Source organism: Camelus ferus, chromosome 6, assembly GCF_009834535.1.
Source record: "Camelus ferus isolate YT-003-E chromosome 6, BCGSAC_Cfer_1.0, whole genome shotgun sequence".
Classification (NCBI taxonomy): Eukaryota; Metazoa; Chordata; class Mammalia; order Artiodactyla; family Camelidae; genus Camelus; species Camelus ferus.
In genome coordinates this window covers 90298798-90421845 of record NC_045701.1, presented here as the reverse complement: position 1 = coordinate 90421845, position 123048 = coordinate 90298798, and the positions used below count along the sequence as shown (strand labels likewise).

The 123048-nt window shown below is 37.6% G+C and overlaps 48 non-coding genes and 10 pseudogenes across 48 annotated transcripts; all 58 read right to left on the bottom strand.

The window, feature by feature from the left end:
* Positions 1-23263: 23263 nt before the first annotated feature.
* Positions 23264-23337, bottom strand: LOC116664576. The gene has a single exon (XR_004321098.1). It is a non-coding gene; the product is annotated as a small nucleolar RNA SNORD113/SNORD114 family (small nucleolar RNA).
* An 898-nt stretch (positions 23338-24235) lies between these two features.
* LOC116664597 lies at positions 24236-24381 on the bottom strand. Its single transcript, XR_004321118.1, has one exon. It is a non-coding gene; the product is annotated as a small nucleolar RNA SNORA79 (small nucleolar RNA).
* A 2549-nt stretch (positions 24382-26930) lies between these two features.
* Positions 26931-27002, bottom strand: LOC116664548. Its single transcript, XR_004321074.1, has one exon. It is a non-coding gene; the product is annotated as a small nucleolar RNA SNORD113/SNORD114 family (small nucleolar RNA).
* An 892-nt stretch (positions 27003-27894) lies between these two features.
* LOC116664561 lies at positions 27895-27969 on the bottom strand. Its single transcript, XR_004321081.1, has one exon. It is a non-coding gene; the product is annotated as a small nucleolar RNA SNORD113/SNORD114 family (small nucleolar RNA).
* An 877-nt stretch (positions 27970-28846) lies between these two features.
* LOC116664578 lies at positions 28847-28917 on the bottom strand. Its single transcript, XR_004321099.1, has one exon. It is a non-coding gene; the product is annotated as a small nucleolar RNA SNORD113/SNORD114 family (small nucleolar RNA).
* A 771-nt stretch (positions 28918-29688) lies between these two features.
* On the bottom strand, positions 29689-29760 carry LOC116664539. The gene has a single exon (XR_004321069.1). It is a non-coding gene; the product is annotated as a small nucleolar RNA SNORD113/SNORD114 family (small nucleolar RNA).
* An 875-nt stretch (positions 29761-30635) lies between these two features.
* LOC116664554 lies at positions 30636-30711 on the bottom strand (annotated as a pseudogene).
* Positions 30712-31559: 848 nt separating this feature from the next.
* On the bottom strand, positions 31560-31632 carry LOC116664571. Its single transcript, XR_004321092.1, has one exon. It is a non-coding gene; the product is annotated as a small nucleolar RNA SNORD113/SNORD114 family (small nucleolar RNA).
* Positions 31633-32499: 867 nt separating this feature from the next.
* Positions 32500-32572, bottom strand: LOC116664537. Its single transcript, XR_004321067.1, has one exon. It is a non-coding gene; the product is annotated as a small nucleolar RNA SNORD113/SNORD114 family (small nucleolar RNA).
* An 870-nt stretch (positions 32573-33442) lies between these two features.
* LOC116664575 lies at positions 33443-33515 on the bottom strand. The gene has a single exon (XR_004321097.1). It is a non-coding gene; the product is annotated as a small nucleolar RNA SNORD113/SNORD114 family (small nucleolar RNA).
* Positions 33516-33978: 463 nt separating this feature from the next.
* On the bottom strand, positions 33979-34059 carry LOC116664559 (annotated as a pseudogene).
* Positions 34060-34608: 549 nt separating this feature from the next.
* Positions 34609-34680, bottom strand: LOC116664520. The gene has a single exon (XR_004321049.1). It is a non-coding gene; the product is annotated as a small nucleolar RNA SNORD113/SNORD114 family (small nucleolar RNA).
* A 1623-nt stretch (positions 34681-36303) lies between these two features.
* On the bottom strand, positions 36304-36384 carry LOC116664544 (annotated as a pseudogene).
* A 1008-nt stretch (positions 36385-37392) lies between these two features.
* LOC116664531 lies at positions 37393-37464 on the bottom strand. Its single transcript, XR_004321061.1, has one exon. It is a non-coding gene; the product is annotated as a small nucleolar RNA SNORD113/SNORD114 family (small nucleolar RNA).
* Positions 37465-38385: 921 nt separating this feature from the next.
* LOC116664527 lies at positions 38386-38460 on the bottom strand. The gene has a single exon (XR_004321057.1). It is a non-coding gene; the product is annotated as a small nucleolar RNA SNORD113/SNORD114 family (small nucleolar RNA).
* Positions 38461-39362: 902 nt separating this feature from the next.
* LOC116664572 lies at positions 39363-39436 on the bottom strand. The gene has a single exon (XR_004321094.1). It is a non-coding gene; the product is annotated as a small nucleolar RNA SNORD113/SNORD114 family (small nucleolar RNA).
* Positions 39437-40249: 813 nt separating this feature from the next.
* LOC116664530 lies at positions 40250-40324 on the bottom strand. Its single transcript, XR_004321060.1, has one exon. It is a non-coding gene; the product is annotated as a small nucleolar RNA SNORD113/SNORD114 family (small nucleolar RNA).
* Positions 40325-41176: 852 nt separating this feature from the next.
* LOC116664536 lies at positions 41177-41246 on the bottom strand. Its single transcript, XR_004321066.1, has one exon. It is a non-coding gene; the product is annotated as a small nucleolar RNA SNORD113/SNORD114 family (small nucleolar RNA).
* A 1885-nt stretch (positions 41247-43131) lies between these two features.
* On the bottom strand, positions 43132-43203 carry LOC116664518. The gene has a single exon (XR_004321047.1). It is a non-coding gene; the product is annotated as a small nucleolar RNA SNORD113/SNORD114 family (small nucleolar RNA).
* A 1527-nt stretch (positions 43204-44730) lies between these two features.
* LOC116664526 lies at positions 44731-44805 on the bottom strand. The gene has a single exon (XR_004321056.1). It is a non-coding gene; the product is annotated as a small nucleolar RNA SNORD113/SNORD114 family (small nucleolar RNA).
* An 812-nt stretch (positions 44806-45617) lies between these two features.
* Positions 45618-45689, bottom strand: LOC116664525. Its single transcript, XR_004321055.1, has one exon. It is a non-coding gene; the product is annotated as a small nucleolar RNA SNORD113/SNORD114 family (small nucleolar RNA).
* A 1539-nt stretch (positions 45690-47228) lies between these two features.
* Positions 47229-47309, bottom strand: LOC116664540 (annotated as a pseudogene).
* An 825-nt stretch (positions 47310-48134) lies between these two features.
* LOC116664538 lies at positions 48135-48206 on the bottom strand. The gene has a single exon (XR_004321068.1). It is a non-coding gene; the product is annotated as a small nucleolar RNA SNORD113/SNORD114 family (small nucleolar RNA).
* Positions 48207-51970: 3764 nt separating this feature from the next.
* LOC116664565 lies at positions 51971-52041 on the bottom strand. Its single transcript, XR_004321086.1, has one exon. It is a non-coding gene; the product is annotated as a small nucleolar RNA SNORD113/SNORD114 family (small nucleolar RNA).
* Positions 52042-53566: 1525 nt separating this feature from the next.
* Positions 53567-53641, bottom strand: LOC116664534. The gene has a single exon (XR_004321064.1). It is a non-coding gene; the product is annotated as a small nucleolar RNA SNORD113/SNORD114 family (small nucleolar RNA).
* Positions 53642-54491: 850 nt separating this feature from the next.
* On the bottom strand, positions 54492-54563 carry LOC116664560. Its single transcript, XR_004321080.1, has one exon. It is a non-coding gene; the product is annotated as a small nucleolar RNA SNORD113/SNORD114 family (small nucleolar RNA).
* Positions 54564-56073: 1510 nt separating this feature from the next.
* Positions 56074-56154, bottom strand: LOC116664550 (annotated as a pseudogene).
* Positions 56155-56698: 544 nt separating this feature from the next.
* Positions 56699-56770, bottom strand: LOC116664519. Its single transcript, XR_004321048.1, has one exon. It is a non-coding gene; the product is annotated as a small nucleolar RNA SNORD113/SNORD114 family (small nucleolar RNA).
* A 1592-nt stretch (positions 56771-58362) lies between these two features.
* LOC116664543 lies at positions 58363-58443 on the bottom strand (annotated as a pseudogene).
* Positions 58444-59322: 879 nt separating this feature from the next.
* Positions 59323-59393, bottom strand: LOC116664573. Its single transcript, XR_004321095.1, has one exon. It is a non-coding gene; the product is annotated as a small nucleolar RNA SNORD113/SNORD114 family (small nucleolar RNA).
* A 2537-nt stretch (positions 59394-61930) lies between these two features.
* Positions 61931-62001, bottom strand: LOC116664566. Its single transcript, XR_004321087.1, has one exon. It is a non-coding gene; the product is annotated as a small nucleolar RNA SNORD113/SNORD114 family (small nucleolar RNA).
* A 906-nt stretch (positions 62002-62907) lies between these two features.
* LOC116664551 lies at positions 62908-62982 on the bottom strand. The gene has a single exon (XR_004321076.1). It is a non-coding gene; the product is annotated as a small nucleolar RNA SNORD113/SNORD114 family (small nucleolar RNA).
* Positions 62983-63522: 540 nt separating this feature from the next.
* On the bottom strand, positions 63523-63597 carry LOC116664532. Its single transcript, XR_004321062.1, has one exon. It is a non-coding gene; the product is annotated as a small nucleolar RNA SNORD113/SNORD114 family (small nucleolar RNA).
* Positions 63598-64418: 821 nt separating this feature from the next.
* LOC116664528 lies at positions 64419-64490 on the bottom strand. The gene has a single exon (XR_004321058.1). It is a non-coding gene; the product is annotated as a small nucleolar RNA SNORD113/SNORD114 family (small nucleolar RNA).
* Positions 64491-65395: 905 nt separating this feature from the next.
* On the bottom strand, positions 65396-65468 carry LOC116664563. The gene has a single exon (XR_004321084.1). It is a non-coding gene; the product is annotated as a small nucleolar RNA SNORD113/SNORD114 family (small nucleolar RNA).
* Positions 65469-68390: 2922 nt separating this feature from the next.
* Positions 68391-68462, bottom strand: LOC116664529. Its single transcript, XR_004321059.1, has one exon. It is a non-coding gene; the product is annotated as a small nucleolar RNA SNORD113/SNORD114 family (small nucleolar RNA).
* A 2516-nt stretch (positions 68463-70978) lies between these two features.
* LOC116664542 lies at positions 70979-71059 on the bottom strand (annotated as a pseudogene).
* A 550-nt stretch (positions 71060-71609) lies between these two features.
* LOC116664568 lies at positions 71610-71676 on the bottom strand (annotated as a pseudogene).
* Positions 71677-73146: 1470 nt separating this feature from the next.
* Positions 73147-73217, bottom strand: LOC116664541. The gene has a single exon (XR_004321070.1). It is a non-coding gene; the product is annotated as a small nucleolar RNA SNORD113/SNORD114 family (small nucleolar RNA).
* A 902-nt stretch (positions 73218-74119) lies between these two features.
* LOC116664549 lies at positions 74120-74191 on the bottom strand. Its single transcript, XR_004321075.1, has one exon. It is a non-coding gene; the product is annotated as a small nucleolar RNA SNORD113/SNORD114 family (small nucleolar RNA).
* Positions 74192-75053: 862 nt separating this feature from the next.
* Positions 75054-75127, bottom strand: LOC116664567. Its single transcript, XR_004321089.1, has one exon. It is a non-coding gene; the product is annotated as a small nucleolar RNA SNORD113/SNORD114 family (small nucleolar RNA).
* A 5376-nt stretch (positions 75128-80503) lies between these two features.
* LOC116664570 lies at positions 80504-80574 on the bottom strand. Its single transcript, XR_004321091.1, has one exon. It is a non-coding gene; the product is annotated as a small nucleolar RNA SNORD113/SNORD114 family (small nucleolar RNA).
* An 898-nt stretch (positions 80575-81472) lies between these two features.
* Positions 81473-81546, bottom strand: LOC116664547. The gene has a single exon (XR_004321073.1). It is a non-coding gene; the product is annotated as a small nucleolar RNA SNORD113/SNORD114 family (small nucleolar RNA).
* An 878-nt stretch (positions 81547-82424) lies between these two features.
* On the bottom strand, positions 82425-82500 carry LOC116664557 (annotated as a pseudogene).
* Positions 82501-83424: 924 nt separating this feature from the next.
* Positions 83425-83499, bottom strand: LOC116664545. The gene has a single exon (XR_004321071.1). It is a non-coding gene; the product is annotated as a small nucleolar RNA SNORD113/SNORD114 family (small nucleolar RNA).
* A 452-nt stretch (positions 83500-83951) lies between these two features.
* On the bottom strand, positions 83952-84026 carry LOC116664523. Its single transcript, XR_004321053.1, has one exon. It is a non-coding gene; the product is annotated as a small nucleolar RNA SNORD113/SNORD114 family (small nucleolar RNA).
* A 1450-nt stretch (positions 84027-85476) lies between these two features.
* On the bottom strand, positions 85477-85551 carry LOC116664522. Its single transcript, XR_004321052.1, has one exon. It is a non-coding gene; the product is annotated as a small nucleolar RNA SNORD113/SNORD114 family (small nucleolar RNA).
* An 895-nt stretch (positions 85552-86446) lies between these two features.
* Positions 86447-86521, bottom strand: LOC116664524. The gene has a single exon (XR_004321054.1). It is a non-coding gene; the product is annotated as a small nucleolar RNA SNORD113/SNORD114 family (small nucleolar RNA).
* A 652-nt stretch (positions 86522-87173) lies between these two features.
* On the bottom strand, positions 87174-87239 carry LOC116664552 (annotated as a pseudogene).
* A 916-nt stretch (positions 87240-88155) lies between these two features.
* Positions 88156-88230, bottom strand: LOC116664533. Its single transcript, XR_004321063.1, has one exon. It is a non-coding gene; the product is annotated as a small nucleolar RNA SNORD113/SNORD114 family (small nucleolar RNA).
* Positions 88231-89439: 1209 nt separating this feature from the next.
* Positions 89440-89511, bottom strand: LOC116664521. Its single transcript, XR_004321051.1, has one exon. It is a non-coding gene; the product is annotated as a small nucleolar RNA SNORD113/SNORD114 family (small nucleolar RNA).
* A 1660-nt stretch (positions 89512-91171) lies between these two features.
* On the bottom strand, positions 91172-91244 carry LOC116664555. The gene has a single exon (XR_004321078.1). It is a non-coding gene; the product is annotated as a small nucleolar RNA SNORD113/SNORD114 family (small nucleolar RNA).
* A 4774-nt stretch (positions 91245-96018) lies between these two features.
* On the bottom strand, positions 96019-96093 carry LOC116664553. The gene has a single exon (XR_004321077.1). It is a non-coding gene; the product is annotated as a small nucleolar RNA SNORD113/SNORD114 family (small nucleolar RNA).
* A 1999-nt stretch (positions 96094-98092) lies between these two features.
* LOC116664564 lies at positions 98093-98167 on the bottom strand. The gene has a single exon (XR_004321085.1). It is a non-coding gene; the product is annotated as a small nucleolar RNA SNORD113/SNORD114 family (small nucleolar RNA).
* A 3752-nt stretch (positions 98168-101919) lies between these two features.
* On the bottom strand, positions 101920-101991 carry LOC116664562. The gene has a single exon (XR_004321083.1). It is a non-coding gene; the product is annotated as a small nucleolar RNA SNORD113/SNORD114 family (small nucleolar RNA).
* A 4390-nt stretch (positions 101992-106381) lies between these two features.
* Positions 106382-106453, bottom strand: LOC116664574. The gene has a single exon (XR_004321096.1). It is a non-coding gene; the product is annotated as a small nucleolar RNA SNORD113/SNORD114 family (small nucleolar RNA).
* An 8990-nt stretch (positions 106454-115443) lies between these two features.
* LOC116664580 lies at positions 115444-115515 on the bottom strand. The gene has a single exon (XR_004321101.1). It is a non-coding gene; the product is annotated as a small nucleolar RNA SNORD113/SNORD114 family (small nucleolar RNA).
* Positions 115516-119081: 3566 nt separating this feature from the next.
* Positions 119082-119153, bottom strand: LOC116664579. Its single transcript, XR_004321100.1, has one exon. It is a non-coding gene; the product is annotated as a small nucleolar RNA SNORD113/SNORD114 family (small nucleolar RNA).
* Positions 119154-123048: the final 3895 nt, after the last annotated feature.

Genomic DNA, 123048 nt, shown 5'->3' with positions numbered 1-123048 from the left:
GCGCGGCTGAGCCCTTTCCAGGTACCGTGAGGTCGTCGCGGACGCCAGGACCAGTGCTCCGACTCGGCCCTCAGGCTGGCAGCCTGCAGCAAGCTCCCCGAGGCTGGGCTGGAGCTGGAGGGACGTGGGCCGGGAACGTGCAGCGCCCGTGCGTGCACCCGGCGGGGCCAATCAGATCTTCGTGGGGGAGCAACGCTGAGTCCAGAGCCAGGGCATCTTCCCCGAGAAGACTAAACTTGATATGGAAAAAAGATAGACTGCACACGCCCCGGCAATGAAAAAGGCGAGTCAGTGCGTCTTCAGGTACCCGGAGCGGCACCGGCCCAGGCGCGCCCGACCTGCCTCCGCGCGGTCCCGAGGCCACCCAAGGATAGCCTAGAGGATGGCGAGCGCGAGAACGTGTGACGTCGCTCCTTCGTGAACGCTGGCGGCGCTGACCGCCATTCTTCACGTATTCCGGGGGGAGGGGCCGAGGGGAAGCAGGACACCTTCCTAGAGGTGGTCTCTGTCCTAGGGCTGCCCTTGGAGGCGGCACCGGACACTGAGGAGAAGACCGTGCTGCAAGCACTAACAGATTAAGTACACATGTCACAGTCTACCACTCTGCCAAGTCCCACGGAGCGGGGAGGATGCTGAGGCCGGCGTCGCTTCCGTGACTTCAGGCTCTCTCCGGGATGGTTTGGATGGCTGGGCTGGATACCAAGAAGCGGTTTACCGTCCCACATACATACTCAAAATGTATGTGGGACGGTAAACCATTTCTTCAAGCACCGCACGGTGATGGCAGGGGTGGCCGGAGGAGGCTCGCGTCCGCCGAGCTGGCGCGGGGGCCTCTTCGAGGGTGTATTTGACGCTGAGAAGCAGCAGGTCATGGCGGACACTGACAAGAGCGGTGCAGTCGGCCTTGTCATGGAATGCCACAGAGCAGCACTGGTCCCAGAAAGAGAGTCAAGGCCTCCTCCCCAGAGGTGGCGAGACTTCCCGAGGCAGGACTTGGCATAGGAGTGAGAGTGTGTCATTTCTCGTCATGCAGAAAAGAACATGCCACACAGAAAACCATCTCTTCAAGGGTCACGGAGAGGCCTGGCGCTGGGTCCAAGGGCACCTCCCCGAAGACGGCGTCGTTTCCAGGAGCCTCGAGGATGGATTTGATACTGAGGGTTAGTGGACCGTGTTACATACGTCACAGATAAAGCGTACGCTATACGGTCTACTATCTCTCCAAGTACCACACAGGGATGCCGAGGACAGAGGCTGAGGACGCGTCCAGAGAGCCTTCCCGAGCTGGGGGAAATCAGAGGGCAGGTCGGGCACAATACATGCATCATGCGACAAAGCACACACAGGCTAGGAGTCTTGTCTCCACTGTCAGGAGCTGCCGTGGCCGCTGGAACTAGTGGCTTATCCTCAAAGCCAGCAACTCCTCCAGGAAGCCCTCCAAGGCTGCGAGTCCCACTGAGCAGAAGTGGACGAGGTTCTGGATCTCATCGCTCCAGAAATACTGATTAAGTGCCTACTGGGTGCCGGGCACCACGCTGGCTCTGAGGGAACGGGCAGGTGGGCACAGCAGGAGAGGGGCACGGCATGTGGTTGACAGAGCAGGTGAGGGGGGAGTAGTGAGCAAAATGAGGAATACAGGACGGCCTGTGTGCGGCCCAAACAGAACACCCGTCTAGCGGACCAACAGGCCAAGCAAACAGTCTCAGGGCATGTGAAGCCCAGGTCGTGAGCCTCTTTTGAGCATAAAAAAAAATATTATGCCACAAGGAAGGACTGACGGCCATCTCTGCCTCGACTCCAGGGGCATTTCCAGGAGGTCCTCTGAGGCCGGATGGGATCTGAGCAGTAACCACCAATTGCCATCTTCGTAAACAAAGCAGCTGTCATTTTGGTCAATGGACTCCCTAAGGTCAGAAGCTCCACCTCACCCCCCATCTTGGCATGGCCTCCAGGAAACCTCTGAGACCGCGTGTAACATCGGTCAGAGTGGACATTCGGACAGGCACAGGCACTGCGACACAGGAGGGACCTCTTTCGCACCACAGAGCGTGACAGAGGCTGGCCTGGCGGGTCTCCCTGAAGGTAGCGTCGGTGCCATGAAGCCCTCCAGAGCTGGCCGGGCTACTAGGAGGCGGTGGACCGCGTCACACAAGTCCTTTTGTGTGCATATGCCACACGGCAAACCATCTCTTCAAGTACCACGGCTTGAGGCTGGAGCTGGCGTCTCCCCCAGGTTGCACTGCCTCCAGAAAAGCCCCCAATGGGTGCATTTAATAGGCCTGGTTGCAAGATTCGAGCATCAAACACGGGCCACAGGAATGACCACAGAGCAGGGCCGGAGCTAAACCCAGTGTTCTCTTCCCTCACGTCGGCAACACCTCCGGGGTGCCCTCCGAGGATGGATTGGATACTGAGAGTTAGTGGACCATGTTACATAGGTCAAAAATCATAAAGCCTACGTTCCATAGTCTACCATCTCTTCAGGAACCATGGAGTGGTGCTGACCCCAGGACCAGGGCTTGTCCCTGAAGTTGGTGTTGCTTCCAGGCTTCCAGGAAGCCTTCTGAGGCCTGATTTGGCAACGGGAAGCAGGCACGTGGTGAGCATCAACTGAGCCCCTCAAGTGTTGGGGGGCAGCTCTGATAGGGAAGACGCACCTCCACCCTGAAGCAGCATCTCCCCTAGGAAGGCCATGCCCCCTCGGAAAGGTCGAGAAGAGGCAAACCATGCTACACTGACCATGCTCTGGCCATTCCATAGTCAACTATCCCTCAGTATTGCTGAAGGCCAGTGGTTTGCTCTGCATGGCAGACTGGGAAGCTCATACGTGAAAGGGGGACCCTCAACTTCTGGGTGACGACCAGCCCAGGCTCACCCAAGCTCTGCCAGCCCTCACCACATACCACACTCGCCTTGGATACTCCAGCCACAGAGCTGAGTGGGCGGTGGCCTCTTCCAGATCATGCTCAACACCCACCTCCTCCCAGAGGTCTCCCTTGGGTCTCTCCATCCTCTCTTGTAGCTCAATGGTCAATACCAGGCCCCAGCCCACGAATGGCAGCCATAGCCACAAGGTTGGTCAGTCTCCAAGGAAAGGGCAAAGATGGGACCCCGGGCACCACGATGAGGGCACGGCTGTCCTCCAGCCTTCAAGCCCACGGCAGGGCAGTCAGCCCCCTGCTCACTATCTGGCTGTTGAGGACCAGACTCCTCAGAAAAGCATTCAAGGCTTCTTCAGCCTTCGTCCCCAAACTCTTCCCTGCTCCCTGAGCCCTGGCACTGCCTCTGCCAACTCAAGCCTTTGCATCTCCCCTGACCCTCCACAGCACCCTCCCTGTGTCCTTCCTCCATCTCCATCACATCTTCCATCTTGTCACGCATAGAAATATGCCCGTATTTATCAAAAACTCATGAGAAGCTGGAGCTGGAGTTGTGAATAAACATGGTCTCTGTCCTGCTGTAGCTTCCAGCTTAGCAGGGGAGACTCACATTATTGTAGAACATTGATTTCAAAATGGAAAGGGGCCAAAGTGCTGGGAAGGAGCAGGGAAGAAGATCTGACCAATCCGGGGGGAGCTTCTCAGAAGAAGTGTACAGTGAAAGATGAAGGATGAGACTAAGCTGGGAAGAGAGGGGCCAAGAGAAGACAAGGCAGGGTTGAAGCAGAGGAATGGATGGAACATGGACTGGAGTTAGCATGAAACACATGGAGCAAAGACCAGATGGAGCATGGACCAGACAGATGGCTCATGGACGAGATGGAGAAAGGACCAGATAGAAGGCTCATGGACGAGATGGCACTTGGACCAGATAGATGGCTCATGGGCCAGACAGGTGGAGCATAGTCTGGATGGCACATGGTCTGGATACAGCATGGTAACCAAAAAAGCATCTACATGAATGGAACACGCAGAGCCAGAAATGTGCCAGAAATGATGCTGAGGAGCTGGGTGGGGACGAGATCATTCAGAAACTTACAGCAAAGGTTAAAGATGACAGATTTTATCCTCAAGCTGAGGGAATAAAGGACTTGAGCTCCCTGTTTTTATAAGGTATCTCTTGCGGATGTGAAAAGAAACTGTTGGGGGTAAAAGTGAGGACAGGGAGAAAGAGTACAGGAGTCCGCAAAGGGAGAGCAACACCCCGGACAGTGTAGGAACCATGGAAATGGGAAAAAGTGAACATGCTTGGGATTAGTTACGAAGCTGATCATGGGAGACTTGGGAAGGTCTCAGATGTGGGTTAGAAGTGGGAAGCAAGAAGAAAATGTCAAGGCTCCTTGTGATGGAAGCCAGGAGAGAGCGGCACCACCCTCTCAGCTGGGGACCAGCAGACGAGGAACGAGCCTTGTTGTGGGGGCAGGAGCTCTGTTTTGAGTGCACCGAGTTGGAAGTGCTGGTGAGAAATGCTAGCAAGTGGATGGAGGGCACTGGTGATCCTGACGAAGGCACTTTCAGTGGAGCAGTCGGGTCAGAAGTCAAACAGAAATGAGATACCAAGAAAGGTGGTCGCTAGACGGAGGAGGTGGAAGCCTGACATTTTTCTGATTCAAAGGACCACGTCTGGGTAAGAGCCAACGGGGAGGCTCCGGGACAGGGGAGCTGACAAGGGCGATGTGACTCCTTAGAAGCTGGAGGGATGGGTCCCAAGCCCAGGTGGCGGGTTCAACTGGGTCAGCGGCAGGTCACTTCCACCACTGGCCACAGGGAGACAGAAGCAAAGGGGCAGGGACACTGGTGGGAAGCTGCAGGGGTCCGTTTTGATGGCTTTTGTTTTCTCTGTGTCCGTGATGGGAGAAGTCACCCCCGTCTCCCCATGGTGTGGGAACTCCTCTGAGGTGGGAAGAGGGTCACTGGCCTTAACCTGGCATCCCCAGTGCCCAGCACCGGGTAGTCCACAGAGCAGTCAGCAGAGAAAGAATGGACAACTCTCAGTGACAGAGATGGACCCCGAAAGTACCCTTGTCCTCCTGGATAAAGTGACACGTGTCCCCACACTAGCCCTCTGGATCTCTAGAGAAGCGGGCGAGCCCAACTTTCCCAGCCAGCCTCCCTAGATGCGGACACCCAGCCTGATGTGAACATCTCCTAACTCCAGATCGCTGGTGGCCCTTCTTACTTCCCCAGGCCCCAGGCATTGCTCCACTCCCTCACCTGTCCACCTGCCCAGCCATTCTTCCAACTGCACATTGTTACCCACCCATCCATTTGCCACTCCTTCTCACAAACTCCTTCATGCACACATTTACCCCTCCGCCACTCACCCTCGTGCTGAGTCACCCACTCAACCTCTCAGACACTCAGCCGTGAACACACACGTGCTAGCAGGAGTTCCGGGCCGAGGGGGAGGCTGCCGGGGGGCGACACTCAGTGTCCCTGCCTCCCAGGAGCTCTCAGTCTAGATGGGAGAAAGACGGACACCACCCACACACGGATATGTGATCATGCATGTGTACTGCGTGGTGAGTTTCAGGCTTCCACGATCTATAGTCCAGAAACGGTACGGGGTTTGCTGCTGTAGAAGGGACCTGCCCACGGGAAGCAGAGGGGCAAGTTGTTCCTCCCAAAGACGAGCACACGGGGGCAGGGAAGGTGAGTAGAGGAGACGCAGTAAAACCCACTCATGTCTTAGTATTTGGGAGGGTATACGCAGGAGGTGTGAGCAGAAACAGATACATCCTCAACTTAATAATTACACAGAGAGGGGAGGGCATAGCTCAGTGGCAGAGTGAGCGCACAGCATGCAGGAGGTCCTGAGTTCAATCCCCAGTCCTTCCATTAAAATAAATAAATAAATAAATAAGCCAAATTACTTCACCTCCCCCTAAAAAACAAAAAAATTACACAGAGGGCAAAGTGAGGAGAACACTATTTCACTTTTTTTTTTACCATAGTGAAATACAAATATAAGCTTTTTTACTTTTACTTAGACATAAGCACTAACAGACTTAGAAATTAGTTGTATATGTTCTGAATCATCAGAGAAATTTTTAAAAAAATATATAGTCTATATAATATAATAAAAGATAGCAGTAAAGAAAAAATGATGAAAAAATAAAACAAGCATTAAGTGCAATTTTTTAAAGTTCAAACAAGATAATCCGGTGGGAGTGGGGAGAGATAAATGGGTTGTACATCCTTAAAACGGGGCAGTTTTCAATGCAAGTCAAAATCCTCAAATCCAGCCATGTGGTATCTACTGGAGGCACACTTTAAATAAATTAACTCAAAAAAACTCGAATCCCAGGGATGGACACCGATAACTAGGACTCAGTCTTCATGTGTCTGACTCTCAGGCAGCCCACACAATCGCGCACTGACATCTCAGAGACCACGGAATTTACACAGCAGCCATCTGCCAGCAATCAGCTCCCTATCAATGGTATCCCCAGTCTTGCATACACAGCAATTTGTTCCATTTGTTTGCTCAATTGCTTAAAGATCTCAGTGCAGAGTCCTTCAAAGGGTATTCGGAGAGGCACCCCTGTCACTGCTGGGATGGTGCCCACAGCTCAAGGTCTCCACCCAGCTCCACACAGGGCAGCGTTGATTTGATCTATTTTTCTTATTGGGCTTCTGGGTAATATTTGGTCTGAATAAAAGGGCTTGGCTGCATTTGAAAGCAGTATTTAATTACATTTTGCTCTTATTGTTTTATAAAAATAAGCAGAAAGCAGAAAAATAAAATTGCTGATACCTGTGGTTAAGAGCATAGATCTCGTATACACTTAAGAAATTAAGACAAAGATGGAAGTCATTAGGTGAACCCAATGTGGCCAATCCTTGGCCTCAATAATTTAATTCAAGGCAGTCAGCTATGTGTTTGGAAAGAACAAAATTAAAGAACCACCATGGAATGCTAGAAATTGCCTGGAAAGGTACAGAATGTTGAGCTCTCGAGGAGCAGAATTCTTTGGAACATGCAAGTCTCAGGTTCAACTTTCAAACAAGACTCTGCCTTAAATAGAGACTTCCAGAAACAATTATATGAGAAGCAGGGCTACGTAACTCAGGAACATAAGTGAAAATGAAGCAGAGGTGCTCCTGCAGTTTCAAGCACCCAAGAGCAAAGTCATTAAACAGGTCGATGAAAACCACCTCTGAAGCCACAGTGATGACAGGACATTGACGAACGTTGACATTAGGAACAAAACAGCATCAAAAATGGGGCAACAGGTGGAAAAACAGTTTCCGTGTCCCTCTCAGTCCTAAAGACATCAAATAGGCAAAAAGTAAATGACAAACATGCCTCAAATCTAGAGGCCAGCAACACCGTACTTAGGAGAAAATGAGAAATAAAAAATGCTTACTTCACCAATATTTGTTTACACCACCCAGAAAGCCCTAACCAATATAACAAAACAAAAATTAGATTAATGCTATGAATTATTAGAATGAGATTTAAATTACGGTTATTTATAGATTGCTTAATTCTTTACCAAGAATATCCAAAAGAATCAACTAAAAAGCTAGTGAAATGAAATAACTTTACATTGAAATATGTATCCTAAAAGCAGGATGTACACCTTACTTTTAAAAGTCCATGAAACATTTACAAAAGTGTTTATATACGGCACAAAGAAGACACCCATAAATTCCCCATACAAACCTACTTTGGTTTGTATGGACACATTTTCTAGCCACAATGAACTATGACCACAATTGAATAAAAAAGTACAAGCAGCAACACATGGCCCAAATAAATGAGAAATTAATTAAGAATAAGCTCTACTTTTGCACATTTAATTCAGTCATTTCTTCTAAGAGCAAGAAGAAATGGAAAGCATAATTACAAATATTTAAAAATGTTGAAAAGACAACATATTAAAGCTTCCGACATGCAGTCAAAATTGCAACCAGAGGCAAATTCATACCATGAAATATTTTCATTATTAAAGAAGAATAGCATAAAAGGCACAGGGACAGATCCAGGAAACAAGCTCAAGGAAAAAAGAAGGAAGGAATCAATAAAGATAAAGGCAAATATTGCTGAGTTTGAACACACACACACAGTTGCATTGATAAATTATTCTAAGAACTCATTCTTTGAAAAACCTCTAAGATAGACACTCCTCTAACTCATATAATGAAAAAGAGATAAAGTACACATTCACAAAATTAAGAATGAAAAAGATGACATAAGCATAGAAATAGATAAACTTTTATTATAAAAATACTATTTATAACTCTATGCTAAGAAATATTTAAATCTCAGAAAAATAAATTATCTTCTAGGATTAACATTAGCTTAAAGAATCACTGAGCACTCACTATGTGACAAACACAGTGCAAGGTACTCTATCTCTTTAGTCCTCACAGTGGCCCTGTTAGTTACAGGCTCTCATTTAACCATTTAACAAGTGAGGAAACCAAGAATTAGGGAGAAGATACAGTTTTCCTGATGTCACATGAGAAATGACAGAGCAAGAATTTGAACCCAAGTTGTATGATTCCAGAGCCTGCACATTTAAACACTGAGCTATATTAGAAAAAGAAGCAAACATTCTAAAGATGTAGAAAATCTAAGGAATCCAATAAATACAGAAGAAATAGGAAAAATTGCCAAAGAATTATCCCATGAAAGTTATATGATTGAGTTCATTCAGGCTTTCACGGAATAGGTCACTTAAATGATGTATATATGGTACAGAATATAGAAAAAAGATGGAATGTTCCCTAATTCATTTTACAAAGCCAGTGTATCTTTGATACCAAATAAACAAAAAAATGAATTTGAGAAGTCCTAAATGAAATACTAGAGAAGCAAATCAGGTAGTATATTAAAAGAACAATATACCATAACCAGATAGAAGTTGATCCAAAAATGTTTCAAAATTATGAAACATTATTATAATTCATTGCATCAATAGGTCAACAGAGAAAAACAATACATATATCTCCATATATATCAAAAAAGCATTTCATAAAATTCTAATTCCATTCCTGATTTTAATCATATATGAAGTAGAAACAAATATTTCATTAGCATTATAAAAAACACACAGCCTAAAAAATTTAACTGTTATCATACTTAACATGAGCCAGAAATGAGACAAAGATTTATGTTATCAACACTTTAATGTTTTGGAAGATCTAGCCAACACTATAAGACAAGAAAGAGAAATAGAAGAGAGAAAATATTTTTAAAATTTGCTATAATTAGATGGATTATAATAGATATGAATCACTTTTTACCCAGAAATTCCAAAACATTCAGCTAAAACTTGTAGAACATATGAGAAGATTCAATGAGACAACCAATAACAATAAAAATATAATCTCTTCTCTACAGACCAGTAGTAACCAGTTAGAAAATACAAGAGGAAACATTCACAATAGAAGCAATACTTAATTCCTTGAAATAAATTTAATGACAAATTGTGAATTTGTCAAATTTGACAAATTGTGAATATATGTAAACTGTAAAATATGCAAAGCCAAGTATCAAAAAAAAAATCCATTCTCTTTCATTAACAATTTAAAAAATTCCATAGAAAATCTATAAAGAATGTTTTTAATTTCACCACATCACTAAAATTCACCTGGAAGAATAAACAGTAAGACTAATCAAGAAAATCTTGAAAAATAAGAATAAAAGAAGACTATTGCTAATAATAATACATATTATAACAATACAGTGTATTACAACAAAGCAATACTAACGTAAGAATGGACAGATTAATGGCACAACAGAAAGCCACAACGAGAATCAAAAACTACAAAAGTATTTAGCATGTGGTAAACACGGAAATGGGGCATATAATTGTTTCTCACAATAATTAAAGGATTAAAGATTGAATATAAAGATGAAATCATGAAAGAACTAGCAAAACACGAAAGTGATTGTATGAGCTCGGAGTGGGAAAGGTCTTTCAAAAAATTAGTGATAGATTTTTAGAACATAAATTTTTTAATAAAAAATTTAAAAGCTCCATGAACAAAATGGAATGATGAATGAAAAACGGTAAAAAACACTGATAATATATGGGAAAAGAGTTACTATTCTTATTTTGAAAGGCCTTATAAAATAAAAATTTTAAATACACCAATATAGAAAAATAGGTAAATGATTTTCAGTTCAATATGGGAGGTTGAATATAGATGTTCACCTGCCCTCTCTCTTGAAACTGTGCTACATGAAAGTGAAGAGATTTTCATTTTGAGCACAAGTGCACAGGGACACAGATGAGAGGAGGAGAGTGGTAGCTGACTCAGAGCTGGGGTTCCTAAGCTGGCAGTGAGGAAAGCTGGAATACAGCCCACCGTCTTCCACGGAACCACAGAAGTCTCAGGAGTTGACAGCACCAGGTGCCGCCAGGAAACCGGGGCCTGCATGAGGTAAATCAGCTAAACGTCTGTCAAAGACAGGTCCCAAAGCCTTCACCCTAGAGCCGCAGAGCCTGCCCTAACCCTGAGAGGGGACTGGAAACGTGCTACATGGAGAAAGCAGAGCAGAGGCGACTGGGACAGAGATACAGGCTCAGCTGAGGGCAAGAGTTCTAAATTTAAAAGATGAAGAAGGCACGTGTTACAAGCTGGCTGTTGAGGCCAGCCCACCTCCCTCCACGAACCTCCCAGAGCACTGGAAGCTAGTAATACCCTAGGCTAGAAACTGAGAAACCATCTTTGGAGCATCTGAGCAGTCTAAAAGGAAAAGATTTTAAAATGCTAAAACCTGGGGTTCCCCAGTGGAAAGACCAGTTAGCGCATTCGACAGTAATGCCTGTAGCTCCCAAGGTCCAACCACATACTGAGATCTTCCAAGCAGCTCATTGGTGTATTTGCTCATGTGCATTATACACATATATCTCAGTATCGTCTGTATATGCATCATCTCTATCCATGTATCTTTATGAACACAAAATTGAGGAAAGCACCTAACATAGAAGTTAGAGACACCAACACTTGGAAGGAAAAAAAAGCTTGGAGACTCTGTAAGAGAAAGAAAATTTCAGAAAACCTATTATTAATATTATCAAGAATATCAAAGAAGCAACTACATCCATGAAACAAAATGTTATAAAATAATACTTAGGGTATAACAAAAAATCTTGAAAATCAGAGATTGCAGAAGTGAAAATGCTTAAAAGAGGAAGACAGTGAAACCTCTCAGGAAGAGAACAAGGAAACTAAGAGATGAAAATCAGAGGGAAAATATGTGAGTATTAGAGAAGCATTCAAAGAGAACAACATACAAACAAGGCAAGTTCTAGAAAGAGAAAACATATGGGAGGACACGAACCAAGGAATTGTTCAGGAAACATTTCCACAGCTGAAGGACCCAAGATTTCAGATCAAAAGGGCCTTGCAAAATGGATGAACATAGATCCAAATCCAGACACATACACATAAAATTTAAAGTACAGAAGACAACAAGAAAACACTACAATTTCTAGAAAGGGAGAGGAGGAGGTAGATCACATACAAGGGATGAGGAATCACAAAGTTTTCAGACTTCTCATCAACTATGCTAGAATTTAGAAGACAATTATTTATGCTTCCAAATCTCGGGGTGCAGGGCAGAAAAGATTACCAGCTAGAATTCTATACCCAGCCAAACTATCAATGCCAGTGAGGACTAGACATTTTTCCTTCTCATATGTGAAAGGTTTCCAAAAATCTGCCTTCCATGAATCCTTTCTCAGGAAACTTCTAGAGGATGCACTTTAGCAAAACAAGGAAACAAACAAAAAAGAGGGTAATGCAGGATTTACAAAATCAGGGATCCAACCAAAGATGAGATGGTTAAGGAAATCCCCAGGAAAAGAATGAGAAGGAGATCCTAAGATAAGGGCAGGAAGCCCAATGATCAACCAATCCAGGCAAGAAGGCTCCAGGAAGAGTTTTCCTCAGAAAGATAAAACACATTAAATAAAAACAAGAAACACTAATATGTCTGAACGTATTGGGAGGCTTTGGATAAATCTTTGATAAATTCATTAAAAACTAACACACCTATCAAAGAGAGAAGAAAAAAAGAAACAAACAACAAGACAGTTACTAACTCCAGAGAAAAAAGAAGGTTGTAAGGAGAAGTAAATAATCATATGCTGTTGTTCAGCAGTCAAGGGTGTTAACACTGTTACAATAATGTAAACACTGAGTATTGATCAAACCAAAACTGTGAACTACATATACTGAAAGGATGAGATACAGGACTACTCTTGTGTGTGCTGAGGCCAAGGGCACTTGTGAAAGAAAGTTAAATCTTCCTCTTCTGTGGTTGAAAAGGCAAGATAATGCCTAAGCTAAAAATGTTTTGAGAACTAGGGAAATAAGAATGTTACTTAGAAGAATGGATATAAGTGTCAAAAGAATCAGTTAAAAGAATTAAAAGCTATTGTTTCTGTGGAGCAGAATATAGGGTTGGAGCAGGGAAGGCTGGAAGACTTGAGGCTCCTACCGAATCTTGTAAAACTATTTGACTTTTAAAATGAGGCATAGGCATGACTTTGACAAAAATAAAATTAAATGAAAAATGGGAAGAACCCGAACTGGCAACTCAGATACAAAGAACCAGTAAAGGCACAGTGGGGAAGCTCTTATCACGGGTACTAAGAACTGGAAGTGAAAAGAATGAAATAGCATGTGTTGACAAATTGGAAAATGTTTAAAACCCTGATAATTCCCAGAGAAACAGTCACCTCTTAAACTAATTCTGAGAACGTAAGTTGGTGCAAAGTCTAAGGGAGGGGAATGTGGCCATGCAACGCTCACATCTTTTGACACGACCATTCCACTCTTAGAAGGCACTGCAGGAAACAAATCAGAGACAAATGTGAAGATGGAGTGACAAAGTTGCTCACCCCAACTTACACCATCCAACTTTTAAAAATTATCTAAACATCTGGCAAGAGTGGATCATTTTAATCAGCGATGATATAGTCACTCCCTAGGACACGATGTAACCATTAAAAAAAAAATCACAGGGCAGGAAATTACTTGATGACAGGACAACGCTCAAGGTGTGGAGTTAGGTGAAAACTTAGGATGAGTGTGATGAACCCAACTGAACATAACATACACACATGCACCCACACACACACACACACACACTCACACACTCACACTCACGCAATTCATAGGCAAAAACAAAAGACCAGAGGCTGGTTACCAAAATGTTGGCAGGGGTCATCTCTGAGTGGTGAGACCAGGGTTGATTCCTATTCATCCTTTTGTTCTTTTTTTTTTTTTTTTAGCATTTTCACAAACTTCTACTATAAACATGTATTTCTTTTTTTAAGAATTCTTACATTCAATAAATTGTAATTAGTTTAGTATCTTTTATGGGAAAACCTCACACGCTCCCCCTCATTCATTCCCCATTACAGAAGGGAGTAAACCAAAAGCAATTATCTGCATAATCTGTAAAAGAGACTCCCTGGGGACAGGGGTGTGAAGGTTACTTGTCCCAACTGGAGCCACCAAAAAGGGCTCTGGTGTCTGGTCGGCTGTCTGGGCCCAAGCCCCCGCTGACCTCACCTCCCTGCCCTGGGCAACTTCTGAGGGCCTTCACCAGCCAGTCCTGCCCTCCACTCAGAGAAGCAGCTGCCAGAAACGGCCCAGCCTCTGCCTGACAATGCTCCAGCTGGATTCGGGCCCCCGAGGCCTTCACACAGCCCTTCTCTGATCACCTGTTGTCTTTGCATTATCTCCACCAAGCCTGGCCCTGAGTCCCAGGCACAGATGCTTTTAGAGTGTAATCAGAAAAAGCCGGACTCACCCAGCGAAGCAAGTCTCCATCCATCAGAGGTGTCCCCAGGAAGCCTTCTGCTCAAGCAACCACACTTCCATGGGCTCTGGGCAGGGACGACCTTCCAAGACAAGAGGGCTGAGTCACAAAACCAAATCCAACCGTGTGAGCGCATGGCTGCCGCGGTGGAAGGGTGGTTTGGGAGTGGTGAGGCCAGCACTGGGGACGTGGAGCTGGCGCAGGGCCAGCCCCCACCCTCAGGACGCGCAGGATCCAAAGTGAAATGAACAGCTACGGAACTGAACACGGGAGTTCCGCCAGGGGCAGGCCCGGGTGGAGGTGACAGGAGGTGCGAGCTGGGCAAGGGCAAGAAACTCAGGCTGCGACAGGCTGGAGGGGAGGAAGGAGAGGGTGGCCTTGGTTTTGGCCTGCTGGGATACTCATCAAAATAAGGAGCACAGCGGGCCTGTGGCTTGGCCTCTCGGATCAGTGCCCTCAGATTTCTGCCCACATTACTGCTATTGTCAGTGTTACCGGTGTCTATTGGACCCACGGGACACACAGAACTGGGCAGATTACAGTCTTTCTTCTAGGACACCAGTCATCACCAGTCCATGATTGCTCTTTATTTTATTCCCTTTATTCGACTTTTTCAGGATTTAATGCTCATTCATAAACCCACCAGAGCTCCAACCCAGAGCTAGGACACTAAGGGTCGTTTGCAGCCCCCACCACACTCATCAGAGCCTCGGTTTCCTTCCCTGCAAAGGGGGCTGCTAATGCACCCCCCACTGCACTTGGGGCTTCGGTGAAGTGGAAGACGCAGCAGCACCCCCTGACTCTGCCAGCCCGGGGGAGGGCGGCTCCCGGGGGGCCGTGCAGAGATGGCCGGGAGTCCACAAAGGGCCTCTCCCTTCCTCGCTTCCCCAACACCTGCCCAGTACTTTCTAGCTCACCAAACTCCTTTCCCCCGCGCCCACTGAACCCCAGAGAGTGCCGCCATGGGGTGAGCCTCACCCTCCAGCCCACCCTAGCTCTCACAGCCCCCACACCGGGCACCAGCGCAGTCCCTGAAAAGGGGTGTCAAGGAGAAAGAGCCTGCGAGGAGAAGCTGGGAGCTCCACAAAGTGAGGGACTCGGATCCAAGGGTCCTGGTGGCCCCCACGCTCCCTTTCCTCTGAGACTCTGAAAGGAATGCGTCTCCTTTGGTGACCTTCCCACCCTTCAAGTGCAGCTTCCCCAAGCCCGATGAGTGCCCACCAGCTGGATAAACAGCCGAGCGAAGGAATGTGGGCCCACGGCTCACTGGGGTACAAAATATTTGGATATGTGACCTGTAGAGCAGTGGGAGTTTTGAGGGGGAGATGGAGGAGGGACAGTGAAGAGAGGGGTTGGGGGGTGGTGTGTGGGGGCGGTGCATGGGGGCGGGCAGATGCCCAGACTTGCAGAAAAGCAGCAGGGGGACCTCAGGGGCAGAGGGAGCTGGACGAATGGCCTTTGAGAAGTCTGAACTCAGACCCGGGGTCCTCAGAGAACCCCACAGGACGGTGCGTAAGTAAATGAGGCCAGGAGCCCAGTGGGCCCCGAGGGGGCAGTAGAGGCGAGGGGACAGCTGAGGAGAAGGAGACTGTGTCGGGGACACGTGTGCCCAGGCCCACCTTCATCCCCTCCGGGCAGCCGCTAGCGGCTGCTGCTGCTCCCGGGGACGGCTGCTGGGGCTGCGGTCCAGCTGCCGCCAGAACAGCGGGACTTTCACTTTAGCACGTTGAAAAGACACTGCTGGTAGAAGAACCTCAATCTGAGGGGAAGGAAGACAAAGCCAGCCCCTAAATGACGAGCAAGGATCAAGGGCCTGGAAGGACAGAAAAGAGGAGGGTCAGAACCGCAGGGAAACCAGGAGACATGTCTCCTCTCTCCCCGACGGGCAGAATGGGAGGCAGAGATAGGTTTCCTCATCCTGTTCCGTGTCTGTGGATGGGGAGACTGAGGCCAAGCTGGGCGGTCACCGGCTCCAGCTGAGCCTCAGATGGAGGGAGGAAGAAACCATCACCCTCTGGGAGGTCCCTGGGGGAGACCGAGGATCCCCCACGAGCCTGGGCGGCCAGTGGAGGGAAGACGTGGGGACCGGAAGGCAAGCAGGCAGACTCCTGTGCTGGAGAGCTGGCGGCACCTCTGAGGCTCGGGAAGGGCAGGGACAGGAGAAGAAAACATGACCCAGATGGGGCCCTGCCCCACGGTGACCGGAGCTACACACACAGGCCACACGCTCACTGTTAGTGCATAGCTCGTGGCACTTCCAGATTTTTGCAGAGTAAATGAATTAAATTTACTTTCGTTTTTTTTACTTACGAGGCGGGTGAAACTTGGAGCATCCCGGTGACTTCTCCAAAGGTACAGACTGCTGTCCTTCCTGGCAGAGAAAAGAAAAAAGAGGTCAAAAGACAATCAGAGACAACAGAATCACCTGTCCTCGGGGTGAGTGTCCGCTCACTGAGGACAGCAGGGCCAGAGGGACAGCGGTCACCGGCTTGCACACTGAGCACTGGTCTCCAGGGCTTTCTGCCCCTATGCCTGCCCTCCTGCCTCAACCAGCCACCGCTTCTGGGGGCCTGGAGCCCAGCCTCAGCCTTCGCTCTGTGTCAGCAGCCCACTGAGAAGCGCTGGGAAAGCACAGGACACAGAGTCAGGGCTGCCCGCCCCAGGCCTCAGCACCCTTGTCTCCACAATGATGAACTGGTGTCACTCACCTCCAGATGAAACAGGGAGACATATTGTGCACAATATAACATTATTCTTTTTCCTCAACGTCTGGACCCACCGGGCTCTGGTCCCCGGGGAAGGGGGAGCCTTTGATGGCTGTGGTCCCCTGAGCAGGGCTGCATGGTCCCTGGGCCTGCCCTAAGCATCTCTGTCCTCCAGGCCCCAGTCCCTCTCGCACTCACACACTTGTCTCATTGATCTCAGTATCAGCTCAAAACTCCCTTCTGGCTTTGGGAGGCTTTGAGGCCTCCGCTGAAAGCTGGACAGAAGAACTGAAGAGGGCGACCTAGCTTGCTCAAGTTTCATAAGAGAAGCAGAACCAAACCGCGGAATTCGGTCTCGCAAAGCCTCAGCCTACTCAGTGACAGCTGAAGGTTTGTTTTCCATCTTCCCTTCCCTTCATCGGGAGGAGGCCCCAGCGACCCCCACAAACCAGACTTGGCTCTGGCCAGGGGCCACAGGGTTTCAAATTTTGAAACAGACCTTTTGCAAACCGTTCCGTTTCAAGCCCTGGTCTGATTGCCCACATCCTGTCAAACTTCTGGGGGAGTGAGATTTATTTAAGAAAGGAACATGCCATTGAGGAAAAACATGCTCCATCCTGGGCAATTTCAAGGATTAAGGTTACACATCTCTTAATGAGTCGCAGGCGGAAGGCAACGCGGAGTTGGCTGGAGTGGGTGGACCAGCCTCAGTAACGAGGAGGTGCCAGTCCTCAGCGCCAAGGACCCCAGTTCCCTGCCAGGGATGTAATCTGTCCCCCGGTATGGCCTGACAATCACTCTTTTGTGCATTCATCCAATTTTTCATTCAACCAGCATTCTGAGGAATCAGCCACTGCACACAGGGTTTATACCGGACAGTGAGGGGGTCTGAGGCACCCTAGATGGAGCACCCCCAGCCAGGAAGCTCCAGGTCTGGTTGGGAAGGCAGAAGCCTGAACAGGTCATGGCCAAGCAACAGGGCAGGTTTGTGAACAGAGGTCGAGCTCAAGGCCATGTCACAGTTCTGAGTGTGAGGTGACTCGTGCCACCTGGGGGGGCAGGACAAACTCCCCAGTGACTGAGCACCATGAGAAGATGGTCAGAGGGTGAGCTGGTGCAAATGCCCAGAGACACAGGCGCACGCAGACTCGGGGTGGGGGGTCTGCTGGGCGGCGCACGAGGCCACGGAGCAGGTGATGGGAGGTGTGGCTGGAGGCCAAGTCACGAAGGTCCTTGAACGAGAAGCCAAGGAGCTTGACTTCACCCTGGGACTTTGAGGACTCACGAGCAAGCTCCAGGGGGCCAGGGACACTTCCTCATGCATTCTAGAGGTGAGCAAATTGGAAGAGGGGCAAGAAGACACGTTTGGAGGCTCATGGCAGCCCAGGAAGCATGGACCAACCTGGTAGTGATGGAGACGAGAAGGTAGGCTCCTGGGCTCCCTGGAGGGGTGCTGAAGGGCAGGCCTGGCAGCAGAGGCGGAGGGAGGGAGGGAGGCGTCGGGGATGGTGACCGAAGGCACGCACGCACAGGTGCTGGGCTCCTGCGGACCACAAGAGTGACGTTAGCGACAGACGGTCTCTCGGGAAGCCACCTTGACAAACCCAGGAGAAAGTGTGGTGGAGGGAGAGACAAGGTCGTGCATCCGCCCTCCCACCCACGACTGCCATCTGGCAGCACAGCGAGGAGAAATACTTTAAAGCAGACGGGGGACGTCAAACCCTGACCCTCCACAGAGCCTTCCTTAACAAGCATGATGCTCGAGTGAATGCAGTGGGCGGCTGGCTGGTCCCACCTGCCCAAGAAATGGCCAGGCGGCAGCTGCACTAGCTCCCACGTCCATTTGTCTCTGTTTTCTCCAAGGATGTCCAAAGAACCCACTGACCTGACTGACCCCAGGGAGCCAAAGCCATCGACCAGCCCCCACCAAGGCTATGGCCTTGTTCTTCGTTCAGTATCCCCCGCCCCTCAGCCGCCAAAACATGGGAGAGAAGCAGGGGGGGTTTCTTATGAGGGTCAAGAGCAGCCCCATTGGCAGGTTAGCAAGTTCCCGGGCACCTGTGTAGTTAAGCAATTTTGCCACGCGTCTTTGTTTGAAATCTAGCTCCCACCCCAGACTTGAAGCTCCACCGGGGCAGAGATGGGACGCATCTTATTTCTTGCTATTTATCACCCAGCCTCTGGCATCATAGAAGGGGCTTGATTTTTTTTTTTTTTAATAAATGAAAGAATGAATGATTAATTTACCCAGTCTCTCCCGATGCCTAGACCTTCTGGAGGGCTATCATGACACAAAAATAAAAGACCCCACACTCAAGAAGTTCATACCCCTTTGGGAGAAATTGGTAGCTAGTAATTAATGATGTGGTATGGATTCTGTCAGTGGTCTGAATGAAGGATGGACACATAAGAAAGGTCAAATTTGGACAAAGGGATGTGGAAGACAAAGGAGAGGGCAGGGGATTACGGGAGGGTGACAGGCAGGCCACATCTGTACTAGGCTTGGCACAAAGCTTAGTAACCTGCGGCAAGCACCAGATGAAAGTCAACCGTTGGATGCTACAAGGTTAGGACACCTCATTTGCCCAGGGTTCTGGGGAAATGTGAGACCTTGGTTCCTCTGTCTACACACACTTGCCAATCAAATCTTGGATTCCAGCCAAAAGCCATCCATGCTGAGCCTGCTGCCTGTCCTCAGCATTTAGAGGCCCACTTGCTCCCAGCGCGGCCCAAACCCCTCTCAGGAGAGACTGGAGTTCGCCCAGATGCGAGAGAGTCAAGCCAGGAGGCTAACAAAAATCAGAGCCTCAGCCATCCACAGTTCAGAAGGGGGGAGTTCTACCTGATTCAGTACAAAGCAGAAAGACTGATGGTTTGAGCTGACACCAAGTCCTTGTGAAAGCGATGACTATCTTCCAAGCTAGATGACCAAGTACTGTCACCAATTTCAACAGAAAGATGCAAGACCCGGTGTGGGAGACGGAATCCAAGGTCAGGAGCCGGCCAGGACAGGAGAGGGAGGGGGGCGGTCATGTCAGGCGAACAGCAGACGCTGGTCAAATAATTGCTGAAGGGAGGGAGAGATGGCAGAGAGGAAGGACAGAGGGAGGGAGGCAAGGAGGGACGATGGGTCTTGGCAAATGCCCCGAATGGTGCAGAAGTGTTGCCAACTCACGTTTCTGGCTGTCTGTCCCCGGAAGAAGGGCATGTTATGCTGCCTTAGAGGTGCGTGGGCTGGGCTGGCCTGTCCCATCCAAACTGGCATTCTTCCGGAACTCAGTTGAACTCTCCATTCTTCTGGAATGGGGGGATTTGGGTATCCATTTGGGAGCCTTTAAATAAATGAAGTTGAAACCATTCGTTTCAGCTCCACCAGGTCATGTTTGAGGCATCTACTCCCTTCCAGGCACCACACTACGTACGCGGCAGGCATTAGGTCATGGAAGGGCCTTATAATTATAAGGTCTCATCAGACAAGGTGCATCCTCGCACCGATTCAGCCAGGCAGGTACCAGTTACCCTCCTCTAAGAGGTGACGCTGAGGCTGGAGGCCCAGAGGTGTGTCCAGTCTAACCCAAAGTCCCACAGTTAGAATCGGGAGGAACTTGGTTTGCTTGGAAAGGCAATGCGTGGGCCCACTCACTGGAGGCATAAAAACAAGCCTGGGTTATTTTCGATCTCTTGTCTTGGCAGAGGCAAGGGTAGCTTTCGGGAAGACCCAGGGCTTCCATTCCACCATTCCAAGCCAACATTGCCCAAGGGTGGGCCAGTGTCCAGGGCAGTCAGAACTGCCAGTATTCTGTCTCACTGTCTGGCACTGGACACAGGAAGCTGGACTTAGGGGAGAACCCAGACTTGTATGGGAGGATGCCGCAGGCCATCTGACACAACTCCCCGCAGAACAGCCCCCGGACCATTCTGAGAAGGGCTATCCTGGCTCCACAAAAGCACATGTATTTTTAGCTATTGGTTCATTCATTCAGCAATAAATTACTGGGTGCCTCCTAGGCTCAGGCTGGGATACAGAGAAGAATTTGACCCAGTTCCTGGCTCTCAGGGCAGATCAGTTTAATGATGACATGTAAACAAGTGTCCAGGACAGAGTAGGGTGGGTGCTCTGTGAGGAGTTTATAACGGGCTGTGGCGCTGGGGTGTGGCTAACTCACTGTGGTGGTGTGGTCGGGGAAGGAAGCCAGTGTGACCTCACCCACTCATTACCTCCCACGTGGAGCGCTGACCTCACACATTTATTGACTCATTCACTTGTTCACTCATTCATTCACAAAGCGCTTAATTTACTCTTGGATGGCATGCCCATTCACCGACTCATCTACTCACTCAATAATTATTCTTTTATTCGACAACTCTAATGTATTCATTCCTCCAGCCATTTGCCTATTCACCCCCTCATTAATTTCTCTCATGCATTGACTTATTTATTTACTCATTAGTTAAATTATTCAACTTTGTCCTCTTTTCATTGACTTATTTATGCACTCACTCATTTTCTGACTGGTTGATCAATTAATTCATTTGGTCCCTCATTGACCCTCACCGATGGATTCACACGCTGACACCCTGGCTCATTCCTTCCCTCATTACTAATTAACTCCCATGAAGCCATTCACTCATTAACTCATTCAGGAGTCTACTCATGAACTCCCTCATCCAGCTGCGCACTCATCTTGCACTCATCGGCGCGTTGACCGCCGAGTCTTTCAATCATTCACTCGGCAACTTACTCGCCACTCATCATCCACCCCTTGACATTTCCACTTACACATGGACTCATCCACTCATTCGTCCGCCATACATTCCTGCACTTACGTATTTAGTTACTCGACACATTATCAGTTTGTTCGCTCATTTGCACACTCCTTCACACTTTCTCATTTTTTTGCATTTCTTTATTTACTGAAAGACTGATTCCTTCACTAACTCACTGCTTCATTCTTTCAGTCTTTATTTCATTCATCCATTATTCAATGACTCATTTGACAAACGTGTGTCGCATGCGCTCCATGCGCTGCCCACAGTGGGCAGAGCAGTGCAGAGGAGGAGTATTACTCCTAACCTCCTGGACCTCATGGCCTAGGGAGGGGTCGTTGGCTCAGGCATCAGCTCTTTTATAAAGCATCTGGTGTTTAAGACTGAGCCGAGGGGCCTGCCTCTTGTGCTTCTGAAAGCACTTCTACTTGCCCTAGTCTATTGAATTATTACATTTATAAGTAGGTCTCTTCCTAATCCCAAAGAGCTTCTTGATGGCTGGGACAAGATGAGATTTAGATAGGAACGCCATGCCCAACACAGAGCCTGGCATGGCTTGGGATCAATACTTGTTGAGCTGAAATTAATACCTTGATACCAGTTATCAATTAAGCACTCTCTCGGAAACAAAATGCCAGAAAAGTTTTAAATATGGGCTATCGGGGCTTCCTGCCATCCCCTCCAAATAGATCAGGTCATTAGTATCTGTGCCTGCAACAGGGGAAAGAAAGAACCCAGGTAAGCAGCAAGCAAAAATACCCAAATTATCTCAGCACAACATGCAGAGTACTGATCCATACTCCATACTATTAAAACAAATATTTTTTTTATTTCATAAATGTCAGTGGTACAGAATTGTAATAATCATAATCATTGTTTCAAAACACATTTTCATCACTGGTCCATGATTTGATCTCTTCTGATTTAATTTCCCACAGATTGGTTTATTAAACTATAATACTTATAATAATAATTAACACCCATGAACCCACCAAAATAAGAGAACAAAAATGATGAATATTCTCACATCTATGTCTGTCTTCATTATACACAGAGGTTAACAGATTAAATCTTTTTTGGTTAAATGGATCTCAGGCAAAATTGGGTTGATCACAATTCTCATTTCATAAAATTTTATCACTGGAATTCTCTTGGTCATTTTAATCCTCTTTATATATTGATTTTTCCTTAGTTATTAATTTAGTCAGGTACTCATTTTCAAAAAGAAAGTTGACAGCAAAGAATCAACTTCCAAACAAGAGGAAAAACTTTAATTATTAAGCCTCTCTATATACTTCTTAAACAGAATGGTAAAAATAGGTAACCTGACTAAATTCTTGTTTCATTTTTTTAATGGAAATCTATCTTTTCTCAGTTTTGCAAAATGAATTTACCACAATCCCTATCAAATTCTTACCATTGGTCCTTGCATAATCTTCTTTAATTTATTATTGCATTTAGCCATCTGTTCTTTTTAAATAATATAGTCATCATCCATAAACAAAAGGACCAAACCAAGAATAAAAACTTACCCTGATCTGTACTCTCCTCGACCATATAGTTAACAGTCAAGATCTTCATCATTAATGATTGAACCAACCAAGGTACAGCCATTCCAGGGTACAAAACAGATGTAAAAAAGAATGAAATACATTCATCACTGGTTCATATTTTGCACTCATTCATTTAGTTAAACATTTAGTTAATCCTATTTTTTTTTCTTCATGAATCAAGCATCTAGTAACTCACTTCAGCTAAGAGCAGACATTGACTATTAAATACTTCTCTCTAGCTACTGCTTATACAAAGTGGGAACAATTTTATGTACATGTTTTCTTAAAGGACCGAGGTATTTCAGAATTGAAGTAATTCCTCATTCTAGAACACATCCTCAAAACCGGTCCGTGTCTGGTCCTCTCTTTCTTTTCTTTTGAATGTTTGTTTGTTTGTTTGTTTGTTTATTCACTAATAACGTAAAATCAATATCCATGAACCCTGTCAATCCTCAAACTTTCCTGAGATCATTCCCCAAAAAGTCATGCACTAATTCTCCTTTTGCCATGGACCTCAGTGGTTCAAAAAATGATTGATCATAATTTTTATTCAGATGCATTCCATTTACATCATTGGTCCAGGTGTGGCCCTTCTGCATTTAATTTGAACACTTTTTAGATGTTGCAATTAACAACCATGAACCCACCATCCTACTCAACAACTGGAATACTGACTCCCTAAATGAGTAACAGCTTAGAACTTATTTAAGAGAGAGAAGTGTAAATAATCAATGGGAAAAACATAAAATGGGACATTTAAGTTTAGAAATGAATAGAGAAAGTTAGGTGTCTTTTTCTTCTTGTACCTCGTGTGTGCTAAACTGCATTACTCATCAACTTGGTTCATAACACATGCTTATCATAGGTCAATGCACAGCATTTAAATTTTTAATTACATTTATTATTTTTATAACGATATAATGGAAGCCCATGAGTGAACCACCCGAACCAAGAACATTATTACTCACGTGGCATGATACGTTCCTTCCCCACAGAGATAAGGCCAAGATCTTCACGACTGGAGAACAATTTCAGTAACTACCATGCATCCATCCTGTGGGATGCAGAGATGCTGGCAAATGAAAAGGCCAGGATTTGGGTTTTAATTTAGTGAACATGAGGTAACCATGACAAAAGTTAATTATAAACAATGATTCATGCCAGATTCTTTTTTTATGTCGCATTCTTATCTCTGGCTCCATTACTAAAATGGAACCAGAGATAAGAATGAATTTTATTCATTTAAATAATATAATAAGCACCCTTAAATGAACTATCCAACATAGGAAGAACTGTGAGTCTTGCAGACAAGAGGCTATGAGTCCCTGACCCACAGAACTAAGAGGTTAGAACTTCTTTTTTTCAAAGGGTGTGTGTTGTGCTGAATCAGATTCACCTTGAACCTCAATTTATGACACAATCTCATCATTGGTCCTTATGTGGCCTGCTTTGATTATACCCCATACTTTTTTATTTTTCAATTGTTCGACCTGCAAAAATCAGAAGTCACTATCAGACAGGCAAGCTGTCCGCATGGTGCTCTGAGTGAAAACAGATCTGCTTGCTGTGTGATGGACTAAAATCCCACTACCTAGGGTTACAAGTAGTGAGACGAACAGCCATCAAATACAGTCCATACCTCCTAATCACACATGAGCACCCTAAACAGACCACCCAGCCAGGGCAGAACTTGCCCGTTACTCACATTGAGCCACACAGGTCTCGATCGTCACAGAACGATTACGCTCACGTCCGTTCTGTGAAGTAAAAAGCAGAGAGCAAAAACATAAATAAATAAAAATTTTTAAATGGAGGGGGAAATGAATATGCATTCTTTTATAAGTTCAAAAATTGTAAATAAAATATGAGAGAGTTATCTTTTGGGAGAAAAGGGGGAACTGTACAAAATTCTCTTCATGGATTCATGTTTTCCCCCTTGATTTGCTTGCTATTTAGTTAACTAATTAACTCATGTAATTATTTACTTCCGTTTCTCTTAATAAAACAAACAAATTAGAACTCACCGGTGGTCTAGAGTAAGAACACTGACTATGACTATTCTGTGTCTAAATGACCCCAAAGAGGTAACATCTCTGGTTTGTTTACTTATTAATGAACCTCACTGTTCTGGTATGATATTAAAAAACATGTGATTTTACCCTGACTGGTCATCCCTAATCCTCGGTGGGGAGTGCATTCTAATCCTCGGTCTTTTAAAATATTGTGTACAGATGTAGCCATTTATCCATTTTTTGTAATACAGTGGACACCCATGAGTGAACTACCCACCTAGGGAAGAGAACTGTGTGCACCACTGACGTAAGCCTGCAGGCTTCTTGCCCGGAGACTCCCCAGCCACCACCTTCAGCAATGAGGAGTCAGTCTGGGGAGTAGAAGGCAAGTGGTAAAAAGAATGAAACATCCTAGATTTCAGCTCTGCTTTAATACTCCAACAGGTGCAGGGGGAGCAGGTTTTGATTAATCTTAAACTTGGGACCATGCCACTTGCTACGACTCGCAAAAACACCCCTCTTTATCTAATTAATTCAATGATCAGTTTTACGTAGAACAATGGACACCTCTGAATCCTCCACCTGAATCAAGAACCAGAGCTGTCTTTGAGGCACATCCGTCTCAATGCTCCCCCCAGACATACACCCGCCTACATCTTTAAGCCTAACTTGTGCAGAATTAGAGTCATCTAAATGCTTGTTCCAAGGCAATTTCATACCAACAAACAATGCTTAACTCTACTTTATTTATTAATTAATTCATAAATTAATTGGGAACATTATTCATTTCTTTAAAAAAAAATGGAAAAATGTTTAAAGCCTCAGAAACCCAGAAGAGAAATGCTACTGTGTGTATCTATGTTCTCCCAAACTTGCAGGAGCCACAACTTTTGTCTTAAGAGGGACATCATCTGAGAGGAACTGGTTAAATCATAATTATTTCAAGACACACTCATTACTGGCCCATGTTTTGTCCCTTTGAGCTACTGATTGCTATTAACTTATTCATTTATTCACTGTAATGATAAAATTGCACACACTCAATGCAACAGCACGGAATAATAGTAACACATGCGCAGTCGGCTGCTCATTACCAATGCGATAACAGACTAAGGAACTCGGTAATGGAATTTAGTGAACACAACAGCTCTCGGTGCATGACGAATTTTTATCACTGGCCTTCTTTAATTTAAATAGTGCTTAATCTTTTATTTAATTTTATAAACATTTTTCCTATTTGGTCATAAAACAAAAACAACCTGTACACCAAAGACAGCCCAGAATGTGAATGCTGACAGTTCAGACATCTGCCTACATGTGCTGCATTCTGAGAGATAAGGAAAACATGAATCCCAGCTCCACAGAAATGATCCGTTCTGACACCTGTTCCATTGCATAAGCTATAGCTTCTCCAGGCACGGCCATCTCTTACTCACTTATTCCTATTTCTTAAACTTTCATGCATTAATTTGCTTAGAATAATATAATCATTATCCTCGTTCCACAAAAGCACAAAAACAGGATAACTGAATGTTCGTAACAACTGTCTAGAGGATCTTTCCCAACTCCACACACATACTATTCATATCCTTGACTCCACCAGTCATCATCAAAAGTCCAAGCACGTGAATCTTTTTCTTCATCTATACTTTGCCCACTGATTTATTTATCATTTTACTACTTACTAATACGGAAATATACATGAATCAGAAAAAACCTAGAACCAGAGCCTCGATACCCCTAATGGCTATCTATAAAATCTTTTCCCAGACACTAGATGTTTCTCGATTTGACCTCAGTGTTTCACACACGTAGGCCTCAACATAACATTTTCCAACAGTCCCATGTTTGTTATTGGACTGTGGTTACCCTTCTTCGATTACATTTCTCACTTCTTAATAATGCACTGTCCAGCCTTAGACCACCCAAACCAAGACAAGAACTCCAGCTATCGCTCACACTGTCTCCACGCTCCTAAGACACCACTGAACTTGACGCCATGGCAGAGTGCAAACATGAGCACAGGACTGACCATTCTGAGGAGTGCAAAAAAAAAAAAAAAAAACAGAAAATAAAATTTGAGATCTCCTACGCATTGGTCATTTGCAGCACACCTTTTGTTCACTCAGGTAACATTTATTACTTTATGGTATTGTTTCCTGCTGCACCTCAGAGTTGTAGACACATACTCATCGTACACGACTCACACGCCACCAGCAGTCGTCACTGATCCAATAATGCCTCTCTTTTTCTTCACTCATTTCGATTTTTTATTGATCAAATCACTAATTCACTAATAATAATTTTTAATCATTATGATTCACAAAAACCCAAGAAGAGTTTTTATGTACCTATTCTGCACATAGGATAATTCTCAGAATAAATTTCTTCCATTAATTATCCTCAGTTTTACATCTATTCAATAATATAATGGATCACATCTCCTATTGATTGCTAGTCTACAGTTGGCCATCTTTGATTATTTTTTACACTTTTAAATAATATTTTAAATACTCTTAAACAAACCACCCATCAAGATAAGAACTTGGACTATTACTCACATTGGTCTTCACACCCCTAACACATAGACGCAACCAGAGAGCTCCTGAGCAGGGAGGAATGCTGAATCAGCCCAAGTGCACCATTCTGAAGAGCACAAAGGAGAACAAGAAACCAAAAGCTAAAAAATCAGCCATCGATCCTTGATTTCTGCATTTCAGTTACTCGTGGAGGTATTAATTTTTCCTAAATATACTTTTTCCCTTAACAAAATGAATCACCTCAAATCTGGAACTTATCCAGTAGGAAAAAAACTGATTCTTACTAATGTCTATATGATTCTAAACCAAAGCGGTAACATTCTTGAATCATTTATTTCTTAATGAACATCAATGCTTTCAGTTTTTATTAGTAATACTTTTTGCCTCACTGCATATGTTCATGCTGCAAATTGCTTCACCCTCCTCTTCCTTATCTATTTAGTTGTATTTAATGGTTCTCTCATTGATTCACTAATAATAGTAAATCTTTTAATCTATGAATCTAAAATAAGAACATGATATTTGTACATTGCTGACATTTGTCTGTAGGATCGTTTCAAACAGAGAGAGCAGACTAGGTCTTGGGTTGAACTTCAGAGTCCCACACACACAGTACTCGTCATCAGTGATTCATATGCCACCAGTCAGGATTACTGGTCCATTATTAGACCCTCATTTGTTTTACATTTATATTGACTAAATCATTAATTCATAGATATTGACAAAAGTCACATTATTTAGGAAAACACAAGAACAAGATCCTTAAATATTCCTGAAGTCTGTCTATAGAATCTTTTCCCGTATACACTGTATTTTCTTCTCTAAGAGCCTTCAATGTTGATTAATCAATAGGATGTTTCCTATTATATCCATTATTGGGCCATGGATAATTTTTGATTATGTTTAGTACTTTTTAATAACGCCACGAACACTATTAAACAAAGGACTGAAATCAAGATATTATCTTTGTCTACCATTACACACCTTATTCTCTTTCCTGACACAAAGGCAACATAACCTTGATCATGACAGGAGCTAAGATCAGCTCAGTGCATCCATTCTGAAGAGCACCACCAGGCATAATGATAAAAAAAAGTTTAGACATTCTCTTCTCTCCATTTATTCACAATTTCCATCCTCCACGTACATAGTCATTTAAGTGTTTATTACTTTATGGTAATTTTTCTTTTTCTTCCGATACAATAGACATCAAACTTGCAACTGACTCAGGACAATAACTGATTATGACCTACCACTGTCAATATCATCCTTAGTTCAAGACATAATATGTTTGGTCCCTCTATTATGTATTCCAGTATACATTAACACTCATTTTCCTGACTACATATTTTATTAATGAACAATGCTTCATCCTCTTCATCTTTATTCATTTACACACTTGCTAATTTAGTCTGCCATTGATTGTCTTATATTATTAAAATTCATGAGCAAAAAGACCAAGAAAAAGATCACTGTGAAATTCCAAAATCTATCTATAGTCACTTAAAATATGGCAGATGGACTGGAGTCCTCTTGTGTTAGACTCAGTCCTAGACACACAGAATTCAGCATATATGACTGAGTGCCATCAGTCGTCATCATTAGACTATAATTGGCTGTCTTTCTCTTCATTCTCATCTATATTTGTTTATTAATTCATTAATAAGGAAAATACATGTAAGTTACAAAAAACAAAACTGAGATTCTGAAGATCCTGTAACATCTGCCTGTAGAATCATTCATTTCAATCATCTCTTTCATTTAACTGAACTCAGTGTTCCAGGTATGAATTAATCAATGTAATGCTTCATATCAGCCCAATATTAAACATCAGTATGGTCGGTCTTCTTTGATAATATTCAATACTTTTTAATAATACAGTGAATAGTTGTTTTTAAAAAACCTCTCAAACCAAGTCAAGTACTTTGACTATTACTCACATTGTTCTCCATACTCTTAATACAAAGATGCAACCATACAGCTTTTGACCTTCAAAGAATCCTTACACAAGCTCGTGTGTGTCCATTCTGAGGAGTAAAGAGGAGAGCCAATGATAAAAAAAAAAAAGGGACACGTTCTATCCATTGATCCATAGATTATATCATCCATTTATAAAGTCATTCTGGTATTTATCAATATAGGTTAATATATTTTTCTTAATAAATCAAATTGTCAAACTTGAAACTAACTCAGCAATAGCTGACTATTCCTTACAGGCGCTATAACAGCCCTTCATCAAAGACAAAACACGCTGGGCAAAATGTGCATGATAAACTTACCGTCCATTCCAAGTCATATAACATTATTTTTCCGTGTACATTCCTGACATCAGTTTAAGGGGTTGATTCAGACAGAGACAACGAACTAGATTTCTTTCATGGTGGACGTCAGAGTTCCAGACGCATCTTCATCACATGTGACTCATACACCCTCACTGCTCATCATTCATCCAATACTGCCCTTCTTTTTCTCATTCATTTCTATAGGTTTGCTGATTAAATAATTACTCCACCAATAATAATTTTTAAATGTTATGATTCACAAAAACTCAGGAATACTTCTTATGTCCCGAATTTATACATAGAATCATTCTCACAACACTGTATCTCTCATTATCTTCAGTTTTTTTTATATACATTAATCAATATAATGGTAACAATATCCCATATTTATCACTGAGGTAGAGTTGCACTCTTTAGACATATTTTCCACTTTTACATGAATAACTTAAAAAAAACAGGCTGAAACCAAGAAAGTAATTTCACTATTACTCACATTAATCTCTGTCTTCCTATTATATACAGGCAACCACAGGCCTCACGACCACTGAAGACGCTAAAATCAACGCCAGTGCATCTGTTCGGAGAACGGCACAGAGCAGATGGTAAAAAAATTGATACCTAATCACTATTGATCCTTGCTTTCCATATTTTATTAACTCAGTATTTAGGTTATGTATTGCTTTCCCTAAATATGTATATTTTAAATCTTAACAAAAGGAAAAACTCAATCTTGAGATTGAACCAGAAAAATAAAAACATTTCCTTATTAGTGTCTTTATGGTCCTCAGCCACAGAGGCAGACTCTTCACCCGTTCATTTCTTACTAGGCATTAATGTTTTCACCTTTATTCGTAACACCTTTGACAGTGCTTCTCCTTATTCTTTTTACATCTTCATTTATATTGTCTAATGATTCTATCATGATTCTATTAATAATGACAAATCTAAGGCTATGAAATCAGTACAAGAATATGATATTTCTATACGTCTGACATTTCTTTATAGAAATAGTTTCAACAAAGGAGTAGGCTAATTTTGTTTCGCATTGGACCTCCGAGTTTCGGACACATATTTTTTCATCATCTATGACTCCTATGTCATTAGTCATCATTACTGGTCCAAGATTTGGCCTATTCTCCTTTGTATGTTTGTACTGATTAAATTATGAATTCATTGATAAGGATAAAAATAATACATGGTTCATAAAAACTCTAGAACAAGATTCTAGAATTTCCCTAACATCGGTTTACAGACTCATTTCCCACACAGACTATACCTTTCTCATTAAGAGACCTCAGTTCTGCACATTATCAACTAATCAACATAATGTTTCCTATCCTATTCATCATTAGGCCATGGTAAACTTTAAAATTAATGTAATATTTTTTAATAATACAACCCTTAAACATATGACCAGGACAACCTTGACCGTTCTCACCTTGGTCTCCTTCCACACCAGGAGGCAGCAGGACACTCTTGATGACAATAGAAGCTGCAAACCAGCTCCAGCGTCTGTCCTGAAGCATACCACGCAGACAACGGGATAAAGATGTTGAGGCTGCCTCTCCACTGACTGAAAGTTTCCACAATTCATTTGCATAGTCATTTATTAATTTCGGGTAATATTTATTTTTTCTTAATAAATCAGATGTTAAATTTGTACCTGAATCAGTAAACAACTATCATCACTATCACTGTCATTCAAAGACGTACACACTCAATCACTTTTATTTTCCACTCCAATTTATATCACCCTATTTCTCTGTTATATACTTTAACAATGAACAGTGTTTCCTCTCTTCATGTTTACTCGCCCACACATTTGGTTACCAATCCTGCTGCTGTGTTTTTTATATTACTACTACTAGATACTCCTGTACACAAAGACTGAGGACGTGATCCTCATTTGTGCCTGGCATCTCCCTATAGGACCACTCCCAACAAGGGCACGTACTAGATTTCTTTTCTGCTGGACCTCAGAACCCCAGACCTGTGGGGCTCATCACCCAAGACTCACACCATGAGCCGTCATCATTTACCCAGATTTGGCCTTTCTGACCTTCGTTCATCTCTACATGTCTTATTAATTCATCAGTTCACTAATAATAAAATAAATGCTTCATGGTCACAAAAACTTGAAACAAACAAGGTCTTTGGCACTTTCATTTGTCTATAAAACTACTTCCCATGGAACATACTTACCTGTTATTCACTGACCCCAGAGTCTCCTGTAGAGATTAATCCACATAATGCCTCATATTAACCTTACTTGTACTGTGTGGCCATGGTTGACAGTCATGAATTACATTTCATATGTTTTTGGAATACAGTGAAAAACTTATAAAAATAAAACCAGAAAACCAAGGAAAGAACTTAGACTATTACTCACATTGCTCTCCAAGCTCTTAGCACAGAGGCAGCCACAGGGGAAAGCTTAGATCAGCCCAATGGGAAAATTCTAAGGAGTATGAGCGAAAGTAGAAGAAAAAGGAAAAGTTATTTTCATTAGTCCTTGAATTCCACTTTCATTTAGTCGGTCAGTTAGGTAGGGAGTGAACTGGGATAATTTATATTTTTTTCTCCTGAGTGAACGAGTAATACTGATCTTGACATTAACAGAGAACATAAATTTTCTAGTTATCAAAAGTTACATCATCAATAGTCAAAGAATAACCTCCTTGGACCATATATTTCCTAACAGCTATTTGTTTTCAATATATATTAATAATCTTTCTTACCTAACGATATATTTCTATAATTGGACAAAGTTTCACCACCTTCATCTTTATTATTTGCTATTGCATTGATCCAATTATAAAAATAAACAGAACATCAAGATCCTTGTATACTCCTGATGTGTGTCTAAAAGATCACCTGAAAGAGGGACAACGGGCCAGAATCCATTTGCACTGGACCTCAGAGTTCCAGACACGTATTCATCGTATACGACTCATAACGCACCGAGCAGTCATCATCGATCCAATGCTGTGCCTAGTCTCTTTATTCACTTCTACAGTGTTTACTGACAAATTTATTAATTGACTAATAATAACTTTAAAATCCAATTATTCACAAAAAGCCAGGAAAGCTCTGAAATCCCTATTCTGTGTACAGAATTACTTTCACATCAATGTATTTCCTCATATTCTTTGTTTTAATGTTTCATATCCACTCAGTATTCATCACTAGTCTAGAGGTGGCCATTCCTCTTATATACAGGACTTTTTAACAACACAGTAAATACCCCACCAAGAGAATCACTGAAATCCATGTGAGACTTTAACCATCACTCACATTGGTCCCTGTGCTCCTAACACGGAGTGCTCCTGACTCACAGAGTTTGCAGCCACGGTATACTGCTTAAATCAGCTTGAGTGTGTCCATTCTGAGAAGTACAAAGCACATTTTTCTTAAAAAGTTAAATTCTCATCTCCATTGATTCTTCGTTTCCACATTTCATTTACTCACTCATTTAGCTATTTATAAATTATTCATACTGTAGACATTTTTACCTTACCAAAATGAACAACAACTCACTTGAGACAGACCCACAACAATACAACTACTCTTAATCATCTATATTTATATGATTCTTAGTCAAAGAGCCAATTTTGATCCATTTACTCCTTTATTGAGTTGCAGTATTTTCCATTATTAATACTATTTCTGGCCTGGCCACAAGTTTATAGAGAGAAAATGCTTCACCCCTTTTTCTTTACCTATTATTTATGTTTATTTAATGTTCTATAATTAATCCATAATAATCTAAACCTATAAGCCAAATACCTATATTTGGTATATCTTAACATTTCTCTATAGGATCAAATAAAAGAAATAACACTAGGCAGTATGTTGGATCACAGTATCAGACGTACGTTATTCATCATCCACGACTTACCTGCAACCAGTCATTATTACTGATCCATGATTAGCATTCTTTCTTTTCATTCTCATAAACATTTGCTTGTTGATTAATTCATTAATAAATGCATGTAAATAAAATATTTAAAGATCCTTAATATGTATCTCTAAAATCTTTTCCACAAAAACTAACTTTTTCCAAAACTGACCTCGAAGGTACATTTATAGATTAATAAATTGAATATTTCACATGAATTTAATAGTTAATTTTGGCATTTTTTTCTTCTTTGATTATATTTAATGTTTAAAAAATACAGTAAATACCTCTAAACAAACCACCCAAACTAAAACGTTGACTTTTACTCACATGGTCTCCATATTTGCACACACAGATGCAGCCAGAGGTCATGACCATGGAAGATGTTTAAATCATATCAAGCGCATCCAATCTGAAGAGCATAAAGCACAGCAGACAACAGTAGAGTGAGACACTCTTTGCTTGAAGAGAGAGAAGACACTCTTTTGGACTGGACCTCAGCGTTCCAGACACAGACACCTATTACTTGTCATCGATGACTCATACGCCGGTAGGAATCATCATCGATCCAGGAAAGAGCATGGTCTCCTCACTTGTCCCATAGGCTGAACTGATCGATTAATTAATAGATTCACTCACTAGAATGGATAACTCAATGATTCACCAATCCCAAGAAGGCACTGGCATCCCCAGTACATCTCTGGGACCGTTCCCACATCATTAGATGTATCAGATCTCTGGTCCCTGACTCCCTTGAGCTGTACTCCAGAGAATGCTTCCTATTTATCTCTTTATTGTCAATAGCATGAAAGAGGCCTTCTTGCATTACACTCCAAGCACTTTGGAAATGGAGTCGATGTCCCTGGGTGCCCCACCCAGACCAAGATCAGTAGGCTGATTGTGCTCACGCGAGTCTGCCGGCTCCTCAACCGCAGGTGCAGCCCTAGGCTGATCCAGGAGGACTCCTTCATTCAGGTCCAGTGTGGCCATTCTGAGGGCTAGAAAGCCAAGCAGATGACAAAAAAGGTCAAACCAAGACCAAAATTAGCCCCTCCTTCATCCCTGACATCTGTCTGCAAGATGCCTTCTCGCATGGAGAATGGCCTGGATTCCTGTTCTGTTGGACCTCAGACTTCCAGTCATGTATTCATCGTACACAACTCATACGCCACCAGTAGTCATCATTGATCCAGTATTGTCTCACATTTTTCTGCATTGCTTTCTGCACGATGCCTTGACTGCTTCACTAATTCACTGATCATCATGGACCCCCCCCCCCCCAGGATCCACAAAACCCGGGAAGAGTCATGAGATCCCTCCTCTGTCAAGAGATCACTCCTTCATCCATGAATCTCATTTTTCATATCATGATGCTGATTTTCATCTATGTATCAATCAATTCATATTTCTTAAAATCCTGTGTTTATCACTGAGCTACACTGTGCCTTCTGTGATTCTAGATGGAAATTTCAATTAATCCACAGCATACATAAGCATGCACAAAAATTCATCCCTGCCAAAAGCAGAAACTTGACTCGTACTCACAGGGGTCCCTGGGCCTCCAAAATAGACAGACGCAATCATAAGGCCCACCATGGAGGAAGGAGGCTTCATCACCTCGAACGCGCCCGTTTGGAGGGGCACACAGCAGTCAGTGAGGGAAAAAAAGAAAAAGGAAGGAGAATTCATTGTCATTCATTCTTCTCCCGCCCTTTCACCTACTCAACACTTACAAATTTATAACATTTTCATAATGGAGGGATTGTTTTTTCTCTAAATGAGCAAACGAAAGAACAACAAGCATAGCAACAGCAAAAAAAAAAAAAAAAAAAAAAAAAATCCTCTAACTTCAGAAGGAGCCTGAACAGCTGAAACCATCATTATTCACGTCTGGTCATGCTCGGCCAAAGAGCTGATGCCCTTGACCCAAATCATTGATCCTGGGCATCAGCGGGGGCCATCTGTGTTCATCTTTCCCACCTCGCCATGGATGCTGACGGGTAGACAATGATTTACCTTTCCTTCGTTACCTATTACTGACCTGGCCTCACTACTGCTTCTCTCATGGATCCACTGAGATTAGTAAAATCAAGACCTATTGACCCGAAATACGAACAGGATCGCTATACACTCCTGACATCTCTCCGTGGGATCACACAAGACACGGAAGCAAGGGAGTGTCTATGTGGCTGGACTCAGGGTTCCAGACACACTGTTCACTGGCCGTGGCACATCGGCCCACCACCACGGGTTCACTGGGGCCCATTTTGACTTCTTTCCTTGGTACAGTTGGATCCATTTAGTCATTACTTCCTTGACAATCATCAGACAAACACATGTCTATCCAAAACCCGAAAGCAAGACTCTGCAATATCCCACACTCCTCTCCAATCATTACCAGAATTGCTGGCATCTCTATTCTGAATGAGTAGCCATGTTCTCTGGCACCTCCTTCTCAACATAAGGTTTCCCAGCACACTCATCAGTGGGACAGAAGCACCCTTGGATTGTACTCCTCATTGGGAAAAACACTATGGAAACCCTCGAACAAACCACCCCAACCAAGACAGGCCCTTGCACCCCTCCTCACCTTGGTCTCCGACCTCTGACCCCAGGACCCTTAGAACCTTGATCACAGTGGAGGACGACATCACCTTCAGCTGTGATTCTGCAAAGTACCAAACAGACAAGGGGACAGAAAGATTGAGACTTTCTCTCTCCATGGATGCATAGTGTTTGGTGATGGAGTCTTTCATTCGTTCCATGGCAGGAAAGAACGAAAAGGCATGAAGAGAAAGGAGACGTGTCTTTCGGACTGGACCTCAGCGTTCCAGACACAGACACGTATTATTCGTCATCGATGACTCATACGCCGGTAGGGATCATCATCGATCCAGGAAAGACCACGGTCTCCTCACTCGTCCCATACGCTGAACTGATCAATGCACAGATTCACTCATTAGAATGGATAACTGAATGGTTCACCACCCCAAGAAGGCACTGGGATCCCCAAGAAGGCACTGGGATCCCCAGTATGTCTCTGGGACCGTTTCCACATAAATATATATGTCAAATCTCTGGTCCCTGACTCCCTTGGGCTGTACTCCAGAGATTGCTTCCTATTTGTCTTGTTATTGTCTATAGGATAAAAGTGGCCTTCTTGCATTATACTCTAAGCACTTTGGAAATGGAGTCCATGTGCCTAGGCGCCCCACCCAAACCAAGATCAGAGGACTGACTGTGCTCACACGGGTCTGCTGGCTCCTCAACTGCAGACGCATAGATGACACCATGGATCTCCTGGTTACAATGGAATGTGTAAATCAGATGAATGCAACCATTCTAAGCATACAAGACAGAACAGATGACACAAAAGGTTGAGATACTAAGTTTACTGGTCCTTGCACTCCAACTTTAATTTGGTCAGTCATTTATATAAGCAATGAACTAAAATAACATATATTTTATTTTTAAGTAAATATTATCAACCTTGCAGCTGACAGACAACATGAACATTATTACTTAGCAATATCTATGTCACTCTTACTCAAAGAACACCTTTATAGCATATATTTTCCAATAAGTATTTTTTTTTCACAATATACTGAGAATATCTCTTATCTAACCAGGTATTTTTACAATTGGATAATATTTCACCTCCTTCATATTTATTTGTTTACTGATTAATTCTTTGATCCAATTATTAAAAAAAATAGGCTGTATGAACATAAAGACAAAAAACAAGATTACAGATTACATATTTATTTTTAGATTCTCTCACTTATCCAAATATAATAATAGAATGAGAAAGTGTCAACATGACTAAAGACAAGGTCCTCACATATCCTGACATCTGTCCACAGAACACCATCAAGCAACAGCAGTGGACGACCATTCTTTTCTGTTGGACCTCAGAGTTCCACACACATATTTATTGCGTACGACTCATATGCCACCAGTGGTCATCACTGATCCAATATGGTCCTTCTTTTTCTGCATTCCTTTCTATTTGTTGACCAAATCATTAATTCATTAATAATAACTTCTAACAAAAACCCTAGAAGAGCCTTTACATTCCTTATCTATATATAGAATATTCTCCCATCACTATATCTCTTTCCTTAATTATCTTAAATGTCATGTATGTTGTAATCAATGAAATTGATGTGATATATATGAATATAATGCTCCATATTAAATTCAGCAGTTACCACTGGGCTGTAATTGGCCACCTTTGACTCTATACGGCACTTTTTAAAAACATACTGACTATCCTAGAAACCCTGCTGAAACCAAGGAAAGAAATTTGACTCTTCCTCACATGGGCGTCCATGCTCCTCGCGTGGACGTGCAGTCGTGGAGCTCGTCATCGCAGAATAGTGTTGTGTCAGCTCGAACGCATCCATTCTGACAAGTACGGGCACAAACGACAATTAAACAAAAATTAAGGCCTTGTCTCCACTGATCTTTGCTTTCCACATTTTCTTCACTCATTTATTTGGGTATTTATAAATTTTTCATGATGTAAATACATTTTTCTCTTAATCAAAGGAACAACCTCAAACTTGAGACTGAGCCAGAAAAAATAAATTAACTCATATTTTCCTGTGTCTATATGATCCTTAGCCAAGGAAGTGACACCCTTGTTCCATTGCTTTCTTATGGGCATCAGTGTTTTCAGTTTTATCAATATTCTTGCCTCACCATTTGAGTCTATGTTTGGATGTTTCACTCCTTTCTCTTTACCTATTATTTGTGTTTCCTTAATAGTTCTACCATTGATTCATTAATAATAACACATGCAAATAGGAATTCATAATAAGAACGTGACCCTTGTGTATTCCTAACATCTGTCTACAAGAGCAAACCAAAGAGAAGGCGTAGACTATTTCTTGTGATGGACCTCAGATATCCAGACATGTGTCATTCATCGTCCATGACTTATCCACCACCAGTTGTCATCATTGGTCCATTAGAGGCCCACTTTTCTTCATTCATTCTATCCATTAAGTCATTGGTTCATTTAAAATAATATTATTTACAAAAACTGAAGGATAAGGTGCTTGAATATCCTTAACTTCTACTATAGAGTCATTGCAAATATAGGATATACGTCTTTCATTAATCACTCTTGTTTTATAATTATATGAAGATTTTATGGATTACCTTTAAACTGTTAAGGGTGTCATGAATCAATGTTACACATTAAATTAATAAATATATATCATATTTATCACTGGGCCATAGTTAAATTTTTTACTACATTTACTACTTTTTAAAAATACCACAAATAAGCTTGAAAATACCACAAAATTTTTGAACATTACTCACCTTGGTCTCCTTCCTAACACAAAGGGAACATGACAATCTTGACTACAACAGAAGATGAAATCAGCTTGAGTGTCCATTCTGAGGAGTACCAGGCAGAGAAGATGATAAAAAGGTTGAGACATTCTCTCCACCGATCCATTTAGTCCACCATCCATGCACATGGTCTTTTAGGCATTTATTAACTTATTAGAATATTTATTTTTTTCTTAAAAATAAACTTCAAACTTTCATCTGAATCAAGCAGAACTGACTACGACATGTCAATGTCTACATCAATCTTAGTCAAAGACACAACACATTCGATCCTTTTATATTCATTATAATGTACATTCATATACTTTAACCTTACTACATATTTATCAAAGAAATATACTTCAGTCTATTCACCTTTATTCATTTATACATGGTGTATTCTACCATTACTATTTTTATAAATTGTTAATACTCGTGAGCACAAAAACCTAAAACAAAATCTTCCTGTATTATTGACGTCTGCATATAGGATCCCTGCGCATGAGAGAAATGGACTAGGTCACTTTTGCACTGGCCCTCAGAGTTCCAAGCCAATAATACTCATCACGTGTGACTCACAGGGCACCAGTTATCACGGATGTCCATGATGGGCTCTTATTCTTTTCATTCTCCTAAATATTTATTTATTGATTAGTTAAGAAATACACAAAAGTAAAAAAATAAGAATACAGTCCTTCAACAGTCCTGACATCTATTTTTACAATATTACACAGAGACTGTCTTTCATTAATTGACCTATGTATTAAATTTACAGATTAGTCAACATCATGCTTCATATCAATCCAATATTAAACACTGACATATTTTGCCTTGTTTGATTATATTTAATGTCTTTGAATAATGAAGCAAATAGCCTAAACAAACCACTCAAACTAAGACAAGAACTTTGGCTATTACTCACATCGGGCTCCATGCTCCTACCACGTAGATGCAACCAGAGAGCTGGTGATCTTGGAAGAATGTTACAATCAGTTCAAGTGCGTCTATTCTGGGGGGTACAGAGCAGAGCAGATGATAAAAAAGCAAGATATTCCTCCACTGATCCTTGCTCTGCATCTTTCATTGAGGCTATCATTATTTATAGTATGTTACATTTTCTCTTAAGAAACAAACGTCTTTGACCTTCCCACAGATTTAGAACATAAATAATGTCTATCATTTATCTTGTCTATATCATCTTAGCCAAAGAAGTTAGTCATGTTCCATTCATGTCTCTTTGGACTTCAGTGTTGTCAAATTACATTAATTAGCATTTCTTGCCTCAAACATAATTTTAAATTGGACAACGCTTCTACAACTCAGCTTTCTTTTCTTCTATACCTCCTCATTGATATTTTGTTGATCCAATTATAGTAAAGAATGAAAACACATGAAGAGAAAGAAGACATGTCTTTCAGTTGGACCTCAGAGTTCCAGACACATGTTATTCGTCATCGATGACTCATACGCTGGCATAGATCATCACTGATCCAGAAAAGACCACTTTCTCTTCATTCATCCCATATTATTTATTGATTAATTCATTAATTCACTAATTATAATTTTGAAACTCTATGATTCACTAAACACCAAGAAAGCATTGTTATCCTTAATATGTATCTAGAATCATTCTCACATCAATGTATCTCAATCATTAATTATCCTGCTCTTCGTAAATCCTTCAATCTTTGTAAACCTTTCAATTAATCCTATATTCGTCACTGAGACACACTGGACTTCTTTAAGAACTTTTCACATATTTTCTTAATACAGTGACTACGCTTGAACGAACCACCCAAATCAAGACAAGAGTTTTGATTATTGCTCACATGGGTCTCCCGGCTCCTAAAGCAGGGATGTAATCCTGAGGCTCACGATGGAGGGAAGATCCTGAACCAGGTCCAGTGGGTCCATTCTGAGGAGCACAGGGCAGAGCAGACGATGAACATGGTTAAGACACTCTCTCCACTGGTCCTTGCACTTAACCTGCATCTAATCAGTCCTAAGGCAATCATATACTTGGTGTAAAAATTTTATTCTCTTAAGCAAATGAACACGTTTGAGCTTGCCGATGACCTAGAACCTGAAAATTACCTATGACTTTTACTCCCTTAGCCACACAGGTAACGGTCATATAGTAGTCACATATTTATATAATTGGACAATGCTTTTCTCATTCATCTTTACTTATTTATCTATTTCTTTACAGAGTCTCTCATTTATGCAGTTATGATAATAAATGAAAATGCATGAACATGAAGACCAAATACAAGATCTTAGTAATTTCTGGACATCTCTCTATAGGATGCCTTCAAATAGTGGAAATAGACTAGATTAATTTCATATTGGACCTCAGTCACAGACACGTATTCATCGTAAATGACTCATACGCGACCAGTAGTCATCATCGATCCAATACTGTCCCTCTTCGTCTGCACGTATTTCTAATTGTCTGTTGATTAAATCAATAATTCCCTAATGATTTTTAAGCAGTAAAATTAAAATGAAAAACACAAGAGCTTTTATGCCCTAAAATTGTATAGAGAAATATTCTTACATCAATATATCTCTTCCATTATTTAAACTCAGTTTTCTATATATGCATTACTCAATACAATTTTTCATATGTCCCTTATTTAACAATGAGATACAGCTGGCGTCTTTACTTATGTTCCACACTTTTTAATAATACAGTGAATAATCTTTACAATAAAACCAACATACTGAAACCAAGAAAAGAACTTCAACTCTTACTCACATTAATCTCCCAGCTCCCATTAGGAAGTGGCAACCACACAGCTTATGACCATGGAAAATGTTCATATCATCTCAATTGTTTTCATTCTAAAGAATATACTAAAAAAAAATAGATGTGGTCAATTTCCATTGATCCTGTTTATGGTATTTCAATTACTCAGCATTTAGGTATTTATTATTTTTCTTAATATATAATTGTATTTTATTTTTCTCTTAATCAATCAAATGTCAAACACACAACTAATTCAGTCAGTAACTAACCTATCACTGTCTTTATCACTCTTACTTGAAGACATATACACTTGAATCACTTTTCCCCATTCCAACGTATGTTAATATTTTTGCTATACATTTTAACAATGAATACTTCACCCCTTTTTATTACATTCAGTTATATATTTCTTTTTAATCCCATCATTGATTCCTTACAATAATATTTTTAAATGAGCAGGTACACAAAGACCAGGAACATTGTTCTGGTACATGCCTGGTAACACTATAGGATTACTTCGAATGGAGGCAAAAGACAAGATTTCTCCTGTGTTTGACTTTAGATCATCATTTATCTAGATTTGGCCTTAATTACCTTCATTGATATCTACATTTTTATTGAATAATTCATCAACAATAAAATAAATACCTCAGGATCACAAATCTCAAGAAAAGTTCCCTGAATACCTCTAATGTTTGTCTACAAAATTAGTTTTCACTGAGAATATGTATTTTTCATTAATGGATTTCAATACTTCCTATACAAACTTATAATATATAATGCTTCCTCTTAACCCCATTTTTACAATTTTCAAAGTTTGATGATTATTACATTTCACACTTTTAAAGTTTTTATTTTAATTGAAGTATAGTTGATTTACAATATTGTGTTAGTTTCTGGTATATTTCACACCTTTTAATAATGCAATTATTAAACATAAAACCAAGAAAAGAATTTTGAATATTACTCACACTGATCTCCATGCTTTTAAACCTCAGATGCAACCACAGAGATTTTGCCATGATGAAATGCTTCCATCAGTGGAATGCAAGCATTTTAAGGGGTGTAAGGCAGAACAAATGATAAAAAAGATTGAGACAATATGCTTATTGGTCCTTGTATTCCATCATTAATTTAGTCAGTCAATTATTAAGCAGCAAATAGAGTAATGTATATTTTATTTGTTCCTGAGTAAATGAACTTTATCAATCTAGCCACTAATGGACAACACGAACATTGACTATTACTTGTCAATAACTCTCTCATCTTTAGTCAAAGAATGACGCCCTCATCATATATATTCCCTAACAAATGTCAGTGTTTTCAATACAAATTAAGACTATTCCTTAGCTGGCCGCACATTTTTATAATCGAACAATATTTAACTGCTTTCATCTTTATTTTAGTTTATTATTTATTGATCCATGTATAAAAAGTCAAAGAAAAGGAATAAACATAACTACCAAAAACAAAGTATATAAATCCTTGTATAATCCTGGCATGTATCTATAAAATCACCTCAACAAGACAATGAGCCAGATTCCATTTCTGTTGGACCTCAGAGTTCCAGACACTTATTCATCGTGAATGACTCATACGCCACCAGTGGTCATCATCGATCCAATACTGTCCCTCTTTTTCAGCATTCAATTCTACAGTCTACTAACAAATTCTTTATTTCACCTATAATAATTTTGAAAATCTAGTGTTCATAAGAACCAATGAAGAGTCATACTACTATTCTATAAAAAGTTCATTCACATGTATCTTTTTAAAATTATAATGCTGTTTTTCATCTATGCATTATTAATATAATGTTTCATCAAACTCAGTATTTATCACTGAACTACAACTGTCCTTCTATGATTCCATATGGAACTTTCAAATAACACACTGAACGCACACACACACACATACACACACACACAAAATCACCCAAAACTAAGATAAAAAATTTGAATGTTTACTCACCTTGGTCTCTGCTTCTGACACAGATGTAATCATAAGGTGCACCTCCAGGAACAAGGCTTAATCAGCTCGAATGTGTCCAGTTTGAGGAGTAAAGCTTAGTCAATGAGGGAAAAAAAGAGAAAATTTAAGGCAATTGATTCTTACTTTATATATTTCATTTAGTCATTTAAGAATTTACATGGAGTTTTTTTTCTCTTAACAGGAAAACTAATCTCAAACATGAGAATGATCCAGGATAACAAAATTGACTCAGTAATTCACACCTATATGATCTTTGGTCGAGAGTGACACCTTTGATTCATCTATTTTATAATGGGCTTTAGTGTTGGAAATTTTTATTAGTATTTCATGCCTCAGCCTATATCTTCACAAACAACAATTTATCTTTTCTTCTTAAGCTATTATTTGTATATCTTTAATGGTTCTATCCCCGATGATAATAATTTTAAATCTAATCTAAGAAATCGACCTTTATACATTCCTAACACCTGTCTATAGGATGAAATAAACAAAGAAATAGACTCGTCCACTAACCATCAGTGGTTCATCTGAGGCCCAGGTTACTTCATTCTTTTATATATTTCTTTTAATTAATCATAACTTCATTGATAAAATAAAATAAATACATAATTATCAAAACCCAAAGAACAAGACATTTGAATATTCCTAACTTGTCTCTACCTACTCATTATGAAAATAGATTATGATTCTATCTCTTTCATTAGTAGATATCAATGTTGTACACTATCAATTAATCACCATAAGGTTTCATGTCATATTTACCATTGAGCCATGGTAAACTTTTTGATTATATTTATTACTATTAAAATATATTATAATACATTATAATATATTTTACTATATATATTAGTATAGTATAATATTCATTAATAATACTTATTCCTTTTCATAAAAACCTTAAATGAGACAAACCAAGACACTCTGAGCACTACTCACTTTGTTCTCTGTCCTGTAAGCATAGGACATGGTAACCTTGATCGCAACGGAGGCTGACATAACCTTGAGCTCCTCTTCTGCAAAGTACCAAACAGAAAAGGTGCTAAAGAGATTGAGATTTTTTCTTTTTATTGATCCACGTATGTGCTTATTCATTCTTTCATTAGTTCAATTATAATAAAGAATGAAAATGCATGAAGAGAAAGAAGACCTGTCTTTTGGTTGGACCTCAGAGTTCCAGACACATATTATTCGTCATCGATGACTCATACGCTGGCATAGGTCATCATTGATCCAGAAAAGACCACTTTCTCTTCATTCATCCCATATTATTTATTGATGAATTCATTAATACACTAAATACAATTTTAAAACTGTATGATTCACAAAACCCCAAGAGGTCACTGCTATACCTAATATGTATCTAGAATCATTCTCAAATCAAAGTACCTCTGTCATTAATTATCCCACTTTTCATAAATGCTTTAATCATTGTAATACTTCCCATTAATCCCATATTGGTCACCAGGACACAGTTTGGCTTATTTTTCACACAATTTCTTAATATAGTGAAAACCCTTCAACAAAACACCCAAATCAAAGGATGAACTTCGATTATTACTCACAGTGGCCTCTGGGCTCCTGAAAAGGGAAGATCCTGAACCAGGTCCAGTGGGTCCATTCTGAGGAGCACAGGGCAAAGCACATGATGAACAGGGTTGAGACATTCTGTCTGCTGATCCTTGCATTTAACCTTTTATTTAATCAGTCCTTAAGCAATCATTAATTGGGCGTAAATATTTTTTTCTCTTAGGAAATGAGCACGTTTGATAGTGCCACTAGCCTAGCATCTGAACATTATCCATGTCTTTTACTCCCCTGGCTACACAGGTGACAGTCATAACATTCATATCTTTATACAACTGAACAGCGCTTCACTCATTCATCTTTACTTATTTACCTATTGATTCATAGATCTCATTTATTCAATTATAATAATAGATGAAAATGCATGACAAAAAAGAGCAAATACAAGATAATATATTCTTGACATTTGTCTATTGGATGTCTTCAAATAATGGAAATGACTAGTTTAATTTTGTTTGCTGTTGGACCTCAGAGTTGCAGACAAGTATTCATCGCAAACGACTCATACGCCACCAGCAGTCATCATCGATCCAATATTGTCCCTTTATTTCTTCATTCATCTGCACGTTTATTGACTAACTCATTAATTTGCTACTAATAATTTACTAAAATTATTATTTGCGAAACTCAAGAAGATTTATGATATCCCTATTCTGAAAGTAGTTCATTTTCACATCAATGTATCTCTTTTTTGAATTATAATGCTGTTGCTCGTCTATGCATTAATCAGTACAATGTTTCATAAAATTCTACATTTATCACTGAGTTACAGTTTGCCTTCTGCGATTCTACACAAAATGTTCAAATAATATAATGAATATAAATGCACACACACAAAAAAACAACGAAACTAGGACAAGAAATTTGACTATTACTCACATTGGTCTCTGTGATTCTAGCAAAAAGATTCAATCACAAGGCGCAACACTGTGGAATAATACTTAATCAGCTCACATGTGTCCACGTTAAGAATTATAAAGCACAGTTGATGACAAAAAGGTAAAAGGGAAGAAAAATGTATCACCATTGATTGTTGATTTCCACTTTTCATTTATCTCATTTAAGAATTTATAACTTTCATATTGTAGAGATTGTTCTCTTCATAGAAAGAATGACCTCAAACTCAAGATTACTCAGAACAATAAAACTGAAACCTAATTGATCATGTCCATCTGATATCTGTCTAAAGAGGGGACACCCTTGATTGGTGTATTTCATGATGGGCATCAGAGTTGGCAACTTTTAATTAATATTTCTTGCCTCACCATAGATGTTCATAATTACACAATAATTTATCTATTCTTCTAATCTATTATTTATATATCTTTAATGGTGCTATCATTGATCTAGTAATGATTTCAAATCTTAGTTTAAGAATGTAAACTTTCTACATTCCTAACTTCTATCCATAGAATAAAATAAACTAAGAAACAGAGTACTTACTGTATTGGACCTCAGGGTTCGAGATACTTATTATTCAGTCATACCTGCTAATCATCATTGGCTCATTTAAGGCCCACTTTTACTTCTTTCTTTTATATATTTGCATCAATTAAATTATTACTTCATTGATAATAATAAAGTAAATATGTGATTAAGAAAAGCCAAAGCACAAGACACTTGAGTATTCCTAGCTTCTCTGTACTCATTACCAAAACAGACTATATCGCTTTCGTTACTAAATATCAGTGTTATTGACTATTAATTAATCAACATAAGGTATCGTATCACATTTAGCTTTGGGGCATAGCTAACCTTTCAACTGTATTTATCACTTTCTAATAATAAATACTATGAGAACCTTTAAACAAATGATCCAAACCAAGACAAGCCCTTCGATCACTCCTCACCTTGGTCTCCGTCCAAGAATGAGACCCTTAGAACCCTGACCACAATGGAGGATGACATCACCTTCAGCTTTGACTCTGCAAAGTACCAAACAGACAAGGGGATAGAAAGATTGAGACTTTCTCTCTCCTTGGATCCATAGTATTTGGTGATGGAATCTTTCATTCTTTCCATGATAGGAAAGAATGAAAATGCATGAAGAGAAAGAAAATATGTCTTTTGGATTGGACCTCAGCGTTCCAGACACACACATGTATTATTCATCATCAGTGACTCATACGACGGCAGGGATCATCACTGATCCAAAAAAGACTACTTTCTCTTCATTTCTCTATATTGTTGATTCGTTAATTCATTAATTCACAAATTACAATTTTAAAACTATGTGATTCACAAAACCCCACGAAGGCATTATTATCTCAATTATGTACATAAAACCACTCTCACTACACTGTATTTCCGTCAATAATTAGCCTGCTGTTTATAAATCCTTCAATCAATTTAATTTTTCTATTAGTCCCATGTTTGTCACTAGGACACAGTTGGGCTTGAGTAGTTTTCATACTTTTTAGTAATATACTTAATACCCTTAAACAAAACATCCAGATCAGGAAAAAATCTTCATTACTCACCGTGGCCACTGGGTTCCTAAAACACTGAGGAAACCCTAAGGCTCCGAGTCGAGCGAAGATCCTGAAATGCGGTCCAATGGGTCCATTCTGAGAGCACAGGGCAGAGCAGATGATGAAGATGGTTAAGACACTCTCTCCACTGGTCCTTACATTTAACCTTTTATTTAATCAGGCAATCATTAACTTTATGTAAATATTTTTCTCTTAAGAAAATGAACAAATTTGATCTTGCCACTGACCCAGAATCAGAACATGTTACATAACCTTTACTCTTTAATCACATAGGGAACAGTCATAATATTCACATATTGTTTAATAATTGGACAATGTTTCACTCATTCATCTTACTGAAATATTTATAGATTCTCTCATTTAGCCAATTATAATAATAGATGAAAATGCATGAACATTAAGACCAAATACAAGATTTTAGTATATCCTTGGAATCTGTCCAAAGGATGTCCTCAAATACTGGAAGTGAACAAGGTTAATGTTACATCGGACCTCAGAGTTGCAGACACGTATTCATCGTACACAACTCGTACTCGAACAGTGGTCATCATCGATCCAATACTGTCCCTCTTTTTCTACATATATTTCTGTTTTTTACGGATAAATCTGTAATCGACTAATAATTTTCAACAATCCAATTTGGAAAAGCAAAGGAGGGCCCTCGTGTCCTGAATCTTTATAGAGAATTATTCTTACATCAATTAATCTTTCTTTCTTTAAACTCAATTTTCTGTATATACATTAATCAATACAATTTTTCATATATCCCATATTTAGCAATGAGATACAACTGCCTTCACTACTTACACTCCACACCTTTTAATAATACAGCAAATAACCTTTGAAAACATGCTGAAATCAAGGAAAGAATTACGTCTCTTACTCACAATTAGTCTCCCAGCTTCTCTAAGGAGTGGAAACCACTCAGTTTGTGACCATGGGAGATGCTTAAATCATCTCAAGAGTTTTCATTCTGAAGAGTATAGAGAGGAACAGACGAATTTCTTAAAAACTGAGGGAAATTCCCATTGATCCTGCTTACTGCTTTTCATTTACTCAGTATTTAGGTATTTATTATTTTTCTTAATATATAATTTTTACCTTAACAAACAAAAAAAAAAAACCCTCAATCTTTAGACCTACCTTGAATAATCATATTTACTCTTACTTATACATTGATCAAAGACTTGATTTCATGATCTATTTATCTCTTAATGGTCATCAGTCTTTCTTATTTTATTAATGATATCCTTCGTCCCACCTTATATGTTTATAGATGGGCAACACTTCAGCACCATCTTGAAATATACTTCTTTATATTTGTTTAATGGTTCTATCGTTATTCCAAAAATAAAACCTTATCTACATCAGTGAAATCAATACAAGATATGATGCTTTTCTAGTCCTCACATCTCTCCACAGAAGCAACTCCCCCTGAGGGAACAGGCTGGTTCTGTTCAGTGCTGGACCTCCAAGATCCCAACTGGGGTCTTCATCATCCGTGACTCTCCCCTCACCAGCTGTTCTCATTAGTTCATACTTGAATCTGCATTTCTTCCTTTGTTTCTACACTTGCCTCAATCAAATTATTCATTCATTCACAATAATAAAGTGATTCACAAAAAACCAACAACTGAAGACACACAGATGGCCAACAGACACATGGAAAGGTGCTCAACATCACTAATCCAAGAAATGCAAATCAAACCATGAGAGGCATCACCTCACGCCTGTTAGACTTGCTATTATCAAAAAGACAAGAAACCACCTTTGGCGAGGATGTGGAGAAAAGGAAATCTATATACGTTGTTGGTGGAAAATGTAAATTGGTCCAACCACTATAGAAAACAGCACAGAGGGTCCTCAAAAAATTAAAACTGAACTGACATGGGACCCAGCAATTCCACTGCTGGGTATTTACCCAAAGAAAATGAAAACTCTAAATCAAAATGCTACCTGCATCCCAATGTTCACTACAGCGTTATGTACAACAGCCAAGACATGGTAACAACTTGGTAATCCATGGTGTCCACTGGTGGATGAATGGATAAAGAAAAGGTGGTCTATTTCTACAATGGAATATTATCAGCCATTAAAAAGGGGGATATCTGGCCATTTGTGACAACATGGATGGAACTGTAGGGTATTCTGCTAAGTGAAATGTCAAACAAGAAAGGTAAATACTGTATTATCTCACTTATGTGGAATTTACAAAAAAAAAGAGAAAAGACAGAAAAACAGAGATGGAGAGGGATAAGGGAAGGAAGGAAGAAAAGGAAGGATGGAGGGGAAAAGGAAGAAAGAAAGGCAGTCAGAGCTCTTAGCTGCAGAAAACAGATTTTGGTTGCCAGAGGTGGGGTCTATGGGGTGGACAGTTGAGTTAAGAGGATCAAAAGGTACTAATTTCCAGTAATCAAATAAGTAAGCCATGGGGATATAGTGTCCAGAATGGTGACTGTGGTTAAGGCTGTACTGCATATTTAAAAGTTGGTAAGAGAGTAAATCTTTAAAAGTTCTCATCACAAGAAAAAAATATTTGTTACTATCTAAGATGACAGACGTCAAGTCTTACTGAGGTGAGAGTCATGTTGAATCATTATGGTAAACACATGAAGCTGATATAACACAAAGTCTTCAATCTTGCACATTATTGATTTAAGCAGCATAATGCTTCATTTCATATTTATCATTGTGCCATGGTTAACTTTAACATTACTTAATACCTTTTAACAATGGAGTAAATATTCTTAAACAAGGGGCCCATTCCAAGACAACCACTTCGTCCATTACTCACCTGGTCTCTCCAGACACAAAAGGTATGTGACACTCCTCAGATGAAAGAACTTTAAATCACCTCAAGTATAAAATCTAAAGGGTACCAAGCAGAGAGACGGTCAAGGTACTGAGATACCCTCTCTGTCGATGCACATTAAACCATTCATTTTCCCAGTCATTCGGACGTTTACTAATTCATTGTAACACTTCTTTCTCTCTCTTAATAAATCAAATGTCAAACACGTAACTAATTCAGTCAGTAACTAACTTATCACTGTCCATATCACTCTTACTCAAAGACATATGCACTTGAAGCTTTTGCTTTTCATTCCAACATTTTTTTATTCCAATATTTTTGTTATGTAATTTAACAATGAATGCTTCATCTATTTTAGTTACATTCAGTTATATATTTCTTTTTCATCCTGTCATTGATTCTTTATAATAATATTTTTAAGTTACCAGGTACACGAAGACCAAATACACTGCTCTCCTACACAGCTGATACCTCTGTGGGATCACTTCACTCCTACAGAGCCTATAAAGCTACCTGTAGGGTAGGAAAAGATGACTGAAGGGATGAGATTTCTCTTGTGTTTGACCACAGACCATCATTTATCCAGGTCTGGCCCTCATTATCTGAATTGATATCTACGTTTTTATTGATAAATTCATCATGTCATTACTGACAATAAAATAAATGCCTCGGGAATCACAAAACCCAAAAAAAAGCTCCTTGAATATCTCAATTGTTTATCTACAGAATTATCTCTCACTTTAAATATATATCTTTCATTAACTGATTTCAGTATTTCCTATGCTTCCTCCTAACCCCATTTTTACTGTTTTCATAGTTTGATGATCAGGGTATTTCACACTTTTTAATAATGCAGTGAAAACCTTTTTAAAAATCACACAACCTAGAAAAGAACTTTGAATATTACTCACACTAGTCTCCACGCTTTTAAACCACAGGTGCAACCACAGAGCTTGTCACAATACTAGAATGCTGACATCAGCCGAATGAAACCATTCTAAGGAATCCAAGGCAGAGCAAATGATAAAAACAGATTGAGACATTATGCTCACTGGCCCTTTCATGCCACCGTTAATTTAGGTGCTTATTTATTAAGCAGCGAACTGAAATAATATATATTTTATTTTCTCTTAAGTAAATGAACACTATCAATCTTGCCACTGATAGACAAAATGAACACTATTACTTATCAGTAACTCTCTAATCCTTAGTCGAAGAATGACACCCTTGTCCTATGTATTCCCTGACAGACGTAAGTGTTTTCAAGATACGTTAAGACTATTCCTTGCCTACCCACAAATTTGTATAATTCTACAATATTTCACTGCCTTCACCTTTATTTATTGGTGTGTTAGTTTACTGATTATTTCATTGATCAAATTATAAAAAATGAAAAGAAAAAGCATGAACATAACAAACAAAAACAAAATACATATATCTCCTTGGTGTACTCCTGACATGTACCTATGAAATCACCTCAAACAAGACAATGGACCAGATTCTACTTCTGTTCAACCTCAGAGTTCCAGACACGTATTGAACATACACAGCTAATACACCACAGTAGGCATCATCGATCCAATATTGTCCCTCATTTCCTTCATTCATTTCTACAGTTTTATTGACTAACTCAGTAATTCACTAATAATTTGAAACTCTATTGTTCACAAACCCAAGAAGAGTCATGATACCTGCACTCTGTACATAGACCATTCACACATCAATGTATCTCCTTGAAAATTATGATGCTGTGTTTCATCTATGCATTAATCAATATAATGTTTCATAAAATTGAATATTTATCACTGAGCTACAGTTATCCTCTGGGATTCCACAGGAAATTTTCAAATACTACCCTGAACACACAAACAAAATAAAATCACAGCAACTAAGAAAAGAAACTGGACTGTTATTATCTATTATTATTATTGTGTTTCTAAGACAGAGATGCAATCATAAGGCACACCTCCATGGAATGATTCTTAATCAGCTCAGATGTGTCCATTTTGGGCATTACAAAGCACAGATGATGAAAAAGAAAAAGAAAATTTACCCCATTGTCTCCTACTTTCTAACTTTCATTTACTCAGTCATTGGAAATTTATAACTTTTGCACCACATAAAGACTTTTTTTCTTAAAGAAAGAACAGCCTCAAAATTGAGAATGACCAAGAATAATTAATTGGATCTTTATTTTTCATATCTATATAATCCTTTACCAAAGAGGTAACATCCTTGATGAATTTCATACTGGGCATCAGTGTTTGCAATTTTTATTACCTTCTTGCTAACCATAGATGTTCATAGGTAGACAACAATTTGCCTTTTCCTTTTCCTGTTATTTATGTATCATTAATGGTTCTATCATTCATCCATAAATGATATTAAATATAAATTTACTAACTCAAAATAAAAGAATGATCTCTATACATTCCTAATATCTCTATACAGAATCAAATAAAGAGAATAGAGTATATACCGTGTTGGACCTCGGGGTTACAGACAAATTATTCAGCCCCCAAGACTCATGTTCTAAAAATCATTAGTTCATTTGAGTCCAAATTCAGTTCATTCATTTATATACTTGTATCAATTAAATCATTACTTTATTGATAATAATAACATAAATACATGATTAACAAAAATCAAAGAACAAGACACTGACTATGCCAAACTTCTCCCTAATCATTACCAAAACTGATGGTATCTCTTTCATGAATCAACATCAAACTTCTCTGTCACCACTTACTCAACATAAGGTTTCCTATCATACTCATCAGTGGGGCATAATTGCCCTTTTGCTTGTTTTCTTTATTTTAAAAATACTTTGAAAACCCATGAACACATGACCCAAACCAAGACAAACACTTGGACCACTCCTCACCTTGGTCTCTGACCTCTGACCCCAAGACCCTCAGAACCTTGATCACAGTGGAGGATGACATCACCTTCAGCTTCGATTCTGCAAAGTACCAAACAGACAAGGGGATAGAAAGATTGAGACTTCCTCTCTCCAAGGATCCATATATTGGCTTATTGATTCTTTCCTTGGTTCAGTTATAATAAAGGATGAAAATGCATGAAGAGAAAGAAGACAATTCTGTAGTTGGACCTCAGAGTTCCAGACACGAATTATTTGTCATCGATGACTCATACGCTGGCATAGGTCATCATCGATCCAGAAAAGACTACCTGCTCTTCATTCATCCCATATTATTTATTGATTAATTTATTAATACACTAATTACAATTTTAAAACTGTATGATTCACAGAACCCCAAGAAGCCACTGTTATCCCTAATACATATCTCGACTCATTCTCACATCATGTGTCTCTGTCATTAATTATCCCACTTTTCATAAATGCTTTAACCATTGTAATGCTTCCCATTAATTTCATATTTATCACTGGGACACAGTTTGACTTCTTTTGAGTATTTTTCGTACATTTTCTTAATGCAATGAATACCCTTCAACAAATCACCCAAACCAAGACAAGAACTTCGATTATTGCTCACATTGGCCTCTGGGCTCCTAAAACAGAGACGTAATCCAAAGGTTCACGATCAAGAAAAGATCCTGAAATGAAGTCCAGCATGTATTCTGAGGCATATACAGGGCAGAAAAGATGGTAAAAATGGTTGAGATATTTTCTCCCCTGAACCTTGTATTTAACCTTTTATTTAAGCAGCTCCTAGGTAATAGTAAATTTGGTGTAATATAATTTTTCTCCTAAAAAAATGAACAAGAGTGATCTTGCCACTGACTCAGAATGTGAACATTAGCCATGACTTTTACTCTTTTAGCAACACAGGTAATATATACCATGTCGTGGTTTATATAATTACACAGTGCTTCACTCATTCATCTTAACTTATTTACATATTGATTTATAGAGTCTATCATTCATCCAATTACATTAACAAGTGAATATGCATAACAATAAAGGCTGAATACAAATCTCAGTATATTCCTGATATCTGTCTTTAGGATGCCTTTAAATAATGGGAAGGGACTAGATTAATTTTATAATGGATCTCCAAGCTCGAGACACATATTCATCGTATACGACTCACACGCGACCAGCAGTCACCATCAATCCAATACTGTCCCTCATTTGCTTCATTCATTTCTACGTTGTTGATTCATGAATTCTTTATTGCACTAGTAACAATTTTAGAATCCTACCATTCACAAAACCCAAGCAGAATCATGATATCCCTATTCTGTAAATAGATCATTCTCATGTCTATGTATCTCTTTGTAAAATTGTGATGCTATTTTACAAATATGCATTCATCAATTAATATTTGATAAACTATCACTAAATTACAGTTTTCCTTCTGTGATTCTATATGAATGTTCAAATAATACACTGACTACAACAAACACAAACAAATATCACCAAATCCAAGATAAGAAAATTGACGATTGTTCACATTGGTCTCTGTGCTTCTTCTAACACAAAGGCGCAATTACCAGGTGCACCACCATGGAAAAACATTTAATCAGCTGGAATGTGTCAAGTTGGAGGAGTACAAAGCACAGCAACTGAGGGGAATAAAAGAGAAAGGAAAACTCACCCCTACTGATTCTTGCTTTCTACATTTCATTTACTCAGTCATTACAACGTTTTCATGTGTAGAGAGAACAAACTCAAACTTCAAAATGACCCAGAAGAATTAATGGAGTCTTAATTATCGTTGTTCACATGATTCTTGGCCAATAAGGGACATCTCTGATTCATTTATTGCATAATGGGCATCAGTGTTGACAATTTTTATTAGTACTTTTTATCTGATCATAGAAATACATAGGTAGATAATGATTTATCTTTTCTTCAATGTTTATTATTTACATATGTTTAATGGTTCGTTCATTGGCCCATTAATAGTATTAAATCTAAATTTAAAAACCAAAACAAGAATCTGATCTTTATATTTCTAACATCTGTCCATAGGATCAAAAAAGAGAACAGAGAGTATATATTATGTTGTTGCTCAGGGTTCTGGACACACTAGTCACTGTCGATAACTAATTAGGTAATCATCATTTGAGTTTACCTTTAGCTAACTCATTTATATAGTTGTATCAATTAAGTCATTATTTTATTGATGATAATAATAACATAAATACATGGTTAACAAAAAACAAAAAGCAAGACACTGACTATCCCAAATTTCTCTCTAATCATTACCAAAATAGATCATATGTCTCTTAAAAATAAATATCAATGTTGTTGATTATCAATTAATCAAAATAAAGTTTCATATCATATTTATCTTTAGGCCATAGTTAAAATCTTTTTTATTAAATTTATTACTTTTTAATAATATGGTGAAAACCCTTAAACATATGTTCCAAACGAAGACAAAACTTTTGGCCATGACTCACCTTGGTCTCTGTCACAAAACAACATGGTAACCTGGATCACAATGAAGGGTGAAATCACCACGAGCTCCTACTCTGTAAAATACCAAACAGAGAAGGTGACAAAAAGATTGAGACTTTCTCTCTCCATGGATCCATAGTGTTTGGTGATGGAGTCTTTCATTCGTTCCATGGCAGGAAAGAATGAAAAGCCATAAAGAGAACAGAGACGTGTCTTTTGGATTGGACCTCAGCGTTCCAGACACAGACACGTATTATTCGTCATCGACGACTCATACGCCGGTAAGGATCATCATCGATCCAGGAAAGATGGTCTTCTCACTCGTCCCATATGCTGAACTGATCAATTAACTAATAGATTCACTCACTAGAATGGATAACTCAATGATTCACCACCCCAAGAAGGCACTGGCATCCCCAAACTTCTCTGGGACCGTTCCCCCATCATATATATTTCAAATCTCTTCTCCCTGTCTCCCTTGGGCTGTAATCCAGACAATGCTTCCTTTTTGTCTCCTTATTGTCAATAGCATAAAAGTGGCCTTCTTGCATTACACTCCAAGCACTTTGGAGATGGAGTCCATGTCCCTGGGCGCCCCACCCAGACCAAGATCAGAGGACTGACTGTGCTCACAAGGGTCTGCTGGCTCCTCAACCGCAGATGCAACCTTAGGCTGCTGATCCAGGAGGACTCCTTCATTCAGGTCCAGTGTGGCCATTCTGGGGGCTAGGAAGCCAAGCAGATGACAAAAATATCAAACCAAGACCAAAAATTAGCCCCTTTCATGCCTGACATCTGTCTGCAAGATGCCTTCTCGCATGGAGAACGGCCTGGGTTCCTGTTCTGTTGGACCTCAGACTTCCAGTCATGTATTCATCGTACACAACTCATACGCCACCAGTAGTCATCATTGATCCAATATTCTCCCTCTTTTTCTGCATTCCTTTCAACACGATGTCTTGACAGATTCACTAATTCACTGATCACCATGGACACCCCCAGGATCCACAAAACCCAAGGAGAGACATGAGACCTCTCATCTGTCAAGAGATCACTCCCCCATTCATGGATCTCATTTTTCAAATCATGAGGCTGATTTTCATTTATGCATCAATCAATTCATGTGTCCTAAAATTCTGTTTATCAATGAGCTACACTGTGCCTTCTGTGATACTATACAGAAATTTCAACTAACACACTGCAAATAAGCACGCACAAAATGTCATCCTAGCCAAGAGCAGAAACTTGGCTCATACTCACTTTGGTCTCTAGGCCTCCAAATGAGACAGACACAATCATAAGGCCCACCACGGAGGAAGGAGGCTCCATCGCCTCGAATGCGCCCATTTGGAGGGGCACACAGCAGTCAGTGAGGGAAAAAAAGAAAGAGAAAGGAGAATTCATCGTCATTCATTCTTCTCCCGCCCTTTCACCTACTCAGCACTTACAAATTTATAACATTTTCATAACGGAGGGATTTTTTTTCCTCTAAACACAAACAAAAGAACAAGAAGCACAACAACAGAAAAAAAAATCCTCCAAATTCAGAAGGAGCCCGAACACCTGAAACCATCATTATTCACGTCTGGTCATTCTTGGCCAAAGAGCTGATGCCTTTGACCCAAATCATTGATCCTGGGCATCAGCAGGGGCCATCTGTGTTCATCTTTCCCGCCTCGCCATGGATGCTGACGGGTAGACAATGATTTACCTTTCCTTCGTTACCTACTACTGACCTGGCCTCACTACTGCTTCTCTCATGGATCCACTGAGATTAGTAAAATCAAGACCTGTTGATCCGAAATGCGAACGGGATCGCTATACACTCCTGACATCTCTCCGTGGGATCACACAAGACACGGAAGCAAGGGAGTGTCTATGTGGCTGGACTCAGGGTTCCAGACACACTGTTCACTGGCCGTGGCACATCGGCCCACCACCACGGGTTCACTGGGGCCCATTTTGACTTCTTTCCTTGGTACAGTTGGATCCATTTAGTCATTACTTCCTTGACAATCATCAGACAAACACATGTCTATCCAAAACCCGAAAGCAAGACTCTGCAATATCCCACACTCCTCTCCAATCATTACCAGAATTGCTGGCATCTCTATTCTGAATGAGTAGCCATGTTCTCTGGCACCTCCTTCTCAACATAAGGTTTCCCAGCACACTCATCAGTGGGACAGAAGCACCCTTGGATTGTACTCCTCATTGGGAAAAACACTATGGAAACCCTCGAACAAACCACCCCAACCAAGACAGGCCCTTGCACCCCTCCTCACCTTGGTCTCCGACCTCTGACCCCAGGACCCTTAGAACCTTGATCACAGTGGAGGACAACATCACCTTCAGCTGTGATTCTGCAAAGTACCAAACAGACAAGGGGACAGAAAGATTGAGACTTTCTCTCTCCATGGATGCATAGTGTTTGGTGATGGAGTCTTTCATTCGTTCCATGGCAGGAAAGAACGAAAAGGCATGAAGAGAAAGGAGACGTGTCTTTTGGACTGGACCTCAGCGTTCCAGACACAGACACGTATTATTCGTCATCGATGACTCATACGCCGGTAGGGATCATCATCGATCCAGGAAAGACTACGGTCTCCTCGCTCGTCCCATACGCTGAACTGATTAATTCACCGATTCACTAATTGTAATTTTAAAACTATATGATTCGCACAACCCAAGAAGACCTTGATATCCTCAGTGTGTCTCTACAACCATTCTCACATCATTATATCCTTCATTATCACTTTTTCACGTACGTATTAATATAATGCTTCATATTCGTCACTTAATTATCAATAGCATTAAAATGGCCTTCTTTATATTTCCAATATTTTGTTCACGCAGTAAATGCCCTTAAACAAACCACACAAACCAAGATTAGAAGTCTGCGCTCACACTGGTCTACTGGCTCCTCAACCACAGATGTAACCCTAGGCTGGTGATCAAGGAAGAACCCTTCATTCAGGTCCAGTGCATCCATTCTGAGGGATATAAAGAACAGTAGATGAGAAAAATGGTTGTGACAGTCTCCGCATTGGCCTTGCTTTGACGTTCACATAGTTATTTAGGCCATCATTAATTTAGTGTATATATTTAGTCTGTTAAAAAAAGGAACAAATCTGAGCTTGTCAATGATCCAGAATATGAACATGGTCTATACCTTATCCTGTCTACGTCATCCTTCCCCTATGTAATAACATTCATTACCTTTCACTTCTAATTGAACTTCAGGGTTTCTGTGATATATTAATATTATTTCTAGCCTCATGTATTTCTGTAATTGGACAATATTTTACTCTATTCATTTTTACTTTTAACTATTTATTTATAGATCTCACATCTTCCAGTTATAATCATAGATTGATAATACATGAAACAAAGACCAAAAATAAGCCCCTCATCCCTAATCTGCCTAGAGGATCACGTCAATCAGGACAAAGGGAGCCACTCTATTTGCACTGGACCTCAGCGTTCCGGACAGGGATTAATCCTGTAGGTCCCATATGTCACAGCAGTCATCATTGCTCCAACATCGTTCCCCTTTCCCTACCCACATTTCTACTTTTTCAATTAAATCAAAACTCACTAACAATGTCAGCAGTACAGCACAAAAAAAGAAACCCAAGAAGAGTATTGATGTACACAGAATTTTTCTTACTTGAATATCTCTCTCTCATTAATACTCTCAGTTTTCCATATGTGCATCAATCAACATAATGGTCTATCCATACTGAACACTGAGCTACACCTGCCTTCTCTACTTACCTTCCACACACTTCATAAAAATATAGTGAAATCCCTTCAAAGAAAAAAGCAACTGAGAAAAGAATTTCAACTGTTACTCACATTAATCCCCATTCTTCTATCAACACAGGCAAGCACAGAGCACGTGTCCACGGAAACACTGAGTCGTCTCTAGGGCACTCATCCTGAGCAGGACAGAACACAGCAGATGATAAAAAAGACTGAGACCTCATCACCATTGATCCTTGTTTCCCACATTGCATTTACTCAGTATTCAGGTATTTTTTTCTTCCTCTCTATGATTTTTATCTTGTGAAAATAAAAAATTCAGTCTTCAGCCTGTAACAGAACAATGAAACTGACTCTTACATAAGCATGTCTATAGAGCATGGGAAAGTGGTGACTTTCATCCATTTATTTGACAACAGTGTTTTCAATTTCTATTAACTATAGCTTCTGATTTAATGCAATCCCTATCAAATTACCCAGGACATGTTTCACACAACGAGAACAAATCATAAAATTTATATGGAACCACAAAAGACCTAGAATTGCCAAAGCATTACTGAAGAGAAAGAAAGAGGCTGGAGGAATAACTCTCCAAGACTTCAGACAATACTACAGAGCTACAGTCATCAAGACAGCATGGTGTTGGCGCAAAAACTGACATATAGACCAATGGAACAGAATAGAGAGCCCAGAAATGAAGCCACAAACTTTTGGTCAACCCATCTTTGACAAAGGAGGCAAGAATATACAATGGAATAAAGACAGTCTCTTCAGCAAATGGTGTTGGGAAAACTGGACAGCAGCATGTAAAGCAATGAAGCTAGAACACTCCCTTATACCACACACAAAAATACTCAAAATGGATCATAGACTTAAACATAAGACAAGATACAATAAACCTCCTAGAAGAAAATATAGGCAAAACATTATCTGACATACATTTCAAAAATGTTCTCCTAGAACAGTCTACTCAGCCATAGAAATAAAAGCAAGAATAAACAAATGGGACCTAATGAAACGTACAAGCTTCTGCACAGCAAAGGAAATCATAAGAAAAACAAAAAGACAACCTATGTCTGGGAGAAAATTTTTGCAAATGAAACCGACAAAGGCTTGATCTCCAGAATATATAAGCAGCTCATACAACTTAGTAAGAAACAACCAAACAACCCAATCCAAAAATGGGCAAAAGACCTAAACAAACAATTCTCCAAGGAAGACATACAGATGATCAATAGGCACATGAAAAAATGCTCAATATCACTAACTATCAGAGAAATGTAAATCAAAACTACAATTAGGTATCACACCTCACACCAGTCAGAATGGCCATCATTCAAAAGTCCACAAATGACAAATGCTGGAGAGGCTGTGGAGAAAGGGGAACCCTCCTACACTGCTGGTGGGAATGCAGTTTGGTGCAGCCACTGTGGAAAACAGTATGGAGATTCCTCAAAAGACTAGGAATAGACTTACCATATGACCCAGGAATCCCGCTCCTGGGCATATATCCAGAAGGAACCCTACTTCAAAATGACACCTGCACCCCAATGTTCACAGCAGCACTATTTACAATAGCCAAGACATGGAAACAGCCTAAATGTCCATCAACAGATGACTGGATAAAGAAGATGTGGTATATTTATACAATGGAATACCACTCAGCCATAAATCGACAACATAATGCCATTTACAGCAACATGGATGTTCCTAGAGAATGTCATTCTACGTGAAGTAAGCCAGAAAGAGAAAGAAAAATACCATATTAAGACTGCTCATATGTGGAATCTAGAAAAAAAAAAGCATAAATACAAAACAGAAATAGACTCATAGACATAGAATACAAACTTGTGGTTGCCAAGGGGGTGGAGGGTGGGAAGGGATAGATGGGATTTCAAAATTGTAGGACAGATAAACAAGATTATACTGTATAGCACAGGGAAATATACACAAGATCTTATGGTAGCTCACAGAGAAAAAAATGTGACAATGAATATATATATATGTTCATGTATAACTGAAAAATTGTGCTGTACACTGGAACTTGACACAATATTGTAAAATGATTATAAATCAATAAATATGTTAAAAAAAAAACTATAGCTTCTGCTTCACCAAATATGTTCATAATGGACAGGCTTCACCCTATTTTGCCATATGTATTTAAAAATATTTGCTTGAATCTTCAATGATAGATCCATTAATAGTAACAAATCTAAGTCTATGAAATCTATACCAAATATAATTTTTGTATTCCTGGGTCACTCTCTAGAATCAGTTGCAACAGAGGGAATAGGCCACTTATGTTCTGTGCTGGACCTCAGATTTCAGACATGTTTTCATCGTCCAGGACTCCTCCCGTCACGATCATCATCATTGGTCCAGGGCTGAGTCTCTTTTCTTTGTTTCTTTCTATTTCTTTGTTTACTAATTCAGTACATCACTAATAATAATTTAAAAGCCCTACTATTCACAAAAACAAAGAAGATTCATGTTATCTCTCTTCCATATAGGAATCATTCTCGCTCAATTTATCTTTTTTAAATTTTTTTTTCCAAGTACACACTAATCAATTAATGTGTCATAAATTTCTATATTTATCACTGAGCTACAGTTCTCTTTCTGTGGCTCTCTGTGGCTTGTTCAAATTGTACACTGAGCACACACACACACATACACACACATACACACACCCCAAAAATAGACAAGAAATTTAACTATTACCCACATTGTTCTCAGTGCCTCTAAAAGACAGATGCAGTCATAGGGTTCACCTTCATGAAACGAGGCTTAATCAACTCGAATGAGTCCATTTTGAAAGGTATAAAACAGTAAATGGGGAAAAAAAAGAAAGGAAAATTTATTGCCATTGATTCCTATTTTCTATATTTCATTGACCCAGGTCATTTAGGAATTTGTAATTTTTTCATAATATAGTTATTGTTTTCTGTTAACAGAAAGAAAAACCTCTAACTTGAGATTGACTCAGAAAAAATAACTCCTACTTATTCATATCTTTATGATTTTTGGCCAAAGAGCTGATACCCTTCATCCATTTATTTCATAACGGGCATAAGTGTTGGCAGTTCTTATTAATGTTTCTTGCTTCACCATATATGTTCATAATGTCATGACAATTTACCTTTTTATATTTATTATTTATTTATCTTTAATGGTCCTATCATTCATTTATTAATAATTTTAAATCTCAGTCTAAAAACTTGAACTTCATACATTCTTACTATCTGTCCATAGGACTGAATAAATGGAGAAATAGACTGTGTATTGTGTTGGACCTCAAGGTTCTAGAAACTTATTATTCATCGTCCATGACTCATCCACCACCAGACCTAATCATTGGTTCATTTGAGGATGAATTTTACTACACTGATTTATTTGTATCAATTAAATCATTACCTCACTGATAATAATAAAGTAAATACATGGTTAACGAAAACCAAAAAGGAAGACACTTGAGTATCCCTAACTTCTCTGAACTCATTCCTGAAAGAGGTTATAGCTTTCTCATTAGTAAGTATCAATGCTATACTTTATCAATTAATCAACATGAGGTTTCATATCATATTTATCTTTGGGCCATAGCTAACCTTTGGATTATATGTATTACTTTTAATAATACTATGAGAACCCATAAATAAATGACAAAACCAAGACAAGAGCTTTGGCCATTACTCACCTTGCTGTCTGCCCTACAACAACCTTGATCACAGTGGACGATCAAATCACCTTCAGCTTCGATTCTAAAAATTACCAAACACACAAGAGGATAAAGAGATTGAGACTTTTCTCTTCATTGATGCATATATTTGCTTATTCATGCTTTGACTGGTTCAATTATAGTAAAGAATGAAAATGCATGAAGAGAAAGAAGACATGTCTTTTGGTTGGACCTCAGAGTTCCAGACACAAATTATTCGTCATCGATGACTCATACGCTGGCATATATCATCATCGATCCAGAAAAGACTACCTTCTCTTCATACATCCCATATTATTTATCCATTAATTTATTAATTCACTAATTATAATTTTAAAACTCTATGATTCACAAAACCCCAAGAAAGCACTGTTATCCCTAATATGTAGAATCATCACACCAGTTATCTCTGTCATTAATTATTCCACTTTTCATAAATGCTTTAATCACTGTCATCCTTCTTATTAACCCCGTATTGATCACAAGTAAACAGCTGGACTTCTCTGAGTATTTGTCTTATTTTTTATTAATACAGTGAACACTCTGAAACAAACCACCCAAACAGAGACAAGAAGTTATTGCTCACACAGTTCTGCCGGTTCCTAAAACAGAGACGCAATCCTTAGGCTCACGATCATGGAAATGTCCTGAAATTAGGTCCAGTGGGTCCATTCTGAGGAGTACAGGGCAGAGCACATGATAGAAATGGTTGAGACACTCTCTCCACTGATCCTTACATTTAACTTTTCATTTAATCAGTCCTTAGAAGATCATGTATCTGGTGTAATTATTTTCCTCTCTTAAGAAAATAAACAAGTGTGATCTTGCCACTGATGTCCATCTGAACATCACTTAAGACTTTTATTACCTTAGCCACCCAGGTAACAGTCATGTAAGTCATATATTTTATGTAATTGGATAACGCTTCACTCATCCACCTTTACTTAATTCTCTCATTTATCCAGTTAAAATAATAAATGAAAATGCATGAACATGAAGTCCAAATGCAAGACCTTAGTATATTTGTGACTTTTCTCTGTAGGATGCCTTCAAATACTGGAAAGGAACTAGATTAGTTTTATATTGGACCTCAGAGTTTCACACATGTAGTCACCGTATTTGACTCATACGCGACCAGTAGTCATCATCGATCCAATATTGTCCCTCTTTTTCAACATACATTTTATTTGTCTATTGATTAAATGTATAATTCAATAATAATGTTTAAGCAGTAAAATTAAACAAAAAATAAGAGCCTTTATGTCCAGAATCCACAGAGAATTATTCTCACATCAATATATTTCTTTTATTAATGAAACTAAGTTTTCCGCACACGTGTTAATCAATACAGTTTTCATATATCCACATTCAGGAATGAGATACACCTGCTGCCGTCACTTACATTCCACACTTTTTAATAATATAGAAGACAATCTTGAAAAACATCCTTAAACCAAGAAATGAACTTCAACTATTACTCACATTAATCCCTCAACGTTGATTAAGAAGTGGTAACCATACAGTTTGTGACTGTGGGAGATGCTTAAATCATCTCAAGTGTTTTCATGCTGGAGAGTATAGAGAGAAACAGATTATTTTTTTTTTAAATGAGGTCAAATCCCCATTGAGCCCGCTTACAACACTTCAGTGATTCTGAATTTAGGTATTTATGCTTTTTCTTAACATATAATTTTTATCTTAACAAACAAAAAAAACTCAATATTGAGACTGACCCTGGAGACTCAAATTAACTCCCATTTATCCATGTTCATATATGCTGATCAAGGGGATGATTTCTTGATCTAGTTATTTCTTAATGGTCATCAATATTTTTAATATTTATAAATAATATCTTTAGCCTCACTACATATGTTCATAGATGGACAATGCTTCATCCTTCTCTTTTTACTACACTATTTATATTTACTTAAAGGTTCTATCATTATACCATAAATAATAAATCTTGTATAAAATCAATACAAGAGTATGATATTTTTCTATTCCTCACATTTCTCTATAGAAACAATTCTAACCGAGGGAACAGACTAGTTATGTCCATGTTGGACTTCAGAGTTTAGACACCTGTTGTCATCATCCATGACTCCTCAGTCACCAGTCATTACCATTAGTCTATATTAGACTCTCTCCTTCTTCCTTAGTTTCCACATATGTATCAAATTATTGGTTTATTCATAATAATAAAAATAATACATGGTTCACAAAAACCCAAGAACAGAAGACTTATGGATGGTGTACAGGTACATGTAAAGGTGCTCAACATCACTCACCATCAGGGAAATGTACATCAAAACCACAAGAGACATCACTTCATTTCTCTTAGAATAGCTAGTATCGAATGACAAGAAATACCAAGTGTAGGGGAGGATGTGGAGAAAAGGGAGTCTATGTACAATGTTGTAGGAAATGTAAATTGGTGACACCATGATAGAAAACAATGTGGAGAGTCCTCAAAAAATTAGAAATGAAATGGTATATGATCCAACAATTCCACTTCCCGGTATTTAAAAAAACAATGAAGACACTGATGCAGAGTGATATATGCACCCAGTGTCCACTGCAACATTATTTACAATAGCCAATATATATTAACAACTGAAGTATCCACTGATGGATGAATAAAGAAAAGGCAGTATATTTCTACAATGGAATATTACTCAGCCATTAAAAAGGAAATATAGCCATTTGTGACAACATGGATGGGCCTTGAGGGCATTTTGCTAAGTGAACTAGTCAGACAAGAAAGGTACATACTGTATGATTTCACTTATGTGGAATCTAAAAGACAGAAAGAAAGAAAGAAAGAAAGAAAGAAAGAAAGAAAGAAAGAAAGAAAGAAAGAAAGAAAGAAAGAAAGAAAGAAAGAAAGAAAGAAAGAAAGAAAGAAAGAAAGAAAGAAAGGAAGAAGAAGAAAGAAAGGAAGAAAGAAAGAAAGGAAAAAGGAAAGAAAGGAAAAAGGAAAGAAAGAGGAGAGAAGAAAAGAAGAGAGAGAAAGGAAAGAAGGAAGGAGAAAAGAGAAGGAGAGAGAAGAGGAGAGAAGAAAAACAGAGCTCTTAGATCCGGAGAACAGACTGATGGTGGCCAGAGGTGGGAGGGGGGCATGGACAAAATGGGCAAAAGGGATCAAAACTCATTCATTTCCTGTTATAAAATAAAGAAGTTGTGGGGATGTTAAGCACAACATGATAATACAGTTACTACTGTATTGCCTATCTAAAAGCTGGTAAGTGTGAATCTTAAAAGTTCTTATCACAAGAAAAAAAATGAAGCTAAATTGATTAGAGAAGTTAATTAGACTAAATTGTAGTGATCTTTAGGCAATATACAGATATATCCAAACACACACAAACCTATTTTATATAGTCCTCAATTCTGCACATTACCGATTAATCAGCATTATGGTTCATTTCATCTTTCACACTGGGCCATTGTTAACTTCTTGATTATTTAATGCTCTTTAACAATGTAGTAAATATTCCTAAACAAATGACCCATTCCAAGACAATCATTTTACCATTACGTGCCAGGTCCCTTCCCAGACACAGAGGTGACGTAACAGGCCTGACATGGCACAAGTCTAAAGCAGCTCAAGCATCACATTCTGAAGATGACCAGGCAGAGAGATGATGCACTGACATGCTCTCTCCATTGAGATGTATGTGAAACCACTTGTTTGCATAGTTATTAAGGCCTTTACTAAATTATGGTAATACTTTTTCTCTTTCTTCTAGCAAAGCAAACATCAAACTTGTAGCTGACTAAATCCATCAGAGGTAGGAGCTACTATTATTCTTGCCATATGTATCACCTGTTCCTCACAGACATATAAAGTGATCGTTTTATTTTCCATTCCTATTTACGTCATCATATGTCTTTGCGATATATTTCAACAATGAATAGTGTTTCTCTTATTCATATTTATTCATTTATATATTTCTTTAATTGTTCTGACATTGATTTTTGATAATAATGATTGAGGCATTCCTATACACAAAGGCTAAGAGCAAGATCCTTGTATGCGCACGATGTCTCTCAATAGGAGCACTTGAAACTGAAGGCAAATACTAGATTTCCTTTATATTTGACCTCAGAACTCCAGACGCATATATTCACCATCTGTCTCATAGCACAAATTAAAATTATTAACCCATATTTGGCCCTCATTACCTTCATTCATGTCTACATTTTAATCGATTCATAAATTCTTTAATGATAATAAAATCAGTACATGGGGAATAACACTACCTAGAAAAGATCTCGACCATCTCTAAAATTTCTCTATAGGATTGCTTCTCACTGAGTAGATGTATTTCATTACTAGACTTGAACATTTCATATACAGATCAATTAAAGTAATGCTTTTTCTTATCCTAACTTTTACTGAATTGAAGTTTGATGATGACTATATTTCACAATTTTACTACCGCAGTGAAAACCTTTTTAAAACCCACAAAATGAAGAAAAGAATTGTGATGACTACTCACCCTTGTCTCCACGCTTCTAAATCACAGATGAACCCACAGAGCTCATGACCATATTGGAACGCTTCCATCATCGGAATGCAATCATTCTAAGGAGTACGAAGCAGAGCAGATAAAATATTGAGACATGCTCATCAGTGCTTGGATTTCATTGCTCACTTAGGCAGTTAATTACTAAGCCATGAATGGCAACAATGTATATTTTATTTTCTAAAGTAAACAAGGAATATGGATCTAGCCACATGCAGACAGCATGGACATTGTCTGCTACGTATCAATAGCTACATCAGCCTTAGTCAACCAGAACCACACATTCCATGACAGAGGTCACTATTTCACTGCACATTAAAGCTACTTCTTACAACACAGTACAGTGTTTATGAATGGACTGTATTTCATTGCCATCTCCTTTTTTTTATTGTTTATTTAATTGATATAATTATAAAAATAAAAGAAAATGCAAGAACATAGAGACCCTTCAAAAAAGTTCCCTGTATGTTACTGACATATCTATGAAATCATATAAAAAAGGACAGTGAACTAGATCCCATTTCTGTTGGATCTCAGAGTTCCAGACACGTATTCATCGCATACAACTCATACGCCACGGGTAGTCATCATCAATCCAACACCGTCCCTCTTTTTTCCTCATTCATTTCTATGTTACTTACTAATTTAGTAATTCACTAATAAAAATTTACAGAAATACTGTCCACAAAACTAAGAAGAGACATCACATCCCTAATCTGTAGTTTATGCATTTCTATGTATCTTTTTTAATTATGTTGCTACCTCACTGATGCATTAATCTATTAATGTTTCATAGAAATCAATATTAATCACTGAGCTAAAGTTTCCTCTGTGTTCCTATATGGAACAACACACTAAATTCACACAAACACACAAAATATCTCCTAGCCAAGACACAAAATTACTCACATTACAGAGAAGTAATCATAAGGCTCCCAGAGATGGCACAATATTTAATCAGCATGAACGCCTCCATTTGCAGAGGAAGAATACACGCTCAATGGTGAAGGGAAAGGAAGAAACATTTATCACTATGGATTCTACTTTCTACGTTTAATATACCAAATATTGGAATTTATGACATTTTCATAATGTAGAGAATTTTTGCTATGTACCAAAAGACCTCCAGGGTGATTATAACCTAGAAAAGTACACTTGATCTTAATTATGCAAATCTATGTAATTCTGGGACAAAGAGTTAACACTCTCGATCCATTTATTCCATGATGACCTCCAGTGTTCACAAGTTTTATAAATATTTCAGGCCTCATCATAGATTTTCATTCATAGACAAGAGTTTACTTTAACATCTGAATACACTACTATATATATTTAATGGTTCTATCAGATATATTAATAATAACAAATTTAAATTGATTAAACATAAATAAGAGCATGACTAGGTTTCAAATATATGGCCATAAAATCAAACAAACTTAAAAAACAGAATATGAATTATTTTGGTTCTGAGAACTACAAAACTTTATAATTCATTATTCCTGACAGATCAACAACTTATTTGATTCTATAGATACACATATATAACATTCATATAAAATCTTATGTAAATTAAATCAATCACTAATTCACTGTGATCATGGACACTCCCAATATCTAGAAAACCCAGGACATTAATGATATCTCTACTACGTCACATTGACGTTCAACGTTATTAAAATAATGATGCTGTCCTTTATCTATGCATGATCCAATCACTCTCTCAAAATTCTTTATTTATCATTGAGCTACACGTGACCTTCTGAGATTCTACATGGAACTTTGAAGTAACACACTACATACAATGAATGTGAACAAAAAAACCTGGCAAACAAAACAGAAATTTGAATAGTAATATCAGGACATTTTGTGGCTATAAATGACAGACTCAGTCCTCGATCTGTCTCCAAAGAGGGAGGCTCCATCACCTGGAATATGCCCATTTGGAGGGGCACACAGCAGTCAGTGAGGGAAAAAAAGAAAAAGGAAGGAGAATTCATCGTCATTCATTCTTCTCCCGCCCTTTCACCTACTCAGCACTTACAAATTTATAACATTTTCATAACGGAGGGATTTTTTTTCTCTAAATGAGCAAATGAAAGAACAACAAGCATAGCAACAGCAAAAAAAAAAAAAAAAAATCCTCTAACTTCAGAAGGAGCCTGAACAGCTGAAACCATCATTATTCACGTCTGGTCATGCTCGGCCAAAGAGCTGATGCCCTTGACCCAAATCATTGATCCTGGGCATCAGCGGGGGCCATCTGTGTTCATCTTTCCCGCCTCGCCATGGATGCTGACGGGTAGACAATGATTTACCTTTCCTTCGTTACCTACTACTGACCTGGCCTCACTACTGCTTCTCTCATGGATCCACTGAGATTAGTAAAATCAAGACCTATTGACCCGAAATACAAACAGGATCGCTATACACTCCTGACATCTCTCCGTGGGATCACACAAGACACGGAAGCAAGGGAGTGTCTATGTGGCTGGACTCAGGGTTCCAGACACACTGTTCACTGGCCGTGGCACATCGGCCCACCACCACGGGTTCACTGGGGCCCATTTTGACTTCTTTCCTTGGTACAGTTGGATCCATTTAGTCATTACTTCCTTGACAATCATCAGACAAACACATGTCTATCCAAAACCCGAAAGCAAGACTCTGCAATGTCCCACACTCCTCTCCAGTCATTACCAGAATTGCTGGCATCTCTATTCTGAATGAGTAGACATGTTCTCTGGCACCTCCTTCTCAGCATAAGGTTTCCCAGCACACTCATCAGTGGGGCAGAAGCACCCTTGGATTGTACTCCTCATTGGGAAAAACACTATGGAAACCCTCGAACAAACCACCCCAACCAAGACAGGCCCTTGCACCCCTCCTCACCTTGGTCTCCGACCTCTGACCCCAGGACCCTTAGAACCTTGATCACAGTGGAGGACGACATCACCTTCAGCTGTGATTCTGCAAAGTACCAAACAGACAAGGGGACAGAAAGATTGAGACTTTCTCTCTCCATGGATGCATAGTGTTTGGTGATGGAGTCTTTCATTCGTTCCATGGCAGGAAAGAACGAAAAGGCATGAAGAGAAAGGAGACGTGTCTTTTGGACTGGACCTCAGCGTTCCAGACACAGACACGTATTATTCGTCATCGATGACTCATACGCCGGTAGGGATCATCATCGATCCAGGAAAGACCACGGTCTCCTCACTCGTCCCATATGCTGAACTGATCAATTAATTAATAGATTCACTCACTAGAATGGATAACTCAATGATTCACCAACCCCAAGAAGGCACTGGGATCCCCAAATGTCTCTGGGACCGTTCCCCCATCATATATATTTCAAATCTCTGGTCCCTGTCTCCCTTGGGCTGTAATCCAGACAATGCTTCCTTTTTGTCTCCTTATTGTCAATAGCATAAAAGTGGCCTTCTTGCATTACACTCCAAGCACTTTGGAGATGGAGTCCATGTCCCTGGGCGCCCCACCCAGACCAAGATCAGAGGACTGACTGTGCTCACACGGGTCTGCTGTCTCCTCAACTGCAGGCGCAGCCCTAGGCTGCTGATCCAGGAGGACTCCTTCATTCAGGTCCAGTGTGGCCATTCTGGGGGCTAGGAAGCCAAGCAGATGACAAAAAGGTTAAACCAAGACCAAAAATTAGCCTCTCTTTCATGCCCGACATCTGTCTGCAAGATGCCTTCTCTCACGGAGAATGGCCTGGGTTCCTGTTCTGTTGGACCTCAGACTTCCAGTCATGTATTCACCGTACACAACGCACACGTCACCAGTGGTCAGATGCTAAACCATCTCTAGGGTCTTCATTTTGAGGAGACAGTTTCAGAAGCTTTTAAGAAAACTGAGACCTAATCGCCCCTCATCTTCTTTTTCTGCATTTTCTTTACTCAGTATTTAGGTGTTTATTTTTCCCTTGAGCATTTGTCTTTCTCTTATTAAAGTAAGAAACTCAATCTTTAATCTGAGGCAGAATAGTTCAACTGCCTCTTACATAGGCATATCTGTATAACCTTGTTCAATGAGGTTACCTTCCTCCATTTATTTAATGAGCATCAGATTTTTCAATTTGTATTAACAATATCATTTCCCTCACCAAATATGTTCCCATTTTTTGCACAATGCTTCACCCTTTTCTCCTTAATATATCTATTTATATTTGATTAATGGTTTCATCATAAATCCATTAATAAGAAATCTATGAAATGAATGAAAGAACATGATCCTTTTATATTCATGACATCTCTCTTTAGAAATAATTTAACAGAGTGAATAGACCACTTATGTTCTGTATTAGACCTCGGATTTCAGACATGTTTTCATCGTTGAGGCCTCTTCATTCGTCTATGATTGAATCTTTTTCCATTCATTTCTACATTTGTATTGATTAGAACTTTAGTTAATTGGTGATAATGAACATAATACATCATTTGCAAAATATGTCAAGAATAAAATTCTTGAATAGCCCTAACATCAGTTTGCAAAATTGTTTCCCATTAAGACTCTTTCTCTTCCATTGATCTACCTCAATTCTGAACATGATCAATTAATCCAAATAATGATTCTTATCACATTTATTATGAATAACTTTTTGATTCATTTAATAGTTTTTATAATACCATGAGTACACTCAACAAATCGCCCAAACCAAGACAACAACCATCACCATTGTTCCCCTCGGTTTTTTTCCTGCCACAGAGGCAGCGTATAAGTCTTGACCACGGCAGAAGCTGAAGTTGCTGGAACAAACATTCTGATGAATAACAAGCAGACAAGGTGATAAAAAAAAAATCTTGCGAGAGTCTTTCCATTGATCCACACAGTCCACTATTCATTTCCATAAAAAGCTTAAGGATTTTTTAAGTTACGGTAATATTTGTTTCTTTTTCCTTTAATAAATCAAATGTCTAAGTTGTGACTGATTCAGTCAGTAACAATGATCACTTCCTATATCTTTCTGAGCCAAAGAGGTGACATCGTTACACCACTTCTCTCCTAATGGATATCAGTCTTTTCAACATACATCAATGTGTTAACATATTATAGCAATTTTTGGCTACTCATTTAATTTTTTATAATTGGACAAGGCTTATATTCCTCTTCTATTTAATTTACACATTTAAATATTGATTATTTCATTGATCCAATTATAAAAATAGAAAAAGTGCATGGTTAATGACCAAAACCAAGATCTTTGTTCCTGACCTCTGCCTACAGGATCACTTCAACTGGGGACAATGGACTAGACTCCATTCGCATTGTACCTCAGAGTTCCAGACATGTATTCGTTGTATATGACTCATAAGCCACCAGTATCAACACTGATCCATTATCATTCCTCATTGGCTTATATTTCTACATCATGTATTGGTCAGTTCACAATTCAGTAGTTATAATTTTAAAAACAATTATTTGTTGAAACCACCAAAGAGATTAGAAGTCTCTAATAGATTTTTGGAATCATTCTCACGTCAATACCTCTTTCAGTAATTCTTCTCAACCTTCATTATATCAATTAATCCTATAATGCTTCTATTAATCCCATATTTCATTGCAGGCTATTTGGTTTTCACTGATAACATTTCACAGTTTACAATAATATAGTCAATACCCTTAAAGAAAACATTAAAACTAAGACCAAACGTTGACCATTACTCACATGGTCTCCATGATCCTACCACATGACTGCAACCAGAGAACTAACAACCATGGATGAATCCTTAAATCAGCTTGAGTGCATTCAATTTAAGGAGTACAAAGCAGAAAAGATGATTTTAAAAATCAGGTTTTATCTGCATTCATCCTTGTTTTCCACATTTCATTTACTCATTTAATCTTTCATTAATTTTCATATAGTACAATGATTTTTATCTTAACAGAAAAAAAACCTTAAACTTGAGACAGACCCAGAAAAATAATGCTGACTCTACTTGTCATTGTCTATATGATGCTTTAAGCAAAAAGGCAATATGCTTATTCATGTATTGCTTAATGAGCATGAATATTTTCAATTTTATTAATAATTTATCTTGCCTTACCACATATGTTCATCATTGGAAAATGCTTCATTTTCTCCTTTACTTATCTCTCTTTAATGGTTCTAGCTATGATCCATTAATAATAATAAATTTAAATCTATGAATCCAAAATAAGACCATGACCTTTGTGTATTTTTGACATTTGTCTCTACGATCATTTCCAAAAGAAGGATTGAACTAATTATGTTGTGTGTTGGATCTCAGAGTTTCAGACATTTATTTTCATCATCCAAGACACATGTCACCAGTTGTCATCACTGTCCCATGTTTGAGTCTCATTTTCTTCATTCCTGTCTGTATTTGCATAGATTAAATTATTAATTCTTGATAATAATAAAATAATTACATGATTCACAAAACTACCCAAGAGCAAGATCCTTGACTATCCCTACATCCTGTCTGTACAACCGTTTCCCACGTGGACTGTAGCTCTTCTGTTATTCAGCCTCAGTGTTACACATTGTTGACTGATCAATGTTCACATCATAATTATATTGGACAATGGTTAACTTTTGATTAAATTAATAGTTTTTAATAATACCACGTCTACTCTTGGAGGAGGGGATAGCTCGGTGGTAGAGTGCCTGCCTAGCACGCACCAGGTCCTGAGTTCATTCCCCAGTGCCTTTACTTAAAAAGTAAGTAAGTAAATGAACTTGACTACCTCCTTCCCTAAGAAGTGCCACTGCCACTACTGATGCTGATCCCACGCCTAGTCCTACATGAAGACCCAAACCGAGACAAGGGATTTGACCGCCACCCACCTTAGTCTCCTTCCTGACGGAAGTAATAGGACAATTCTGACGACGGCAGAACCTGAAATCAGCTCCAGCATCTATTCAGAAGTGTACAAAGCAGAGAAGGTAATAAAAGGACTGACACATTCTTGCCAGTAAGCCATACGTTCTATCATTCATATATGCAGTAATTTAAGTATTTATTAAATAGTAGCATTTATTTATTTTTCTCTTAATAAATCAAATGTCAACCCTACTCTGTTATTGGTTCTTTTACAACAAAAGTAAAAAAAAAATCTATAGCCACCAGTCCAAGAAAAAGATTCTTGTATATTCCTGAAAAATGTCTCCAGGAACGCTTCCAACAGGGTGAATTTGCTAGATTTTGTGTCGGACCTGAGAGTTTCGGCCACCTATTATTCACTGTTTGTGACTCATACACACCAGTCTTCATCATCAGCCCTTGTTTTGCCCTCTTTTTCTTCATATATTTTCTAATAACTCAAACTAATAACAAAATTAATTCATATGAATATAGATCTCTTTCTCACAGAGACTACATCTCCTTCTCTATTTGATCTCAATGTTTAATAAGTCAATTAATCAACAGCATGCTTCACACCAACACCAGCCATAGTTATTATTCATTATTAGGCTAGGGTTGGCCTTACGTCACTGTATTTCATAAATCTTTAAACAGCGAATACCCTTAGGTGCCTCGACACAAGAAATTAAACTGTGACTCACATGGGTCCCCATGTACAGATGTAACCAGAAACCTTCTAACCAAGAGGATCACAGCAGAACCTCGATCAGCCGTAAGCAGCCACCGCAAGGAGTACAAAGCACAGCAGATGATAAAAAGATCGAGACATTATCTGCGCTAACAAGCTTCCGCCTTCATTTTCTTAGTCATTAAAATATTTACTAATTGATGTTAATAATTATTTGTCTCATCTAAAACAGGCAACATGGAATGCTCCTCTGATCCAGAGCAGTAACACTGACTATTTATTATCTTTGCCTATGATAGTCAGCCAAAGACGGGATACCTTTGATCCAATTATTTCTTAACGGACACTTGTATTTCCAAACTAAATTAATAGGATTTCTTGTCTCATCTCACATAATTGGACAATACTTCACCATTTTCATCTTTATTTACTTCAATAATTGTATAATTTTTTTGTACTAATGCCATCAAAATTCATGAACCACAAAAGACCCAGAACAACATCTCTGTGCACTCCTATGCTGTTTAGAGGATCACTTCCAACAGAGACAGCAGACTAGGTCTCTTTCTGTGTAACACCTCAGAGCCAGACACGTCTTATCCATCACCCAGGATGCATACCCCACCAGCTGTCCCGTATTGTTCCAGGATTTGCCCTCTTCTTCCTCACTCATTTGCACACTTGCTGATTTTCAGTTTTTTAATTGACTAATAATAATAAAATAAATTTAAATTAATCACAAAAACTCAAAAACAAGAAACTCAAGTATCTCTAACATGTGCAAATAGAGTACTTTCCCTCAGCAACTGTACTGTCATTAATCAATCATAGTGTCACATATTCATTAAGGAACGCACGTCACATGTGAATCCCATAGTGGGCCATGGCTAACTTTGCTTAGATTGTACTTAACAAAACAATGAACATTCTGAAACAAGCCACCCATACCAAGCTAAGAGCAGGTGTAAACCATTTTTTTAAATAATGGACCTCAGTGGATCGTAGATGTTTTGATCATAAATTATAGTTCAGAATGCATTCCATTTCCATCATTGGTCCATGGTTGGCTTTTCTTCATATAATTTGTACATTATTTCTACATACAATATAAACCCATCATCACAATTAAAACACTAACTAGTACTTACATCTCCTGTGTGTGCTCCCTCCTCACAATGAAAATAGTTTACATCTTTCTCAGTTAAGGAATGTTTAGGGAAAACCTAAAACAGAAATTTAAAGAGCTATACCAATGAGTGACATGGACTCACCCTGTTTTTAAAATCATCCCAAGTGATCACGTTAATCGTAAACAAATGTATCATAAACTTTGGTTCTTCATCATTAGTACAGGCCTCTCCTTATCTGATTCTGCTCATTATCTACTCAATTTCAACAGATATGCCTAAACACAGAGGCAACCTAGAGATCTCAGTCTTCTTGGAATGTTTAAATCAGCTCAGGTGCATGCATTTTGAAGAATATAAAGATGATGTGAAAAGAATAAGACATTTTCTCCATTGAACCATGCTTTGCCCCTTTCATTGACTTAGACTCTAAGATATTTATCAATTAATGTATTTGTTATTTGTTTTAAAAAAAAATAAGCAACTTGGAGCTCACCACTGACAAACAAACCACTCACACAGAACAAAAATCAATATTGTTACATATATTTGACTATATCACTGGTTCTCAAAATGCTGTTTCTTAATACGCAGCATTAGAACTTGGGAATGTATCCAAAATGCAGATCAGCAGATCCCACATCAATCTGACTAAATCAGAAATGCTGAGAGTGGGCCCAGGAATTTGTAGTTTAACAAGCCCTCCAGGTGAGTCTGATACTCAAGTTGGAGAGCACTCTGTGTTAACCTAACCCAGAGAGGTGACACCCTGTACGTATTGGTGCTTCAGAGTTACAAGAACTAGAATGTTTTAATTAATCCCGCTTTACTCTCTTATCTATCCATCATCTATTTATCTATCTATCTGTCTGTCTATCTATCATCTATCTCATTAATTCTTTAATTTATTCCCTTAGAATAAAGCAGTGAGTCTCCAGGATCCACTTAAGCCCCATAATTAGGTTCTTGAAAATTACTGAAATCTAGCTATAGACTCATTCCCACGGCTGGAATATACCAACTCTCCTTCTGAAGTGAACTTCAGTGATGCAGATATGAATTCATTACAGCACACATTCAGAATGCGTTCCTTTCACGTCATGGGTCCCTGCCTGAATCCTGTTCACCTAACGTCTACGTTCTTTAAAAATAGAAGAAAGAAAAACCATGGGCCCACCATCCACTCCACTCCATAGCCAAACACTAAATATCTTACATTTTCCGGTGGGTTGCTTCACTGAATTAATAGTGTGGATCTTTGCCACAGAGAAATGTTTATCATCTGTGGGGCAACCCTAAGACGGCACGCTAAGTAGCGGTGAAGCAAAGTGTAAACTCCTCAAACTTGAACAGTGTGCTGAAAACGATTACTTTCTAAAACTTGCTATATACCATTTCTTCTTCCTATTACCTACATTTGGTCTTCTCTGAATTTATTTACATCTGTACCTACATATCAATAGCTTTAATTTTCCTTCATCTATTTGTTAATTTATGAAATAATTTGACAAACCATTCGTACTTTAAACAAAACAAAAACTGTTAAACTTCCCAGAAACCCAGAAGACAAGGGCTATTGCATAGGTCTGTCTAACCCCCCGTAATCAAACTAGCCAGAGCTAGAGTTTTTTCTCAAGAGGGACACAATGGGCAGAGAACCAATGAATCAGGCTTCACCACATCCTCATCACTGGCCAGGTGCTTGTCCCGTTTTTATCTTATTAAGTGATTAACTTATAAAGTTATAACCAGTATCTTTCTATACAAACTCAAGATAGGAACACTGATTAAAAGTAACTGTGTCCAGACCCTCACTATCCCAAGTGTCAGGGAAATATATGCTTTTTTCCAACTTTATTGAGGAATAATTGAGAAATGCAGTTGTAAGTATTTAAAGGTACACGATATGAAGATTTGATTGACATATACATTGTGGAATGATTCTTACCAATGGAACTGTGAAGCCAATGGCTTGATCACGACGCGTCATATGACACGTCTGTTTTCTTCTTTTTACCTTCCCTGTTGTTCTTTCTTTTTTTATTGAAATATAGTTGGTTTACAACATTGTGCTAATTTCTGGTGTACAGTATAGTGTTTTAGTTATATTTAGGAATAATATATATTCCTTTTCATATTCTTTTTCATCATAGGTTATTACAAGATATAAATATAGTTCATTGTTTATTTTATATAGTAGTTAGTATTTGCAAAATCCTGAACTCCCAATGTATCCCTCTATACCAGCCCCACCCTGGCCCCCTGGTAACCATGAGTTTGTTTTCTGTCTGTGAGTCTGTTTCTGTTTTGTAAATAAGTTCATGTATGTTATTTTTTTAGACTCCACATATAAGTGATACCATATGGTATTTTTCTTTCTCTTTCTGTCTTACTTGTCATGTGACACATTGTTGTCACTGGTTCATGCTCAGCCCGCTTTAATGCAGTTAGCTGATTAAATTATGTGAAAATTCCCCCCACCCGCGTTTCTTAATTAATTTTAAAAAATGCCTGCAGCCCAAAGATAACAGAAAACACAAACATCAACAACAACATTCGGCTCCCCCTATGTCCCTTATGCTACAGTGTAAAAGCCTCTCTATATTTTCAATGGACTCCAGTTCCTCAGAAACAGATTGGTGACAATGTTTGTTCCATCACACATGCTATAGTTATTCCAGATTTGGCCCTAATTTTCCTTCATTTATTCATACATTTGTTTAGTTATTATTATATTGATTAACTTTTAATAAGCGATTAATATATATGACACTCAAAAGCCCAAAAATGAGTTCCTCGAATATCCTTCACAACTCTTTATAAGATCATTTATATCAAAAGAATAGACTAGATTTCTTTTTGCTTTGGACCTCAGAGTAGGTTCCAGATAAGCATTACTCATCCTTAATTCATACACCACCAGTCCTAAATATTACACCAGACTTCCCCCTTTTTGAATTATAATTTTGTTTAGAGATAATCATTAATTCACTAATAATATATACTGATGAAATTGTAAAGTAGTTTCAATATCGCTAACACCTGTATGCAGAAGCCTTTTCTAGCTCTCTCTTGTTAATCGACCTGGTGTTGAATGTATGGATTGGTTAACATAATTGCTTCATTTTAACATTTTACCTATTTTATCTTTAGTCCAAGGTTGCCATGGATTAATCCCTAACATGAGTCTATAGAATTATTTCCCTCAGCAATCCACCGCTTTCATTAATTGACCTCAGTGATTCTGTTGGGATTGACAAACATAATGCTTCGTGTTAATGGCATCTGGGGGCCATGGTTGGTATTCATTGATTATACTTCACATTTTTCAATAATACAGTAAATACCCTTAAATAAACCACCCAAACTGAGGCAAGAACTTTGACTATTACTTACGTTGGTCTCCATGCTTTAAGGCACAGATGCAACCATAGAACTTGTGATCATGGAAGAATTCTTCAGTTAGCTTGCATGGGTCCATTCTGAGGAGTACAGAGCAGAACAGATGATTTTAAAAAGGTTGAGACCTAATCTCCACTGGTCCTTGTGTTCCACCTTTGATTTAGTCAGTCATTTAGAGAATTAGCTATTTGGGAAAATGTTTATTTAACTTCTCCCAAGTAAACACACAATAACAACCCTGCCACTGGCACAGAATATGAACACTGCCTGTTAACTGACACCGCCTATAAAATCCTTAGCCAGAGGTAACACCCTTGCACCACTTGTTTCCTGATAGATTGGTGTATTTTTAATATACATAAATGGTATTTCTTGTCCTCCTACACATTTTTACAATTGGACTTGCTTCATGACCTTCATTTTTATTTATTTGTGTATTTGTTTATTGATTATATCATTGCCCCAATTATAAAACTAGAGAATGCATGAATGTAAACCAAAAATGTGATTCTTATATACTCATGACATCTGTCTATAGAACACTTCACACAGGACAACGACCAAGATTTCTTCCGTTCTGAACCTCTGAGTTGCAGATACATATTTATCTATCCAGTTCATGGGCCACCAGCAGTCATCATCGATCCTGTCGTCCCTCCTTATCTTCAATTATTTCTACATTGTCTATTAATTCATTCATTAATTCAATAATAATATTTTTAACCCTATTATTCACAAAAATCCAAGAGCTTTGATATACCTAATCTGCATATATGATCATTCTCAGATCAATATATCTTTCTCCTTAATTATCCTTTTTTGTCCTATATAGAACTTATCAACACACTCAATCCCATAGTTATATAATCACGGGCTATCTGATTATATTTCACACTTTACAATGGTACAGTGAGTATTCTTTTTCAAAAAATCACTAGAATCAGACAAGAATTTTGACTATTACTCACATTGGTCTCTACGCTTCTAACACACACAGGTGCAACCATAGAGCTTGTACCCATGGAAGAAGCTTAAATCAGCTCAGATGTGTCCATTCTGAGGTGTACAGAGCAGAGCAGATGATGAAGATAATTGAGACCTTATTACCATTGATCCCTGCTTTCTAGCTGTCATTTACTCAGTCATTTAGGCACTCATACATTTTTCATGGCATAGTTGATTTCTCTCAGAAAAGACAACAATCTCAAACCTGAAACTGACCTAGTAAATAAAACTGACTCTTGTTTATCAGAGTCTAAATGATTCTTAGCCAAAGAGGTAACACCCTTGATTCATTTATTCCATAGGAGGCATCAATGTCTTAGTTCATTTTTATTAGTAATATTTCTTGTCTCACCACATATGTTCATAGTTGGAAAATGCTTAACATTATTCTTTATATAATTACTTTTATTCTATCATTGATCCATTAGTAATAATAAACCTAAATCTATGGACTCAAAATAAGAATATGAGTTTTGTGTATTTCTGACATCTGTCTACAGGATCACTTCCAACAGAGAGATTCAACTAGTTATGTTCTGTCTTAGACCTCACAGTTTCAGACACATAGTGTCCATTGTTCACAACTCAGTGCCACCAGTTGTCACCATTGGTCTAGTTTGAGCCCCTTTTTCTTCATTCATTTCTACATCTGTACCAAATAAATCAAATTAACTCATTAATAATAATATAATAAACACACAACAACAAGATATTTGAATATCTTGAAATGCTATAGTCATTTCCTTTGTAGACTTCACCTCGGTGATTAATGAACTTCAGTGTTGATTAATCAACATATTTCATTATCGATTAATCAAGCTCATACTTCATATTATTTCTATATTTAGACATATTTTTATCCTATTTATTACTTTTTAATAATACTGTGAAACCCTTAAACAAATGTCTCAAACAAAGACAAGAATTTTGCCATTACTCACCATTGTCGCGTTCATGACATAAAGGCAACATGACGACCTTCATCACAGCAGATGCGGAAATCAGCTTGGAGGATCCACTCTGCACAGAATCAAGAGAGAAGATGATAAAAAGATTAAGACATTCTCTCCATTGATTCATTGTTTCCACCCTTCTATAGACATAGTCCTGGTATTTACTGATTAATAGTAATATTTATATATTTTTCTTCTTAACACATTAAGCATCAAAGTTGTAAGGACTCAGAGCAGAAACTATTACTTATCATTCTCTGTATCACCCTTAGTCAAAGATGTAATAACACACCTGCTCCATTTAAGATTGATTTCAATTTGTCTTAGTATTATTTTCTTTGCTATACATTTTAAGAATAAACAATAGTTCAGTCTCTACATCTTTACTTACACGATTGTTTTATTTATTCTGCCATTTATTCTTTTAGTTAAGATTGTAAAACTCATGAACATAAATACCAAGAACAAGATCCTTCTACATTCCTGACATCTGTCTACAGAACCACTTTAAACAAAGGGAATGGGCTAGCGTTCCCTGTGCTGGACCTCAGAGCGCCAGACACACAAGTATTCACTGTATGTGACTCACAGGCCACCAGTAGTCACCATCGCTCTAGGGTTGGGGCGCTTCCTTCATTCTCATCTATATTTATTTACTGATCAATTTATCAATTCACTAACAATAATAATAATAAAATAAGTATCTGTGAGTCACAAATACTCAAGAACAAGATCCTTAATACCCCTAATATCTATCTATAGAATCATTAGACTCATTGAATATACTCTTTCATTTAAATCATCTTCATTGATGCAAATACCTATTAATCAACATAGCACTTCATGTCAATTATATATTTCTGCATAGAGCATGACTAGCCTTCTTTCCATATATTTAATGTCATTTTTTATTATTACAGTGAATACTCTAAACCCAAACCAAGGGAAGGATTTGACAATTACTTACATGGTCCACGTGTACTTACACACAGGACAACCAGTGTCGCTCCTGACCGCGGTCAAACACGTAACCAGTTCAGACGCGTCCGTTCTGAGGAACACAAAACAGAGCAGGTGACAACAAGATTGAGAGCCACTCGACTACCACGTGCATGTCACCTTTCATGTAGTCAGTCACTTAGGAAGACAGTACGTTGGGGTCATATTTATTAATTTTTTTCTTTACAAATCAAACAATATCCCCCCGACACTACCACAAAATAAGAACGTTGACTGTTATTCCTGGTTTATATCATTCTCAGTCAGCGAGGTCAGACATTTGAACCATTTACATTTTTTAATTTACCTCAGTATTTTCAATCAACGTCAGTTTTTATTGTCTCACCACATTTATGAAGAGCGAACACGCTTCACCCTCTTCATCTTATTTACACTTGTACGTTGATTATTTCTTTGAGCCATTTTTTAACAGTGAAATCAAAATTCATAAAGACAAACCAAGAAAATTGTTTTATTACTTTTCTAATATTTGCCTATAACATCAGATCAATTAGAAGTGACACACTGTATTTCCTTTTTATTGGACCTCAGAGTTTCAGACACACAGTATTCATCGTCCATGCCTCATATACCATCAGTCATCGTCACTGGGCCGTCTATAGGCCTCTTTTCCTCCATTTCCATCTGCATGAGTCCACTGATTAATTCATTAACTGACTGATATTAATTATATTTCACACTTTGACAACACAATGAATACTTGAGTGAAAAAAAGCTCTTAAAGACATGAATTTGCTCATTGTATTACTCACATTGGTCTATAGAGCACGTGACTGGAGATGTTCAGTCCACTAGCGTGTGTCCATTCTGAGGCGTCCAGGGCAGAGCAGATGATTAAAAAAAAAAATTTGAGATTTTTTTCTACATGGGTCCTTGTTTGCTACATTTTTGTTTCCTCAGTCATAAAAGTATTCATTATTTTTAATAATTTATATACATATATGAGCATAAATATAAATATAATGATATGATCCTTAGAAGGAGGACCAGAAAATCTGTCCATAGGACCACTTCAGACAGAGGCAACAGACTGTGTTTCTTTTCTTATTGGACCTCAGAGTTTCAGACACAAAGTAGTCATCGTCCATGACTCATACTCCACCAACGGTCATCATTGGTCCATATCTGAGCCTCTTTTTCTTCATTTGCATGCATATTACTTCATTAATACATTCCTTAATTCAATCATCTTCATCTTTAAAACTCTATGATTCACAAAAACTCAAAAATAAGAACAATGAGTATTCTCTGCATCTGTCCATAGGATCAAGTACACCTCTGTCACTAATTATCATCAATATTTCATATATACATTAGTAAATATAATTCTTCACATCCTTTATTTACCATTTTCCATGGTCGGTGTTTTAGATCATATTTTACAAATTTAACAGGTGCAGTGAGTACCCTTAAAAAAAAACCTTCTTAACTACAAGAACTTTAACCTTTACTCACATTCATCTATGTGCTCTAAACACACAGAGGAGTCCAAGGAAAATGCTTCAATCAGCTTGAATGTGTCAATTCTGAAAAGTACAAAACAAAGAAGATAACTAAACATTTAAATCTTTCTTTTCCCATTTGTCTTTGTTTTTGTCATTTCATTTTTCCATTTATTCAGATATTTTTCAGAGCATATATATATATACGATACAAAAATATATCACAAAATTAACATCCTCTACTTGAGACAGACCAAGGCTAATAAACCTCAGTATTACTTTTCAGTGTCAGTGCCTATATGATCCTTAGAAAAAGAGATAACACCATTGGTCCATTCATTTCTTCATATGTTATCAGCTTCTTCAGTTTATAGTAATAGTATTTCTTGCCTCACCGCGTATATTCATAGGTGGAAAAGGCTTCTTCCTCATTTTTATTTACTTGTATTTTGTTTATTAATAGGGTTTCATATCATATTTATCATTGGGCCATAGTTAACTTTATATTATGTTTAATACTTTTTAATAATCCTCAATGAATCCCTTCAAACAAATGACCCACTCTAAGAGGAAAACCTTGACCGTTACTCACTTGGCCCCTTTCTGACAGAAGTAACATGACAATCTTGATCACGGTGGATGCTGAAATCAGCTGAGGCATCAATTCTGAATCATACAAAGCAGAGAAGGTGATAAAAAGTTTGAGACATTCTATCCATGATCCATACTTTCCACCATTCATAGATATAATCATTTAGGTATTTATTAACTTAAGATAATATTTATTTGTTTTTTCCCTTAATAAATCAAACATCAACCTTGCAACAGACTCAGATCAATAGCTATTACTTACCACTGTCTATATCATCCTTACTTGAAAATGTATAATGCATTGATCTCTTAATTATCCATTCTAACAAATATATTCGCTTTACTACTTATTTAATCAATGAACAATACATAGCCCTCCTATTTTTACTCATTTATAGATTTATTTATTCTGCCACTAACATTTTTATAATATTTTTAAAAATTCATAAGCCACAAAGAGTAAAACAAGATCCTTATGCTTTCCTGACATCTGTCTATCAGAACACTTCCAACAGAGTGAATGGACTAGAATTCTTTTGCTGGACCTCAGAGTTTCAGACACATAGTATTCATCGTATATGACTCATATGCCATCAGTCATCATCATCGGTCCAAGGTTCAGCCTCTTCCTCTTTATTCTCAACCACATTTGTTTACTGATTAACGTATTAATTCATTAATAATAACGAAATAAATTATCTGTGAATCAAAAACTCAAGGACAAGATCCCTATGTATCCTTTACTTTTGCCTACAGAATCTTTTGCCTCATTGAATATACTTATTTCAATAATCGCCCTCATCACGGCAAATACTGATTCATCAACAACATTTTTCATGTCAATTCCATATTTATCATTGATCCCTGTTTGGCCTTCTTTGAACATATTTTAACAATTTTTAATATTCCACTGAATTTACTCTACAAACCACCTACACCAAGAGAGGACTCTCTCACTCCCATTGGTCTGCATGCTCTCACACGCAGGCGCCCCTGATCATAGTCAAATGCTTGCACAGGTTCAGGCATAGCCATTCTGGGGCATACAAAGCAGGACAGAGAATCACAACATTGAGAGACTCTGTATTGACCCACACTCCACCTTCATTTAGTCAGTCATTGAGAACATAGTAAATTTGAGTTATATTTATTATTATTCTCTAAAAAAATTAACAACATCAAACCTGACACTAACATAGAGTAAGAACTTTGACCGTTGCTCATGGTCTGTATCATTCTCAGCCACAGAAGTTAGACATTTGAACCATTTACAGCTCTTAATGAGCTTCAGTATGTTTTAATCAATGTTAACAGTTTTTATTGTCTCACCACATTTATGAAGAGTCTTCTTCTTAACTTGTTTATACTTATACATTATTTCTTTAAGCCATTTTTAACAGTAAAGTCAAAATTCAGAAAGACAAACCAAGAAAGCTGTCCTTTTACTTTCCTAATATTTGTCTATAACATCAGATCAACTGGAGGCAATAGATTATATTTCCTTTTTTATGGGACCTCAGAGTTTCAGACACATAGTATTCATCATCTATGACTCATATGCCATCAGTCATCATCACTGGTCCATATATAGGCCTCTTTTTCTTCTCATCTGCGTAAGTGCATTGATTAAATCTTATTACTAATATTAATTACATTTCATACTTTTAACAATACAGTGAATATCTGAGAGAGAGAAAAAGCTCTCAAAGACATGAATTTGCTCACTGTATTATTAGTCACATCGATCACGTGACCAGGCAAGATGCTTAAATCCACTACTGTGCATCCATTCTGAGAAGTACAGAGCAGAGATGACAGGAAAAATTGAGACCTTCTCTAAATTGGTCCTTGTTTTTCTCATTTCATTTACTCAGTCACAAAGATATTTATTATTTTTCACAATTTATACACATATAAGCATAAATATAAATATAAAGATACAATCTTTAGAAAAAGAGATAACTACACTGGTCCATTTATTTCACAAGATGCATCAGTTTCCTCCATTTATATTAATAGTGTTTCTTGCTTCACCACATATACCCATAGTTAATAAGGTTTCATTCACCTTTTTATTTAGTTATATTTCATTTATTGGTTCTATCATTAATCCATTTATTTGGAAAATATAGAAATTCATGAATCCCAAATTAGAAGAACAATATCTTTATATATTCTTAACATCAAGCCATAGGATGATTTACAAGGGAGGAAACAGACTGGATTTTGTTATGTGCTGGACCTCAGGCTTCCACACACATAGTATTCATCATATACGCCACCAGTAGGCATCACTGGTCCAGGTTTGGGCCATTTTTTCCTCATCCCACCTACTTCTGTTTAGTGATTAATTCATCAATTTACTAATAGTAATTAAATAAATATCTCTGAATCACAAAAGAACAAAGACAAGAGCCTTTGGTTTCTTTACCATTTGTCTTTAGAACAATTGCTTAATTGAATACACGTCTTTCATTAATCACCCTCACTATTCCAAACATAGATTAATCAACATAATGTTTCATGCATTTTCAATTTAATCTCTGAACCATGGTTAGTATTTTTCTTATATTGAATATTTTTTGAATATTTCAGAGTACCCTAAAAAAAACACCCAAAGTAAGATGAGAACATTGACTATTACTTACATTGGTTTCCATGTATAGGAAATTTCAGAGATTGCTGACCAAAGCATATGCTTAAATCAGATTGATTGGGCCCATTCTGAAAAACAAAAAGCAGAGCAGATGATAATGCGATTGAGATATTTTCCCTCTTGATTCTTGTGAATCTACACTTCATTATTCAGAATTATCTCACATATTAATTGGGAGTAATATACAACTTTTTCCTAAGAAAACAAACAAAATTGGACTTTGTACTAAGCCAGAACAAGAATATTGGCCATTACTTATATTACCTATAACAGTCTTAGCTAGAACACCCCTTAACCAGTTATTTCTTAACTGACTCAGTGTTTCAGTATTGATTAGTATTATCTCTTGCCTTACTACATTTCTTCCTAATTGGACGATGCCTCACCCTACTCATCTTTATTTACGTACAACTGTACATTGATTCATTTATTGGTTTATTTATTATAATGGGATGAAAATCCATAAACACAAAGACCCCAACAAGATCCATACTAAATAAGTCCTAACTCTGTCTTTACGATCATTTCTGACAGAGGCAATAAGCTAGATTTCTTTTTAATGCTGTACCTCAGAATTCTAGACACGGAGAATTCATCATCCATGACTCATACGACACCAGTTGTCATCATTGCTCCAGAATTGGCTCTCTTCTTCTAAATTAATTTCTACACTTGTTTATTGATTAATCCATTTCACTGATAATTAAATAAATGACTACAAATCACAAACACTTAAGAACACAATCTTTAAGTTCCTTAATAGCTATCTATAGAATCATTTACCACAATGATTATACCTCTTCCATTAATCATTCTTAATTTTGCAAATGTTGATGAATCAACATAATGTTCATGGCATTGTCACATTTATCGCTGAGCCAGGGTTGATCTTCCTAGATTCTTTAACAATACAGTGAATAGCCTTTAAAAACTACTGAAATCAAGATGAAGATTTTGAGTCTACTCACACCGGTCTCTATGTTCCTAACACGCAGAGGCAACCAGAGAGCACATGACTCTAGAAGATGCTTAAATCGATGGGGAACATCCATTCTGAGGGTGAAAAGCAGAACAAATAATAAAAAGGTTGAAATATTCTTTCCATTTATCCTTGCTTTCCTCCTTTCATTTTATTAGTCATATTAGTATGTATTAAATTTTGTTACTCTTTTTCTTCAGAAAACATACAACATTGAACTAGACATTGACCAAACAAAAGCATGGGCCATTATTTATAGTGTACATAACATCCTTAGCCAAAGAGGTAATACCTTTAAGGCATTTACTTCTTAATGGACGTTGGCATTTTTAATATGCATGAAGAGCATTTCTAGTAATATATTTTCATAATTGGGCAATGCTTCACCCTCTTTATTCATATACAGTAGACCCCTAAACAACATGGGTTTGAACTACAAGGGTCCATTTATACACAAATTTTTTTCAATAAATATAGTACCTGTATTTCCATTTTAAGGATCCTTAAATTAACGAAGTGTGGAAAAAAGTTTGTGTTCGATTAGAGACCACATCATGTGGAATCAAAAGAACCAGGGCTTGTGTCCTGATTCTATCCAAACTGGTATCAACTTCCTGTCCTTGGGTGAGTCATTTGTCAGTTCCTTTGTTTTTTGGGCAGAGATAGGCGTACAAGGATTTTTGACTACATGGGGTTACCATTGTTCAAGGATCACCTATATTGATTGATTAATTTTTCACTGATCCACCTACAATAATAGAATCAAATTCCATAAACACAAAAACTAACAGTATATTCTTGAATATTCCCAACATCTGTCCATAGGACAATTTCTAACAGATGGTATAGACTAGATTTCTTACTGGGTTGGACCTCAGAGTTCCAGACAAGTATTCATCATCCATGACTCATACTCCACCAGTCTTCATCATTGGTCCAGGATTGGTCCTTATAAAGAAAACCATATCTTTATAGACGGAGTTTTAAATCAACTGTGACTGAAAACTAAAACTGAATAACACATTGTACATTAATTAATTGATTGATTAATTGAATAATTAACTGTCAAAACAAATAAAACGGTCTTTTTCTCCTTAATTGACCACAGATGTGTTGAATTGGTCCACACATGACCTCTATGAATTTAATTTGTATATGTAGTCATTTATTCCCCTTCAATAATGGAGTTAACACCCATGACAAACCACCAAACCAGAAGCAATTACTTTGACTGTTATTTACATAACTTTCAACAGTTCTTAATTAAATCATTGTGCATCCATTCTGTAGAGTACAAAGCAAATATTAACAGACAGATTAGATTAGATAGATAGATAGATAGATAGATAGATAGATAGATAGATAGATAGATAGTAGATAGATATGTAGGTAGACAGGACAGCCTATATTCAGATTTTTTTCTAGTTGAGTTCAAGTAAATGATTAGGAACAAACCTTAGTGCTTATTGTATATTAAAACTCTGAATGGCAGATTGATTGACTGATTGAATCCAGTATTAAATTTAATTAATACAATGAAAATCTTTGAAACCAACACTAGACAAAAAAATAAGAACATGACTATTACACGTATCTGTTTATCTGCCCCCTACCCAGTCAGGTAAGAGCTATAGCTTCTTTCTAAATGAATCTTGCTTGGAAAGAATTGGGTTAATCTGAATCTTAGATTCGAACACATTCTCAAGCAATTAGCCATGCTTCTTCCATCTTTATGTATGTATGTATGTATATAGTTATACATGGAGTCATTTTCTCTTCTATTTTTTTAAGGAAATTGCACCAACAAGCCGGTAAGAGAAATCCTATCTAAATACATTAACCATTCCAAAAATTAAGAACCTATCTCTGTTTCCTTTATCTGGAGAGCAATCATGTTCCTTGTTTCAGAAACACGTGGTCCTCATTGGTTCATGCTTTGCCTTCTTTCAAGTAACTAATTAAAACACTAACTTATTCTTTTATTCGTTTATAATATTAATATTTGTGACTCCACAGAAACATGACAATATTAATGCCTGCCCATGTGCTCACTGGGCACAGGAAAAAAGATCAGACAATTTTTCTTGTTTTTTTTAATTAAAAAATAGTGAAGATCATTAGATTAATCATAACTGGTCCTGTGACACATTCTCAGTACAGGTCCGTGTACAAGCCCTCTCTTAATTATGTAGTTATTTAATCAATAGTTAATTTAAGTAAATGTTTTGCCTTTCTCTTAATAAAACAAAAAACCAACAACCCAACCCAGAAAAACAACATGAGCTTTTATATCCATTTATCTAAATGCTCTTAGCCAGAAGGGTCAGCTTTAATCAATTTATTTTACTGGAAGTCAGTGCTTCAGAAATGTATTAATAACGATTTTTATATTACATATATTACATTACATTCCCCTATATTTGGACGAAGAATAAACCATTTTGTCTTTATTCATTTATATTTTGATTTATTCATGCATTGATTTACTGAAAACACAATACTCAGAAACCCAAGCCCAAAAACAAACTCTTGAATATTTTTAAGTTCTAAAACAAGCTGATTTCCCAGAGATCTAAAAAGAGGGGTGAATCTCTTTGTAATGGACCTCAGAGTTACAGGGTTTAATCATAGTCCTCGATTTCAGACACCCCAGGGTACTCATCATCGATCCAGGCTAAGCAATCTTTTTGTCCACTGATACTTTTGTTTAGTGACCCATTCATTGACCCACTAACAGTAATAACATCAATATCCATGAATTAAAAAAAAAAAAATAAGAACAAGATCCTTGGATATGATCAAGATCTGTCTATAAGCTCTTTTCCATAAACTAGACCTTCTCTTAGTAGATGAGATCTCCTTTTGCAGTGGCCCTCAGAGAGAATGTATGGATCAATGTATGGATCACAATGCAACTCTCTTCCATCTTCCTAAAGGGGCGAGGAGCTGTTGCATAGGGCTGTGCACAATGATGTGAATATGCTGTGACCACACTCTCCAACACAACGGCCACTCGCCACAGGTAGCTACGAAGTCCCTGAAATGTGGCTAGGGCAACTGAGGAACTGAATTTCAAACTCCGTTAACGTTCATTATTTTAAATTTAAATGGCCAAACATGACTGGGGCAACCACATGGGCAGCGGAGCCCTAGATGTAGTACCATGATAAATGTGTAAATCAAAGGCCGAGCAAAAATAAGGGGGATTATGAATCAGCCTTGAAAATGAATAAAATGTCTTCTGTCTTATTTTTAACACAATTATACTGAATTGTATTCCCATAATCTTTGATTCCTGACACATTCATATCATTGGTCTATGGATAGCCTCATCTAAACTATTCAATGAACACAAATGAGAAATTAAGCCCAAGATCTTTTGACAAGATCTTCTGACTTTTCTTTTTTTTTTTTTTTGCTTTAGTCATTAGGACCTTTACCCACAAAGGTAACAGCCAAGATCTTCCTCAGAACAGACATTAAATCAGCCACAGTCTTCATTCTGTGGAGTCAAATGCCAATATTCAAAAGGATGAACAGTCCAAATTTAGACTGCTTTAAAGGACAGTAGTCTTGTGGTACTAGGTTAAGCACGAATTTGATTCAGGTCTCACTTTCGTCACTGACCCAGGAAAACACTTCTTTTTATCACTTGACTTATCCATTAATTTTCAATAATCCAATGAACACTGTTGAGTTCATCACTCAAAAATAAGAACTAAGACTATTGCTCGTATCTGCCTATAGACCCCCTACCCACATAGGCAAGAGCCTAGATAATAATTTTTTTAAGGGACTCAATTTATATAGAAACTGATGAAATTAAAATTTGTGATTCAAAGCATAGTATCACCAAAGTCTAAGCCTGACTCTACTCATATATTAATTCAATTGTTCATTATTTTATTTATTCATTTATGGCATTATTCATGGATTATTTGCTCGTACATTCAAATACACACACACACAATGATAAACCCACGAACAACCTGGATTAGAAATGCCCTGGGTGCCCAAGCATTTATATGATTACACCTAACGTAGGAAGAGAGGATCAGTACTATGAAGATGAATCATTATTCCTGCTTCTTACTGGGCCATATTTGCCCCCTTTTATTTTACTTATTTTAAAGAATATCTAACACAGTATATATATTTACTTTTTTTTTCTCTCTCTTTTTTCTTTATGGGGGCGTAGGTAATTGGAGTTATTTATTCGTATTTGAAGGAGGTGCTGGGGATTGAACCCACGACCTCGTCGTGCATGCTAAGCATGCACTCTACCTCTTGAGCTATACCCTCCCTCCCTTGCCCTCTTTTAAACTATTGACTGTGATTATGACTTATCTATTCATATGTAAAATACATCAATATCTGGGAATTACGTAACATTAGGCGGAAACTTGAATGATATTTATTGTCTCCATATGTCTATTACATTATCCACAGAGATTTAAGAACCAGATGTTTTTTATTGTTCAATATTTTATTTATTATTATATTATTTTGTTATTTTTTGATGAGGGGAGGTAATTAGGTTTATTTATTTTTAATGGAGGTACTGGGGATTGAACCAGGACCTCGTGCATGCTAAGCATGTGCTCTATCACTTGAGCTATACCCTCTCCCCTGCTTTGTATTGTTTTTAATAAAATTCAGTGAACAACGTTAGATTAATAATAACTTTTCATAAGGCAACTTCTCAAGATGAACTACACTTATTCATTTTTCAATTAAATAATTATTTAATTAGAATTTATTTATGTAATCTGTCCCTTCTCTAAACTAAAAATAACCACCAGCAAACAAGTACCTACATCAAACAGTACTGACTCTTACATACATCTGTCTACACACTCCTTCCAAAAAGGGGCAACAGCCTTTATGAGTATATTGTGCTGGAATTCAGTGCTATAGAAACGTAAAGTAATCTATGTTTCATTACATACTCTCACAATTGGTCTATGCCAAGCTTTCTTTATATTTAGCCATTTTTACATTTATTCATGCTTTGATTTACTTATAAAATCAATCTGTACCCCTGAAGTGTGTAGGCCTGTGATCAAAATACCTGAATATTCTGAACTTCTGCTGTAAACTGATTTCCATAAAGAAAAAAAAGGGAGGCCACTTTTTAACGATGGACCTCATTGTTACAGACCTCATTGATTCAGACACCCTCCAACCTCATCATTGGTCCAGGCTTGGCATTCTTTTTCTTCATTAATTTATACCTTCATTTTCCCATGAATCACATATTCCCCAGAACAGGATCCTTAATATAATTAGGCTATGTGTCTCCAGACTGAATTCTGAAGGAGCTTTCAGACTAGATCTAAGTGTAACCTGGCTGGGTATCAGTATCAACACAAAAGATGACCCATGATTGGGCCATATTCATTTAATTTGTCCAAGTTTACACATGGCTTAGTGAATGTCTAAACACCACACTGGGATCCTACATCTCAAATTCACACAATATGTTCCACCTTTTAAGAGCTTCCTCTAAACCCGTTAACAGCCTGGATTTCTACCAATATAGAAATGCTTAAACCAACTGTGGTGCGGAAGTAACAAGGAATAGCAAACAGTTCTGAAAATTAATTAAATGCCTTCCATCTTTTTTTTTTAATGAATCTGAGATGTGCTGAAATATGCTAGTTCTACTCCTTGACCCATAAGAGTATTGGTACATATTTAATGTTCTTGGGTTTTTTGTTTATAGATATAGCCTTTTGTCCTAGTGAACTACCTCAGTGATCACACATAAATAAACCATACAAACCAAGAACATTAACTTTGGTACTCACATTGCTCCTGACTCATAAAAGTAACAGCCAAGATCTTCATCATTGGACGATGACTGAATCCAATGTGGAGTGTTCATTCAGAAGGAAGAGACAGATTTTCAAAAGAATGAAAAGTGTAAATTTAGAATTTCTAAAAATAGAAGTCAGTTTCACATTACTAGATTAATCTTAAGCATCAGTCTGCGTCCCATTTTCATCATCAATTCAACAGTGGTATCCTTTTCATCTATTGACCTAATTTTTAGTGTCAAATAAAATAATGAAGACCATTCTATCTTTTATATGAAGACTTTTTAATTAATCATGCAATATAAGAGGAAATATAACTATTATTAATATTTGTCTACATATTGCTACCAAATAGCAAAAGACCAGATAATTTTTTAATTGGGGAAACTTGTGCCAAATGTGATGAATTTAAATTCTTGTTTCACAAGACAATCTGACCAATGGGCCATATTGTATATTTTAACTCATGCGTTTATTAATTTATTTACTCATTTACTTAGTAACTCTAAGGACAATTTAATTACCTACTCTTTTTTTTTCTAAAGAAACTACAAAACGATTGAGCCATCTGCTACTCACTACTAAACACTATTGCAGGCAACTTTCCTCACTAATGGAATTTTCTGCAGTCATGGAAATATTCTATTGGCACTGCCCAAAATGGTAGCCAGTGGCAACATATGGCTTGAAATATGGCTAGTGTTACCAAGGAACTAAATTTTATTTTTAACTATTTGAATGTGATAGCAGGATATGTTTAGAGAGTGGAGTCTGCATGATCCTCCCCGAAAGAAGCGGGGGCCTGGGTCTTTGCACTGAAGTGGATGTCAAGGGAGTAAAACCGGACTGATCACACTTCAGATATTTCATGTGCTCCTCACTGGCCAATGGTTTATACTCAGTCTAAATAATAGATTGAGACATGAAATTACTTTTTTAGTCACTTGTAATAATAGTACCAATATTGATGAGCCCAAAGGGCACTTGATAAAAATGCTGAGAGACACTAAATCTATCCATTTACTTATTACTCACAAAAATCATAAATAAAACGCATTTGCTTTTTCAAGATAAAAATAAACACAAGTGGATTCATAATTATTACATTCACAATACTCATGCTGAGGCTTTTTCTATGTTTCAACTATCCAATCATTTGTATTTTATTTTTCATTGTTGATTATATCAAATTACTATATATTAAAATATTCATGCTACTGTGTTTATCACGGTGTATTATATTATTACAGAATATATTAATTATATTAAGTATTATTATGCAATTATATAAATGTTTTTAAAATAAGACATACAACCAGAAACTCACCACCAACCGAGAATGACACTGATGCTCATATATATCTGCCCACATGCTCCTAAAGGAGGAGCAGCCTTAGTTGATTTTATTTGAACTCCAAATTTCAGAAATGTATTAATAATAAGTCTTGGTTCATTAGCTCCTTTCATAACTGGATAAGGTGTAGCCATCCTCTTTATGTATACTTTATTTATTCATGCATTGATTTACTTATAATAATACAATCCATATTCATGAACAACAAAAGGTCAAGAACACAATGCTTGAATATTCCTAACTTCCTCTGTAAGCACATTTCCCAAAGACGTGATGGACCTCAGAGTTACAGACTGGGTTTAATCAAAATATTATTCAGATGCCCCACGCATACTCATCATCGATCCAGACTTGGTACTCTGTGCCTTTGTCTAATATGTTGTTCTTGACTTATTCATTGATTCATTAATAATAACACAGTCCATGTCCATGAATTAGGAAAATAAAACCAAAATCCTTGAAGATATGACTCTGTCTGTGGAAGTTCACTGCCTACAGAGCTAGAGAAGTAGCTCTCTTTGTGCAATGCACCTCAGCATTGCAAATATGAATTAATCCATTTCCTTGCTTCATATCTATTCCATGTTAGTCATTCATCCATGCTCTGGCTGCTTCTATTTAATATCCATGTTTTAAAGATAGTACAACGAACATCCATTTTATATCACAACTAAGAAAAAGGCAAAATTTTCCAATTTCTTACACTCTCCTCCTCATAAGCTCAGACTATAACAATATCAATAGAGGTGTGTTCAGATCCACTGTGGTACAAAAATTAAATGAAATATTAAAATTCACTGCAAATGACTGAAATGCCTTTGATCATTTTTGCCCTAATAAATTCTGTCATGCTGAAATGGATTAATCATAATTGGGAATTCCTAACCCCTTTTAATCATTGGCCAATGCATGAGCACCTTTGAATTACTTATGTAGGCAGTCATTTATTCCTTCCAAACATCTCAGTGAATACCCATGACCAAGCCCCGAAGCAAGAACACGAACTTTGATGATCACTTACATTGATCTCTTCTCTCTTCATCCAAAGATGTAAAAGTCAAGATCTCCATCATGAGCTAATAATCAAATCTGGTAGAGTGTGTTCATTCTGGGGAGCAAGAAGCAAATTCGAACAAGAATCAATCTACATTTAGCCATTTTAAATAATCAATAATCAGGTAGTCATAATCCCTGGTTTGCATCCTATTCTCAACATCTGGAAAGAGAGAGAGAACTTGTGCAATTTCTTTTAAATTTTAAATAATATAATGAACACCATTGAGTCTAGCAGTAAACATAAAAAATTATAATTATTAGGAATATGTCACTCTATTTACTACCCACAAAGGTAAGAGCCCAAATCGTCTTTTTCGTTGAACATTTGTGTGGAATTGGATACATGGGGGATTCAACTGATGGCACAATCTGACCAATGGTCTAAGTCTGGCACTACTCACTGTATTCATTAATTCACTTACTAATTGTTTTATCTATTACTTACAGGATAATAAGACCATCCCTTTATTTTTCTAAAAATAATTCCAAAAAGTTTAAGCAACCACCAAAACAGAAATGAAACACTATTATCTATGTGCACCACTGAAAGGCCTCGAACTCTATCATCTCATGAGTACCGATTGGGTAAAACATGATGAATCATGATCTTTACATCCAATTGCATGCTTCCCATCGATGCATTTTTGACTGACTTTTTAGAAAAACTGATTGAGATATAAATGTATACATTTGTTCCCTTATAATTATGCTCCAATACATGTGATTCACTCACATGGGATAAGTACCTTGAATAATATTTATATTCGTTCTCATGTCATTACCTAAAAGAATAGAAACTGATTCCTTTAATGTTTGTTTGCTTACATACACTTGCATAAAAAGACTGAATTAATCACAAATGTGGTTGTATAAAAGAGTCTCATCATTGTTCCATGCTCTCCCTCTCAATTACAGAGTTTATTCAATCAACTATTTATGTAAATGTATTTCTCTTTCCTTAATAAAATGATCGATTGGCAACCCGCCTCAGCACAAAACAAAAACATTGAGTCTGTGTGCGGATGACCGTATGTTCCTTGCAAAAGTGATGAGAGCCTTGACTATTCATTTATTGGGACTAAGAATCTCAAAATTGTTTTAATAATTATCCGTATTTCATTAGAAAATATTGCACATACATCTCTCTTATGCTTTATTCATTGATATATTTCTTTATTCATAGGCTAATTTTATGATAATAATGCAATTGGTACCCCAAACCACAAAAGCCTGAGAATAAGGCACTGTAGGCTCGTTTCCCACAAAGAGAATAATGAGATGTCTCTTTGTTATGGACTTCAGATTTGCAGATGGGTTTAATCAAAATTCTTGTTTCAGAAACCCCATGACATTCATCACTGGTCTATGCTAGGAAATTTTCTTTTCACTTATTGATTAATTTTCTGATTCACAAATAATAATAATACAAGCACAAAATTCCAAAAACAAGATCCTCGAAATTTAAGCTCTTGTCCTATAGAGCTAATTAAAGAGATTTCTTTTGTAATGGAACACAAAGCTGCACATGTGGATGGGTTAATACCCCTGCTTTGTATACAACCCACATTCAGCACTGCTTCCTGGGTGGTCCTCTTCTATTTAATTCATCTATATGTCAGAGATGGCTCAATGAAAGATAATGAAACCACCATTTGCAATCACCTCTGGGCTGCCCCCAAGAGCTATCAGCCCCTCTACCCATAGGCCGATAGTTAAATCAACCATGGTAGAAAATACAGAATAATATTAAACTGCTCTGAGAATAAATTAAGTAACTTCTATCCTCTTTTAAAATTACCTGAGTTGTGCAGATTTAGATTAAACATAATTCTTACTTTATAACACATTCCCATCATTGGTCCCTACTTGAAGTGTCTCATATATTCCATGTATGCAGTACACAATTATTACTTTGAAATTCTTCAGCTAATACTCATGAATAAACTATTCAAACAAAGAATGTGAACCAAGGGACTTACTTTTATTAGTCTTTATGCTGCTTGCTCACGATAACAATTCTTTATTAAGTGATTAAATCAGCTGTCCTGTGTTCACTCTGGGGAGGAAAAAAGTAGATTTAGACTAGATTTCGATTTTTTAATAGCTGTTAGCCAGGCAGAACTAAAAAAACAATAAACTTTGTCTCAAAAATGTAATTTGTTACTAATGTAGTATTGAATTCTGAGTTATAAATAATATAAGAAACACAATTAAGCCTACCACCTGGCAGAAGACTAGGGCTCATAACGATTACAAATTCCACCTCTATTAACGGCTACTAAGTATATGGTTATTTAATGGATTACTGACTGAGGCAAACACTTTTCCTTCTCTTAATTTAAAAAAAAAAAACCAGCAAACCACAAAAACTCAAAACGTTGCCTCTTTGACCAGCGATACTATTATGTTCCATGTTAAAGAGGGCTGCAGACTAAACCTGCTCATTTTTACCTCAGGACCGTATTAATATTAACACTGATTCTGAATGACACAAACGAACTTATTTACAAAACAAAAACAGACTCACATAGAAAACAAAATTGTGGTTACCAGGGGGACATGGTGGGGGGAGAGGGAGGCATAAATTAGGAGTTTGGGATTTCCAGACACTAACTACTATATATAAAATAGATAAACAGCAAGGTCTTCCTGTACAGCACAGGGAACTATATTCAATAGCTTCTGATAGCCTATAATAAAAAAGACTATGAAAAGGAATATACATACATGTATATGTATGTATGCATAACTGAATCACTATGCTGTACACCAGAAATTAACATAACATTGTAAACTGACTATACTTCAATTTAAAATACTAATTTTATTGCACTCTACTAATTGTTCATGAGTAGGTCTCTCAGTTCTCCAGATACATATTTCTTTCTTTATTCATGCATTGATTCACCTGAAATAATACCATCCACATCCATGAACCACAGAAGCCTAGGAACAAGCGTATTGAATTTTCCCGACCTCTGCTACTAATTTCAACAGAGACTACTGACTGGTTCTCTTTTCCATAATGGACCTCAGAGTTAAGAGGGCTTCATCAAAGTTACTAAGATACCTCCATCAATACTCATCTAATCCAGGCATGGCTTTCTATTTCTTTACCCATTTATGCCTCCTTGAAATGATTTATTCATGCATGGATTCACAGGAAATAATTCTACAACTGACAACCTTTGGTGACACAAAACTGAGAACAAAAGCTTCAAATACAATCAAGATCTGTTCATTGCCCCTGTTCACACAGAGCCAACAGACTCAATCACCTTTCACCATGAAGCTCTGTTTTACACGTAGGATTAATCAGCGCACTTGCTTCACATCAACGCCTTACTTGTGATCGGTGTTCACCGGCTCCTCTTTCACTTGACTTGTCCTTTTTTAAAGCTGGTGAAATTGACCACCATAGACCTATCATCTTAGCCCACAATTGACAAAAATGACATCTGCCATCTTCCAAAGTCTCCAAGAGTCAACAACTGAGATCTCTATCAGTGAAGAAACGTATTAAGCAAAGGTGGCTAGAGTACTAAACAGGAAGGTAAACCGCTCTGAAAATACGCGAAATGCCTCCATCACTTTAGGAATGGTCCCTAGCTGGGCTGAGTTGAATTAATCGTAAGTTTTAGTTCATGACACATTTCAATCATGGGCTCATAATTGGCATTACTGAATTTCATATATTATTTAACAATGGTATCAAAATAATTCAGTGGGGTTCCTTGCATAACCCCTGCCTAAGCTTAGACACCAACAGTGATATTTCCTTACTTCAGTCTTTATAAAGCTCCTTAGTCCCAGACATAATAGCCAGGGTCTTCACCAGTAAAGAATGATTAAATCAGCTGTGGGGTGTTCACTCTCTAAAGGAAAAAAAAGGTCTATTATTCAAAAGAATAAAGATAGTTAGCTTTTTAGAACTGAAATTTGTCAGGAAGACTAGATTAACCATAAATCCTACCCCACATCACATTCTCATCATTTTCCTAAGAATGGCACTCTTATTTATTTACTTAAATTTTACTATTAAATAATATGAATACCATTGAATTCACTGCCCAAAACAAAATAAAAAAAAAACTATAATTTGAGACATCTGAGTTTACTTGCTACCCACATAGAGAGAGCCAAGGTCCTCGTCTTACGGGACTTATTCGTGCAGAATTAGACATGTTTGTTTCATGGTACGGTCTCATCAGTCCTCCACTATATGGATTTGTGGATTCATTCACTTACTGATTTATTTTTATTATTCAAGAAATAATAATACCATTTCCTCACTTTCCTAAAGACAACTCAAAATGGTTAAACATCAAACCAGAACCAAATTGCTGGAACTTGGGAAGGTTCAGGTGTAACTTTCAAAAATAAAAGAGATTAGAATTTTTCCTCAAACATCTCCCTCGGAAAACAAGATGAATCAGTAGCCTCACATCAAAACATTGTTTCCAATTCGTCTGTGGTTTGCTGACTTTTTAAAAATATACTCAGACATAAAATTATACTTTCTTCCCCTTATACAAACATATCAGTACCTGTGATCTTATCCACGAGACAAAAACACTGAACAAAATTTATGTCAATCAACAGTCATTGCTATTGAGAATAAAAGACTTGCTTCTTTTTTGTTTTAATAAAAATCAGTGAAGAAAAGATTGGCTCCATTAGAAGTGTCATAGTGTCACATTCTCATCCTTGGTCTCTGTTTGGCTCTGTTATGTGGTGATTTGAACAACTATTTGCATGAGTAAATGTATTTCCATTTCCTTAACAACAGCCCGTCAGCAACCCACCACCCACACAGAACAAAAACTGACTGTTACATGCAAATGACCATACACTCCACTCCAAAGGAGTAAAATCCTCTACTATTAATTTATTGGGAGTCAGAGTCTCAGTTAGATCCGAATAATCCATGTTTCATTACATTCCCTAATAACAGGTACATGACTTACTCTCTTTCCTTCATTCATTGAAACACTTTATTTACTTATGGGCCAACTTTATAATAAAGATACAGGCCATCCCCAGCCACCACAAAAGTGCAACTACAAGGTACCATGCACTCATTTTCCAGAGGGAATAATTTTACTACGTGTCTCTGTAATGGACCTCAGAATTCCATATGGGTTTCATCAAAACTCCTTCAGATACCCCATGGTACTCATCATCGATCCAGACACGTTTTTCTTCCTTTGTAACTTTATTCATTTACTTATTAATTGACCCATGAATAACAATACAATCCTAAAATTCCAGGAACAAGGTCTCCTTTTATAATGGACCTCAGAGAACATGTGTGATTAGTTAACATCCAAATGTCATACCCAATCCACATTCACCACTGGTCCTTCTGTGGCTTTCTTTCATTTAATTTGCCCACGTTTTAAAGATGGTTCAATGAAAAGTGTTAAAACCACCATCTTTAATCACTTCTCTAACACAGTATCTTCCATATGCTGTGGGCTGCCGCACAAACAGTTATCAGCCAGAATTAAACCAATTTGGAAATGTTTAAGTCATTTGCAGTGGAAAATAAAACGCAACATTAAATAGTCCTAAAAATGAATGGAATGACTGCCATCTTTTTTTAATCATGTCAGTTGTGCTGAACTAGATTAAGCACAATTTTTGATTTATAACATATTCCCATCATTGGTCCATATTTTGTATAATTATTTCCTTTATACACATTGATTCTTCTGAAATACTACTAAATACTTGTGAACAAGTCATCCTAACCAAGGATGGGGACTTCAAGGCTTACTTACGTATTTGTCTCTATGTTTTTAACCCACAGAGCTAACTGCCAAGGTTTTGTTTCTTAGAAAATGAGTAAGTGTGCTGTCCTGTGGTAATTCTGCAGAGGAAAAGGGAGAATTAAACTCAATTTTAAACATATGTTAATTATGTGGAAATAGGTAGCTATAAACATCGATCCTTTTTAATTAATCCAGTATTTTAATTTTACTTTTAGATAATGTAATAGCCACTGTTGAATCCACCACATAAGAATGATATTTATCAAAGTATCTTTATATTTTAACAGTTTTAACAGAATAAAAGATAATTTTAATGGATGCTACTTTTGCAGAATTGGATAGATTTAAATCCTTATTAGGCTACACTTAAATCCAATAAAGGGTTAATATGCAACATACACAAACACCTTATACAACTCAACATCAAAAAAACGAACAACCTGATTAAAAACTGGGCAGAAGAACTAAATCGGCATTTTTCCAAAGAGGAAATGCAGATGGCCAACAGGAACATGAAAAGGTGCTCAACATCACTAATTATCAGGGAAATGCAAATCAAAACCACAATGACTGGAATTCAAAAAGATCCATGCACCCCAGTGTTCACAGCAGCATTATTTTCAATAGGCAAGATATGGAAGCAACTGAAATATCCATCAACAGATGAACAGATAAAAAAGATGTGATACACACACACACACACACACACACACAGAGATACACAATGGAATACTACTCAGCCATTAAAAAGAATGAAATTTTGCCATGTGCAGCAACATGAATGGATATGAAGGGCATTATACTAAGTGAAATAAGTCAGAAAGAAAGATAAAGACTGTATATCATTTATATGTGGAATCTGCAAAATACAACAAACTAGTGACTATAACAAAAAAGAAGACACAAATACAGAGAACAAACTTGTGGTTACCAGTGGAAAGAGGAAAGGGGGAGGGGCAATATGGGGGAGGGGATTAAGAGGTACAATCTACTAGGATATGTTGTATGACGTGGAGAATATAGCAAATAATTTATAATAACTATAAATGGAGTATAACCTTTAAGAACTGTGGTTCATTATAGTGTACATATGTAATTTATGTATTATACATCAACAACACTTCAATTAAAAAAGAAGAGCACGCATAATCCTGTAAAAAAAAACCCTTTTTCCAGTCTCAGTAATGACTCACACTTGATTCTATTTCACTTGTTCATTTATACATTCACTTGTTCACTTAATTACTCATATGAAAAAAGTCAAAATGGTAAACCAGCCAGTCATACAGAACAGAAATACTATTATATGCAGTGAACTATATGTCCCTTATCAAAAATGAGAATAGAGTAGGAATTTTTTATTTCTATAATCATTAGCAAAAACTCAAATTAATAATTTTCATTGTCTTATAAAACATGGTCTCCAATGATCTGCACTTTCCCTTATTTTAAAGAACAAAGATGGGGATTTTATACATTCATTCAGTTATAATACAACCATACCTGTGAGTGCAAAGACAATAGAAATAAATCCTGAATGATACAAACATCTGTCCTAGTCACAGCCATAACTGATTGGATCATGTTTGGTTTATTAATAAAACTTAACAAATACAACCCAATCAATCCTAATCTTTCTTATATGAAATATTGTCCACATGTGTCCATAACTGCTTGTCATTCAATGAGACAATCAATTATCCATTCATATTAATGTTTCCTATTTCAGAAACAAAACAAAACAAACAAACAAAAAACACCAGCAAAAACAGTGCTTAGAGGGAAATTTATAGCATTGAATGCATACGGGAAGGGTTAAACTGGGAGTCTGAGATTTGCAGCTACTGATTGGTATTTATAAAACAGATAAACAAGTTTATACTGTACAGCACAGGGAAGTATATTCAATATCTTGTAGTAGCTTATGGTGAAAAACAACATGAAAATGAATACATGTATGTGCATGTATGACTGAAGCACTGTGCTGTACACCAGAAATTGATACAACATTGTAAACTGATTATACCTCAATTAAAAATACTAAAAAATTTTTAAATGAAGAACTGAGTATTTGTTGACAGGTGAATGGCTAAATAAATTGTGGTATATATACAGTGGAATATTATTCAGACTTATAAAAGGAGATCTTGTCCTTTGCAACAACATGGAGGACACAATGCTAAGTGAAATAAGTCAGACAAAGAAAAATGCTGATCTCGCATGTGGAATCTAAAAAAAGTTGAATTCACAGAAGCAGAGTCTAGGAAAGTGGTTACCAGGAGCAGGGAGGAAATAGAAAAATGTTGGTCAAAAGTACAAAATTTTTGTTATGTAAGATGGATAAGTTCTAGAAATCTAATATGCAACATGGTAACTGTAGTTAATAATATCATATTGTATGCTGGAAATTTGCTATGAGAGTAGACTTCGGGTACTCAAATTACAAAAATCAAAAAGCGGGAAAGATGAACATGGATGCAAAGAAATTTTCAAGAGAACAAAATATAAGCCACAGACTAAGAAAAAAAGTACTTGCAAAAGACATGTCTGATAAATGACTGTTATCCAAAACAAAGACTCCTTAAAATCAACATTAAGAAAATAACTTGATTAAAAAATGAGTCAAAGACCTTAACAGGGAAATGAGGGAAATGCAAATTAAAACAATGAAATACCACTACACACCTTTTAGAATAGGTGTTGGGCAGCTTCTGACAAAACTAAACCTATTCTTACCATATGATACAGAAATTGCACTCCTTGGTATTTACTCAAAGGAGCTGAAAACTTATGTCCATACAAAAACCTGCACATGGATGTTTACAGCTGCTTTATTCATAATTGTGAAAACTTGGAAGCAATTAAGACATCTTTCAATAGGTGAATGGATAAATGAACCGAGTTACATCCAAACAATGGAAGATTATTCAGTACAAAAAGAAATGAGCTATCAAAGCCATGAAAGGGCATGAGGAATTTTAAATATATAACTAAGTTAAAAAAAAAAAAAGACAATACGAAATGGCCACATATTGTATAATTACAACCCTATTAGATTCTGAAAAAGGCAAAACTAGAGTGACAGTAAATGGAGAGGTTGCCAGAGGTTAGAGGGAAGAGAGGGGACAGGACAGGATTTTAGGGCAGTAAAATATCCTGTATGATACAATAATGGTGGATATATGTCATTATACACGTGTCCGAAGCCACTGAATTTACAACCAAGAGTGAACCCTGATGTCAACTTTGGGTGATAATGATGTGTCAGTGAAGAGTTATCAGTTATAATAAATGTACCTCTCTAGTGTGTGATGGAGGATATATGTGTGTAGAGCCAGGGGGATTACGGGAAATCTCTGTATGATCCGCTCAATTTTGCCATGAACCTAAAACTGCCCCCCAAAGATAAAGACTTTAAGAAAAGGAGGAACATCTTTAAAAAAAAAAAAATCTGCTACCCATCAACTACAACGTTGATCCTTACATACAATTGTGTTTTATGTTCCTCACCCAAAAAGTGTAAGAGCCTTGATCTGTTTAATTTTATCAGCCTTGATCTATTTATATTAACTCAGCACTTCCAAATTGTATTATCTTGTTCCTTATTTAATTATATACTCTCATAATTGGTCCATTCAAGGCCTTCCTTGTCTTCATTCATTTACATATTTTATTCACACACTGATTTACTTAAAATATAATCTATACTCAAGAATCTCAACAGACCAAGAACAAGAACTGACACTTCCTCACTTCTGCTATACGATCACTTCCCACAGAGATAATAGGGTAATTTTCTTTTTCTAATAGATCTCAGAGCTATAAGGCTTAATCAAAATTCCAGATTCAGACACCCCAGGATACTCATCATTGGTCTATGCTTGGCACTCTTTTTCTTCATTCATCTGCAGCTTTATTTATTGGTTCATTCATTGATTCACTAACAATAACAAAATCAACACAGAAAAATTCCAGAATTAAGAACCTTGAAATTGCCAAGGTCAACAAATGAATCTCAGTGTCACACACAGGGATTCATTAACTTCCTTGCTTCTTAGAAATCCTGTACTTGTTACTGATCCATGCTTACTCCTTTTCATTTAATCTGTCCCTAGTTTAAATACTGGTGCAACAAATGACCATGAACCCATCATCTTATCCCACACCAGGAACCCTGACAATATTAACCATCTTCTTATGTGCTCCCGTTAAAGAGTCAACAGCCTAGGTCACTTGAGGAAATCTAAATTAGCCGTGGTGCAAAAACTAAAGTGGAAGAGTAATTAACTCTGAAAGTGACAAAAATGTCCTCCGTCTTATTTCCTTTAACAGCCAAACTAGTGTTGAATTGGAGTTACCTAATTTCGGGGGGGTTTTTTCATAATACACTTCTATCATTGGTCAATGCATGGTGCTTTTTATTTACTTCTCTAAAATAAACATGAACAAAGCCCCCAAATCAAGAACATGAACTTTGATTATTACTTAGATCTGTTTCAAGACTTTTTACCCACAGAAAGGACAGCCAAGATTTGCACCAACAGAGAATAATTAAGTCAAGTGTAGCTGATCCACTGTGTTAAATAAAGCATATTTTTAAAAAGAATCTGAGTTTACATTTAGATTTTTTTAAGGAATATTAGTAAGCCTGTATCAGATCCGTCACAAACTTTGATTCACACCACATCTTAATCAATGGCCCAAGAATGGCCTAGCACATCACTTACTGACTTACCTAACACTCAACTCAAGAAGATAAAACAACTATTACAAGTAGCCCTCAATGCCCTCTCTCCCAACGTGGTAAACATCCACAACATTCTCCCTAAAAACAGATGTCACATGTGCAGGATTGGATGAATTTAAATACTTTTTCATGGCGTATTTCCACAACAGTCCATGCTAGCCCCTCCTTTATGTATTTATTTATTCATTCATTGTTTTATTTATTCATTTACTTTTGTACTCATGAGTATAATGAGTATCTGTTTTTCCAGAGTAAACATAATGTGGCTGAGCCACCAACAACTCAAATTGTGACACAATTATAGCAACCATACGCACGAACCTGAGCTAAAGCGGGAAGAGCCCAGTTTGTTTGTTTCTTTGAGTGTCAGTAAAGTGCAACAGGACAAATGAGTCGCGTTGTTTTTTTTATTACATGTTTCTCATTGGTCCATGCTTTACCCGCCATGGTTCTCAACGGGGGCAGTACTGCCCCCAGAGGACATTTGCCAATGCTGAGATATTTCTGATTGTCACACCTGGGAGGGAGAGGTCAATGTTGGCATTTGGTTAGCAGAAGTCAGCGAAGTTCCTAAGCACCCTACAATATACAGGACAGTCTCCCACAACAATGAGTTATCCAGCCCCAAACATCAACAGTGCAAGGTTGAGAAACCTTGCTTTACTGTCTTCAGAATAATTGGTTGAAAGATGGACGTCTTTACACATTCACTCCTAGTATCATCAACACCCAAGAACAAAAAACTGGATCAGAAACGTGAATGGTATTAAGAGCTGTTCACATGCTCATTACTCCCAGGCGTAACCAACTAGATCGTGTTTCCTCATTTTCAATAAGCAGCCAGCACTTCCCAAATCGTGCAGAACAACAACATTGATTTCCAGGTGCTTATCTCTATTTGCAACTACCAAATAGGTATTCGACTTAATCGATTCATGTTGGAACCGAGTGCTTCAGAAATGTATTGATAGTAATAAAGACATTACACACTCTCATAATTGGGCCACATAGGGCTGTCCTTGTCTTCATTTATATATATATATATATATATATATAATATATATATATTATATATATATATATTTATTTATTCAATTATTAATTCACTTACAGTAATACAATCCAAATCAATGGAACTTAATAGCCTAAACACAAAACCCTGACTACTACTAACTTCTTGCTGTAAGTGACTTTACTAAGTAGGCATTAACTAGGTCTCAAGATTTATAGGCTTTAATCAAAATCATTGTTTCAGACACCACAGGTAATCACTGGTTCAAACTTGGCACCTTCTCCATTCATGCATACCTTTGTTTACTGATTTTATCATTAAGTCATTCACAACAATAAAGTCAATATATAAAAATCAGAAAACCTAAAACAATCTTAGAATATTACTAAGCTATATTTATAGGTTTGTGTTTCCATAAAACTGTAAGAGACGACATCTTTTTGGCAGCAGATCTGAGATTTACACATACAGGTTATCAGCTCCCTTGCTTTACATCAATCCCATATTTATACTTTGTCCGTGCTTGCCCTTCTTTTATTTAATTTTTGCATGTTTTAAAGACTGTCCATGTGGTAGCTAGCCTCCAAGATGGCACCCATTGATCCATGACTCCTGGTATTCATGGCTGTGTAGTCTCCACCCCTATTAAATCATGTCTGGCCTCTATGATCAGTAGAATACAGGGGAAGCGATGATGAATGACTTCTGAGTCTAAGTGATAAATACACCGAGGTTTGTATTAAAAACTCTTCTCTCTCAGACTGATTGCTCTAGAGGAAGTCAGCTGTCATGCTGTAAGTATACTCAAGCAGTTCTGAGGAGAGGTCCGTGTAGGGAGAAATTCTGGCCTCCCAACAACAACTAGCACCAACTTTCTTGCCATGGGAGGGAGCCATGGAAACACAGCCTCCAGCCCAAGCCTTCATATGACTGCAACTTTACCTGACATCTTGACGGAAACCTCACAGGAGACTCTAAGCCAAAACTGCCCTCCCAGCCTCTCCTGGATTCCTGCCCCATAGAAACTGTGACAGGAACAAATATTTATTGTTGCTTTAAGCCACTAAGCTGTAGGGTAGTTTGTTACACAGTGATAAATAACTAATACAATACAATGATCAACAAACCACCATCATCTCTCACAATGAGGACATCAATATTATCATCTCTCTTCCTACCTACTCCCCATCCAAGAAGTTATGACCTAGATCTCTATCACTGAGGAAAGGTTTAATTTAACCATGGGACAAAATAAAGTATACTATTAAAAACTCTGAAGATGAATAAAAGCCCTCCATCTTTTTAATGAACTTCAGTTGCCCATAATTGGATTAATTGTATAATTTGGTTAGTTACCATTATTGGTGTCCCTGCATGGCATCCTTTGATTTTTATTTATGTATTTATTATTTATTCCTCTGACATAATGCGATGATGAACAAATCACCTTCACCAAGGACATGAATTTTCACTCTTATCAACCACATTCTCTAGGATCTTACCAACAGAGGTAAAGACTAAAATCTCTATTACTATTAATTAATTAAATCAGCTATAATGCTTTCATTCTGTGAAGTAAAATGCACATTTTATAGAGTTAGGAACAGCATAAATTTAACTTTTTAATGAACTGGAGTCATGAGGTACTAGATTAATCATAAACCTTGGTTACAATCACATTCTCATTGTTGACTTTTTATATATTGACTTGTTTACTGCTTAATTTTTAAGTAATGTAGCGAATTCTGTTAAATCTACCACCTAACATAAAAATAGTTAATGTAACTAGTACTACTATATCTATAAACTCCCCAACCGCATAGTTCACAGCCTCACTTACCTTTTTTTAAGGGACCATATTCATGCATTGCTTAGAGTGTACCATGAAATATTGGTCCAAGATTTACCCTAATTTATACACTTAGTGGCTCACTCATGCTTATCTTGCATTGACCTACTCTAAGAATAATTTGATCATTTATTCATATTTTAAAGAAAAAGAGTAAAACCTACCAGTATCCAAACTGAAATACCATTTCATGCAACGGCTGATATGCACTTTGTCCCAAGTGGGGTATGTCTAGATTTCTTTTATTTCCATCTAAAATAATTTAATCATCGTTTCGTGATACCTACTCCTCACCAACCCATGTTCTACCTTCTTTTAAATAATTGACCAAAATATGAACTCACTCATTTATTAAATTTTTTAAAGATTTTATTGATTATTTCTTTTGGAGGGGAGGAGGTAATTAGCTTTTTATTTATTTATTTTTAATGGAGGTGCTGGGGATTGAACTCAGGACCTCGTGCATGCTAAGCAGGTGCTCTACCACTGAGCTATACCTTCCCTCACTCACTCATTAACTTTTAACAATTCATCCAAAATGAACGCAAGCCAAGGCCCTGGACAAGAACACTGACAAATACAAATGTTTCCATACGCTCACTGTCCACAGATATAACCTGTTAGATCCTTTTTTGTTTTACAAATAAGAGTCAGTGAACAGAATTGATTTGATCATACACTCTATCATATTCTCGATATTAGTCCATGCTTGACCTTTTTCCAATTAGGCACTTAAACAATTATTTTTAATTTAAATGATTTGTTCCTTTTCTAAATAAATCAACAACCAACTACTCAACACAAATCCAAAACAACAACATGCACTCTCCTGGGACAGAATTAGTTTTTCCTCCATGGAAAACAGTTAAGAGAGACTTGATCTATTTCGGTTATGACACTCTGTGCTTCAGGAAATAATGCATTTAATAATAATCCTTGTTTCACTGCAAATTTGCATCATTGGTCACCATTCATTTACGCTTCTTTATCCTTGCATTGCTTCACTTAAGATACATTTTACAGACATTAAGAACTAAAGCTAAGGATCACATCTTTGACTACTGACTTTTGCTGTAAGCCCTTCTTCCACAAAGGAAGTAAACAGATTTTTTCTTTCTAATGAATCTCAAAGTTACAGAGCTTAATCAAAATCTTTGATTCCTACATCTCAGAATACTTAGCATTGGTCAATACTGAGCATCATCTTCCTTTATTTAGGTTTTGTTTAATTGCTTTATTCCTTGATTCACTCATAATAATAATAATACAATCAATTTTCATGAATCCAAAAGCCCAAGAACAACATCCTTGAATATCACTAATAACTGTCTATATGCCCATTTCCCACAGTGCTAATAGACAAGGACTTTTTTTGCAACATATATGTGCTTTTTGCACATATAAATTAATCAGCATCCTTGCTTCATATCAGTTCCAGTGTTCCATGCCTGACGCTTTTTCATTTAAACACTATGCAATGAAGGGGAATGGTATAGCTCAGTGGTAGAGTATGGGCTCCACATGCATGAGGTCCTGGTTCAATCCCCAGTACTGTCACCTACAAATATATAAATAAACCTAATTACTTCTCCCAAAAATTAAAAAAAAATTTTTTTTAGTTTTAAAGATGATGCAATGAATAACCAAGGTGCCCACAACCTTACTCCACAACTGAAACACCAGAAATTTTGTCCATCTTCTTATGTGCTCCTCCCTCAAAAATTTAATAGCCTAAATCTTTATTAATGGAAGAGTGCTTAAATGAATTGCAATGCAAACATAAAACACCACAATGTGAAGCTCTAGAAATGAAGAAACACCTGCATCTTTTTCTTTATTGGACTTTAGGAGTGCTAAATCAAATTAATCGTAAATCCCACTTCTGGTCCCCGGTGGTGTTATTTCGTTTTCTTTATTAATATACCCATTTGCTCCTTTGAAAAATTTAAGCAACATCCATAAACCAACCTCCCAACCCCAAGAATATAAACTCTGTTACTTACACCACTCATTTCTCTCCTTACCCACAGAGTTTGTAAACGCCAGGATCTTTAGCATTTGATAATGATTAGATGATATGTAGTATGTTCATTTGGTGAAAATGCAGACTTTCAAAAGAAAAAGCCTAGAGTTAGACGTTTTTAATGGAAGTCAGTCTTGCAGTATTAGATTAATTATAAACTTGGGTCATTTAATAATCTCATTATTGCCCAAGGATGGCACTCCTTATTTATTGACTCATTTTATTTTTATTTTTAAATAATATAATGAAAACCAACATGAGAATAAGAACGCTTATCTATCATAAATATGTGTCTATTTACTCTCTATCCATAAATTTAATAGCTTGTTTATTGTTTTTAATGGATCTCAACTTGTGCAAAATTGGAGAAATATAAATTTTTGTTTTGCAGCATATGCTCACCAATTCGCACAAATTTTCCTGATTTATATGTCTAGTGACTCATTTATTTATTCATGTGTATAATTAGGCATAAAATAAGTTAAGCATTTACACATCTTTCTAAAGAATTCCTCCATGTAAATTTTTCTGTGTACTTCAGCCAGTGGGAGGAGTCTCGAGTTCTCTTTCTTTATCTGGACAACATTTAGGTGTATCAGGAGTAATCGTTATCTTTGGTTCATAACACATGTTCCTCATTGGCCCTTCTTTGGGCTTCTTTTGAATAATTAAAAACAGTTAAACACATTCCTTCATTCCCTTATAACTTCATATCAGCATCAGTAAAAACTGAGACAGTGAACAGGAGCACTTGAAACATACTCTGCTTAATGGTCATGGCCCATGGACTTAACTGACTAAATCCTCTCTTGATTTTTTAAAACATAAAACTCAGTTTAAAACAATCATAACTCTGATCATATGACACATTCTCAATATTGATTCATATTTGGCCCTGTCTCAAAAAAGCAGTTACTTAAGCAGCTTTAAGCAGCTATTTATGTAAACTATTTTTGTCCCTTTCCTAATTAAAACAATCAACTAAGCAACGGAAGCATCAACCTGAATTCTTAGGTATCTCTGTCTATATCGTCCTCATGGAAGGGTTAAGAGCTTTGAACTATTTCTCTACAGAACCCAGGGTTCCAAACAAGCACTAACGTGTGGTCCTCCTATTCCTCATTCATTTACATGTTTCTTTATCCATTCATGAGTTCACTCCCCAAAGCATTTACCTTATGCCTTTTTTCAGTGGGCCACAGATTTTGAGGCAGGAATTAATTACAATGTTGGATTGATTGCGATCCAACCCCCATCCTAGGAGTGTTTCACTGGTCCGAGCTCTTCAATCTTTTCCTTCAGTCCTTTATCCCTCGGTTTATTGATTCAGTCATTCATCTAATATGAACACAATCAGTACTTATAAATTATAAAATCTTGAAAATAAAATCCTTGAATGTTATTGACATCTATCTCCATGCTCATTTCCTACAGAGCTAGTAACAGTAGGCCTCCCTTTCAATGACCTTCTGTGTGGCACACACGTGCTCCCGCTCACAGATCTTTTGAGGGGAAAAATGTCAAAATCAACTGTCACGTAAATATAAAAGAGAACAGCAAACATCTCTGAAAAGGCGTGAAACATATTCCACCTTTTTTTAGAAGTCATCAGCTGTGCAGAACTGAATTAAACATCATTATCTGTGCTGCGTAGGCTATTCCTGTCCCTGGGAAGGTACAGCACTCTTTATTTTTGTACTTTTTGTAGCTATTCATTACTTTGAAATATTTCAGTGAACACCCATGAACAAATTCCCCTAACCCAGAACATAAACTTTGAATGTTACTCACCTTGGTATTTATGCTTCTTAGTCAGAGAGGTGTCAGCCAAACTCTTCACCTTTAGAGGATGAAAGCATCTATGGTGTGTTAATTCTGAGGGGAAAACCAGGCCTTAAAATTCAGTATTAAATTTCAGTATGTTTAGAGGATACTAATTGTGGAGTTCTCGATTAGACCTAAAACTTCTTTCATTTCATTGGCCCAAGACTATCGCTATTTTTTATTTACTCAAGTATTTAATTTTAAGTTTAAGCAATATAACGAACACCACTGAATCCACTACCTAACCCACAAGTCAGAACTTCACCTTCACATAGGTAAAATTAGGTCATCCTTTTTTAATGGCTCTTTCTTGTGCAAACTGATAAATTTTTATCCTTGTTCCATGGCGATGCTTGACTCTGCTTTATGTATTCATTCACTCATTCATTCATTTAAATCACCCATGGAATCAGTTCACCAGTTGTTCATTATATAAAGAAAAGGGAAAGCACTAAAATGGGCAGTAATCAAGAAACAAAATACTGTTACGTGCGTCTGTCTATGTGCACATTATGCAAAACAGAAAAGCCTTGCTTTTTTTAAAGTATGGAAACCAACTGTGTAAAACAGAATAATCATTGTCCTTATTTCATAATAAAGCTCCTCATTGGTATGTGGTAAGCATCTTTTAAGTAAAATATTCTATTAAGTAAAAATCTATTAATTCATTCACTAATAACAAAATATAATTATAATATGTTATCATTATAATTATAACTCACTGGACAAAACTTTTTCAATAATATTAACATGTGATCATATCCTCACAGTAAACCATCTTAAATTCATCATAACTCTTGTTAGAGGACATATTCTCATCATTGGTCCATGACTGTTCTTTTTTTCAATTAGATGTCTAATTATTTGTGCAAACATTTTGCCCTTTTCTTAATAAAATAAATAATCAGCAACCCACCATCAGTCCGTAATAACAACATTGGTTCATGGGCATACCTGTCTATTTGCTCTCTGCTGAAAGAGGTAAAACCTTGATATATTTATTTTCCTAGACCTTAGTGCTTCAGAAATATCTGAAAACATACTCTCATAATTGAACAGTGGCTTTCCTTGTCTTCATCCATTTGTTCACGTCTTTCTTTAATCATGCATTATTTCAGGGAGGGTATAGCTCAAGTGGTAGGTCGCATGCTTAGCATGCACTATATCCTGGGTTCGATCCCCAGTACCTCCTCTAAAATAAACAAACAAACCTAATTATCCCCTCCTCCCCTTAAAAAAAAAAAAAAGAAAAACTTAAAAAAACAAACCCCCCCAATCATGCATTATTTCATTTACAAAAAAAAAAAAAATCCATACACAAGGAACATACAGCCTAAAAACAGGATACTGAATATTCCCTTCTCATGCCGCACGCACCTTTCCCAGAGAGGGAATAACTCGATCTCTTCTTATAATGACCTTAAAGCTATAGAGTTTAATCAGAATCCTTAATTCAGACACCCTAGGAGAGTCATCATTGATCCAGACTTGGCATTTTTTGGGGGCTTCTTCATTCATATCTTCCTTTCTGGACCACGTTTATTTGCATAAATTATAATCTCATCAATACCCATGAATCATAAATGCCAAGAACAAGATGAATGATTGTTGCTAAGTCATTAGAGAATGATTGAGTTGACTGTGGTGTGTTCATGCAATAAAGAAAAAGCCAATTCTTAACAGTCTATATTAGATGTTTTTAAATGGATGTGAGTTCTGCACTGCCAGATTAATCATAAATTTGGATCATATCACATTCTCATTACTGGTGCAAAAACTGCACTCCTTTTTATTTATCAATTTATTTTTAAGCTATATAGTAATAAGCATCATAGAATTCAATACCCAACTCAGGAATAAGACTTTTAACTACTGCAGGTGCATGGATGTTTACTCCTTACTCTTGCAGGGAAAACAATTAATACCTTACCAATCGTTTTCATGAATTTTACTTGTGCAGAATTGGGTAGCTTTAAAATGTAGTATCGTGACACATTCTCACCAATAATTCTAGCTTTACCTTACTTTATGACTTCACAGATTCTTTCATTTATTTACTTAATTTTCAGTGGAACAATCTCATCATCCATTTACTTTTCTAAATATATACGTAATTTATAATAAATATATAAAATATATTGCTCAAATATTAAATATAATAATACCTTATAAAATATTTACTATAAATATAAACTATAATAAAATTATGTGTATAAAGTAATAAAGTCTCCAAATGAAACCCAGAACTGAAATACTATTATGACATGCACATGTCTCTATGTACTTAATCCAAGTGGGGAGAAATTAGGTTCCATTTTTTTTCATATGTACATCAGCAGGAGAGAGCAGGATTACTCATTAACCTTATTTCACATCACATGCTCCATACTGTCCATAGTTTGCCCTCCTTTAAATAATCATTTGAGGTAAAATCATATGTATTCAATAACTTACAACAATATATAATTACCTGAGAATCTACACACCTTATACTTACTTGAACATAAAAATGCTAATAATTGCCCATAGGCTCATTACCCACAAAGATAAATGACCATATCAACCTATGATCAACACAGAATGGCAACATGGACACTTGGATGCATCTGTCTGTGTGCTCTGATGAGTCTAGAATTCCTACTGTGCTTCAAAGGGGGTAATAGCTTTCACCTATGCACTACATCGGAACTCTGTTACATAAATATATCACTAACAATACCTGTTTCATGACACTCTCATGAATCACCCATGGATGACCCTTCTGTCTTCATTCGCTTACACATTTATTCATTCATGTATCCATTGATTCACTTACATCTATCCATATATTCCACACCCAGGAACCACTGAGACCCAAGAACACATCCCCAGGTGGCTTGGACTTCTGCTCTGAACTCTACTCCTTTAGAGGGAAAAACTACGTCTCTTTCTAATAGACCTCAGCGTTAGGGTTTAATCAAAGGGCTTGATTCATATACCCCAGAACTCACATCACTGATCCAAGCTCAACACTCTTTTTCTTCATTGATTTATTTATACATATTGTATGGATTGTTTTGTATTATTTACTGATTATTTCATTCATGGTTTCATTGATTAAGAAAAATAATAATTTCAATGAATCATAAAAACCCAAGAGCGAGATCTTTGAATACTGCAGAGAACTGTTTGAAGCTGTTTATTTCCGACAGAGCTGGCAAATGAGATCTCTTTTTAATTAGATCTCAGAGTTTCACATATAGATTAATCCCTAACCTTGCTTTATACCCATCCCATGTGTTTCACCACTCTCTGCTTGCTCATCTTTAATTTCCTCATATTTTAAAAATAATACAATGAACCTACCATCTTACCCCACAACTAGAACACTGACAATACTTTCTATCTTCCTACGTCCTCTGTCTTCAATGACTTAACATCCTAGATCATTATCAATAAATATTCCTAAGATATGGTGCAAAATAAAATGAAATATTAAGCAACTGTGAAAAGGAATGCAAAACCCTCCAACTTTGTTTTTAATGGCACTCAGTTGTACTAAAATAGATTAATCTTAATCCATGGTTCATTACACATACTCAGTAGTGGTCCACACATGGCAGCCTTTGATGTTATTTATGTTTGCAGTAACCACTCATTCTTTTGAAATCATTCCATGGACCACATGAATAATCTCGAAACCAAGAACACAAATTCCGTTACTTACATGACGCCCTTAGCTCTTCATCCACAGAAGTGACAGCCAAGATCTTCATCATTGGCAATCACTGGCAAATCAGATTGGATATACTGAGTCTGTGGAGTAAAAAATAGATTTTAGAAAATTGAAAAGGTAATGTAGATTTAGTTTTTTTTAAGGGACTTTAGTCTTGCTGTACCAGATTTATCATAAAACCATGTTTTCATCACAGCTATGGGCCTCTTTCTATTTTCTTTAATTACTCGTGTATGTAATATAATGACAACTGCTAAATCCACGTCCTAGTGGAAGAATCAAGAACAATGCCTACTCCAAATTCGTTCTATTAAACCCCACCCACATAGGTAAGAGTCCAGATGACCTTCTTTAATGGGTCTTCTTGATTAGAATAAGGTAAACATACATCGTTTCTTGAGATATTCTCTCCAGTGATTCATGCTTGACCCTACTTTATGAATGTATTAGTTTATTTGTTTTTTATTTATTTATTTATTCAGGGACTAACTTGTTCATACTTTTATTTTTTCAAAGCAAAGGCAAAATGGCTTAAAACACTATTATAGGTAACGACCTCTATGCTCTTTACCCAGAGAGGGCAGAGCCCAATCTCCTTTTATGTATATCCGTATAAGGATATCGGAAGAGTACAGTGAGATTAATAAACCATTTTTAATGATCTAATATCCTCACTGGTCCATTTTTGTGCTTTTAAGTAATCTCTTTGCTCATTGACTTGCAGTAGTATTATCGATACTAGTGAACCTACGTACCCCCAGCAAGAATCCTGAACAACACTGACATCTGCCCATAAACTTAATATCCACAGAATGACAACTAAGTATGTTTTTCAAAAATGATACTGATTGAGAAGAACTGATTTAATCATAACTCCTGTCGTATAATGGACTTTTAATACTGACCCAGGCTTAGCCTTTTTTAATTAAGTAGTTCTGTAATTAATTGTCATGTTTCCATTTTTCCCCTTTCTTAATAGGATTCTTAAGAAAATTAACAACCACTGATCCTGGAACAACATGACTCTTAGGTATAGCTTGCCCATATGCTCCTGATCAACATGGTGAAAGCCTTGGACCCCTCACTTACTGGAACTCAACTCCTCAGAAATGTTTAAAAATATTTTCTATCTCATTACATACTCTCATTGTTGGTGGTTATCTAACCCTTTTTGTCTTCACTCATTAATATGTTTCTTTATTTACTCATGCACTGATTCACTAATAAAAGGGTCAATACCTAAGATCTACCAAAGCCAAAAAGCAAGATGCCTGTATCCCTAACTTCAGCTATAAGCTCATGTCCCACCAATGCAGGAAATTAAGTTTGTTTTTATATCGACCTCTCAATTACACGGTTTAATCAAAATCCTTGGTTCAGACACCTCAGAGTACTCATCATTGATCTAGGCTTGGGGCTTTGTTCTTTATTCATTGATACATTTGTTTATTAATTCATTCATTGATTGACTATAATTATATAATCAATCTCCATTAATCACAACAAAGAAAGAATAAGATCTAAGAATACTACCCACTTCTGTTTGTTGCTACTTTCCCCCAGAACTAGTACACTGTGTCTGCAGTGGGCCCCACTGCTGCACAGGCGGATCAGTCAAGGTCTGCCTGCGAGCCCGCGCGCGCCGTGGCCACGCCTGGTGCTCTTTCCTTACTGTTTCATTAATTTATTCAAATTTTAAATATGAAACAAAAATCCAGGAACATCTCATTTCACTTCACTAACAATTTTCCATCTTTCTTTGTGTTTTACCTCTCAACAGATTAGAAATCTAAATCTTTATCACTGGTAGAATATGTAAATCAACAGTGGTTAAAAATAAAATGAAATATTAAATCAACTGTAAAATGAACAAAGCACTCTCTTTTATCTTTTCTTAATGGATCTCACTTGTTCAAAGTTGGATGAATCTAAAATTTGTTTCATGGCACATTTCACTAGTGCTTATTCTTGACCCTTTTTATGTATTTGTTTATTCGATTATATATTGTTTAATTTGATTAATCATGGATTAATTTAATTCTCTATATATATTTTAGAAGACAATTTAGCAAGAGTAAATATAAGCTCACACAACTCACTCAATATCAAAAACAAACAACCTAATCAAAAAATGGGCAGAAGACCTGGACAGACATTTTTCCAAAGAACAAATACAAATGTCTTACAGGCACATGGAAGGATATTCATCATTGCTAATTATTAGAGAAATGCAAATCAGAACAACAATGAGACATCACATCACACCTGTCAGAATGGCTATCATCAAAAAAGTTTACAAATAACGAACGCTGCAGATGATGTGGTGGGAATGCAAATTGGTGCAGCCACTATGGAAAACAGTACGGAAGTTCCTTAAAAACTAAAAAAAGAACTATCATAACCTCCAGTAATTTCACTCCTGGGTATATATCCAGAAAAACAAAAACACTATTTTAAAAAATTGGAGGGGAGGGTATAGCTCAAGTGGTACAGTGAATGCTTATCATGCATGAGGCTCTGGGTTCAATCCCCAGAACCTCCTCCAAAAATAAATAAACCTAATTATCTACCCCCCTGACCAAAATAAAATAATACAATAATAAATAAAATATTTTAAATATATACATACACCCCAGTATTTATAGCAGCACTATTTACAATAGCCAAGACACAGAAGCAACCCAAGTGCCCATCAACAGATAAATGCATAAAGAAAATGTGATATGTGTGTGTGTGTATACATATACACACACAGTGGTATATAGTGGAATATTACTCAGCCATATAAAACAATGAAATAATGCCATTTGTAGCAATGTGGATGGACCTCGAAAATGTTATGCTTAATGAAATAAGTCAGAGAAAGACAAATACTAGCCAAGACATGGAAACAGACTAAATGTCCATCAACAGATGACTGGATAAAGAAGATGTGGTATATTTATACAATGGAATACCACTCAGCCATAAAAGCTGACAACATAATGCCATTTGCAGCAACATGGATGTTTCTGGAGAATGTCATTCTAAGTGAAGTAAGCCAGAATGAAAAAGAAAAATACCATATGAGATTGCTCATATGTGGAATCTAAAAAAAAAAAAAAAAAAAAAAAACAAATACAAAACAGAAACAGACTCATAGACATAGAATACAAACTTGTGGTTGCCAAGGGGGCGGGGGTTGGGAATGGATAGACTGGGATTTCAAAATGTAGAATAGATAAACAAGATTATATTGTATAGCACAGGAAAATATATACAAGATCTTATGGTAGCTCACAGAGAAAAAAATGTGACAATGAATATATATATATGTTCATGTATAACTGAAAAATTGTGCTCTACACTGGAATTTGACACAACATTGTAAAATGATTATAAATCAATAAGAGATGTTTTTAAAAATGTCAATATTAAAATAATCTTGAAAAAACAAACAAAAAAAGACAAATACTACATATCACTTATATGTGGAATCTAAAAAATAATACAAATGAATGTATGTACAAAACGGAAACAGACTCATAGGCACAGGAAACAAACTTGTGGTTCCCAAAGGAGAGAGCGAGGAGGAAAGACACGTTAGGGGCATGGGATTAACAGACACAAACTACTATTTATAAAATAGGGATACAACAAGGATATACTGTATAGTACAGGGAATTATAGTCATTATCTTGTAATAACTTATAATGGAGTATAATCTACAAAAACCCTAAATCACTAGCTGTGTACCTGAAAATGACATAATATTTTAAATCAACTATACTTCAACTTTAAAGAAAGAGTAAATTCACAAATTTATAATATTCATTTAAGGTTAAACAAATAGGCTGGAGCTTAGTCCTCATATGCTTTCTATGGACACCAGCAATGAAGAATGGATTTATCCTAATATTTGCTTTATAACTTAAAAGTAAAGAGCGAAGTCCTTCATCAGTACAGAACGGCGCGTCAGCTCTAGTGCACGCATAATGCCGAACAGAAATCAGGTATGCAAAAGAGGGAACCACAGTAGGTTTAAACATTTTAAATGAATGTTAGTTGTGAAATTAACCATAGTCCTTGACACTGTTATTTCAATGAACACCAGTGAGTTGATCACCTCCAAGAAGAATACAAATGGTGGCCATTACCAACATGCCTTCATTCTCCCTCCTAGACGGTGACAGCTCCCGGCAGGAGAGCACACGTCACGGGCCCAGCAGGGCCCAGAGCTGCACCCCTTCTCTCCCTCTGCGAGTGGGAGGGGTCCCAACACAGTATGTTTACCATGTAGGGGCAGATAACTCACCTCTAGTTTCTAAGTCCCTGAATAAAGAAGAGTCACATCCAAACCAGAAGTGAACCATAATGCTCTGGACTGTGAAGGGAAGCACTGGTTTTATAGACTTCTGGGATGTTTGGAAGAGAGCATGGCTGTATTTCATGTAAGAACACGAAGTACCTATTTCTGAACAATTGGGAGAAATGTGCGAGGTTATGTCATTTTTCAGCACATAGTCCCTCTCCCTTCCCTGTCCTCTGTGGGAAGCATAGCCTTCCCCACACCACCGGTGTTGTGCCGTCTGACCTGCACTGCACAACGACGTGGGAACAGATGTGACTTAAACCACGTCCAAACAGAGGCTTTAAATGTGCTTGGGGGCTGGGGTTTCCTGGCCTCTGGAACTCCAAGCTTTCCCTGTAAGAAGAGCATGTTCCAGACCTTACAACTCCTTTATCTGGGGGCCTTGAACAAGGAGGCAAGGTGGGCAGACGTGAACCCAACCCACAGCCTGAGCACAGCTGCTGTAAGAAACCCACAGACCCATAGGTGAGAAATAAATATTGTATTGTTGTAGCCATTGCTGTTTGGAAGCCACTGAAATTGTGGGTTACATTTTATGCAGCAGGGGAAGGGTATAGCTCAGTGGTAGAGCGCACGCCCAGCAGGCATGAGGTCCTGGGTTCAATCCCCAGTGCCTCCATTTAATAAGCAAACAAACAAACATAATTCTCCCCCCAAAAAACAAATCTACTTGTTAAGTAGCACTGTCACAGTAATGACTAATTCATACATTTCCTTCCTCTAATTTTTAAGAATTTATTCATTTATTGTCTTTTTCATAATACAGTCAATGAAATCACCATGAATGTACTATCAAGCCTAAGAAAAACTGTAAATTTTATCCATATAAATGTATGGATATATAGTATGTATGGATATAAATGATAGCTAGATTTTGCTAATTCTTACCCATAAATAGAGAGAAACAAAAGACCTCTATAAAATAAGCTTCACTTGTACAAAAATGTATTAC